General features: G+C 39.3%; 1 protein-coding gene and 1 long non-coding RNA gene across 11 annotated transcripts; one reads left to right on the forward strand and one right to left on the reverse strand.

The window, feature by feature from the left end:
* Positions 1-3,135: 3,135 nt before the first annotated feature.
* On the reverse strand, positions 3,136-58,803 carry ANO5 (anoctamin 5). 10 transcript variants are annotated; one of them, XM_042021249.1, is made up of 24 exons: positions 58,647-58,674; positions 52,297-52,355; positions 48,777-48,821; positions 46,435-46,505; positions 39,897-39,944; positions 34,313-34,357; positions 33,155-33,268; positions 26,840-26,908; positions 25,554-25,838; positions 25,080-25,193; positions 23,407-23,522; positions 22,314-22,448; positions 20,985-21,090; positions 20,835-20,895; positions 19,103-19,254; positions 16,285-16,359; positions 15,412-15,634; positions 12,859-13,028; positions 12,159-12,256; positions 11,648-11,778; positions 9,871-10,076; positions 8,886-9,067; positions 7,714-7,819; positions 3,136-6,871 (listed from the first exon to the last, which is right to left on the reverse strand). In XM_042021249.1, the coding sequence occupies exons 2-24, from the start codon at positions 52,349-52,351 to the stop codon at positions 6,650-6,652; spliced, it is 2,829 nt and encodes a 942-aa protein (XP_041877183.1). In that variant the 5' UTR covers positions 52,352-52,355; positions 58,647-58,674; the 3' UTR covers positions 3,136-6,649. The 10 variants fall into 10 exon arrangements, with proteins under 10 accessions (XP_041877183.1, XP_041877144.1, XP_041877161.1 ...); XM_042021210.1 differs by lacking the exon at positions 52,297-52,355 and having other exon boundaries at positions 58,647-58,803; XM_042021227.1 differs by lacking the exons at positions 48,777-48,821; positions 52,297-52,355 and having other exon boundaries at positions 58,647-58,803.
* Positions 58,804-67,728: 8,925 nt separating this feature from the next.
* On the forward strand, positions 67,729-120,217 carry LOC121661295. Its single transcript, XR_006014903.1, has 5 exons — positions 67,729-67,897; positions 78,571-78,718; positions 101,344-101,419; positions 107,188-107,267; positions 116,937-120,217. It is a non-coding gene; the product is annotated as an uncharacterized LOC121661295 (long non-coding RNA).
* The last annotated feature ends 23,962 nt before the right edge of the window (positions 120,218-144,179 follow it).

The raw sequence follows: 144,179 nt of genomic DNA on the forward strand, positions 1-144,179 counted from the left end.
AGGATCTTTCTCCCTGACTCAAAACATGAAACTTTTCTGCTACATTGTCTCCTGTGCTGCTTCTGAGGAAGTGAAAAAGCTGTCATTGACACAGAGGCAAGCAATCCTATGTGAAAAGGGAAAGCAGGGAATCCTTCCTGATTGCAATGCACTAGTGGCTTGCTTAGAGCAGCATGAACTCTAGATACCTTAAAATTAACAGATTGCTATTATGTGGTGAGCTGCATATAAATCTCTTGGCCCACCTACTTCAGCTGTTTGGTTTTTTACCTGGATCTTTGTTGCAGAGATGTTGAAATCTTGGCCACATCTGAAAATAATAGTACAATTTACATCAGAATAGATGGAGACAGAATTTTATCCGAAGAATAACATATTGATGCCACCACCAGAGAACAGGCTTACCTGTATTACTGTTTGCTGGCACTAGTAATGGGCTAATGTCAGCAGAAATGTTTATTTGAGATAATCTGACAGTAAAACTGTTGTGAAGAGGTAATATGGCAGCGAATCCAGCCTTCCTATCAGTTTTCCCTGCTAAAACCTTCTGTCTGGAGCATTTTTACTCCTTTTTGAAAAACCTATTAAAAGAGCTATTGAGCGTGCAGTGCTGGAACATTCCAGCACTATTTGTTTAACATTTCACCAAGCACTAGCTGAGAAAAATAAGTAAAAGCCACCAGTGTGGAAGATACAAAGACCTAGGGGCCATCTGAGCCAGAGGTTTTCTATCTTTGCAGCTTTTCATTGCCAAGGATGGTGTGGGCCAGATAGAGCCACAACATCAAGTGTTTCAAACCTACTGTGGTTAAGGAAAGGCCAACATAACAACAAAGCTCATTTATTTAATGCCTCCTGATGACAGAAGCAGTTACTATGGCCTCTGCATCTTTCAGTACCAAAACTGAAATGCTGAGTAGTGTTGGTTGCTTTGAACGCCCAAGGGCCAAGCGAGGTCAGTCAGTAACTTAAATACAAGTATTTCTGACAAGCTAATGGCAGTAGTTTGTTGAGGAGTTGAAAAGAATAATTCAAAAGAATCCTACCTTTATCAAATGGTTCAGACTGACTCATTTCTGACTGAGAAAGCATAGTCACTAATTATTGCAGGGGAATGTGTGTATGCACCTTCCAAAAATTGATACGGCTGCTGAATTTCACATCCTACTCATCATCTCCCAGCAGATTTCTCAGTACTTGCTAAAAAAATCCCTTCCTGAGTTGCATCTGAATGATGTAAGTGTTGTGTTGAGACAACTGATTATTTAAAACCAGAATGAGATTTAATTTAGCTACTCCTTTTTAAGGATGCCAAGGCAAGAATTGTTGTGACCACCCCTAACAAGGCAGACAGACAAGAAAACGTAGCTGTGGCTTAATGACGTTACACAGTAATTCATATAGTCTGGAAATAATTTTGTTATCCTTCATATGGTAATGATCATCCTTTTTTTCCCCCCTTTCCTTCTCTCCATCTGTTTAGGGAAGGAAGGTTTTTTAAATAAGTCCTTTGTGAGGGCTCCCTTTACCCTCTCTGGATACAATATCTTGGCCACACCAGATGGTAGGACCCCTGACCCTTCCCCTGTGTCTCCCAGAAGTGTGTCCTAAACATTTAAGACAGTATTTTGAGAAACACTGGTTTTCTACTAATTTTGAACATTTTGAGGAATACTAGACAAGATTTTGTTTCAGAGCCTACACATCTTAAATTGCAGACTTCAGATGCTGGCATATTGTTTTTCCCACATCTTGCTGTTCTTTCCCACTAATCCACTGGTGAATGGGTTACTTATTTTTCTGCTCCTGTAAGAAAATGTATTTAACACCACTTGAGATGCAAATGTTGGAAAAACGTCTTCTATTTCAAAGCTCCCTATATTTTTTTTCTTTGTATAGAATAAACATGGACTTATTTTTAGAAAGACTCTTTAATCTGGGTAGATGATATAGATGCCTTACCTATTTTTCTCATTCAGAAAGTAGAACCACTGAATTTTGGCGCATCTCTTCATTTTACTGCACAAGTTTCATGAAGGAACTAAGACTTTTGAAGGGTAGCTACAATTTTCAATCATGCAGAGAGCCAAGTTTGTACCAGAATTTGTGAATGTCTTCTCACAACCTACCATGCTACTCTTTTTTATAAAATATAATTGGCTTTGGATGACATTGTACCCCAAATTAAACTTTAAATTACCCATTTACCACAGGCCTTGGTGGAGGCAAGGTTTTGCCTTCAAGAACAAAGCTTGAATGCACCTCAAAACTTCCAACTTATTACATAAATATCCCCTATATCCTGCATATCAACTGCACCTTCCTTAATATTTTTTTCTCACTCCTCTCTTTCCTTTGCTACCAATTTCTCCTCCATTTTAATGCTTTAGTTTTCATTTTCATACTTAATTTAAGTACCCTATCAGTGGTGGTACCATAATATATAATTATACCCTGCTTGTTTTGCTCTTTTTTTCTTCTCTCCTTTTTTAATACAGAGAAGATTCTTTTATTCATCTTATATCTTTCTTTAATTTGCTTAAATTGCATGTGTCTTAGTCTATAATTTCAAAGTTGCACAGGAAATGACCTACCAAGCCTGGCAGGTGACCCTGTTCCCAGAGTCCTGACAATGTGGTACAACAGGAGAGGTGAGATGCTGAGGTAAAAACATCTACTGAGAGCAAGTCATAAACTTCAACCCAGAGTCCCTGTGATTTAATCCAAAGCCCTTCACTGGTACCAGAAGTGAGTTTTAAGAAAGATCAAAATATGTATAGTAAGACTTTACCAGTCCCTTGGGAAAGCTTCAGCTCTGCGATCTTTTCCAGTATATGTACTCAAAGCTATTTAAAGTGCACGTACGTGAACCACTTGTGCTGTGCGTGGAAACTACATGTGCGACTGAGAACTTGAGAAGTCACCTCAGGTCCTGGCATTGCAGGAATAAAAACTGTATCCAGACAACGCAGGGAAAAGCAGCCTGGCTGAAAATGGATCTGTATGAACATTACACACATGAGTTGCAGAAATCTGTATGAATACTTTTCTCCAGGAGGCTCTCCAGGCATTGACTCTTAGTACTTCAGCTCCTCTCTCAATTCTTGGAATTTTCACACACAAGTTGACAGCACATTAAAAATGAACGCAGCTTTATTTGCTAGATTTAGGTCTTATTAAATGTGCATATTAAATGTTAGCAGAATGTTTAAAAAATTTATTCTGACATTAGTGCATCATATGTATCAGCAACATACTCAGCGAACAAAAATGCCACTCGGTTACACGACAGTACAAGTCAAACAAGTGGAATAGCCAGAAACTCCCATCTATTTTCACTCCATTCTGTTGCCTCAAACAGACAGCATTACATAAAAAAGTAAAAGCATAGTAAGAAAACTTTCTAGAAAAAACAGTATAGTGTCTCATAGTAGCATTCTTCTTTTGCAGTCCTTTGCTTAGAACATACCACACTAAATCTTCCCAAGGTATAAAACCTAAATTTTAATTGCAAAAAAAAAAAAAAATCCCTGATTGTATTACACCTGAAATGTCAATTTTGTTTTGTGTCACTAATTCTAATGAGGCAATCTATTGTTGTTTAAATTACAGTAATTGCAACACAGAACTTCATTCACTTTGGTTAAAGGGCATTTTTAGATACTGAATCACATCAAAATGAAATATTCCAACAGTAAGAATCAGCACATCTCCAAACTGACCAGGCCTTCCTTACTTTTGTCAGTTTTCAAGAACACTTTAGGAAACTTATGTGAACCATTATAAACCCAACCATACTGACACCTTTAGTCAAAATACTTGCTTAATGGCAAGTAAAGGCAAACTATGATGTAAAAAGGTGTTAAGACTAATTTTTTTATGTGATATTAGCTTTTAGTATGACAACAGATTCTCTTTTCAACAGTTTCTGTATATGAAGAAGTAATGCTATGAAGTGTAATGACATATTTTTAAGATACATACACATTTCTTTCTAAATAAGCTGATCCCAGGTTTTTTTCCACTTTCTATTGTATGGTACAACATATACAAAACATCTATTTGTACTGCATTAAATAGCAAGTGATCTTAAAAAATAAGTTTGAAAGAAGCACGAAGTAGGAGTCAAAACATCAATTCAAATTTAGGGTCTGCATGCAGGGCTTCTGCATATCAATGCTGTACCCCAAACAAATGTATTTCCTTATTTTTCTTCATCTTGCTTTTAAACAGCATCGTTCATTCACAACACACCTATTTCGCTGATATCTTTTCAAGGGTAGTATATTAGGACACTATTACTAGAAGAAACTAATCTTCCATAAGCAAAAATAGTACATCTAACACTGAATTTCCATTCTGTTTTCTGCTTCAATCAGGTTGTACGTTTTGCACAGAAATATCCTTTTGCATCTCATTACCTTTCTGTTTGAAGCAACTGTTTGCATTGCAAACAGTAACAAACCCACGCCATCTAAATAAAGCAGTTTAATTAGCAGTTTATGTGCAAGATGCAGCACAGTGCTTTCATTGTGCAAATTGTGGTGTTTGATATGTGATTACGACTGATGGCTGATACTCTTCTTTGGCTTACACATTAAGCAGCAGAGCTAATTCATTTACACATGCATTCTTCCAACAGATCCATTATCTCAAATATATTTGAATATTCAAGAAGATGATCAGTTCATCATGAACATGAATTGCCAATATGCTTGATTGATCAAGCAACCTTAGAGAATGAAGGTGAATAACTTACAGTAACGAGAAATGTACATCAGTATCCACTCCTTGACTGGCAGCCAAACCACGTGATGTGTGCTCGAGGTAGGCACTTAATATTAATCCTTTTGCTAATAACAACAGCTCCACTCAGGACATTGATTTAAAACTGTTACAACATTAAAGTTACTTGCCAAGTACTCCAAGACACAGGCAAGGTTTGCTAAAACAAAATACCCTAAGTTGTGGTACTAGTAAACAGTACATCATTCAGCTGATATGGAATACAAATCTCGATTTTTATGCGTATACCCGCGAGGAAGTATAACTTTCAAAGTGCAAATAGAGCAAAATATTCTAATTTTGTCTACCTGGTGTATTCAGCGTGAGAGAACTCAATAATCCGGTGTTATGACAATCTGCAGTCTAGGCATGAACTGCTCTCCAAGAGTCCACATGGCACTGAAATCCAAGTGTGCCAAGGCAGGCATGGTTTGGTAACACTGAACAGCTCTGTCTGCACGTTCACTATATCCTGATGCCTGCAAGCACATTTTGGAAATGGGCACTGCCCTGCAGAGATCATTTTCACACCTTTTTCCAAATGCAAAGAAACAAGGCACTAAGCATGGAAGCATTGATATGTTTTAAATATACAGCAAAATCATAAAAATTCCTATCTGCTTCAAACTAGAAAATGATGGCACATTCTTAAACAGCTGGAAGCTACTTTGCACAAATAGTTATTATACATTTATAAACTCAGTAACTTCATAGAAAAGCCACCTAACAAAAGAGAAAAAAAAAATCCTTCCCAAAGATTCAAAATGGGAAAAAAACCCAACCCAACCCCAAGCCTCAGGCTACTACGTATAAGGACAATAACAGCATAAACATAGATTATCCGGCATGCTTAAAATCTTGTGGATAAAAATCCAAGACCAAACCATTCAGCTAGATCTGATATGGTGGTCCAGCTCCCAATCCACTGCCATGGAGTACAGGCACACTCCATGCATCGAGGACAGACACACAGCTTTAGCCCTTTGCTGGCATTTCACTGAGAATCCAAACAAAGAAATAAATAAATGAGCAACTTTGGCCAAAACCAATGTCAAACACAATCTTCCAATGGTAGTTTTTGAGAATGAGAAATTAAGTAACTGTTATTCTCCAAATCATATACATCTTTTCAAAACCTCCTGCAATTAGGTGATTCCACAATATCTGCATTTAAAGAGAAAACTCTTCGGTAAACCGTATCTTTATGAAAATAAATTATGGCTTTTTTTTCCTGCACTAGTATGAATTAACTGAATTCTGTGCCTATAAATAATTCCAAGTGGAATTAAGCCCATATGTCTTTAAAGATCAATTACTTCTACAAAATGTACAGAAGTTCAAATCAATGTTTCATAAGACATTATATGAATATATAAAAAAAAACCCCCAAACCTTAACCCTTCAATCAGGAGTGTTCTATTTAAGTGACCACAAAATAAAAATAATAATTTTCAACATTTTCCACAGCAGTGGTCCTCTGTGGTATCCTTTTCAGTCAGCTGAGATACAGCCTGGAGTCTTGCAATTAGCCACACAGAGGGGGCTTGGTGGTAAATGACCTTATCATGTGTCCTGTGAGCCCTTTGTGGTTAACAGCGCTTATACCTGGAGTCCAAATTCTAGAATTACAAGATTACATTTACTACTCAAAGTCATGGGAAAATAAAAACCAGTGCCGAAATCATACAGTTAAGTAGATTTCCTAAAACTTGTAAGCTCAGTAAAACTTTTAAAGAAAAGTCTATCATCTTTGGACTGAAAGAGAAGGGTTGAACTCTCCTACAGCTTTCAACATGATGCATACTGAGCAAACCACAGATAAGAAAAGCTAAAACAAGCTAAATCCCCAACAGTTGGGTTTTGGCTACATTGCCCTGGATAGCTCCATTCTCCCTTCCGTGGCGATGAACTCCTTTTCTGTGGCTTGTTTATCACCTTGGCACAGTCTCTCCTTCAGTTTTTCAAGTTCATACTCATGTAGGATTTTTTGTGTTAAGTACTTTTCACGTTTTATTTTGGCTTTCACATCTGCAGGAACATCAGGAATCATCCATGCTACAAAGAACTTGACGATGAATACAACATGCTAAAAAGAAAAAAAATTAACAACTCATTACCAAATGAAACACCTTTTGTTTTATGTGTCACCAAATGGGTCACTTTTTGTTCACAAACAGAATACATTTCATTTGGCTGTCCTGGAACAATATATACCAAATTAATGTGTATTTAAGACGTGCATGAAGATTAAAACACACTGTCTTATGGAGAAATTTTAATTCCAAACCATCAATGATTTAGCAAACCCAACAGAAGAGTGTCAGGGCCTGAATCTTAACCATCACTTTTTAACTCCTCTGTGTGATTTGTTAGAAAGTTCACACAGCTGTGCTGATAACACTTAGCTTTTGAGAGCTGATGAAACACAGCAGGAAAAGTGATGAGAAGAGCACTTTAGCTACTCCGTTTTCCCTTCATAACTTGCAAAGCAGTGGCTTAACACTGAAGTGCCAGTTATCCAAACTATTGATTTAGCTGTTTTTAACCAATATACATCACTGCAAAACGCTGTCTGGATTTTGAATACAGTCATCTCACATACAGCTCTTTAATGAAAGCAAGACGAGTGGAAGTGCTAGTCCTGGTGGCTTTCATCTCTTACACTGGCATAAAGACTTTTTTTATTTTGCTGATTATTTTGATCAACATTAGCAGTCTCCTCAGCCATTTTCACTGTTCCTACTCTGAGGTCAGCTCACTGAAGTTAAAAGGCCCAGTAATAGTAATCATTTAGGACATGAGTACTCGGTTATTACCTAGGGAACAGATTATTTTATACTCCCAGCAATTCTGTTTTCTGTAATATTAGTAACAATCTAGAAAATCACAAGGTACCAGTGTTAGAAGAAAATTTTGTTGGGAACATACCTCCATAATAATTATAAAGGCCAGTTTTGCAGCAAGAATGTGCCAGAACTGCATAGTGTGAAAGTATTTCCTCTCATGATCTGGAGGATATCGATAGTCTCTGTACCTGTTGGAATGACAGACATGCAAAGGTGAAATGTCACAGTCAGCCTGGGACAGACTGCAAGCTTAGTGACACTTACAAGCAAGTATAGCTGTCACTTAAGGAACCTTTTCTTGTTTTAAATGGTCTGTTTCCTTTTGCAGAAAAAGGTTGCCTCTCAATTTGTTTCTATCTTTGTGTTTGCTTAAGCACCCTCACATACACAGCAACAGAGCAGAGATGAGGATGTGAGACATGAAATTTGGTACACAGGTTACTTGTTTTTCAGGCAATGGTCAAATAATACAGGACAGAGTGATGGGATGTATCACAGGGTAATGGGCACGGATTGAATAAATGCGACAGACATGAACAGATTACAGACTGGACAGATGCAGAATTTCATTAAAGGACAGACTTGAGTACATGTTCTACACCACCAAATAAATGTAGCTTCTGAAGGTGCTGGGGTGGTTGGTTTGGGGTTTTTTTTGTTTGCTTTGAGATTTTTTTCATCAAATCAATACTCTTCTTTCACCCTTTGCAAAGTTCTTTTCCAACTATTCTAGAATCTCCAATGCTTCTGCTAGCAAGAAAGGACTACTTTTTAAATGGATAGGTCTGATTCTTGGTCTGATCAAGCAAAATAAGGATTGATTTAAAATACCATATCTCATTTTCAGCTTTGGAATCTAAACATCCCCTTTTTTCTGCTTCCTTGTCCACTTATGCAGCCTAAAAATCTTTGAAAATACAGGCTGAAGTTCACAACTTCAAGGATATAAATTTCCTTCCTCACTCAAAAATCAATAGTGTAATTAAGTAAACAAAAAATCCAATGAAGAAAAAGCAAAATGCACATTAGCAACGAGACTCTTAGGGGTGATTTTTTTTGTGGTGATTGCTTTTGTTATTGGCTTGATCTCTTACCACCTCAAGCATTACCTTGTTGATAGCCTAAATATTACCTCGCACACTTCAGAATGATGAGAATGACGTAATTTATTTTCTAATGGACTACTTAGATCTGCATTGATTTTTTTATGCTGTATTCTAAACCAGGTGATAAAATAATTATTATTACACCAACCTGCATATGACAAAGTTTTCTGGATTCTCTTTAGGTTCATTTCTCTCAGGAAAATCTGAGATTAGAAACACTGACAAACTGCTGTTTATGTATCCAGACATAGGTGAATCTTCATTTTCAGAATAAGCATAGTAGTAAACTAAACGAGGGATCATATCTGATGTGAATGCAACAATAAAGGCCTGAAAAAAAATCGGAATAAGAAATTAAGAAAGTGGCACACAAAATTCGTGAGCAGATTTATAAGGGGGTTGTGGTTCTGTGACTCTGGCATTACCCAGAATCTATTAAGAAAGGGTGAGAAGCATGATTAGGGCACTTCACCTTGGTAAAAGACGCTGAGTGCAGCCTCCGCACATTTTGCCTGGAAGCTTGAGATACTTAAGGTGCTGAGGTATCGTGCTACGTTGGCAGTACCTGCAAGTGGGTTTGTTGCCTAAGACACACTAAAAAGAGGCATCTCTTTTGCTCAGTAGTCTGCTTTACATATGCTTCTGATGAAATACTGGCATAGCAGTGTATATATATAAGTTACCAGCTTATAAAAACTACTTGGAGGCACTGCTCCCACAGGGGCATCCAGAAGCAGCTGACTGAGCAGAGTTCCCACAGAACAGGCCTCATAGTGACAAGGACAAAAATGCATCTGACCCACAGAATTCATCCACCTTTCCTGTCCCCTACAGTTCCCTCTGGGCAATCAGGGTGCTTCATCAGACTAAGCTTCGTACTGGCTTATGCCACTCCAAAAGGCTGGAAAACACACACAACTGAATGAAAGATTATGGCCAAAAAAATGTGGATTGGGAGCTGCACACTGCCAACATACGGACAAGCCAAACCACTTAAATGGTTTGATGGTATCTTTGTAGGTTAACAAGATACAGTGTTGATGAAGGAGAATAAGTATCAGCTGGTTTTTATTTTTTCACATTTTGAGTACATGGAAGAATCAGTGTTGATGTAGCACAGCTAACATACTTACATTAGTGACAACAGACAGGATGGCCATCCCGTTCAGGATTTCCTGCCACACTCCTATGCTATGTGCTTTTGCAGCCACAGGTCTTCTGTACTGAGTGGTTAATTTCCAGGAGTCTACTCGAATCTCCAGGATATTATTCATCAGAGCAAGAAGGGGAGCCAGGGGAAAGGATGCCACAAAGAGGGTAATGAATCCAAACTGAATGACTGCAAGGGAGAAAAAAAAAGTGTCAAAATCTGCTCTTCCAAAAGTATCCTCAGAATCACAGGGGTCTACCACTAGCAGACAAATGGCAAACTTCTGCCATGCTACTCAAGCCTGAGCTAAGTGACAATCAGCCCCAGCCCCAAGACTTCTCCTGTCGTTTCAGGCTGCCATTCAGCAGCACCCATAGGAATGGGCATTCACGTTCTCTGAAATGATGCCAGCAGTGCTGGATACCAATCCTTTCAGGGTGCTGCAGTTCTCATATGACTGGTGTGTAACTGCAGGGGAATTGGGAGGTATTCATCCATCAAATTTTTCACTTTTAGGCCAGTTTTATTCTCTTGCAGTTAGTTTGTACAGATAACACACCTCACAACCTTACCTCCACCTATTGTTACTGATTTAATCAAAACATTCATACCAATTCTATATGCAACAGTTCCACTGGGGAGTCTTGACATTAGTTTAAGAATTGCAAATAAGATATACAATGATCCTTTCAGTTGTTACCAAAATTGAGTATCTCAGTACAGAATGTGGTAATTCTTGGTGCACAGCCAATACTGCCACTGTATTTCAAATAAAGGAAACAGAATGTTTCATCTGGTTTAGGTAGTGCATAAAAATAAATTCCCATACACCAGTCATTCACTCTTCCATGATTTCAGTGCTAAATTATTCACCTTAGACGAGCAACAAAATTCCTACTAGCTTAGCAGCCCTGGGACAATGTTGGAGCATAGTGGTTCAGTTCTGATTCTGGAAGAGCAAGGACATGGCTGGCACCAGTGATTGCTCTGAGTGTGTTAATTTCACAAGATCACAGCCCCGTATCAAATTACAGTGATAATAACTCTATGCATCTCTAGAACACTTAAAACTATTTCTGCAGAAATAAAACAATACAAACGTTCATTTTTCAACAAAATGTATCCTTGTAATAGCCAAATACGAACTTCTTTAAAGTCTCCTTTAGATTTAGCTTAGCTTCAGTTCTAGTTTCAGTTCCACAGGTTTTGTAAACTACTGTTATATGCTGACATGCTCATGTTACCTTTCAAAACCTGTATTTTCCCTTGCCCACACTCCCTCTGCTGGTCTAACAGACTGAACAGAAGCACTGATCAGTGCAAGACTAAAGCTGAAGGGATTCTCCTCTAGCCAGTTCGTAGACCTCATGTCTGCAGTACCCATCCTTACAGCATATTTGGCACTCTTCCCATACTTAGAATTTCCACTGGCATCAGCTAAGAATATGCTTTGGAACAAGAAAAGAACAGACACTAAGGCAGCTGGCTGCACTGAGAATAATGTTCCTCATTCAAATGAGGAAAACAAAAAGTCTTTGCAGTGTTTCTGTGAAATTCCCAGCAGCTAAAGATGCAAAGACAGCTTTTTTTTTTTTTAAATGGGCTGACCTATTTAATGCTTTCCAGCAGTTAATCATCCACTGTTATGCAGATGAAAGTGGTGGCATCAACCCACAACAATTAATCGAGAAAATGTTCTTTTGAAAGTGTCAGTACAAGGTGTCCTGTCCTCAATTCCAAATGTGTAATTTTAAACTTACCCATTTCTAAATATTCATAGAACAGGCCTAAGGCTCCAAATGTCTGCAGATCATGGTCTTGCTCCCAGCGACTGTATAAATTTTCGGGATTATTTCTGGCTTTCCGACGACCCCACCAGTTACAAATCCAGCTGAATATGCAGAAAAAGTTAACAATGAGAGAAGAAGATCAGATTGGTGCACTTTAGAGCGTGGTGCTAATAACACCAAGCTTATGGGTTCAGTTCCTGCATGGACCATTCACTTAAGAGCTGGACTCGATCCTTGTAGGTCCCTTCCCCCTCAGGTATTCTGTAAAGCCTCCCCTTCTCTGAGCAAGCTCCTTAATACAACATGCTTTTATAAGCATGGTTTCCACAAAAGAGGCTGAAAGCCTCTATGAAATGAGTCTACATGTCAGAATTTGTGCTTAATTTCCCGAGTTCTTCTTATCTTCCTCATATGGCAATCACTCCTGCCAGGAATTTCCTCTGGCTATAAGATGAGCATCTCAGTGTCAGAGGGAACTTACGGAACAATAGCCTCTTGGATATTTCCCCAGATCTGTTTGCCAGCCATGACTATGGTGAGCTGTGTCGTCAGTTCTATCAAACAGCCCGCAGGATCGCACTGGTGGAAACAAACTGTGTGTTAATGGACATGAATAATGGGTATCACCCAGATAAACTATATTCTACTACTGTATAAATGCAAGAAAGGAGATCTTAAAACTTGGAAGGACAGTACTTAATTTCCACATGGACTGCCAGCTAAGCTACCCTCTCAGGAAGGCTGTTAGAGAAGGGCTTTCAGTGTTTAAAGTGTGAGAAGAAACACACACCACAACATAACCATTTGAAGACAGAGTAATTCAGGGATGCTTCAGCAGGACCTGCGTGCAGCACACACCCCTCAGCCCCAAAAAGGTGAATCTTCTGCACTCAGTGAGCTCTCAGTACCAGACTTTTTTTTCAGACCTATGGTGAGACCCACTAGTATTTCAGGAGAACTGGGACCAAGAAAACCTTTAGGATTTTTCACTCTTGTGACTGACAGGTTTTCACTGCTGGTGTTTCCCTGTCTAGCAACAGCAGGAAGAGTCACTGGAAGCCTCAGCATCAGCTTCAGGATAGCCAGCTGAGGTCCAGCTCAGTTCAGACCAACCCTGCAGTTGGAAATTTACGACTCTGCAGGTTGAAGGGAACAATCCACCTTAATTAAGAAAATCTTACCTCTTCATTTCGCCAGCGATTAAACATGTATGTGTAGGCACCTGGGTAACCAACAAACTTCCCTTTGAAGAAGGCCACATAGAAGCAGGATGAATAGTAGTTGACAAACTGGAACAAAAACATTTTCATAGTGAGCCTGTTCTCATACTCCATATGAGTTCTGGGGATCTCTGTGAAACCAGAAAACAGTAATTTTATGTTCCTTTATTCCTTTCAAAAGGATACAGATTCACAAATACTCATCATGTACAGTGACCTTAACGGAAAAAAAAAGGAAAAGAAGAACACCTACAAACATTTCAGCAGATGGAGTTCCTGCTTTCAGACACCCTACCCTTATTTTACAATGCAACATTTGATGCAGGCAGGCAAAGGAAATTCATATTTAAAACTTTTATAAAATTTAATTTCCCCTTCTTTGTACTGTCCATTAGCATTTGTCCATCCCCAAAAGTTACACTACTTTAAGAGATCCAAGATGAATCTCGAACTAGCAGAATCTCCTGTAGTATGAAGATTTCACTGTAAGCAACACACATGATCATTTTTTTTCTTTGTGGTAGAGAAGTATGTTACAGTATTTTTTTCCCCAACATGCTGTATGTTTATACCGTAAAAATCAGCAGAAACTGGATGGCCCATGTGCCTCTGAAAGACAAGGCTCATAATGGGCAGAAAAATAGGGGAGAGTACAGGCATCTTGGAGGTACCAAACATCACCAAACTTTTGCTTAGGATTTTGCCGCCTTTTGCTGCTCATTGTCTATCACATTTATATTTTTAAAGGGAGCAGGAAGCCCTAAACATATTATTGTCAAATGTCCTGTCAAATGATAACACACAACCAATTCAAGGGAAGTAGCATAAGGAAATACACTACAAACATTCAAGTCCCTCTGAATTGCTCAGGACCTGGCAGATGTGTTGAACTCACCTGCCTTATTGTAAAGTTGCTTTATATAACCGAGTAAACTGATGTTTTCCAAGCTTGGTGTAAGTTTGCATGCCAGAAGAACATGAGGTATTTACTGGGAACCTGATATTGGAGTGTAGGACAGAGCACTCAGGTGAGGCAGTCTGCCTAGCCTGCAGCTCCCTAAAATACTTTTATTTTCAGTGAGCTGTTAAAATACTGATGTGAGGCACACAAAGTTCAGAGCACCAGAGGCAGGTTATACCTGCTTGTCTCAACACCAAACTCTGGCCGAAGCATTTCAAGGTGTTCAAGAGTGAATAAAATCTGGCAGACACTCCTGACAGCCCGGGCCAGGCGCAGCCACCTCGGCTGCCCGAGGAGGGCAGCAGTCCCACCCACACCAGTGAACTGTTCTGTTCCCCTGTAACACATAACCCCAGGTGGTGCTGACACTTGAGAAATCAATCGTCCACACTTGCAAACTCGCCAAATTACACTGCTGAGCCTTCACACTCATAATTCTTGATCCTCAAGAAAGCAAGATGAAAAAAATTACGATTTTCTGCTTGTTTCTGTGTTTGTTAGGGGCAATTTTAGTCATTACTTGTCCTGTTTCTGATTTGGCCAAGAGAGATAAGGAATACAGATCTCAGAGACAAGAGATGGCCTATGACAAATCAAAATAAACCAAATGCAACATCCCTTTAAGTTTCTGCAAGAAACACCTTCAATTCTTGACTTGACTTGCAAGATCTCACAAAAAAAATCAACTGTTTTTATGACAACTGCACAAACTGCAAGTACCTAATATTTTCAGCTCCCCTCCCCAAACCGAATATATTCTGCAATTATTTTGCTATGAAACACCTGCAGGGACTTCTATCTCTAAATCATTAAGGACAAATAAATGAAATAAAAAAACCCCCCATATGTAAGAAGGGCTCTCAGGAAGGATATTTCCAGCATGCAAGCAAAAGTCAAACACAAAATATATGACAAAAGCAGTCACTCTTTCTGGGCCTCCAGCTCTGCAGCGAGGTTACTGCTATCAATGGCTACTGCCACAATAACACATCCTGGGCACAGCTTCTCATCCTGCTCAACCTCTGCCTTCCATCTGTGTAACTCCAAATCTGTAAAGCCAGAGCTAAGGGAATCAATGCTCAGAAAAAAATGGAAAATGTACTATCCCATCGCATATTTTCCCACAGACTAAGAGTTATGATTATTTAGTCTTTTTTTCTTGTAAAGATGGCTGTGATTTATTTTTTAAAATATATTTACAGGATTTCTAACTGAAATACTGCTAGTTCAAGACAGGCTGATCTTGCTTTGGTGACTCTAATACAACACAAGGTGATTTTTAACTATGTTCAGGTCTGTGATTGTCTCTGTAGACTAGTTTTAGTATAAGTAAGCATTATATGAAGAGAAACAAGGTTATGAGAACTACTGAAATGCAAGGAAAAGGTTGTATGGCCATGGATACACCTGAGTCATTGCTGCAAGCCACTGCATGGTACAGAGCTGCCATGTGCCTGAGTTGAGAACAACAGCACAGGACACCTTGATGGTGTTCAATGGAACCTTCAATGATTCCTTCAAAGTTTTGCCTACAAGTAAGTACCTCTGCTTACCCATATCAGTAATCCAGATGGCTATTCTCTCATAGAAGAAATTCAGTATCATGATGATGATAAAATTGAGGCAGGAGGCTGTGACTGAAGTTGCCAGCTGAGGGGTCAGTAACCCGCTGATGGGCTGCAGCGTCTGAGTGTTCTCCATGAGGCTGGCGAAGGCAGCGTACACTGCAAGGCGATACACTATCACAGCTATCATGCTGGCTATGATCAGGGACACCTGAGGAAATGAGGGAGATTTGAAAGACACTTCAGCTTGGTATAGCTATATTCTATAGCTATATGCATGCAGCTTTAAAAACAAGATGTAAACCATCATGCTTTATATTTTTAAAATTTTATTCTTTGTGGATATGAGTTCAGCAGCACGGAAATGCAAATCACACAGGCAAAACAGTTTGTTATATTACATACATTAAAACCAACAAAATTATTTTGTTGGCATAAGAAAAGCAGACAATATAATGCCAATATCTGAGAAAGTACAGAAGAATATAGACAGGAGATGGAAAGGACACGCTAGATTAAACTGTCCACTCTGAAACTCACTCTGCATTCATTATTGTGAATTCTTTTCTTTGTTTGCCTTTACTACAATTTTTTCGGTGTGTCCCTTAACCTCAAATAAGTCACAGAGAAAGTTATCCCCATGTTAAAATGTCTAATCAAATTACTAATTAGTGACAAATTTCCCGTGTCTTTTTTTAAAAAAAAAATTATCAGAATTTAAGTGCACTTTAACTGACAGCATGAAATCTGCAGGACAATAATAAAAACATGTGTTAACATCACAATTTGTGTCAATGGGATGATTAGTAATAATCAACATCTCTGACATATGGTAAAACGATGATTAAAAAAGATGCTCACCCAGAACAACACTGTAGCTCCTGAGATGCAGAATCTCATAGCCTGGCTAGTTAAAGGCAAATAAGGCTCCATCTCCTGAAACAGTCAAGTACAGCACAGTTCATCTTATTCCCACATTTTACTCCAGCATCGAGCAGCACACAGAGCTCTCACCAGCTGTATGAAAAGTGCTCACATTCAAGGGAAACCATCCAGAACCCTGTCCCTCTAAAATGGCAGACAGGACACAATTTTGAGTGTGCTGGGGGCAAGGGTGGGGGGTGGGGGGGGCAGAAAGATCAGGACAGAAGTGGCCATAAAACTGCTACAAGTAAAGACAGTACCTGGAAAGAATGGTTAAACTTTTGCAAAATCAATCAGTAGCGAAAGGAAAAAGACCAACTTCCTGAGATGAGCAGACCACAACTATTACTGGAATGCTAGCTTAGCTGTCAAACAGCTCTGAGTCCACAACTGGACTCAAGTTTTATAAATTCTTCCTGCTGAGATTCCTTAAAATTTGTCATTTGGATGTGCCAGTCGGAGTGTGCTTTTCTCCACTCCTTCAATTTTATTTGTTTTTTTAGTTGAAGAAATGGCTATTAATGTAGCTGCCAAGTTTGCTGCAGCACCAGGCAACTGGGTCTTAGCCATGCCAATATCCCCAGACAACACATGAACAATTTTCAATGCTCATGTAAAGTTTTTGCAACCAATTCTAGTTCCTAAAATATCAAGAGTGCATGTTTTATGACAGAATCTTCTATTTACGAACTAATGCCAGTGGTAGAAGATGCAGTGAAAAATAACCTGAATTTGATAAATCTTTGGGACAAGGCACTGTAGAATGCTTACCCTCCTCTTGAACAAAGTCGCAGAGTACTACAGATGGGTGCAACCCCAAATGTAATGCAGGCAGTAAGGTGCAATGACAGAGCCTAAGTTTGAATTGAATGCTTCATTATTTATGTAAATTAGAATTCTACTGTGATCAGAAAACCCAGATTCTAGCTATGATCTAGTTAGATAGTTTGGCACCATGAATAAATAAATTAATGATAGCCTCAAGATGGCAATTTCAGTTTCAGTGCACTTAGAATTTTGAGTCATGAATAATGACAAAATAATTTTCTAAGTGAAGCAAAACCAGCTGTGGGACACAAGAAAGTCATTGTCCTGTACCCACATAACCTTATTGGTTACTGCAGAATTAACTTATTTGAAAGCACTGTCCTTTCACATGTCCAGTATAGCACGTGCTCTAATAGGAGAAATTACACTACTATTACCTCTACAGGTTAGCCTATAATTGGGTACTGATAAGGATCACTGATAAACCCTACTGCAAAAAAGTTTCTGAAAAACCACTGAGACAGTAAATTGAAGTGTCACAAAACAAAGGCTTGTATAGTCGTTGAATTTTTATGGCAATTGTTGATGCATACTAAGAAAATACAGAGGAGTGCAGTTATCTCGCACTGAGATAGGAGAAGTGTATTACAGTCCTTTTCTATTTCCTAAATAAAGTTCAAAAAACCCTATCTCACCTAAGGGATCCGGATTAATTTAGAGTCTTCTCCCTCAGGACAGCTATACAAGCACACCCAAGCCTTTGGCTGCACTCTGGTACAGCTGACTCATCTCACCTGGCTACAGGTTTTGGTCCATGCTGTACACAACCACAGCCAACCAGTCAGCCCATTACCACCCTGTCCTAACATGATCACTGTCTCTTGCAGAGCACACAGGGGCCAACACTTGCCTGCTGGAAAGAGGGCCAGCACCTCCCTGCTCTTTCCCTCAGCTGCAGCACAACCACAGCAGTCTGGCAGGGCTTGGGCCCTGTACAGCCACAGAAGAGGAGGGTTTTGAGCCAGAGCATACACAGGGATGCAAACCAGCAAATAACACATAACTGGCAGGCATGTGTTTTCAATTAGTAGAGCTAACTAATGAAAATTGATTTACCTGAACCTGTTTTCCTGGACGTGCAGAAATTAATACTTCAGTAGAGCTACACTCTTACACATAGTGCACTGTTATTGAAGAGCTCTGTGCAATGTACTCAGAGCTAGTTACAACAGCAGAATTAATGCTGCGTGTGTAGAAGGGGGAAAACCCTCTCTCATGAGAAATAAGATTAGTATATGTATTTCCTATGATTAAGGAGGCAAGCCCTGAAAGACAGGGCTACTGTTTATAGAACAAAGACTCTTCCCACATTCTGGCTAAGCTTCTATTTCTTTACTGAAGACTGTGCTATCTAAGTATACTTAGGATTAGTGACAATAAGCTATTTATATGCAATTCTATGAAAGGGAAAAGATGATTTAAAAATACATTAAACGGGTGTGGTAGATGTTGTGTTGGAATGCAACCAGCTGATCCCTAAATTTGTGAAATAACTCTTACCTAAAATAAACTTAAAATGAAAACAATTAACATCTAATATTTATATAGAGTGTTTAACAGAGTTAAATTGGGTCACTAATTATATCCCAATTAGATTTCAGAGAAAGGACTTCAGCAACCTTCATCTCTCTGGTGTTCCCCAAACAAAGTGGTTGTGTATCAGAAGCAAAACCACAGCTAGACCAACTTATTACTTTAGATCATGGTGACTGCTTCTTCATATGTTGTGTAGGGATAAGAAAGAGTGGTTTTAAAGGCATGAAGGTTTCAGAGACTGCTACCCTGAAATGTGAAAGATGCTGTAAATATGGTGTCAAAACCATAAACTTTGCCTTTGTTTTCCTGATTTAATGTGTCGATTTCCATGTTACGAAACTTTCAGCATACAACTGAATTTGCACACGTGTCAACTCAGCATGTTCATTACCTGAGTTACGGGATTCTTCTTCTTTTGGGTACATTTTGCCTCGTATTCAGGCCTCAGCTGGAGCTGTTGCTGTTCCTCTTCAAAATCAACCAAATCCCATTCATATTTCAGTCTAGCTTGCCGCCTCTTCCAAAACTCCAAGAAAAGTGTAACTACAATTTGAAAATGTTAAAATAGTGTCAAGGAAGATGTGAACAAGTTCATGAACCAAGTTAAACATCTGCACTGGCTTCTTTTCGGTGGTTTATTATTTATCCTTACAGTGTGACTCAACTATTTTTACTGACTACCTACTATAGCTCACAGATAAGACCACAATATGGATCCAGTGATTTATTAGCTAATTGAATTCCAGAAGTGGATGACAAGGAAGATGCCAAGACAAGATATAGGTATTTCCATGGTTATGATGACCATGTTTAATTACAGCTTAACTACTCTGCATATGCAAAAAGTAACATGAATTAGGAAAAGAACCTGATAATTCAACTAATTGCTGTGTATAAATCTATAGCACATAAATAACTATTACAACAAATAAGCAGAACAGATTTCAAGTAGTATGCTCAAAGATTTCTGTTGCTTTTTGATGTTTATTTGATATCATGCTCATTTTAAAGACAGTGAATGTCTGATGATTTTCATATAATCAAGAGTTGGGCTGGCTTAAGAAATTTTTAAGATGCTAGAGGGAACTGATTTCATATATAAACAACTATAAAATTTATAATACTATATAACATTTTAAGAGCCCTTTATAAACTACTTTAAAATATAAACATTTTGTAATCTGATTGTTCTTATTGGAACTGGAGACATTTTATGATGTAGACAAACACAGGAAAGCTTATCTTCTGCAGTTCTAAACTCTCTGGCTGGTACTTCCTGAATGACTAATCCATGTCATGCAAATGCTAGTTCTTAGAAACCAGGAAAAGTTTAGTAAAACAGCCATACAACAAAAATCTTATTTGGTAACAAATACACAGGTTTTCTATTAGCACACAAGAATCTTTGTGAGTTAATGAAATATCTATATACAAGTTGAAGATTTAATTACGATATTTCATACAAACAGTATGAAACAAGAGAAATGTATTTAAAGAAATTAGAAACAATAACTATGCTATGCTGAATGCAACCTTCAAAGAGTTGAAGAAAAGAACATGTATTCTACACAATATGAACGTAAAAGTCTGAAGAAGTATCATTGGTGTGAAACTATGATTATAGAGGCCAGAAATCCACCAATTTCTACATCATCAGAACATACTACAATGCATGAAGTTCACTGGAGTAAAACCCAATGAATTTTCTCATCCCAAAAGTACAGCTAATAGAGTGGCAGTGATGGACCACCACCCAGTGACAGGACACAAAGCTCCCCACTCCCTCACAGGGACACTGATGATGTGCAGGACTTAGCAGAGAGGACTCTTATATAGGCTGCTCTGGTTACTAAGGAAAGAATCAAATGTTAGCAGTTGAAAGTACACAATACTTATGATATTCTTACAGTATCCTAGATGCATGCTAGATTTTCTTTGGGTTTTTTTAAGTCTTAATTCCTCTGTAACTGTGAATTATTTTCACTCTTTCATCACTTTTGCACCTGAGGCAAGATACTATGGTGAAGCCTTTATTCCCCTTCTTCCCACTTCATCCAGTGTCCCTCAGCAGCTTGGCCAAGATCTCCTTATTGCTTGACATAAAACTTACCAAATGTACTCACCCCATATGCCCATGAAAATGGCAAAAAAAAGAGTTGCCACGTTGTCAAACAAATGGGAATACTGCAACAGAATACCCAGGAACAGGTCAGTACCCAGACAGTTTTCAGGACGAACAAAAATGGCAAGTGGCTGCAGAACCAGATACAGACCTGCGAGGACTCACAGGTGGTGTTTAGTCTCCAGTATTCACACTCTCGGTCACAAAGCGGGCACATGATGATCTCTCCTCCAATTGCAGGGTCACAGATTTCTTTGCTAGGGAGGAAAACATCGTAAAGTATCTGTTTCCACAGCATCTTAAAAGCTGTTACATGAAATTTATTTAAAAAATAAATAGGAGCTTCATTTGTACAAAGCTCAACATTTGCAGCTTCACACCAAAGATGCTGCATCTTGTCACATTCACTGGTGTTAAGCAGTGGCTGGTCAGGGCAAGCCACGAATGAAGCAGCTGCTACAAGGAGTAGAATTAACAATTCCCTCGATATGGGCTTTTTGGCTCTATCAGCAATGAATCAGGAGTCTCTCAGGAGCTGTACTACACATGCACTGCTTTCAGGCAAGATATAAACCATGTTATTTCCCATCAGGTTAGCAATGACATCAAAACACCTTTTCTAAAAGCAGAGATACCACTTCAGCTTTGATATCTGCAGTAAAATTTGCTACTTCAATTTAATGACAGTGGGTGAAGTTTACAATCCTATGATAGTCCTTTAGTATCCAGAGAAATCTCAATATGTATAGCAGTATTCCCAGATGAATTCTTAACCTAGCTAAAATGTAAGTCTCAAAATTATATTGTTCAACAGAACAGATGAGACTTTTAACCTGTTACTCATCTTTTATGGTTAAACCTCAAAATTTTAGGGAAGCCTTATTATAGAAAACAGCAAGCAGTGAAGTCAACCCTCTTTTCCTCTCTCCACCCCCAATCCCTGAATACAATAAATCTTTGGACTTCTGATAAAACAAATACTATGCTTATTTAAAAATAACCACCCAAACTATGGCTTCTAAGATACTGGATCCCTCTTTGATGAGAGAACCATGCTGATCTGTTTTACTCATGCTTCTGGTTAGTACAAATGATGACCTACGCAAAAAGGTCAGACTGCTCTGCAAGATAGATTAAATAGACAAGCTTAAGCCAACAATAAACACTTAAACAATTTTGAGAGATCTAAGGGGTACTCCTAGGTCTTTACATATTGCAGGTTCTCCAACACAGAAAGCTATGCCCAACAAAATATTGCTTTTCACCTACAGGTTGAGTCTTACTAACTGATAGTTACAAGTTCTGCATGAGTGGTCCACCACCTTTTCAGTCAACAGACGGCTGAAGAACAAATTAGTCTCTCTGACAAGCTTTAAAAGCTTGTTACCTACTGAGTAACAACAACAAAATTTTTTTTGGCAAGAATAAAATTTTCACATTGCTTAGCTTTTGCCCAGGAGATTTTCAACATTATACTCACCTGCTCATATTTTCATCCATTGTAAACAAGCCATAAAGAAAACAGATTAAGCCAACAACTGCTGCAAGGAATAACATCTCTGTGTAAAATCCTAGCCAGGCAAAATAGATTCCAATCTTCTCACCATAGTACTTTCTGAATACAAAAAAAAAAAAGAGCAATTAACAGGAACACCAAGCTAAATTTAAAACTGCAGTAGAGCAAACTGGCCAGAGTAAAAGTGAAATACATGGCAAAAATCTCTTTTAACAGAAGAGTAAATGCATTGAAGTACTGTGGAAAAGGAGGTCTGAAGCTGGCCATGAGAAGTTACTCAAGCTGCATGAACAAGGTGAATGATCACACACATGGCCTCTTTTGTCCCTTTTTTCCTCCTAGCAGAAAATCTGACTTTAAAATCACTCTTTCTCTTTTCTACAGGATAGCTTAAGTGAAGATATACCTTCTGATTTTTCCAATGAGTTACACAAATGAAACAGCACAACAGTTCTGACCACATGGTTAAAACAAATAGGTAATCCACAGAAATACAACCACTTGTGTTACAAACAGGGAACTGTAACCTGTGAACAAAGCACCATTCTGTTGTATCATATCAGCTGAATCAAAGGGATCTTAAGTGAGTTTAAATGTGGGGTTAGAACTAAGAATCAAGCTTCCAAGCTGATTTTATCTGTATTTTTTCAAGTGTGTGTTGAAATTTCAACATTTCAAATAAATCTTTAACAATTTTTTTGCAGAGAGTGATTAAAAAAATCTGAGATATTCTATGTATGTGCTTCTTTACAGCTGAATTATCTGTACTATACCTGACCCCAGGAGGACTGGCTAGATGGAAAGAGACTTGATTTGAAATGAAGCCTTTTTCCAGTTCTCAGTAGAAAGCTGTGTCATGTCCTCCCAGGACATAGTTCCCAGTTAATATCCATTATATATAATATTTATAATATTTATAATTAGATAATATATAACATTTTAATATCATTGGATCTTAAGTGGTAAAAATTTCCTAGCAGGATGAAGTTACAAATCAATATACCCTGCATTACAGTGAAAACCAAGGAAACATAACCACCCCCAGGCTGTACTGTACCTGATAAGGTCCAAAGGCTGCTCTTTGTAGAAGCGCAAGAAACGGGCCCACTCCATGTAGAGCGTGTACCTCTCACTGTCACAGTTTGGGTCGCTTGCCTTTTTCCAGTACTGGCACTGTGAGCAAATCAGAGTAAGGGGAAAACACCTCATCGACAGGCTCAAATACTACATTGAAAGAGATGAACAGTAATGATGACGCATCCTTCTTAAGACTGTGGTGTTTGTCATTATCAGTATCTTAACTGCCAAATATTAAGAAAATTTTGGAACTTCATCACTTCTCTAGAAATCAAACAGCGTAAAATAACCACAGTTTCTGACAGGTTCTGTAATTTTATTCCTTGCCATAGAACTCTGCTTCTAGAAATATTTGGCTATGTCAATTATGCAGTTTGTGATCTTGATTTTCCTTTTTTCTTAATGTCTCTCAACCACAAAGAAAAGCATGAAAATTGGTTTCTAAATAGAAAACAACCAATAGAAGTTTAAGCAACCTAAAGTTTGCCTTTTGAAAATATTCTGAAAGATTAAATAATTATTTTTAGACAAAGATTTTTGAGGTTTTTCTCTCAAGTTTTAGAATTTTTTGGTAAGATTTCTTAGCATTTAAAGTTGGCTGTAGTTGTATAGAAGAGATTTTTGCTTTTTACTGTCTGTGGTTTTGGTAGACCCTACAGTATAAAGTACTTGCCAGCCTAGACTAACATTCTAGATCCTAATCAGCCAAACTTTCCTCCTGAAAACCTAAGGAATGTCCATTCACTCATTTATTTCTATTTTCAAAGGAAAAAAAAATTCAAACATTTAAAAATATAAATCTATATACAGTATTTAAAAATGCCTTATGGTAGAATTCAGAGATATAAATAAGCATGTTAAGTTCACTAAAGCATTGTGACATCTGAAATAACCATTAAAAACAAGGAGAGAATTTAAGACTTAAACAACAAATTAAACACAATAGTTACGAGGAAAAGAAATTTAAAGGGAAAAAACCCACATAAAACATGTAACCCATTTCTCTCTTGTTTTCTCTATGGAATTTCAGGACTAAATCTACACGTGTCGTATTAAAAACAGACCTTACAGCAAAACTAAACACAGTATTTACTACCCTTACCACATTTACAGTATTTGCTCTCCAAAGCTCCCTGGGAAATGGACAAGTGACCATTCCACACTGAACTACAGGGTTCAGGCATCTCATCTGACTTCAGCCCAAAAATGGTACAATCACAAGAGTTTTTCTCTAACTGCAGGTAGTGTGCACTACTGTGTAACTACAGTATGTGTGTGTACACACCCTGTAGACACACACTGCTGAATGTATGCATCTCCTCTAGGTATTCATTCCGTGTTATAATCTAAGGTACTACTGCATGGTCTGTGTCATCAACATTACAGGAATATGATGGAATAAGTCTCTAAAGAAATGGTGTGACTGACACATATTCTAAAAACTCACCCACAGGAAGAAACATTTCAGCACATAAAAGCCAAATAGTAGGGCTGACAGATATGTCTTGTGTGTTATGAAACAGAATCAATTACTGGGACAAATTGAAAGGTTTGAGTATATTTTCACATCTCCTGGAATAGCAAATGTCACAGTACGTAAAAGAGTGCAAACACCGGGAAATGCTCAAGAAAGCAGAAAACTAAAATACTTACATCATGAAGAGGATATGCAGCTGTATAGGTGCCATTGTTTAGCAGTCTCTTAATCCCAAATTTTTTCTTCCCTTCTTCTGTTCCATATGGGCAACGTGTAAGAATATAATTAACCTGAGATTCAAGGATGAGAATTTTAGACCCTTCCTATTTTAAGGCCATTTAATAGAAACCTATCATGGATGCGCACTGTGTATAATCTGCAGGAACAACATGCAAAAGCAAGAAGTACTTCTTCAGAAGGCCTTATCCCTTATAAGAACACTGAGGGCACAACTGCCTTGTAGACATCCAGAAGATCTGTTCCAACAAATATTATTCTATATTTCTAAGCAAGATGCAAAGGTACCCAGGCATCTCTGTATTTACCTCAGTTACCACGGTTTCTATACTCACTCCTTCCTTGCATGAATATTCTGATGGGGCCATGTAAATCTACATGTAAAACCTAAGTAGCCAAATTCACATACGTACTATTCTGTTTCTCATGGACGGTGAGAAGAAAGTGCTCTCATCATTAATGAGGTACAGCTCCTGCTTGTCCTTGCTGAATGGTGCCGTGAAATAATCCGGTTCAGGGTGCATCACCTTCTCAGGCAGCCTGAGCGGGGAAAGCACACAGTCCAGGGGGTTCTCCACCATGGAGGGAATGTCATTTTCCTTGATGGGAACCTTAATGTTCAGCACTTCTGCATATGTGATCAGAACCTCCCACGGCGCATGGATCTTCACAAAGAAAATCTTGCCATCCTCAGATTCCTGCCCCAGAAAAGTTAAATCAGACATTAGACCAAACTGTGTTTTATTGCAAGATTTATGGGAATATTTTTTATACAAAATGTATTGCCTTTTACATATTTTTGAAGGATTAAAAAAAAAAAAAAAAAGGAGGGGGGAATAGAAGGACTTCCTCTGTGTGTGTGTATATATACTTTTTTTTTAACTGAAAAGCTTGAGTGGTTGGCTGTTCATAAAAATAATCTTTGCTCACAAAGCATTTGAAAAGCTCACAAAGGCTTTTCAAATTGTATTAATGCCATACACTGGAGTCCGAAAACTCTCATTACACTGGAAACACGTAGAATAATCTTGTCACAGGCCTCACAGAACATGTGTGTTCTTCTAGTGTTGCTCTGCATTCACAGCAGAAGTTTGCAATCAGCAGGGTTTTTAACATGGCTTGATGAATTCCCCACCTATGGATGTTAGAGAGTCTGAACTTCATCAAGAGTTATTTTACCCAACTCAGCCTCTGGCACGCTGACTGCATCAGTAAAAATCGCACATTCTCCAGTTATTACACCAAACAGTACCACTCATCAAACATCCTCAAGTTTTTACACCACGGTCCTTCCTCAAAATTACAACATCCAGTGGGCATAAATTGCCTTCCAAACTTGTTACTCATTGTTAGGTGGGATTAAAATCAGCTGTAAGCATACTTCCCGTTTATGTGGCTTTAAATCAAATCACAGCTATTTTTCCTTCTTCTTTTTATGAAAGCAAAGGCTTTCTTTTCATTATGAAAGCAAAACAAAAGCTTCCTCTTGAATCAAAATTATTCTGCTTCCACAATTCTTATCAATGTATCTGGAAAAAGGATTCAAATAAACATACGAATCTTGTTTCTCCAAAATTAGTCACCCTCCACTGAAATCCACGAGCATAATTTATAATTTTTCTCAAAGAAACAAAGTGGTTTATTAATTTCTGGGTCGATTCTTTTGGTCCTAATTTTTCTTTTTTTTTTTTTTTTTTACCTTCTTGTCTTCTGTTTCTAGCTCCAAACCAGCCTTTTGAAGGTTGCTCTCAAATTCTTTTCTCCTTTCCTGAAGAGAAACAAAGACACTTTAGTAACTGATGAAGTTAGCAACTAATTGGCCACTCAGCGATGACTCCCTGGGTTTCACTTCTCTCAACTGCCCTGATGACAACCCCTTAATGCTATGTGACCTTCTAAAAGCAAACAGACAAAAACCAGCCCATGCATACCAGGCCACTTTCCAGTGAGGGCCAGCTTTGTGATGGGAACACATCAGGAATTGCACTAGCTAGCCACAGGACACCTACTGGGTAGGAAAAGGCTTGTTCTGTGCCATCTAGGTCATCAGAGAAGCAACCGATGTCTTGTGTCTTGAGCACTTCTGGCTTCAGGAAGCTGGTGTGTGGGGTGTGTGTCTGTTCAAGTTTAGCTATATTTCCAAGAGAATGATGAAAAGAAAAATTCTGGAAGCACGTGGAAGACTGACAGTCTCATCTATTTACCAGTTATACAATTATGCCTGATACAGATATTCAAGTACTGATTACAGACAATGCAAACAGTATTTCACAAACATCACTATAAAACTAGATAAGACCAACAAATCACCACGTGTGCTTAGCTTGCATAAAGTCAGCATGGACTTCATGCAGAGATAACACGCCTGCCCGTGGCAGTTTGTAGTGGCTGCATGACGTGTGTGAGCTCGATATTCTTCTTGAATTCTGGATTTTGCAAAGTACTTCCTAGGTGGTTCTTCCTCTCCTTCTCTGTATAATTTTTGCTCTTATTGAGAGCAAAATGCATTAATTTCCTCTTAATTATATAAAATTTGCTGAAGAACTGCTGCAGTAACAATAAATTAAGCCAAATATTGAGCCCTACCCTCTTTAAAATGCACAAGCTAGACAACAAATTTATTTCTGGCTAAACCCTGCCACGCTGTCTAATGTTTCTTCTATTGAAAAGTCTTAACTGACGGTTTTCAAACATACTTAAAAAACCCAAAACACTGTAATTTTCAGCCAGTTTTATTTTCCTGAATGTCTGTGAGGAGCAGACTGCCATTTCTGCATTTCAGTTTGCATAAACTACTCAGACAAATGAATACAGACTGAAGAATAGCTTTCATAGTCCTCAAATGTACCCTAAGATGTATTGATGTATTTTCCTGTGTTAGTGGCCTCTCATTTTTATGTGTCACATCTGATTTTGCCAAATATTACTATATATTAGATTAGACACTGGACGATATAAACTCGCTAATATGATAACTCCTGAGTTCTAGCACATGCTGGGGACAAAAGCAATTCCGTGCACTATTTGTATCCTACAAACCTGCCTAAATGCAGGTTGTATAGGTGTATAAACATGCCAGAGAACTCCGGTTTGCTGACATGATAACCAGATAGAGAACAACACAGATAAAAGGTGATTTAAGAACGCATGTTAAAATGCTATAGAAAAGCTGACATTCAAGCCTAGTATCCAAAGCTACATGCTCCTCTGGATTACCTTTTCTCCTAACAAAGCATGCTGGTGTGTATTCCTTCTCCAGCAAACACTGGAAAGAGAGCCAAGCAAGTCAGCTCAGAGGGTTCTCTGGCACCAGACAGCTTCTCACCAGCTGTGCAGCTCAGGAACAGAGAGAGCCAAAGGGTCTTACTTATCTTTCCTTGCAACAGACTTAGTGTGATAAACTGCAGTGGTCTGAGAGAAATTACGCCTTTTTTACCACCTTGCTCTTCTCCCATAAGCCCCCTCCAGAAACCTATGCAATGTACTGTACTTTCCAGTTAATGGGAAAAACATTTTTAAAAGAAAATCAATCTGCCACAGAAAAAAAAAAAAAATTCCTTCCCCTTTTCTTCCCAAATACTGAATTTCCTTGTGTCTCCATCAAAGGCTTAAAATGGACAAAACGTATCCTTGGGCCAGAGCTGGTTGTTTTTAATGTGTACTTGTTAGAATTTTAAGCTTATTGCCCCAAATGTAATAAGCTATACCTGGTGCATGTATTTCTGACTCTGCTAGAGATGCCACTCTGCAGACAAAGAGGGATGAGGGAAGCTCTGTGAGACATCACATCCACCGTATTATGTGGATATCTCACATAATGTGGGATAAGCACAGACTCTTTATCTAACACATGCTGGGCTGTAATGAACCATCCCAGCAAGATCAACAAAGCAAGATCCAAAGTCCAGCAGTACTATCATGCCCAGTGCAAATGTAACACTGCATGATCAGGTACGTACGGAAGAGAGACAACTGCTATATACCTGACTGTGATAATGACAGGTTAAACCTGTTGTATAACAACAACAGGTAACAATGCAGGCCCAACTCCAGGTGGGTCCCTTCCAACTCAGCATATTCTATGATTCTGTGATTCTATGAACTCCTGGCCCTGCACAGGACACCCCAAAAGTCACACCATGAGCCTGAAAGCATTGTCCAAATGCTTCTGCCAAAACTCTGCCAGGCTTGGTGCTGTGACCATTGCCCTGGGGAGCCTGTTCCAGTGCCCAACCACCCTCTGAGTAAAAAACCTTTAGTTCCTAATACCCAACCTAAACCTCCCCTGACTCAGCTTCATGCCATTCCTTTGGGTCCTGTCACTGGTCTCAGAGAGAAGAGGTTGGTACTTCTCCCTCCTCTTTCCCTCACAATAAAATTGTAGACTTGTGATGAGGTTTCCCCTCAGTCTCCTCCAGGCTGAACAAACCAGACGCCCTCAGCAGCCTCTTAAAAGGCTTCCCCTCAAGGCCTGTCACCAGCCTTGTGGCCCTCTTTTGGACAGTCTCTCAATCTCTGTCTCTTTTTATATTGCGGCCCCCAAAACTGCCCCAGCACTCCAGGTGAGGCTGCTCCAGCTCAGAGCAGAGCAGGACAATCCCCTCCCTCGCCCAGCTGGTGATGCTGTGCCTGCTGCACCCCAGAACAGGGTTGGCTCTCCTGGCTCCAGCGCACTGCTGACTCATTGAACTTGATGATTGCTGTGGGTCCCTTCCAAGGCAGGATATGCTCTGATTCCTTCTACAACTACCAGCCAAACTTCTGCAAAGCTGCGTGGAGAGGTGCACAGTTTGGACTGAGCCCAGCTTTCACCCATTCCTGCAGACCTGTGGATGCAGCTGCAAACAAAGCTAACAGCAGCAACAAGCATCTGGTACTTGCTGCCCATGGCTCCCTAACTCTGGCCTAGCTGGTACCTCTAAGAAAGCAGAAGTTTCTGTCTGAAATTATGAAAACCAGGAAAGGAACTAGATAAAATTTCCTTCTGTATCTCTACACGCCCCTGGGGACAGGGGGACTTTGCTTCCAGTCAACATAGAAGTGAGTTACTTTGCACAGAGATCCCTGAGTCCTAATGCTCTGTAGTTCTTGTGAAGAAATATACTTACGGACAATAAAGACTATGTCCTGGTCATATATCAATACTTTGTTAGATATTTTTATAAATTCTATTTATTTTTTCATGTTCACATACATTTCATATGGTGGTGAAATATTTTCACTTATTATTCTTTAAAGCTGGAGGCTTTAAGGAACAATAGAAAGTATTGTCTCAAAAAATTGTAATCCTAATTTGTGTTCAGAGAAATTTGTGGTTTGGATTTATTCCTGTAGCTTATAGAAGGCAAGTTCAAAACAGCATTGAAGCTAGAATGTATCTGGAAATATCAAAAAAATCAGAAGTTGTTCTGCATGAAACTAAGGCAGGAGATGAACACACTGTCTCTTACATCTGTATCAGGGCTATATTGAAACACACAAAGGAGTTATTTATCCCATTCTAAAAATGCAGAATAAAGCTGTTTCCTTAAGACAAGGAAACAAAACCCTTTGTCATGTCTGCTATTCTCTTCGTATGAACACTTCTATTCTTAGCTGTTCCATTTTATGGTATCATTGTACTACCATAAAAGAAACATTTCTTTCTATGATAACTGTACAATAGCAAGTACAGTGTATGTCATACGAACTCCAGAGGCTGCAGTTCATCAATATTTAAATCTTGTTACCACAAAGAAAACAGCACAGTACTTGTATGCTAAGAAATCTGCAGTAATTTATGGACATACTAATTGCATAAACATCTATGCTGAACATAATTACAGGGCCAATGCAGATGCCCCAGGAACTGTGTAAAAAAATGTGGTATCTCTGTGGTTCATCCAGTGACCACAGAGTTAATCTACAGGGCCACTGGCCTTCCTCCACGAGGCCATAAACTCTTTTGCAAGGAAAAGACATACACAGAATTACATCTGACAAGGTTTAATTAATATGGATATTTAGGCCTTTTGCAAGACAGAGATGTTTCTTCCTAGAAGTGCATTTTTACCTCAAAGAGGAAGTACAATATTAGCTACTAGCTCTGGGGCTTTTTCCCACGTGAATCCTTCAGTCAATAATGATACCCATGGACATAGACTCTAGTCTGGCAAAGATACCTACTACCCCCTAATGCCATGAAGCAATGAGAAGGAAACTGCTGCACACAATATGAGTGACCATGTGACTCATTTTCCTTCCCACCTGAAACATCACCTGAATAGTACTAATCTCCTCCCTCATTTTAAATAATTCAAGTATGACTAATGGAAAAGTTTAAGAGTTGCTTTGACAAATTTTGCATCGGTATCTTTCTTCTCTCTACATTGAGCAGTCTTTCCTTTCTTCTTTTCTAAATGCATTTTGCTTCATGGGAGAAGAAAGCATCTACCTAGGAGTACAGCCTGACAAAGGGTCAGGGTGAGTTTGAAAAAGTATGCTTATATATAAACATATCGTACCATAGCTATCAAATAACCTGGTCTCCCAATAAAATCTTTGTAATGTGGACAGCTGAGCAAAGCTGACTGAGATGCTTAATCTGGGAGAAGCATCAACCAGAGAAATGACAAATTCTTGGATTTTTTAAGGTAAGAAGAGTAAGATGCAGGGGCTGTGTTCTACACTGAATTGTATTTGGATGCAAGGACAGGCAGCATAAGTTCTTAATGAAAACAGTATTTCCTTCATAAAGAATGAAGGCAAAATGCAATTTTTTTAAACAGCCTAATCTTGCAGTATTTTTCCAGAGGAAATCTGAATTTTTAATTACGAAGTACTTTAATATGACAAGATATAGATGGTAACTGTTCTTTGCTTCACAGACCAGTAGTTTTGATCAAGATTTTGTCATAAGGATTGGTATAATTAGTTTTTATCAGATACCCTCATCTTTCAGAATAATATTATTCACTTGAGAATGAAGTTTCTTTGGTGTCTCTCTCCTTTTTAAAATTTTTTTGATTGTGAATAAACTTTGGAGCTATATATTGGAGAGACTAGTTTGCAAATGTAACCTCTCCCGACTCTGAAAGAAGGCAGCGAATACAGAGAAAAAAATTTGAAATCCTGATTTTTTAAAAATATTTTCCTTTATATAAAATTTGTTGTCTTGATTGCATCTCGTAATACTGAATTTTTTATATAGCTTGAATTTATATGTTAGCCAAGTCAGACCTCAAGTTTAAGTGTGAGCTGATAACAAACAGTTGTCATTAACTGATTCCATCTGACCCACTATTACCGTTCAGGCAACTGGGTCTTGCTGGCAAGAGGGATAATCATTAACTAGCATTTTAGAGAAAGTTTCTTCTTGTGCTCTGTTACATAGGAGCACTCTTATCAAAGCCACTTTAAATATTCTTCTAGAAGAATGAATACACATACGTAGAGACTAAGTCAAACACAGGGAAAAGCTCCAAGACGACATGCTGTGTTTGTGTTACTCGGAGTATATATTAAGACAAGAGTCTCAAAAGTATTAATGGAAAACTGCATTGAGTCTTGGAGCTAAGAATTTATTTCTCCTCTATCTACAGTCAAAGGGTGTGAAAAAACAGTCATTGTTAAATCTTGTTTGGATGATCTTTGCTTATTTAGAAGAAATAAGCATTTGAAAGTATTTACAGACAGAAGTATTTACAAATATTTCTCCAAAGTCTCAGCTAGACTGTTAACTGAAGAAGCTAAATAATTTGGATTACTCTGCTCAATTGTATAATATATTGCTCAACCTAAGTAACAAAGAGAGATCAATTCAATCAACACAGACACAAAAATCTAATAAAATTGGGTCCTGACACACAACAGTAAATTACACAGAAATTTCCATACATGGAATTTCTTTTCACATAGCTATAAAATTTTTAGCTAAATTCTATTCAAGATGGGTCTAGTGATCTGAAAGGGTTAGTAACTGATATTCAGCTTATTATACATAAAAATTAAGAGGACTTCAAAAAGACAAACTTACCAACTTTTTTTCCCATTCCTTATTTAGATCATCCACATAGGAGAGAACAAAATCAATTCTCCTGACACCATCCCTGAAGAAAATAGAATCTTTGCTTTGATGTCTTTTATCAATCTGTAGAAGATACAGGCATATGAATAAAAAACCAAGTATTGATGTTTCTCTAAAATATAACAGAATGCAAAGAAGTTTCCCAATATTGCCACAATTCTTCAGTTTCTTTACAGCTGAAGATATACTTGGGCAAGTTTTAACAAGGGCTACATCTAGTTTAAATAATTTCAAAATTAACTGCATATGTCTGCAAGCATTACATATAAGTAACTGGTACAGGAAGTATAAATATATATATATATATGTTAGTGTAGCAATACTTGTGAATACTTGAAGCAGGTAGCAAAATGTAAATTCCATGCATTTTCCTCTACATAACAAGATTCACTAAATCAGCCACCAGAGAGACACATGTCCCAGCAATGACCACATATAAAAACAGCTCGCAAAAATACAGGGGTGATGTTTCAAAACTGAATATTTACTTTCATGGGAAAAAAAAATACACCTAATAAATCAATGTAACAGGGTAATTAGTATCTCAATTGATCTATTAAAGGTCATATTTTAATTTACCAACGTGCCAGAATGTCTTAGTAACAACATCCACCTTTTTCACTATTAGGCCACAGTAATTAATGTTAGGCAAATAAAAGACTGTAACCCCACTCTCCTAGAGAAGTTAACTCATATTAGGTAACATTATTTATTATCATATCAATATTCAGCTCTATCAAATCATGTACAAGACATACAGCAAAATGCTCTCCATAGAAGCTACTATTCTAGTTTAAATGTAACTCTGTGCTGAGGAAGGTTGGTGTTACTTTTTCAACCACACCTATCAGCAGAAGTGTATTTGTATAAGGCTGAATTGGCGTTTTATTTTATTAGAGTAGGAACAAAACAGAGTAACTCAGAGGATTATGTCTCTGTCTTTTCCCTCTCATACCATGCAAGGATGCATGTGTTCCCTGAGAAAGCACATAGTATTTATTTATAGCTGTGAACCTTGCTCCCAGTTAACAAAAGGCAGCACACAGTGAAGCATGTTATTACTGCAGCCATCCAAGCCACTTGCAATAGCATTCATCACTGCTTTACCCTGAGACGTCGCTTCAGGAACAGATTATACTTCCTTCCACTCTGCTGGAATAACCAACAAGTAGTTAGGCCCACTGCTTCTCTCCAAGAACCAACTGCTCCAAGCACATACATCCCAACTACAGTGAGCAAGAAATCCATGTCCTTTAAAGCTAGGAAAAGCCTCCATCCAGCCACCAGAAAAACACAAGCACCCACAAATAATATCACTATCATGTATTTTCCATTAAAGGCAAAGCTGGGCTGGAATCCGTTTGGACAGTAAAAACATGTTTTAAGCTAATGAATCCTATAATACTAATTGCCATCATTTGGATACTCATGCAGATTTTAAAAAGAGCAATAAGAAAGTGGTTTTGAGTGTAGAGCAAAGGTACCAAAACACTGGCTCATGCATAGTGCATGCATGTTTCTGTTATACTCGTGTCAGGTTGGACCCACCGGGACATAAAAAGACAAATGGCAACCATGTAATTCCAGAGCTGACAAAACTACAAGTCATAATATCCATGTAATTCATATGTTTATCTTTAAATAGGCTGAAATTAAATAAAAGTAATTGAAAATCCCATTGTTCCATAGTGTTGCACAACTTTATGCATCTGCATTAGACACACTGGTAACTGCTGAAATCAGATATTTGCATTATGGAGAATTCCTGTGTTCCTGAAGCTATCCTAGCCCTTGGGGAGCTACAAAACACTGTTGCAAATTAATGCAGCACAAAAAAAGCTAAAAGAAATTATTTCCTGAAAATGCTGCCATCCGTTCTTTGCCTTCCCTCTTCAGCAATTTTGTTAAGGTTTTTTGCTGTTTATCTTCTTGAGAAATACTTACAGCAGATCAATTAGACTACTTTGTATGACTGAAATCAGGACAGCTACCTCAGAATGCTTTTGCTTCCAAATGCAGTATGTCATCTTACATGATTAAAAGGCTCACAAAAATCATGGAATCCAATAGCAGAAAAGAAAATGCATTTTTCTGTTCTATTTTGTACTTACAGGTTTAGGTCTTTCTTTGCAAATATAATTGTGACTACATGCAAACTGCAACAGTATAGATACTAAGTTAATCAAACTAACACAGTGCATAGAACCACACTAACATCTGTATAGAATCAACAGTATTGTAATTATTCAGCATTACAGTAAGTGAACCCCAAAGTGTATTCTAACAACCTACATGGTTAGTAATTGCCCTAAAAAAACCCACCCCAGCCACTGATTAAAAAAGACAGTGACTTCATAAGTACAGAAATTGTTCTAGTGAACTAAATTCATATACATAAAGAAATAAAACAATAAGCAAAACTTACTCCAAAAAAAAGCTCCTGCTGAAGGAGTACCCCAAATTGTTTGGGTTGAATAGTTATAATCAATAATTCAATACAATTGAAGAAATATTTAATCTTTATTGCCATCAAAATTTGGTAATTTTCTAAGATGTATCAGAATCCTCAGTAATTAAAGGTCTGACTATCAATTTAAGAAGATGCAGTAGTCATTGTCAGATCTGCTTTTAGAAGGGGAATACTTATCACTTCCTTGTCCTTCTGTACATAGGATTACTCATTATGGCTAGTGACAGGCCAGCTTATTAAACCCATAAATTATTCCATTTTGCTGCATTTGGATTTCCCAAGGAGAACAAGATCAGTCTTGCATATGCACAGAGGTTTGTGCATACATGCACACCTACAAGTTTAACATATATAAAAAGTTTCTAATTTGCATTGATTCTATCAGTGAATCTTTAAACACTGTGGATTTGTACATCTTATTTCTTAACAGTTCTTTCCAGAACTGCATGAATGCAGTTAATCATCTGGGACAACCTGCAGTTATTAAATAACTCTACACCCAATCACAGAAAATATTCTGAACTGTGCTCCTCCTGCAATACAAGTAACTGAATTAAAACTTCCCAACACAGAACAGATAGCAAGATGAAGCTTTTTAGTAATTAAGTTACACCCAATGAGGAACTACAGAAGAGATGGGGCCCTGAGGCATGTGGTGAAAACTCAAGAAGCAACAACCACAAGTCACAACAGGAGAAATTCCTACTGGATGTGAGGCTGTGGTTGAGAGGGAATGGGTACAACAGATTGCCCAGAGTGACTGCATAATCTTCATCCTCAGAGATCACACAGCCTGATTAAACTAGGCCAGGACTGTGCAACCTAACCTAAGTTTGAAGCCAGCCTTGCCTTGAGTAGGAGGTTGGCCATCCAGAGGTCCTTTCCAATGCAAGTTCACTGGAGGATCCTATGAAATGTTACTGCAAACATTCAGTATTTACCAGGGCTTTCAAAAAGTTGAATAAATCCATCAACTACAAAGCAAGTTTACAAAAACCACCTGTTCAAAAAACAAATACTACCCTCTAATAGCTTTTCAGCCTCAATAGCCTAGTCATCTCTCTAAAAACTATGTGACCTCACCGCTTGTGGACAGATGTGCTAATTGAGTGCTGTAATGGTCTATCATGAAGAGATAAATTTTCTTTTCATGTGGCTACGTAAGTGCAAACTTACTGGATTCATATGGTACTATATCAATAGTTATAGTTATCCTATATTTGATGATTTTTGTCTAGACAACCAGCACAGGCTGGGGTACTGGACCATGTCCAACCAAACAACCCTCCAAGTACCCAGACTTGCAATCCTCACCTCAGACACAATCCAAAGCCCTGCACCAGGAAACCCTGACTCAACAAGACAGGTGACAGGGCAGACCAAGATGTCAGTAAGGAAACAAAGCACAGCTCAAGATGAAGTAAGGCTGTAAGAGCCCATGGTTCTGCCCAGACTGGTTTGGGCACAGTGTGTAAATGCTGGCTGGCAGCCCTACACAACATTCAGATCCACCAACACTTGCCAGTGCTGCTGAATGCTTGCTGAGGAGTCCTTGCCCGCCCTGCTCCACAGGTGCCTCTGAGACACTTTGCCAGGGCCAAGGTAAACAGTCGGACACAGTGAGCTGGAGAGCGTAAAGCAGCTGCTGGAAGTGGCAGCAACCACTAACACTGGCACAGAGAGTGCTTCAGGGAAACGACTGCGGGCTGAAGCTGAGCCACGGGCACTGTGCTGAATGTCACTGTGGCTTCACTTGCCCACCCTGGCACACCAACAGTGGGCCTTTGGCAGTGTGGACAGCTACTCCTTGATGGGTTAGCAAAACAAATATGTTTTGCAGATTATACCTGAATTATTTAATCCTGTATGTTTTTATGGAACTCCAAGGGATTTCTATTTCTGGTTATCCACCCAACAGGAAATGGGTCTTTACAGGTCACTTAGCACAGCTCTCACCTTGTAGGCATGGAGCTTCCTCCAAATACACTCTGCTACTAAATACCCCAGCCCTCTCTATGTCCATGCTTCAAAGACAGGGAAACTTGTCCTAGAGAAGTACTTTTCAGATTATTATTCAGTCAGAAAACTGCAAGTTCCTTAGGGCCTATGTTCAGAAACACCCTTCCCAAATCCAATGCCTCAGACCTCAAGGTTTCCCAAGTGTCCAACCCCACAGAGCTGGGACTGCAGGTTCAGACCTGAGCACCCTTCCCCTTCTGCTTTTGTATCTTGTATCTTTTTTGTGGGAAGGTGGTTTAAAGCAGCATTTTCAGTAACAAAGCAGTAACCAATACCAACTGGAGATGGAGAAACCCATTAGCTCCATTAGTTACAGCACAGGGAAGCAACTCCAGCTGTGACTAACAGGAAAGATGAGAGGTTACATTAATACCATAGAATGGTTTTTATGATCCCCATCAGCACACCAAGGAATTATATTATCACAGTCCTACATTACCAGGCAAAAACATACCTGAAATTACAACATTAAATTGATTTGTAACATTAAATTGATTTGAAACATTTGTCTGGCTTACAAGATACAGTCTACAAAGAAAATATTTATTTTATTAACTGCACACCTTTGATAATCACACAGGCAAGTTAGATTTAAAACAGACAGTCTAAAAACCCCAAAGAACTACATTAAAAAGCAACCAGGTAATTTATGTATTAGCAATCCGTGGCACAAAAAACTTTCAGAATACAGGAATGGACAAAAATATAAGTTTTGAAAGCTGAATCAAAATACAAGAAAAGCATCCATAACTGAAAGGGTAGGAAACATTCAATGGCTTAAAAACAAAGTCATCGCCTTCACTTAGATCCCCAGTTTGCATGGAATATTTATATACTCCTCCTTTTCACTGACTTAAAACATGCTGCAGGAAAACCACATGGATTTAAGTGCTGCTATGCTAAATATGAATATATATATTTATACATATATATGAACTTAAATGTAACTTTATAAATACATATCTAAATGATATAAATGTATTTCCAAAAGTAAAATGTTCCTGGAAATACATTTACAGAACATACAAAAATAAACAAGTACTCTCCTGAAAATCAAAATGGCAAATTTCTGGTTTACGCACTCAGTTTCCATTTTACCAGAGTCCCTTTCCATGAAGTTCTCATCATTATTCTTCCTTAAAGGAATCCATGCAACTGAAGAGCTTACTCAATTTAAAGACATGTATTAACAACACTCTTAACACCACCCATTCCAGTTGTCAGTTATACTTCATGCAGGCTGTAAGGTTGCATACAGAACCATAACCTTTCCCATTCAAAGAAACACAAAATCCCATGTATTTCTTATAGCTAAAACTTGCAAGCTCCTTTTTTCACCTTCACTGATGTTTCAATTTTGAACCACATTAAAATCTGAAAGCTTGAAAACATGCATTTCAAAGCAGTTTAAGACACCAAGATACTTGCACTGAAATATAAATGCACATAAAAAGCCTCTCTGGATAAAAGAATATATTAGACAAGAACATAACAAAGAAAAATAAAAAGTAAGCTAGGAGAGCGTACATGTTAATGGAAGACACCAGAGGCCAAAGTAAGCAAGCAGACAAGTTTTAATACACCTCAGCATGTACTTTTTCAGCTATTTTAAATGACTTTTTATACTTTTTCTCCATAAACCAATAATGATTATTTAAAGTTTTCTGATACATTTGAGAATTTATACAGTTATCTTGCCTGTGAATTTCAGTAAGTGGCTATTCTGAGCCTTTCCTTATTATTTACTACAATAAAAAAAAAGAGGCAACATATTTCAAATTATGTCAGTGTTTGTTTCTTGCTCTTTAAAACGTTTTGGAGTACCATGCTGACTCACAGAGCCCTCAGGCTATCATGATAAAAAGGAATCCCACATTTGTTAATAACACCAGAGTCAGAATACACCCTATATCCCATCAAACCAAAACAATGATAAAAAAGCAAACTTTCCAGTTTTCTCCACCAATCTTAACTTTTCAATTTTGTCTATTATTCTTTTGATTTGCTTCAATTTATCTTTTAAGTCATCACCAGGAATATATGCAAAACCGCATTCATTTTTATAAGCTAGTAAAAATTGTTTTTAGAAGGATGGCATCCTTGAAACTGGAAAATTTTCTGGTGAGGGACATTTTGGCATACTGTAATAGAAGACGCCACACAAATTCATGCAAGGAAGCATGAATACTTCTTACTGCTTACCACTTGATGTTCAGGGATGAGTAAAGTAGTCTCAGTGCTGTTTAGGCCCTGCCAGTGGCATCACGGGAAAAACATAATGTTGTTAGCGATGATGCAAAGGATGCTTTAAAATTAAAGGCTAATTCAGAAAAAAGAGTGTAGCTCCTGGTTTAAGTTGCTGAAAAGCTCTTCTGAGTGATAGATGGATTTTCAATCAAGATAGTCAAGAGTTTAAACCAACCTCTACTTCCTCAGACAAGCTTGGTCTCTAGCCTACAGCACCAACTTTTACATGGTCCATACTGATTTTTAAGCATTAATAATTACAATTTTTGGTAAGAGTTAAACAGTATTCCTCATCATTTCCATTAGAAAAAATACAGTCTAAACAAGTTGGTACAGATTACTGTTTATAAACTGACGAAGAACAACTGTTAATAGTATTCTCATTTATTTTGATAGCAAAGAGAGAAAATGTACACAGCATAGATGGCTGTGCTTGCATTTGGAACAAATGTCCTGCCCCTTACTTGGCTATTTTTTAAATACAAACTCAAATTATACAGTGGGCACTGAACAAAAACAAATGCAAGCAGACAAATCCTTAATCTCAGAGTGTAGACAAGGTAAATTGGTACCAGTAATTGCAGTTACGCCTAATGAGACTAGTGAGGGTTTCCCAGCTTCTGACCCACACCCAGTGGGGCCCTACCCTGATTTTAACTGTACAAGATCTGGGTGCTCACTGTTTTCCTGTGTTGGTGTGGAGGCTGCTGCAACATCCTCAGGCCACACTCCACACAGGATGGCAGAGCACAGCCATCCTACACACATAGCCATCACCTCTCTGGGGTCCTGGCCCACCACCGCGGCCTTGCAGCAGCGATGGGTTTTGAGATCAGGTGCTGCTATTGGAACGAACAATGGTTTACAACACCTCAGCAGTTTCTCAATATCTAATTCCGTTAGTTGATAACTTATCACACTTTTGTTTTGTTTTGCTTTTGTGTGCTTTGACCACAAACCACAGACAGAATTAAACAGTGGAACCAAACAGCGCAAGTCCATTATGAAAACGCAATAGTTCTCTGTGGAATTAAATTAACTTTCAATAGAAGTAGAATACTAACACATTTTATTATTGTAGTACCATTTACTGGTTTAGAGTTGTAAAGTTTCAGAAAGTTTATTACCCTAAATCCAATTTTCATAAAGTACTGTTTATTATTTTTTAAATAATATTTTTCACTTTTAATACAACTTTTCTTGAGAGAAACCACTGAGGTCCATTCCTGTCCTGGTTACACATCAAGTAATACATACACACATCTTTACATTCTTTCTTAATGATGCCATCTCTGGGTATTTGCTTATCTAAGTAAGCCAAAAATGCCCTTTTCAGAATGCAGTAAAATAAACAGAAAGATCAATCTGGCTTTTGGCAAGGAATCCCCCTGAGAAACACTGCAAATATAAATAGCTGCACTGTGCTCTTGCCGTAAGATAGTCTGGACTGGGTCTAGAAATCTAATCCTCGTGTCACTGACGCTACTGGAAAAACTTGCACTTTATTAGTAGAGTACTAAGGGCTGAGATGCTTGAGTGGAAAGTTCTTCTCCAATTATACACTGTAAATATTTGCCATGTAAACTACTGTACAAACTGAACATCGATGAAAGCACAGCCTTGCTTTTCAATGCTACCCTATGGCTCCTGACCTGTCCGTGGCACACATTCCCCCCATCCACGCTGGTACCCTTCCCTCTGCTTTTATCCAGCCTCTCCATCCCGTACTCCTCCCATTCACTGCTCACCACCTCCTCCATGGTTAGATGCAAATACAGGCTTTAGTCACCCACTGCTCCTCACTGCTCACACTGCTTCACTCAGAGACAAAATTTTAATACATTTAGTGAAACACTAAGCTGTGAGGTGAAGACACACAGCTGGCAGAGGCCTTCGTATGTTCCTATGCATTCTGTGAAATGCTTTCCTGTTAGCCATAGGATCTTACCCTGCTCAGTATAACTGTCAGAAATGAATTAGCTCAAGTCATTAGGATTAACTATTTTTAAACTGGTGCTCGCACCACTGCACATTTCAAGTACTCTAATAGAAACACACCGCTTTTTCATGATATGCCAGAGTCTGTGTACAGCACAAAGGGGTTCCAGTGTTGGTAACATGTGACATGCAAAACAAGAATCAACTGAAATAATCCAACTTTGTTGAGATGAAAACCGAGAAGGCTGGCAGTTGTGGCAGCAGTGTTGGACTGGTCCCTCTTACTCTGGAATCCACTCTCTTAAGTCTTTAATGCACTCTGGCTCTCCCCAAAATAGCCCTCATGTGTTTTTGTTAGGCTTGGAAGAAGTCTTTCTGAACTTCTTTCTAGATTTTGAAACCAATTTGGTCCATCTTTGCAATACTAATAATGGTATTTTATGTTTCTCTGTTTGAAGATCCACCAGTCTGAATTGAAAAACTAACAAGAATGAAAAGTAATGCACATTATGATGGTGTTTCTTCAGAAAAAAATCCTACCTATTAATTTAGAACACCTGCAGCACCTGCTGCTCTGAAAAAAGACAATAATCTATCAGTCAAGCCCTAATAGTGGTAAAATGCACTGCTGTAATAAATTTGCTGGAGCTCTGCCAATTTACTTCTGCTAATCTGGCTTAAATAAAGACAGCTTGTTCTCAGATTCTCTTATGATCAAGCTACATTATGGAAAATCTGGATTAACAGGAATTTTTAGTAAGCATTTCACTGGTGTGAAATTAACAGAAAGGTAAAAATTTAACATATAACTGTGCAAAATCAATTCCTATCTTCTTACAGGTAGAATAGGGCACAGTTCCTGCAGTCTTACTCAGAGAGTAGTGCAGTCACCTGCCTTTTATGAGGCGGAGTCCACATGCACACCAAGAAAACATTTTAAATTACTTTGTACTTCTTAACTGGGATAACAAATAGTCCTCTGTGCAGATGGACCTCTACAGATGTCGATAAACTACAAATCGATGATTCGATTTTGCACAAAAGCTGTACTAATTTTACATTTATCCCATTTGAATGGCCTGAACTTTTACTAGTAGAAAATGTAATACAAATTCAATTTTTTAACCTTTCTTCCAATCTTGAATTAACGGAGTAATCTTCTTTCCACTTAGGCACAGGAACTCTATCTATTTTGTCAATGTGTTTCATCTTCATTTACTCAGTAACCTGAACAACCAGTTACAATCCCTGAGCAGACACAGCATTGTATATTCTCCTCATGCTCTCTCTGCACAAATAGAAAGCATAGAGGAAAACAAATTCTCAGGTTTTATTTCATTCATTTTTCCAATTTGCTTGAAAGGTCTTTCAGAGGCATTTATGTATTTCTTGGAACAAGAACTCCATGAAGACTGATTCAGGTAGATTCTATGCAGGGATTCACTTAAGACAGTCGCCCATCCCTCACAGAAGTGGCTGCCTGTGTATTACTGGTTTAACAAGGACATAATCTGAAGTAGTCCCCATTGCAACACTTATCTGAAAATATCCCTATTATATCCTTTTTTCTCCCCCTTCTCCAGTCTGCTGTTTTGGGAAAATATCTCCTTGCCTCCCTGCATGACAAAGCATCTAGAAATGATTTATGTTGTAAGTCTTGGAATATGAAAAGCTGATGCAGTCCAACTGATCTTATTTCTTTTGTCCCTGTGGGAGATTAAAGAACAAGAAAAATAAGGAGACTCAAAAAGAAGCAGTTTAAAATAACCAGAAAAACATCCAGAGTGAAATAGGCAAGAATGCAAAATTGAGAAGGACCAAATGCCCCACTGATTGGTGCTCCAATGCTTTTTGAGCCCTGGACTTCATCCAACTTTTGTATATAAGCTGGCAGGCTTCACTACAGATCGTTCTTCACTTTTGTTTTACATGCATCATTCCTTTCATCCAAATCACATACTCCTTTGCAGATTACAAAAGAAAGGAAAAAGCCAAAAAAAAAAACCAAACCCAACCACTGAATTATGGATGGGGAATGTTTCTTCTCTCCATATTAAATCTAGATTTATTTTTTCCCTCCTCTGTTGCTAAATCAACAGTAAGGCCTTAGCTTTTTTTCTGTGCTGCTGAACAGAGCATACTGTTGCTGGATGTTAAGTTTTTCCTCTTCCAAAAAAAAAAACAGGCTGAGCATAATTAAGTAGTGGCTTGAATGTAAGTTCATTTAACTCTTTCCCAATGTTTTTTTCATTAATTCCATTTCTGCTTTAAAATTACTTAATTTAAATTGGTTTAGGAATTCCAAATGTTCATATTTTTTAACTGCAAAAACATTGTTAAGTGACAAGAAAATTACCAACCTATCACAGAGGTAAAATCATTAAATAGAGAAATGTGCTACCTGTCAAAACAACAAAAAAGCACATTGACCTGAGCTCAGAAGGGCCTTGGTGAAAGGAGGAGAAACCATGCTGGGATAGAAGACCCTGCTGAATTCCTACAGGAATGCATCAAAGATGTTAAAGGCAACCTAGGAAAGAACTGAAGGAAAATTAAATTCTTCCAGTTTATATGGAAGACAACTGAAGCTGTGACAACACATGAAGACAAAAGATTAGCATTATATGAAAAAAAATCCCATAAATATTAGGGGCTATCTTACTATTGCAATTAATTAATAGAAAAACTTTAAAATATAGACTTAACCTGAATTCTAGGACATTAATAATCAAGAACTAAGCCTGTCATGGCTGTTAAGAGTGTGAAACTGGGCAAGAAGATGATGAGTAACTCTGTAACTTTCTGTCTGGCTAATGCACAGAAAGCACAAATCAGGTAAATGACAATGTGTTAGGGTTCATTGGGTAGGATAGGGCAAAGCACAGAAAAGTACTAACTGAAATGTAAGCAAACATCAGATAACCAGCTGATCTGCAGAAACAAACTAAGGCCAAACAAGCTGTCTCAGAGGGAGCAATGAAAACAACAAAACAAAACCCCCCAGTTATCAACTACTTACTGATACTGCTAATACGACAATACTTTGTGATATTTAATAATGAAGTATGAAGAAAAATAATTATGTAAGGAAACATGTAAGTAGAAAACAAGAGAAAACGCTGCATGAAGTTACCAAGGAGAAATTTTTGAGAGGATAACCAGACATATTTTTCCCAGACATGAATGTGCTGAAGATCAAAGCCTCCTACTTTCCCACCCCATCATGAATCTTTCATCCTTCAAGCAAGGTTCAAATCCCATGTCTCTACATATATGACACATGTTGCACTCTTTCTCCCATGTTTCCTGCCTTTTCATACATCTTAAGTCATGAAGTGACTTCTTCCAAGCTTTGGTGAAATAGGTAATCTCCATCCACTCAGAGACGCTAGTAAAGTAGCTCAGAATCAGCTTATTATGGTATGATACCCTTTGTTCAGTGAAGCATTTGATATGGCTGTTCACTGAAAATTTTCCTGGAAAAAAAGATGATTACAACTCCTACAACAGATTCAGAAGGGAACAGGGTGAACATATGAATAAGTTTTAAAATGGAACAGGTAAATTTATGAAAACATTGGGATGATATGGCTGCATGCTCTAAGAAGACAAAGATCTGCGTAATCTAGGAAGCCCTTCTGAGTTCTGTCTTCATGTGATCATCTCCAGCTTTGGCCCTTACAGGACACTGAGAACATGTTTTAAGAAGCTCAGCAGAACAGCTGCAGTTTTTCAACACTCTATTCAACAGACATCATTTCTGATCAGTGCCCAAGGCCAGTATAAGACTATTTCGACAGAAGAGCTGTTTCTTTTCCTATCTTAAACTTCCTATCTTCCTTTAAGCTTGTAACAACAGTAAAGAAATCAGACAATAGGAATGAAAATAAAATACCAATGTAAAGATCACGTATTTTCAATATTCATTTTGAACCAGTTTCTCAACTGAATACTGGCCACACCCTGCTACCTCTTCAAGACATTGTGTACTGTACATATTAAGCAATGAGGTACTGTGAAAAAATTTACAGCTGATGATGCTTTTCATATTGCACATGGTGAGGTACTCTAGTAACTCAAATCTTCATTTGCTTTCTCACGAATCTTGCTGCACTCTCACAATGTTCCCAGAGCAGTGGAACTCCAGTGTGCTTTGATTTCCCCAGCAAGCCAGCAGTATGATATGCAGCACAAAACAAAGTGTTTGGTTGGTGCTGAAACAGTATGTTTTTCCAATTGTCAAAACACTTAAAGATCATGTGATTCTCATTTCAAGACTGATATAGGAAACACCATTAAGTTCATAGTGTTTTCTACAACTACTGTGTTGTACCACTAGCACTGGTTAGTCACTCAATGAGTGTCATGTCATATTCATGGTTTTTCTCTTTCAAAACAATAGAGGAAGAAAACTTTTACATGGATAAAAATGAGGTATAAGATAATCTAAAAAGAAATACTAGTTTTGAAAACGAATTGTCTTTTTCACAGCAACCATTCTTCTTCCTTCCTACCAAGTAGTACATTAACTAACACAATTTGTACTGTACCTTACCTCAGAGCTGCTTGGGATTTCTGATCCTGCAGTTGAAATAGTTTCACTTAAAGGTCCGTTGCACTCTTCCCCTAAGGAACATTGAAAAGGAGATTAACATAAATACATTCCTTTTTTAAAAATATTGTTGTATCTGAAAATGATGTGGATCTTGAGCATGGAACTATGAACAAACAAAAGATGGAAAATAACATTCATAATACATAAAATCTTCAAGAATTTTTCTTTGGAGGGGAAAAATTGCTGCAAGACACAATATACTGAGTCCGTACTACCTTGGTGTAACCTTGCATTCACAGAAATGTATTTTCAACTGTGACAGAAAAAAAATCTGTTGTCATCACGTATCTTTGTTGTCTCAAATATCTGCTAGGTCTAAGAGGGTCTCACACCCAGAGCTTTGCTGCCTCGGTTATGGAAGTTCAATTACCTATGGAAGTGTTTGCTAGAAATCAAATTAGGGTGTGGTTTCTTGCTAAGGGGTCAATGATGCAAAACCTCAAGATTACAAATGCCCACATAATGGAGATACGACAACAGGATCAAGAATAGTAATATGAACTTAATTAGTAAGCTTCTTCTTTAAAAAACGAACAAACAAACCCTAAAAAAACCTAGCTCCAAAACAACAACAACAATAAACTAAACAAAAAGCCCTGCCTTCATTTTAACAATAGTAGTGAACTCCAACATGACTTACCCACAAATAAAGTCATTCCACCAAAGACACTGTTACTGAACTGTTAATGCTAGAAGGAAAAACCTATTTAGCACCTTCATAATCTTAAACTGGATCGAGACACTGCCTGGGTTTGTGCCTCTGAACTTACATTGTCACCAGTTTCCTTTGGAGAACAACTCTGAGCCCATAAGCTAGGCTCCTGCTCCAATAAGTTTTTGTAAACAACCATCTCTCTGCTGATTAGGCAGATCAGACTCTTAAATCAGGCATCTAAATCACTCCACCACCAATGGAAAAGGATAAGCAGTTTCGAAAACAGCTGATCAAAATCTAGACCATGCACCTAAAAATAGTGTCTCTTGCTTTCAGAAAAGAGGATTCATCTTACTTCTTTCTCCATTAAGGAAGCATTGAGTATAGCCTAGACTGGACAGACTTACACTGGACCACTGTCAAGACAGCTACAGTTAGACTATTTCTGCCAATAAAACATGCCTACTTTCTTTTTGTAATCTGCAAATATTTGACATCAAAATTGCATCCAGGCAGGATATAAACTGGTTCTTCAAAAATATATAATAAGCTACTTAAGCACAGCTTGAGAGCATTTTGTTTCCTACAATTTTTTTTTCTTTCTAAGTTCACTTACAGAAAATGGTCTGTAATTTATAACCATACATGTGATGAGAAACCAGGCAATGGTATGTAAAATATAACAAATAAGTTTCAGAATGCCAAGACACTTAACATTGTTGCATGCTATCCTGCTAAAGCAAACTACACTTGGAAAATCTGTATTAGTAGATACAATCTGAACATCAGGATAAAGAATGGGAGCATCCCCACCATGCTCTGCTACCTGTGCTGCCTAAAGCCCTGGGAGGCAGGTGGCTACTGCAGACTTAGCCAACGGTACGAGCCCAGGGCCCAGGAGCAGAAAGCCCAAACATTTTGTCACACAACTCTCCAGTTCCAGGCCAGGAACAGTCTGACACCTTGCCCCTGCAGCAGGAACATTCAATTTTCTATGCTGCTGAGGGAACTTGAACTGATTCAGTCGCCTGTAACAGCCTCTGTGTGGGGTTTTTTCTGGATTTTATCCTCTCCGTAGTTGTGAAAGTCTAACCTCAGAACAAATATAATTCAGAGTTCCACATTTTAAATGCTTTCCCAGTACCATAGCTGATTACATATGCAACTTGTGGAAGGAAATCCTCCTGGTATCTCTGTTCCACTTAAATAAACCTGAATAACCCTAGAGCAGCACACAAGAAGGTAAAAAGAGAACGCAAAACATACATTAACTGAGAAGTACAACATACTTAGTACATTCACTCCTTGTAAAACATGTAATCAGATTCCTGAACATGAGCAGCACAAGCAACACACACCCAAATCATGTAGGAAGGTGCAAAGAGGCCCCCATCCCAGAACTGCACCAAGCACCAGCAATGGAAATGCCCAGTTAAATCTTAACCAGGAGAGCTGCCAACAGATAGCCAGCAACTGACTTGCAAATCACATTGCAAAAGGTTCATATGTGGTACCAAAGACTCACATTAACTGAAGTCTGATTTCCAAAAGGCTCCCAGCAGAAAAAAAACAAGGGATAGAGGACACAGACAAAAGGGAGGAGGTAAAACGCTGGTTAGTACGATACCTTCTGACTGTGATGGCTTGAACTTGGTGAGAATCGCAATGTCATCTTTAAAAGGAAAAAACACTTCAGTAAGAACCAGAAGTAAAATTCACTTTAACATGAACCCATTTCATAATTCTCCTCTATCCTTTACAATACAGCCACCATATAAAACAGAAGAATAAGCCCTGGACACCAGACACTGTGACCTAGACAGAAAGCATGGTGCAGGCTCCTCTTGGAACACCAACATTCACCTTTTTGTCCAGGCACCTTATTCAGCAACACAAACAAGGATTCCACTTTTCCTTATCAGCAGCAGGGAGGACCACCGTAGTTTCTACTAGCCAAGAAAACTCTAAAATTCTAAAAAATTTTTTAATTCTTCATTAAATTACTGCTTCATTTCTAAAGATGGGAGTAAAACAATAATATTCTGATAAAATTCCATATTTAGGGTATGTCCTTGTTCTTCAACACTACATGCTTTTATGTATACAAACAGATCTAGAAATAGCTGCACGCCAAGAACAACAAACAAGGACACTTAAAAAACTAAGTGGCCCTTTATTATAAAATTTGTTTGTATAAATTGCAGAAACTTTTTGAAATGTTTTTTGTTCAAAATTAACTCCAGTACAACTCCATGACTATTAAAACTCACTATTTTTTCAGAAATGTATAATTTTTGCATTTGTTCAAATCACTGGCCTTTATGGGAGTGCACATATCCTAGCTGAAAGAAATGCCTCTTTCCCAATGTAACTGAAGTCTTCAGCAGCCTTACAATTCTTCACACAGCTATTTGTAACTCCTTAAACACATATGCCTTGGCAGTGTGCACGTTACTGTAAATAAGCAAGCTTCATATGGCCTATAATTCTGCAGTGTAAGACAACATATGCTGTCCCAAATTACACCCAACCGCAGGGCAACCTACTTAGAAACTTGTGGTATGCCACCCCTAAGAATTACAGACCATTTCTACTTCAATTACAGACCCAAATGATCAGAACAACAGTAACCCACAACAGAAATCAACATTCAGTACTGAAGACTGGAGAATATAATCAAGACTGATTTCATCTCTTAAAATATAAGTAGTTTACTCACAAAAAAGGTACCTTCGTTATTGTAATCTTATGATTTCTGTAACAAGAGTAAAAACGGCTTCTTGTGTAATTAAACAATTAGAAATTCTATAACAGTTTAAATTTGTTCACAGTGCCGGAATCACTTTGTTTTTCTACATGGCAAAAGTGATGAGTTAGGAAAAGGTAAAAGTACATGTGCTGTTGCAAATAAGTAATGATGGCATTGGGAATCAAGGCCTCCCATAGACCCTATTTTCTGATAAAAGCTGCAGCAAGGTAAACAGCACCAAAAAACAAGCTGCACGTTCTCCAGGAGAAATGCAACCTGTCACAGGTCATGTCCTGGTCACAACAGTGGTGCCTCAACTAGGCAAGTAAAAGCCCAGGACACAGACCTAATGACAGGACTTCTCACTCAACGACTGGTGCACTTTGAAGAATGATTTCAACTTCCAGCACTCTACTAGATGCAGAAGAAGCACACTCCAGAGGACACTGGCATCTGGCCTTCAAAGCCATACGAAGAAGTCTGCCTTGCTAGGGAGAGAAGGTTTTTTCGCCATACAGGTGTGGCTGGACTGTGCTACTCATATTTGGAAGCCAAGGAAAAAATCCTTGGCTTTTTTGATTACTAGCATAGTCACAGCCATGGATGCTCTAGCCCCTTTAACTGCACCTAATCCCCACTTTCCCTGGAAGATGACAATCCTTTTACTTCAGCATCCTCAGTAAGTCCAAGTCTGCTGGAAGATGGCAAAGAAAAAAGCTTGTCTGATAACGCTGCACTTAAAAGTACAGCTGAACACACTGCATCTGGTGTGCAGATGCTGCAGCCTGGCACAAGTCAGAGCAACTCCGCCTCAGAAAACAGAGTAAGAGAAGGCTTTTAAGTTTTCCTTTCTTCCAACTTCTATAACCCTGATTCATCTGCACCAAGTACAGTTCTTGACAGATTGTTTACACCAGTAAAAATGTTTACGTATTAGGTACTTCTAAAATCAGGTGGCAGATAAAGAGACATTTCTAGGGATCAAAATTTTTGTTTTGCTACTAAAACTAGAAAATCATCTGCATTTGCACCTAAGACCTCTGATAGAGTTATTCCAAAGTAAGTAATGCTACTTACTTAGCAGCAGTAAGACAGTATTAATACTGATTCTGCTATTTCAGTATTGTTTCCAAAATACTGCTTTCAATTATTTCTGCAATTTTCTTAGACACAATAACAGCATCCTTTTCAGCCAACAAAACCAAGCAAAGAGCTTTCAGACCATAGACACTGTTCTGCATATATCTGACGTATTGGCATATTAGTTTATACACATGCCTATCCCTAGAGCAAAATTTTGATGGTCCAGGTAAAATGAAAACAAATAAACCACCCAAAACCGTAACAAATCCTGAAACTAATACTGCAGTTGTTATGAAGTAGCTACTTTGCACTATGAAGAAAATTCCCAATATTCATTTTTAACATGCTACAAAAGAAAATGTTACTCCTAGATGTCTTGAAGTTACCATCTTAATAAACCCCCTGCCATTATGGATCACCTGGCCTGGCTGACAGAAAAGAGAAATCAGTTACTCCTTCCAAGTAAGCATCATAATGACTATTGCAAGTGCTTCCATATCTAAGGAAAGCAGCTTCACTTATCAACTAAACTTATGCACATACTGATCATAGCCTCCTGAGCTGGATGACAGAGTTGCCACAGGGAACTGGAGACCCACCTAGCTGACTTCCGAGAAACCAAAATAAGGTTATTACTCCAGCTGGCATTGTCTGAAGAGTAATAACTGTGCTGCTGAGCCAAAGGTTCAATCTTAAATAATGCGTGAAGTGGTGATTCATGCATACACAGAGATGCCCCTAAAAATTTAAAACTATTTAACAGTGAAAATATTCTCAGTGAATCCAAGAAAGTCTATTGGAAATATTTTAAAAGAATTTTATTAGTCCCTTAAAAGAAAGAAGATTGCATTCAAGCATAGGCTGCTTCACTGACATATTAATTTTTTTCATGTGTTTTATTATTAAACAAGCACTTCCAGAAAACAAGTATTTATCAACATATCGGAAGCAGAAGAAAAATAACTCCTTAATATAGGCATAAATTTGGAAACCTGTTCCTAACAGTAAGAAAATCTCATTTAGCATTTGGAAAAGACATGAAGTCCTAAGTCCTAATCTCTAGTATAGTAACTGGGTACTTTAAATCAGAATAGGATGTTTACCCTCCACTGCCTCCGTTTTAAAGAGCCACAAAACCACCTTCTCTTTTGATTAAAAGCCACCAGGATAGCAAAAAAGAGAATATATTAAATAAAAAGAGAAGTTGTGCAAATCTGTTTTTAGCAAAAAAACCCACAAGCATAGTGTTGTAACACAGAACTTGAATGGCATTTTAATGCAATTCAGGCGACAACCAACACTCTATCTTACGTACCAGCACAGACAAGACTTAAAGCATGCTGTGAGCACTCAGACCTTCCAGGCATCATCGTTCTGCAGAATGACACACATAAACTGATTAATAGGTTCAAATGCATTTTAAAAAGCTTTTTTTTTTTTTTTAAAGAAAGCTCAGACTAGGAATAATTGGATTAAGTCAGGTATTTTTAAACTGCACAGCATTTACATGCATGTGAGTAAGGGGGACTAGAATGACAAATAAACCTCAGCAGAACAGGGTGGTAGAACACCAGACTGCAGGAGTTCTGACAGCTCATGAAGCAATAGGCAGTGCTTGTTTGCCTTTAAGAGTATTTATACATTCAGGGCCAGATTTTATCGGCACTGACTGCAGAGGCAGGCACACAGCTCCAGCAACGGCCTTGCACATCCATGAAAGTGCGAGGTGCTCTCACCTCTCCTTCAAGATAAAATGAAGAAAGAGGAACTGCGGGATTGTTTTTCATCACAGCCCAATGGAACCACGAGCACTTCAAGAAGTGTTAGGCACAGACTTGCTTTCCTAGTGTGCCCAGAGATACACTGACCATCTCACAGCACCATTCATTAATGCATTTCTCCAACTTCCACTAAAATCACTGATGTAAACCCTTAGGCAACAGAGTCTCCAATTTCTTTCCACATTTGCAATACACAAGTGTCCAAAAATAGTGGAGGGCCCAGTGCACTGGTCATTCTGTGCATACACATTACATTCCTACCCTTGGATGAGAGATCTTCTTATAGATGTTGTAACTGAAAAGGAATACACAAACTAGGAAACTAATGATGCAAATATAGCAATAAATTTTTTTAAGATCACCTCGAATTTACTATCCTCTGGTGATATTCCACAGTTTCATGTTATCCAGACATTTAATTTCAGATGGCCAATTTAAAGTTTCTGGTCCTTTATGCTCTACCTCACTCAATACTCTTCTGGTTATGCTTCCAATGAAATGCATCACTGGAAGTTTTGCCAGTGTATTCACCAGGTATTTAATTTTCTCACATTAAACAACATAAAAATATACCAGTATAGGAAGATGTTTTATAACCAAATGTAAGATTTACAAGAATTGCAAGAATTGGCATTTTTGTCCAAATTACTTAAAAAATGATGGAATAACTTTGGAATTCCTATACTGGTCCCAAAGAGAAACTGTTCCTATCAATCCAGAAAATGATCAGGGCAATGGACCATGGTTTCCATCGCTTAAAGTTTTTACTTAAGCACCAGTCAATTAACAGAATTGAAGTAGGCAAAGTGGTTTGAAGAACCAAGTGGCATGAAAACCACATCTGCTAGCCATTACTTGTTGGCATGGTATATTTCTAGCACACTATAAATGGTGCAAACATAGACTTTCTGATTTCCTACACAACAGTTAAGACAATTCCTTTGAATAACAAACTACAGGGGCCTTTCTAATTTAGGGCTAGTGCAGAAAATGAAAGGACAACCATCTGCATCATGAGTCCTGCCCATATGGTTTGCTAGGGTTCTGCTGTCTTGCCAAAGGCCTCAAATTTCATATTTACCCTTGTAAGCCAAGTAAAGAAGATGAGAATCCCCTTGGGATTTCCAGTTAGAAGACTGCACTTCATGCAAAGATATACTCACTTCCTAAAAAAAAGCATTTGGAACTTCACCACATCTACTGGTCCTCACTGAGAGCCGCTGGGGAACAAAGGCATGAACACCACAGCTTTGACAGCTTCAGGTTTCGATGAAAACCACACATCTATATAGTATAATCCAAGTAAACAAATCCCAATAGACTCAGCTCCTCCCACAGTGTTTAATCTAACACAAAATGTTATAATTGTTACAACAAAATACACAGTGTTACACAATATGTAACCACACACACAAGGTTTAATCAATTAATAATTCCTGAAAAATAACTGCAAATCCTTCCATAACTATGTTATAATTGCAAGAACTATCCCTAGCAATACAGCTCAAGGACCTTCCTTCCTCTATCTGCATTTATACACACATGCACATGGAAAGCTATCACCAAATACAATAAAATTACTGCAAGATAAGAAAATATAACCTGGTAATTACACTGCTCTTTGGTTCAACCCCCAGATCACAATAAAAAACTAGTGCAAAAGTTCACTGCATTATTACCTTGCCTCTTAACATCTGATCCCATTTTTACGTTACCTGTACCTTCTTGATGACATATTTAGGTTAGATGACTATTTGTCTCCGCCACATGCATATGCAACTCATTGGTTTAAAGATACTAAATATGAAGACAGTGGTATTTGCTTTCTTGGTGTTTTTGTTTGTTTGTTGTTTGGGGTTTTTTTTTCACAAATTATATGCCAACAGTTCTCAAGCACGATTTTAAAAGCACATTTCCAGCAGTGCCCTTATATCTTATCCTAGTGTTTCCTTGTATCACAGTAATTATTCAGCCTTTGTACACAAAGATTTAAGTGTACTTCCATTTTATAATACATTTATCAGTTTATTTCTGTAGGGAACACCTCAGAACAGCACACCAGGCAGTGCCTTAGTTGCAAACTGCTGGAGAGGGAATCACCAAAAGAATATAACTCTGCCTTACACCAGAAGAGAGGCTGGTGGCTTTCGTGGTGTTTATTTGGCATTCACAATCCAGAACCTCTGACCCCCCCCACTGAGCCAAACCATTCCTCCAGGACTTGTCGTGAGGGGGAGACAGCTGCAGAGCATTTTCATTCATCTTCTCAGCAAAAAGGTGAAATTGTAAGTCACTTGTTGCGAAGAGACTAAAATGCTTTCACCTGTGATGGCAGGGCCATCACTCAATTCTGCACCTGAGGGATCTTAGAGGTCTTTTCCAACCTTAACGATTCTATGAATCCAGCTGTATTTCCCAGCTTCCCAAAATGTGGCCTGAATATCCCACATAATTGCTACTAGGTTTAAATGGCATGCACCGAACTTAATGCCTCCTTTGCTACTCACTGAACTGCAGAGAGTGAGTTTAATCTCATATGCAGGGTTCTCACCTAAAATGAAAATGTTGCCCAAGAGCAATTTTTTTTTTTAAACTGACATAATCTTTGGAGAAAAATCCATATTTAACAGCTGCAGTGGAGTTGGGTTTGATGTTTTAATTTTCGCATTATAATCACCACAGCTATACACTGATATGATGCAAGCTGTTGGGATGAGTTCCCAAAAGCAGGTTTTCCTACTACAAACCGGAGTTTTCTGTTATGAAGAGGTTTAGCTTCCAATAACCAACCTGTATTTACACTGTGCCCCCACTAAAGAAATTCCACTCAGAAAACAGACATTGGTTGGTCTAAGAGAGTATTTTTTCCCCTGCCTTTTATATTATGAACTATTATCTAAATTTCTTGGACCTTTTATTTCATTACCTAGGAATAAACTTCCAAACAGCTTTCCTCTTAACAACCCCTTTGGTTTAGCCCTGTGGGAACATGATATCCCATGCAATGTTTCCACAAATAGATCAGAAATTACTACATACATTGCGACAGTAATTGGAGACAGATGTAGTCTTGAACAGAGGCCTGTATTTTATGTTACTGGTATGAATTCTGATCAAATAAGTGAAGTATCATTTTATTAAATGACAGCAGTATTTGGCCCTGAATGCTGAGGTATTGCGAGACGCCAACATACTGGCACAAGCAGTTTGCAAGTCATGCCATCAGCTTTCCCTGATGTTTTTCCACCTTTCTCAGAGGTTACACAAGCAAGATGACAACCAGCCTAAGTAAGCCTTTGAATTGAGATCGCTTAGAGCGTTTTGAGTGCAAACCAGGCTCCTGGAAGTTTTAGAAGAGGAGCCATGTATATAAAGGCAGCATACTTCAAATCATGGCATGGAGCCAACAAGCAAGCTTCCAGAAGACTGGCAGGCTTGGGATATATCCTGCAACACAGCTACTGTAGCATTAACGTGCTGGGGAAAAAAAAGATACTGAAAGTGAACGTAGACATAAATATTCCTAGCAACATATTGCAGTCTTCTTCCTCTCATATTGACATTCCGTTTTTGCAAGTTCAGTTTTCTTAAACTTTAACATTTGAGGTAAATGACACACACCTTCCAACAGAAAGCAAAATCACACACACAAAAAAGGAATTTTTTACCTCACACAGATGCAATTCAGCAGGAAGTCAGAAAGCTTCCTTCAAGGTAAGAGTTCTGGCACACAGGCTCTAAACAGGCCTTAAAGTTAAACTTTCTGCTGCTGGTACAGTCTTGCATCCCCACAACCTGTTTCCCAGCATTCAAGTTAAATAAAAAGCAGTAGTAAACCAGAATTAAATAAACAGGTACTATCCAAATACAAACATGTCTTTAAGGAAAAAAGTAGCAGATATTTTCTCTCCTGCCTTGCTCCTACTGACTTACACAGGCCCTGCTTGAGCATATCAGACATCTAGAGCCTTAGGAGGCTTTTCCTTAAAGGCACAAAGCATGTGTTTGGATCTACAAGAAGTCCTGCTGGCAATATATGCATACTGTTAACTTTTCTTAACAATAATTTAAGGAAGGTTTTGGGGGTTTTTTAACCTTGAGAGACTTTTGGGGAACAAACTAACAGAAACTTTAAAAAGCCCATATGCAATTTGTTTCTGTTTTAGAAAAGTGGTGAGTTAACAATATTGAACTGAACCAGAACATGATTTCGTATGGAGAGTTACATGCTACTGTACAGCAAATCCTCGTTAACCATCCTTGGACACTGGAACTCCTCAAATTTCCTTATATTCACTATTTATGACTATTAAAAAACCACAAGGCTCATGGGAAAACTGAATACTGTGGAATGAAGTTTACAAATCTGACTTCATAGAATCATTCCCTAAATGGGAATACTTTGTGTGTTCTGTAAATATTTTTTAGTGTCAAGGTACTTCAGAAGAACAACCCATGGAGAGAGCAGCTCAGTCCAAACACTTTTCATTGCTCCCAGGCACTGGGATGGGCGATGACTCAGGTCTCTCACATCCCCTTTGGAATAGGATCGCTGGCCAAGCGGCTGTAATATCCATCTGCTCCAGTTCCTAAGAAGCCTGCCAGCTCTACCAGGCCTTCCCAGAGAGGGCAAACCTTTGTCTGACACTTGCTGTGGATGCCTGCCTCCCCACAGCCGGACACCCCTCCTTGCTGTCACTATAAAGAGCTTATTTTGGGTAGTTTCACAGTCAATAGTGCCATCATACCTCTCTGAAACAAGACTGCCAAATATTTTGAAAATCATGATTTGCCACTAGTGCCCATGGTGTTTTAAATGGCATTATATATGTTTTTCTAAAAAACACAGTGTAGTCAAGCTGTGAGGGGGAACATATAACCTGAGAAGCCAACAAAAGGACTTTGTGCTTCTTTCCTGCTTTAAGATTTTCACGTCTAGGACTGATGGCAAAGCATTATTTCCAAAAAAAGAGATCTTTTTCTAGGTCAGCATTCTCCTTTTTTTAAAAAAAAAAAAAAAATCTATACAGTTTCATTCTGAAAATATCAACATGCTCTCTTACATCTGACTGTTGATTCACGTTGCCAGGTGAGGTGCTGATAAACACACACTTGTGTCATGTTATTTTACAAAATCCTAATATGATCACATTTATTATAAATAATGACATACCATACTGACACGAAATGGAAACAGTAACCTCGCTATAGCAAAAAAGCAAGGCCCTGACACGAATCCACTGGCCACACATCCCCTGCCGCAGGGTCTATCCAAAGCTGAAGGGTACCAGCGCATCTGGTAGAGAGCGAGGGGGAAGAAGGGTGCTCACACCTTCCGAAGTGAGGTGACCCGGTCTGCTCTGAGCCTTCTTGTAAGGGCAGCCTCAGCTGCTGGAAGGCAGCGCCCGACCCCAGCTGGTGCTTCGGCGGAGGCTGAAAGTTTGCTGTCCGGCAGAGGGACATCTGTACCTGCTGTGTCTTTTAAGATAAAAATCAAGCGGGTTCTCTAGCTTTTGCTCTTGGCAGGGTGCTGATGTTAGAAGCTTCATTTTCAAGGTTTATTTGGGGATTATACAGATCTAATCATAGTTTGATCATGCTCATGGAAAAGTGGTTTTGCTCTCAAGTGGAAGCCGAAGAATTAAAAGCTCGATGCAGGAGGGGTCAGGATTCATCCTCGATCAGCCCCATCTCACAGACGCCGGCCTTCAGACCCTGGGGAGGAACCAGAGCTCCCCAATGCCCCACACCACGCTCGCCTCCGCTGCCTCCCACCCGCGCCGCTTCCATGGGCCCCGAGTCACCGCTGGGCAGGAAGCGCTACCGCACCCCGGGGGGCAGAGGCGGAACAGAGCCGCGATCCCCCTTTTCCGCCCTCTCCTACCGTCCGCCGACAGAGCCATCTCGATGAGCGTCTCATTTGCTTTCTTCCCCAAGCGGTTCATGGTGGCCGCCTTTCCGCTGCTGCTGGGGAGCGGCTGTGCAGCGGAGCCGTGACTCACGGGCTGGGCAGCCGCCTCACGCATGCGCACTGCCCGCGGAGGCGGAGCGGCACCGCGCACTGGGGCGGGGGAGCCGCGGGAGCAGCCCCCGAGCGGGCGCGGTCCTCGGGGCCCAAGCGGGGCCGTGCCCGCGGGGGGAAGAGCAGGAGATCGAGGGATGGGCTGGTCCTATACGGGACGACCCCAAAAATTACGCAGTGTGCCTGAGAGCAGGGTCCATGACATGCGTGATGTGGGCTCAGCTGTGCCGACTGTGTCCCCTCCCGAGCTGCTTGTGCACCCACAGGAGCAGAACGGACCTGGACGCTGCCCAAGCATTGCTTGCTCAGCAATATCTAAACCAGCCCTCTGTTATCAACACTGTTCTTATCACAAACCCAAAACTTAGCCCCATAAAAGCTGTAATGAAGAAATTTAACTCTTAACTCGTGAGGCTCCATGCACAGCTGCTGTCCCTACTCCTGGAGCTGCTACCATTGCCATGCCTCTAACAGCCGTAGCTTCTCATCACTTCCTTCAATCATCTGAGACAGTTTCCAACAATCTTTGTTCAGCGCATGTATTTAATATTTTTTTTGTTTCTTAATATAAACTCAGTCATAGTTTCAAATTAACTTTTTGTATATTCATCTTTTGCTACCTGAGTAATCATTTTATGCACCAAACTGACAGGGAGTTTTGTTATTTGGGCAACTGTAACACAACACCACTTTCATGACCAATAAAAATTCATGGAATTCTTAATAAAAAGTTAATCAAGTCAGTCAGTTGAGTTGCTGTGCTTGTTTTCGGATCTATACACAGAACTAAGCCTTTATTTGTGCAGCCTAACTGCTTCAAGAAGTGTATTTTTAGTCAGAAGCAAGACCTAAAAATGTGTCTGGTTGCTTTCCAAAGCCTAAAATGTTTAGTTGGGGTTTTAATGTCCCAATGCAGGATGGTGGAAACAAAGAAGTTGGGTTTGGCGCACCAAAAGGTGCCCTGAAACAGCTTGTGACTGCATACAGTGCATCAGGTCACAAGGCTCCGTTTAAGAGCTGTATGTCTAAGCCTTTAATTTCCTCCTAGCAGTACATATCTTGGATAAATGCTTTTATGCCCACAGAAGATGCAATTAGAGTTGCTATTCAACAAGAGCCAGAAACAGCGAGAACTGCCATGGTCATTGCTCAGTTTTCCTCCTAATTATACGCTTGTGCTTCCCAGCTCCACCCAGCAGTGAACCCAACCATACCTAAAGCTGTGTAACTACCCCAGCCAGAACGCCAAAGGAGATTTTACTGACCCCTGTAACTGAACAGGCTGATAGTGTGTCGAGGCTTTGTGCAAATTACACAGTGGCCTGTGGTAGGGATGGGACAGAAGGATGCTCTTCCACAATGAGGGATCTGTGGCGGCGCACAGGAGGTCTGTGCAACACCAGCATTGAATTTTCTTGCATATCCAGAGTCAAACCAGCCATTGTCTGACTCGGTGGTTTCACAGTTTGCCCAAGTGATCTAGGACCACACTTCTTTCCAAGGGTACACACCTTTTTTCCCTCCCACCTTCCAGTTTCACTCTGAATAAGGAATGCTGATAAGGTGATGCATGACTTATGTCAACCTATTAAACCAAATTATAATTTTGTGGGTTTGAGTTTTTTTGGGATTTTCGGTTCCACAAATCACTGCAAGCTACAGGTAAGACCAAAATAGAAGAGATGGGGAACCACGCAATGGTAGGACCATTTAATTCCTAAAATATTAATACAGTAGCCAGGTACACTGTAATATTTTTGCTTTTGGAGTTCAAACACTATTTCTAACACAGTGCATACATAAACCAAAAAATAATAAAATATCTAGAAGGCTGTTGGGTAAAGGTAGCAAGCATCACCAAAATTGCTAGCAATGAATACACTTAGCATATTCAGCGGCCAAGAGTAATCCTTTGTGCTGAAGGACAGCAGGTAGTTTGTAGCCCTTATAAAGTCTTCCTTTCCATTGATTGGCCTTTTCCAAGGCATAATTTTTAGGCCTTCATATTTAAAAAAAAATATTAAACACAGAAAACTGGTGGGATTGGAGAACAAGATTTCAAACATATCTCAGTGCCTATTGTTGTCTCAGGTAAATACCCCAAGGCTGTTAAAAAAAAATTCTAACATACAACATGGGATGCCAACTTTTAAAATTCCATTTAGAGGGTTGTCTAAAACTTTTGGCATGGGAGCATCTTTGAAAATATAAGCTGAGTCTTAAATCATGTGGAAAATTGAGCTTTTGTGTCTATCAGCTAGATGCTCTAAAAAAAAAATTCATTATCAGTTGTCACAGTGACCGCTCTCTTCAGCCCGGCCAGCACCTGCGGTGTGCAGCAGGAGTGGGAAGCAGCCGAAGGCTCGAGGCTTTAAAGCTGCTCCTCTGGAGTTAAGCTCTGCCCACGGGAGCTGAAGCCCCAGGTGCTGTGGCTGTCAGCAGCCCCGACGAGGAAGAGGATAAAAAGTTGCGGGTAGGCTTGCCTTTGGATATAGCCTCAGATTTACTGCCTCAACGAACCGCAAGGAGCACAAGCACAGATCTGATCTGTGCAACAACTTATAAAGGGAGGTGTTACAGTGGGGATGGCCTGACAGGGGACCAATAGGGGTCTTTGGGGGAGGGATATGGACCGGGATAGACATTCACACGGACCAATAGTCTCGAGGGGTGGAGGGGAAGAGGGTCACATGCCCCAATGGGGCGTCCAGGTTTAGGGGATTTCCAAGAGAGGAGGTACCCGAGGGGGCAGGGTTTCAGGGGACTGACGGGGACCATATAGGGGTAATTAGGGAGGGCTTGGGTGACAGACACAGAACAGTCCAGAACTCCAGGAGGGGTTTGGGTGATTGATAGGGAAGGTGCCAGAACAAGGGGAGGGGATAACCATATTGGAAGCACCGGGGGAACAGCTTGGATCTGGGGCAGACCAACTGGGAGTAGTAGGGAGTAGTAGTGGGGAAGGTAGGGACGAACCATTAGGGTACAAAGAACATACAAAATACAATAAAAACATCACATCACCACAATCAGTCCTCTAGGAAAGAATCTGATATATACAGCTTTTGCATTTACCACTTGTGGACCTACCTGTAAGTTGTTCAAATAACTTATGCTTTCAGGATTCCCTCTGCTATGTATGTCATATATCCATGTTGGAGTCTCAGAAGGTCTTTAACAAGTTTTACATATATATTCAGAGATTTAGTAAGTTTTGAAATCACACTGTGAATACAAGTCAGAAATACTGAAACATAAGTTTGAAACAGAGACATGAGCAAAGAGGGAAGTGGTGTGTCTCCTTCCCAGCCTTCTCAGCCTGCTCTTTTTCCACTGATAGCTGAACAACCCCATGGATGTGTTTGCTGTGTTGTGAGATTTCAGCACATGTGCATCCCAGAAACTAATGTTGCTGCCTCTGATATTTTCAGGAGTGTGCTTTGTCAACCAGTTAAAGGCTGTTGAGGATTTCTAGTTGAAGAGCTAACTTATTTGTTTCCCTGTCAATTAGCTCTTTAGAATATAAGTAATAATATAATTTGGAAAGAGATTAATCATTTGGGCACCTGTAAGGCCTGATACCGAAAAGGCTTAGAAAGGTAAAGTGGGACTTAGATGGAAGTTAGGTACCCAAATCTATCATTATAATAGCCCAAACTGCCATTCACTTATTTTTGGGGTTTGGTGGGATTTTTTTGTTTGTCTGTGGGTATATTTTTGGTTTGTTTTGCAGTTTTTTATTGGGTTTTTTGTTGTTGTGTTTCGGGGGTTGTGGTGTGGATTTTTTTTAATGCACAGGGCGCACAGTTTCTATATCCTAGTGTGCTTGTTTTGCACGGCCTGTTTTTTGATAGCAGAGGGGCCACAGAGGTGGCTTCTGTGAGAAGCTGCTGGAAGCTTCCACCATGTCCAGCAGAGCCAGTCCCTGCTGCCTCTGAAGATGGACACGCCACTGGCCAAGGCTGGCCCAATTAGAGAGGATGGTAATGCCTCTGTGATGACAGATTTAAGAAGAAATCAAAACAAAGTGGGGCACAGTTTTTCTCCTAGCCAGAGAAGGGGAGGAGGTGAGAACATGTGAGGGAAAACAACAATGGAGACACCAAGGTCAGTGGAGAAGGAGGGGGAAGAGGTGCTCCAGGCACCAGAGCTGAGATTCCTCTGCAGGTTGTGGTCAGGACCATGGTGAAGCAGCCGTGCCCCTGCAGCCCATGGGCATCCACGCAGGATGCAGAGATCCACCCACAGCCCGTAGGGGAGGTGCCCATGCTGGAGCGGGTGGATGCCTGGAGGAGGCTGTGATCCAGTGGGAGACCTGGTGGAGAGAGAGGGCCCCTGCTTCCAAGCTGGAGCAGCCTGTCCTTGTCAAACCACGACAGTTTTTTCATGCAGAATGCAGACATTGCTCCTGGTACCTCTCACAAAAAATTATCATGGTTTAACACTGGCCAAATGACAGGCACCCACGAAAGTCGCTTGCTCACCCTCCCCTGCCACAGCTGGGCAAAGGAGAGAAAAAAATTTAATGAAGGCTTCATGAATTGAGATAAGGAATGGGAGAAAGCACTCAAAGGGCAAAACAGGCTCAACTTAGAAGTATAAAGTGAATTTATTGCTAACAAAATCAGATGAGGATAATGAGAAGTAAAATACGCCCTTAAAACCGCCTTTTTTTTACCCCAAACCCCTCCCTCCTTCCCACTGACAGCGCAGGAGACAGGGAATGGGGGTTTTGGTCAGTTCGTCACCTGAGATCTTCCACTGCTCAGGGAGAGAAGTCCTTCCCCTGTGAGACCGTGGGGTCCCTTCCCACAGGAGACAGTTCTCTGTGAACTTCTCCAGTGTGGCTCCAATCTCACGAGCAGCAGTCCTGCCAAAACTGCTGCAATGTGAGTCCCTCCCAGGGGCACACAGTCCTCCCAAAACTGCTGTGGTGTGGGTCACTCTTCCACGGGGTGCAGTGCTCCAAGGACAGGCTGCTCCAGCCTGGGAGCAGGGGCCCTCTCTCTCCACCAGGTCTCCCACTGGATCACAGCCTCCTCCAGGCATCCACCTGCTCAGGCATGGGCACCTCCCCCACGGGCTGTGGGTGGATCTCTGCATCCTGCGTGGATGCCCATGGGCTGCAGGGGCACGGCTGCTTCACCATGGTCCTGACCACAGCCTGTAGAGGAATCTCAGCTCTGGTGCCTGGAGCACCTCTTCCCCCTCCTTCTCCACTGACCTTGGTGTCTCCATGTAGTTTCCCTCACATGTTCTCACATCCTCCCCTTCTCTTTATCTAATTCAAACTGTGCCCCCACTTTGTTTCAATTTTTTTTTCTTAAAAATGTTATCACAGAGGCATTACCATCATCTCTAATTGGGCCAGCCTTGGCCAGCGGCATGTCTATCTTCAGAGCCATCAGGGATTGGTTTTGCTGGACGTGGTGTAAGCTTCCAGCAGCCACCTCTGTGGCCCCCCTCCCCTACCAAAAAGCCAGGCCGTGCAAAACAAACACATCTAGGCAATAACATCAGTTAAGGTGGGAGAGCACAGGACAACTACTGTGAGTGAAGGGGATCAGCCTCTCCTGATGTCAGGCTGCCACACCAGGCAGTGGGCTGCTGTAGGTGTGGGGAGGGAGCAGCCAACTTGGCAGGAGACAGGGATGGATGAGGTACTGTGTGCTCACCTGTGGAGGTTGCTGCTCCAAAGAAAAGAATGTAATAGCCACTGTCGGAAGAGAAAGCCCAATGGAGATGGCAGCTTGTCAGTGTTTCAGTCTCTGCTCCACAAACTCTTCCTGCACATTACTCAGTGGCTGTTTGAGATCTGACTCTTTCTTCCCATTACACACGGTTCCTCAGGGAAACCTGGCTGCTTGAACACCATGGTCAGGGGCTCAGAAATACAGCAAGGCTTGCTGATGGGCATGTGAATTTGTGTATTGAGAGACAGCTGATCCTTTGTGCCTGCTACCGCACAGCCCTAAATAGCCATCAGGAAACGGAAAGGGAGTGTCATAAAGAACTGTGCTGAGAGGCGGCAGAGTGCCAGCACTTCTTAAATGAAGTAAAAAGTTTAACTAAGCATGCAAAAGTTCATCATTAGTCACTACATTTTTTTCTATGTCTTCACGTTTCAGTCAGCTGAAATTGCGGAATGCAGTGCAGACAGCCATAAGCACCTATGCTGTCTAAACAAACAGATGACTTTACAGATACGTGTTTTTCTTGGCCAGTTACTACACATTGACAATAGCAGAACTAAACTCAAGTACTCGGTTTGCACTGTCCCCAGGCCAAGGAAAGCGCACGGGCGTGGTCCCAGCTCAGCCGAGCCGCGTCCCAGCCGTGCTGACCGCGGGGCGAGCAAAGGCGGAGACGCAGGGACCGCTGTGTGCCCTCTGCGTGAGCAGCAGCGGCTCGGAGGGAGCTGCTGGACATCAAGGAAACCTTAACAGCAGCCTGGATCCCCTTTCGGGAACAGACAGGCATTTTAGTTCTTAATCTCGCAGTTACATTCCCTTAATTGGATAGCGTGGTTTACAGCCGCCATCAAAGCCTTCTTAAAGCGATAATTCAAAGAAACCACCCCCCCCCCCCAAAAAAAACCCCACCCAAACCAAAACCAAACAGCCCTCCCAAAAGACCCCACCAAAAAAACCCAACAACCCCCCAAACCAAACCAACCCCCCCAAAACAAAAACCAAACCACCCGTCGTGCCCCTTCCCACCCCCCCCCCAAAAAAAAAAAAAAAAAGTAATCCTACAAGAAAAAAAAACTTTTATGTGTTTTGGGGAGTGGAGAGAAATAATCTGTTTCTTGCTGGTAGAGAGATTCTTAAGGATGGTTGAATGTGTACAAAATCTGTTCACTAACAAAGTGTGAGGCTTGATACTTTGCTCTCGTCATGTCGCCATGGACATAGTTCCATTGATTTTGCTATACTACTCCTAAACTACATGAGTGAAGTTCAGCGTTTAATTTTAATGGGCTGTGCACTGATAGGTAAACTCACAGAACAGGTTACCGAATCGGGTGGGGTTAGGAAAAGGCCACTGCATCAGTTCTGGCACTTAAATGACAATGTTAAGAAATTGCATCATCTTAATAAATTCCTGTGTCGTCCTGGTGAAATCATCAATATTTTCACTTGTCCTTTTATAGTCAATTTGCTTTCTCAGGGTTTATTGCCCTCTGGTGGTGATAGTCTTTTCTCCTGTGACAATAGGGATGCTGACATCTCATGCTTCATTTTCGTTTTAATCTGTTGTCTGTTGGTTATCCCAGCGTGATAAATAGATAAAATAAAGTCAAATTACGTTATTTTTTTAACACAGAGGATTGTAGAGTGAGTAAAGGAGGCCGATGTGTGAAAGCCAGAGCACTGAAATGATGCGGGGAGCTCAGCAGCTGTAGCAAAAATATTAATAAAATCAGTTCAGTTCAGTGTGCAGTAATCACCTTAGACAGTAATGCAGAACTGAGTGATAAAGATTCCATAAAAGTACAAGAGAACGAAAAACCTGCAGTTGCATGAGATACACACAAAGATTCTGTCATCACAAGTAAATTTTTGTTAACCATAATTTCTTGTACACAGCTTTTAATGACTTGTACATATCTCATAAATGCTCATTTTAAACTGTCCTTGATTACGTATTTTATTACAAAGTGTATTGAATGATATCAAGAGATCAGCTTTTTTGTAAAAAATTCTATAAAAAGGTAAAGCCCTCAGTATGCATATTAGTAAGTTACTATTTACTGTTTTCAAGCACAACTTATGTAGCTGGCAGACTGGTGATAATAATAGAAATAGTACTACAAATGATTGTCTATTCACAAGGGCAGTATTGAGTGACCATGTTCTTCTCTGCTGTTTATAACATTCTCCATGAGGAGATGACAGTTACAGCAATTGTTTTAATACGAGCATTAAGAAAATATTTCACATTTGCTGTTATAAATGACTGTTAAATTCTGTATATTTGTTAGACCTATATGTGGTTTTCAAAGCTTCCATTCATTGCAGTGCACATATATAGCACTCCTATAAACAACTTAAATGAAGGAAAAATCCTTTCCATGTTGGCTTCTTGGATATCAAATTATCAAGCTACATATATCTCTTTTCAGCTCATCTTCTTGAGTAGACTCTGCAGCTTAACTCCAATGCCTTGACTGAAGGTTTTCATTCTTTACAGCCTCATGCAGCTTCCAATTTTGACCTTTTTTTCCATCAGTCCCGTTCTCCTTGTCCCATGCAAAAGCAGAGAGATTAAACTGTAAAGGCCTCTATCTTACAGTGGTCTAGGCATAGGTTTACAGGTAACATTTCTAATGAGAAATTAGTGTAGATAGATGGGCCAGAAAAAAAAAGTGCAATTTTCTATGGTGATTAGATACAAGGAGAAAAATAGCATTCCTAAGAGCAAGCAAGATGAAGGTGTGTAGGGCTATCTGTCTCAGGGAAGCCTGTGGGATGGTCATAGGGAAAAAGGAATGTGACTAAGACGTTTCCGCAATAACCAGCCCTACCCAAACACACAGGTTTTCCCAGCTTCCTGGGGCTGTGCACTGGCTGATACCATCTCACAACACAGCTGTGTGCTTCAAGGGGCTGTTGTCTGGCCTGTGCTGGCCTGTACCCCAGTGGATGTCGAAACGCTGAAGTATGCTGGAAGGCAGCATAGAAGGTAAATTAAATAGTGGGTGATGTCAGCCTTGATCCAGTCTACTCAATACAGTCTTGTTTCTAGTTCTAATAAAACTGGGGAGTGGCAGGTCTTGGTTGCTGCAGCCCTTCAGTTTCCTTCTTGTGTTCACAATTTCTCCACGCAACTGTGTGAGGTACCGTGACTGTATAGTTTCCAGCCTTTCCCCAGTCCCTAGCCATAGCTGATCCCTATCCCAGATCCTGTCTGAGTAATGCAGCACTTATTTCCCCACCCAGGGGGACCATTATGCAGAGTTGTCAGGGCTGCTCCAGCTGGCCTATCCATCCCGTACACAGCTCAGCCTGGGCATACAGATCAGTTGTGTGAGCTCTGCAAACATGATAAGCATCCAGGAGCAGCAGGAGCCGTGAAACACACAAGCACCCTCAGCCACATCAAACAGAATTGTAAGTATCAAGCAAAAGGTAAGGTGACAAATTAAAAAAAAATTATCTAAAAATCAGTACTTTAAGATCAGAAGTATGAATAGTAGGATGATATCAATATAATCTTATAATTTATGTACACATTCTAGACAGAAAAGAGTCTGTGAGGCACAGAGTGAAAAAGAATAGAAGCAATAAATAAGAAAAATGTAATATTAAATTAAAATGGCTATTGGCTGGGAAATATATTTGAAATTTCAGGGAAATACCTAAAAGCCCTCAAAATGCAAGGTGATTAATCTCCTTTCAAAGAGGCCTACCAGTGCCATCAATAAAGTTTCTTTTTTTGCTATTTACCTCTGACTTCAGGTAGGAAAGCCAAAGTGTAACACAAATAGGCCAGCACATAATTCTGTAATATCTGTGGAGCCAATTTTCCATTTGAACATTTTTTCAGTGGCTACCTCTCAGAATCTTAATTCTCCTTTCCTGCCAATTGGCTGAATACATTACACGAGCTATGTATCTCTAATAAAAGTCAAATCTCTTTTCTTGAAATCATTGCAACTTTCCATAATTAATTCATGAGTTCTTATGAATTGTAAATTATATTGTTTAGCAGAAGAAAAACTAGTTGGGCCTTCTAACTATTCCTTCTTGGATATCCATTCAAGTGCATAATAAATGAGGAAGAGTCTCATTTGTCATTTTTTGTTTCTTTCATTTTAAAAGTTCTACTGTTTCATACCAGTTCAAATCTGAAAAGAGGCAAAAATATACTATGGTAGTTACTAATTGTATCATTTCTGAAATTCTGAAATCCTTGAGTCTTACTGTGTTAACTGTTAAAGATTTTTTGTGATTGTTGAATTAATTACTTATCCTATACTTTTGGATCGTTTCCTTTGGGTTATATCTTCAGGTAAGTCAGTCTACTAAAATAGTAGTGTAATAATAGTGTAAAATATTGGTATACCTGTCAAATGCTTGAGATTACTGGGCTTATCCTTATCTTCAAACATAAAAGATGAACAGACAGGTACTTGTTAATAGCCCAATGTATTGTAAAGGAGAGAAAGTGATATTTGTGTAATCTGGTACACAAACTGTGGTACTGCAAGTATGATAGTAGGTCTGTTTTTCAAGAACTCCTGTTGGGTTTTTTCCCAAGCTAGGCCTTTAAGTCTAGAATAACCTTTCATTTCCTTGTATCAAACCTCAGTTTTCTCATGGTTCTTAGTTTCTCAGAGACATAGTCTGGGCTCCACAATTTACAACTGTGCATGGATCAAGAAATGAGCTAGTATAAAACAGACAGCACTTTTTGGCCAGGCTTTTAAAACCGGTCAATTGCACAAGGAGTCAGTGATCATATTTTCCTTCATGCTTTTCCGTGGGTTACTGAAGAAGCTACAGCATCAAGATTTGCTCTTGTAGTGGGCTGATTCTGGCTCTGAATTTGCTCATCCCCTGCCCCATCTGTTCCAAAGGGTGCATTAGGGGAGTCAATGTGACATTACATAGGAGGGATAACACCAGCTTTCCTGAGTCATTTCTACATTAATTAAGTAAAATGATGCTACTTCATTTTTCAGTTCAAAGCACATCTGCGTGTTTTGATAAAAGTCTTGAATTAGATGAATATTCAAAGCAATTTACATTTTGATTTCCAAGCAATCTTTGGAAATAGAAGCAAAGCCCTAGGTCTCTTTGTGTCTCTAAGTACACTAGCTCTTAGCCCATTTTTGCCTGATGTTCCCCTAAAACTTGTCTGACTCAAGTTAATGGAGTTGGCTTATTTAATCTCTTCGCTAAAACTTTTGAGGAAAAGTTTCATAAAAATTGACCTTTCAGTAATAAGTCTGTGGCTTCTGATGTGATTTAATTTTCCTGAGTCTGACACATTGAGAACTAAAATGGAATGACATTTTTTAGAACTGTCAGTAATAGCTGCTGTTATCAGTCATGAGCAAGCGAGGCACCATCTGAGTCAGCTAACTTTGCCTTGGCCTGCCTAATTGTGCCTTTGTTTCTTCATTTCCTTTGTACTTTCACAAAGTAATGAAGTTCTTAAGCGTCATCCCTCCATTTCTGTTTGTAAAATTGATATCCTCCCCACTCATTTCCTGTCATGCTCAAATGAAAGCTGAAACATGCAGAGCATTTCTCTTTACCTTGTATTTATGAACATCCATGTTATTTTAAAATAATATTTCTGACTGTGTTTTAGTATCTCCATACTACAGCCTTTAATAAATGTTAATGGTCTGTGAGTCCATCATTGTTTTTCTATCTGCATGCCCCAGAACTTACATTCAAAATCTTTTATTCTTCTTCTGCTGTAATGCTTTTTACAGATATCTGATAATCTTTGTTCTGAATTAATTTTCAAGATCCTGCTTTGCTGCTAGATTGGGGCTCATATTCTCTAATACGGTGCAACTGCATATGTTTTCAGAGTCAACAGCAGTTGCAGCACATGCTTTAATCAATCTTTCTTAACGCTGATCCTTTTAGCAGCCTTCTCAGACAGTGGAGAATTGACTATTAGTATTGTTTTACTGTGGTACATCTTACTAAATCATACAAGAGAGCTTCCTCCTCCAAAGACCAGCAACTTTAATACAGTCCTTTCCTGAAGCATGGTCAGTGTCCTATGCTGCTTCATGGGCACTTTTTTTACATTTTGAGAAACACGTCTCCTGTATTCTTCCACTTAATTTTTTTCTTGTTGGTGTCATTCATTGTTTTTAGAGCTTGGAATTTTGTAATTCTTTCTATTGCTTTTCTCTCACAAGAAACTCTTGACACACAATTATGTTCCTCACTGTGATAATGTGGTGCATCAAGTGCAGTGACCATGACTGCATGCTGTGTGAGCAGCTGGATTTGAAACTTTACCTGTGTGGATTCCTAACACTGACTGGTTTTAAAACAGATAAAAAACCAGGCCCAGACAGTGATAGGATAAGCATTGTCATCAGCTACTCTTCCCGAACAGTTCCCCTTGTCAATACTCATAATTAATTTGATTGAAACAGTCCAGTGATAATCTATCAATTCAAGCTTCAATGATAAAATTATTAACAACAGGAATATTGCTCTGTGTTTTTACACTATACACGTCAGCAGTTGCTTATCTAGCAGGCAAGGACTATGTCAGGAAATAGGGTCTGGGGTGAGCTGTATGAAAAATGTGCAGAGACTGTCCTCAATTTTATGCCATGTTGTGAACTTGGCCAAGTGAGCTTAGCTTTGTGCAACAAATTATTTCCAGTGATACATTTCAAGATGTTATAAATTTGCCAGTGAAATAAGTTGGTTCAGCAGGGTGTAGATGTATCTGAGCCAAATCCAAACAAATGGCTTGGCTGGGGCCTTGTTTTGCTATTTCAAAATGTAACATAACCAGCAGGAACCATGAAGAGGAAGGGGATCACAATTGCCTTAATGTTACAGTCCATAATAGTGATGTATTTAACTCCTGTTAGAGTAACCTGACCTTAACTTAGTTTTTCTTTCCTACCTACATTTGTACCTTCTTATTCTAAAACCTGAACTACCTCATGTACAATTTAATGTCACCCAGATACAAAAACCTAACATATTCTCCTGCTAATTCTTTTCTGATTTTTCACTCTTGTGAATTCAAAAGGCACTGCCTTGATGTGGTCTAGTCAGCCTCGGTCTTTAGCACCTTTGCTTCTAGACTACCTTCCAGCTGTCCTGCTGTGTTGTCAACATGACCAGAAGTAAGACTTTTGTTCTGATGGCAAGAGGCTTATATAAAAATATCTTCCAGTACAGAGCCTGAATGAGACTTAGATAACAGAGCTGGCAGGGTAGTGATTCTTAGATGTGATGGGCACACTTAATAGCTAGGGTTTGTTACCATATATGTCTAAAATACCTGTTTAGGTGTTGAAAGTGTAGTTGGAACAAGGAAAAGTGATGGGAAAGACAGACCACAGAACAAGACATTATCTAAAAGTTTCCTTTAATTGAGACTTTTTTTTATTAGTTGTTTTTCCTAATATTTCAGAATGAAGATGTTTTCCTTTCTGTATGTAAAAATATGATCTGAGGAAAACAAGTTCTCTCTCTACTTTCCTTCACACTTTACAGCTGTTATTTTGTTCATTTTCTGTTACAGTCTCAGACATCTACATAGAGTTAAATTATCTGTAATCTGAATAATAATTCATGTAGGTTTGCTACCATATCATGTACAGTGTTTTATGTCAGTGACTCACAAACTTATTTTTACCAAGAATTCCTCTGGTATGTAACTTGACTTCCCAGAGCCTTCTTCACCTCTGTTCTCTCTTCTCAACCCACTGGTGCTGCCTAGCTCTTCTTACGTGCCTCCAGATCCCTTCCCTTTCCACTGGATCCTGATATCACCCTTCCTTCCATTCCTCCCCTAATGGGCCTTCCCTCCTACCCTTATGTTTATTTATCATTCTCTTCCCAGCCAGCTTGGAATATATTTTCCTCTTGGAATTCCAGTGCTTTTCCCTTAAGAAAGAGATGAGGGCATGGTAACAGTAAAGGGTTTTTCTTGCTTCTGGCCTTCTGTTTTTCCTGCAGAGCCACATATTCTCCCTTTTCCATCCTAGCAAAACTAGATTTCCTGCTTTCTGAAACTGAGATTGATGGTTCAGTGGATAGATGCTGTCACAGCAGTGTCCCAGTGTCCAGCGTTTTCTCCTGGAGATCAGAAAGTATTTTATATCACCTTTGAATGCACCCCTGTCTCTTTGTCTGTAAGTATTTGAAATTTGACAGTTGAATATATAAAACGTTTCAGCATCAGACTGCTGTGGGTTGTTGCTGATCCTGTCATCCTTTGGTCCCAGCACGGTCCCTTTGGAAGTATTACGATATCAATCAGAGGGAAAAAATATTTATCCATTTGAATCTAATGGTGGTGTAAATTCTATGGTCCTAATCCTAAAATGTTCAGTTTGCCCTTTTTCAGACAAAATTTGCACTGAAGTTAATGGCTCAAGATTTTTTTGTTACTATTATAATGCCACTGAAAAAGATAAAACACTTGTCAGAAGCATTTCTTTTTAGATAGCAATGCACTTCTTTCTTAGATGAGGAGAATCAACTGGAAAACAAATATAATTGAGAAGATCTTTAGGCATTACAGGCATTACACAATGAACAGAGATGCTTTTCTGTAAGGGTTTGATATGACAAGTTAGAAATCATTTTCATTTCTTTTAAATTAGCTTCTGACGTTCCCAGAGGTTTTGTCTTGGGTTTAAAAAGCACAAAGCAGAATACTGTCCCCAGAAGAAGATGCTGTCCTATGTAATTTCTTCCTTCTTTGCTTGCAATCAATCATTCTTTCATTGATGCTCATCTTAGGTGCTGCTCCTTGGCTGCAGGACACTTGTTGCTATATGATACCCATGATCATCCAATTTGCTAGGTTCAGTCATCTGTAGATAGGGTCTGGAACATGGTATTTTGATTTGATTTGATGTGAAGAAGTGTGTTCTTCCTTTCCTCCATTGTTAAATGCTTTCCAAGAAGTATTTGTGCTTCGTTTCTGGCTCTGCCAGCACACAGCAGTGTGGAAGGGATGGAGTTGCACAGCAGTACCTCATGGAGCTCCCTTGAATTGCTCCTCCTGGACACAGACGAATTAGAAAGATGCACAAAGCTCTTATTTGGGGAACACCCAGTAATATTTTTTGTGTGTGTTTTATCCACCATTTAGACATTCACAGTCACTGGCTTTTTTGGATTCAGACCTGGAATAACAGACATATCATTCAAACTGGGAGCCCAACTGTATTTTCAAGAGCTGATGTCAATCATTTGAAGTTGATTCTTTTAGTAAGAAGTTTGCTGATCTTGAGACTTTTTTGTTCTATAAAAACGATTGCTTTTATTCTGACCAAAACAAGAGAGAATTGGCACAAGGTTAATTATGTAAAGCAAGGATATTAACCTGGCAACAGAGAAATGCCAGATCGGCAGAAATGATGAGTTAGAGCTATTGCTTGAGAATATCTCCTACCCCATGGAATCTCTTGCTATTAAACATGTTTTGTTCTATAGACTTGTTGACAACAGAGTAAAGATTAAGGAAAGTGACTCTAATCCACCGGTTTGGGCATCCATCTGGTATATTGGAAAACCAACTGTGTTCTTCAGCCCCACAGGCATAAAGGTTTCTGTTAGAATGGCAGGAGTGAATTATGGATGACTACAGCACACTACAGAAAATTACATTAGCATATGTAACACAGAGAGGGTTAAGTATAATTACACTAGCTGTACACAGCAAAGTGTGGATGAGTCAAAAAACAGTGAGACAAATGCTATTCCTGCTGAATAGCCTTTGTGTGCTTGGAGAAAGAGATTTCAGTCTTCCTTTGGTTTGTATAATGTGAATATTTGCCTGGCATACTTTTTTGCCAGAGACCAGTATGTAGCACAGATGTGGGGTTAATGATCAATTCACATAAGACACAGCTAGGATTCAACAGTTCAGATTTTATATGCCCTGAAATGCTTACAGACTGAATAAAAACTCTTTGCTTCCTTCATATAGTAATATATTAGGTTCTCAGTGGTTGCAGGTTGGAATAGTAGAGATGATCAACGAGTTTGCCACAACTCTATGTTTGTCAGGGAACTAGGGAGAGGAAAATAAACACATGAGAACAGGGAATTTTTGGAACCATAGTAGAAAAGTATCTTAGTGCAGTTCTCAGTCTAGAGTATGTATAGCTGCTACCCTGCCAGCAGAGAGAGTTTCATTTGAAATTCAAATAACTCTTTTTGAGACTTTTATTTAGGACATATTTAAGGCCTTTAAAAAAAATCTTCAGCTTTTGGTTTAAGCTTCAGATAAGATGACTGCAAGCACCTCTGAGTATATAATGTACCTCCATTACCTGTTTCTTGGTGTAACAGGAATATTCACCAACACTTTCTTTGGAAAGGGAAAGCCATTTTGTCAGCAGCAATACAACTTTTGACTGCTAAGTACATCAAAATGAGAGACTTAGGGGTTATGGCAATTAGCAAATGCTGCTGCTGATATAATCCCATAAAACTTGATGCACTTTTACTTTTCTAAAATTTCTATTTATCAGCATATTGAAGGAAGCTGATGTCTGTACATAGCTACAGAAACGCTCTAGAGTCTGAGTGAATTTATTAAACTTACAGTCTTTCCTGTCTCCATTGTCTTAGACTCTGTTTTTCTCAGCAAAAAATAGATTTGGTCTTATCAGTGCTTAACCTTGTGTTTTGTTACTTGTTAGCTAGCCTTGTGTTTTGTAGTTTAATACCTCTTAGATTGCATAACTACCTGATTCTAATTCACCCTGTGAATATTTGCCAGAATGCTTCTATTGTTTCTACATCCCGCTTATACAAGAATGTTCCCTGGTTTCTTTGTGCTGGAAGAAGGTTATTCATGAGCTTAAAGGTGATAGAAATCTTCCTTTTCATCTTTCCTTCTCTCCTCACCTCACAGCCACTGTGATATATTAGTGGAGTGGTTCTGTGAATATCAAGTGTAGAAGTTGTGGGATTCAGCCCTAGTGCTTCCTTCTCAGAGTAATCCAGCTGTACATAGTAATCTTGCTGAAATTAATTGCTTACTGGAGCGAGAGCTGTGTGCAGTGTAGGGCTCTAGGTTCTGTCACAGCTCTACAGTTACTATTCATTCTATAAATTAATCTGCGATATTCTTTTAACAATGGAAACTAAATGCATCATGCTAAAATCAAATCGATGCCATCCAGATCAGTCACCAGGGGCTTCTTGATCTCTTTCTATCAAGGCTTTTGTTATTGAGACATTCCCTACAAGCTGTCAAATGGTCCTACTCAATAACAATCAATAAAGTAAGCATCCCTTAAAAATATCCCCAGGGAATCTTTTTAAATTGAACAGGGAGCAATATATCTTTTAGTGTCAATAATGCTGAAAATGTTAATTTGGTTGATTCTACTATGTGCCTTCTCGAGTGATATTCCAAATGCTGTTCTGGGAAGATGACTGCTACTTGAATTCACTCTGTTGCTTTCTGCCTGCTGCACCAGTCTCAAATCTGTAGCAAGGGCTATCTGAGATAGGCTGTATAACAAAAGAGTGTTCTGGTGATCTGATTGCTTTCTCAGCCTTTTAAATCTAACTACTGATAGTGATGCTCTTAAATTAAAATCAGATGGCAAGGATGAATGTGCTGCTAAGATGTTCTCAGATGGCTAACTGATAGAGTCCCTACACGAAGCAGAAATGTGTCCATCTGCTGAGCACAGCATGAGTCTGATTTACTATACTATGCAAAGCTGGTTTAACACTAGTATCAATAATGTAATTTTCTTTATTATATAAAGTGGGTAGAAAAGAATTTTATGATGCAGATTTAGTCTATTAAGGGCATTTCTGTGAATAAATTACACTAGATGTTCTTTTAATTCTTGTTAGCACAGATTTTTTTTCACAGATGTCATTTTTGGGCATTAGACAATTTTTTTTTTCTCCTGCTGTTGTGAAAGAAGAACTGCAAGTACTGACATTAAACATTTTGGGAAATTTGTTCTGCTCTTTTTATAATAAGGGAAAGCAGTCCTGCCAAAATTCAAACCTTCCAGTGACTTAAATATTTGTTTTACTGTATTATTTTTTAGGTGCTTGATATCAACCTAAATAAACTAATTAAGGGGCTATTTCTGAAGTCCCAATTGCATAGTTTTGCCCTATAATCCTGCTTTTATTTGTTAATTTTTTTTTTTTTAATTATATCTGTGGTGGAAACAAACTGACAGTTTTACATGTGACTACTAAAATAAGTTTTCAATATAAATTTGGGTATGAGATTACAAATGCTAATTACTTCTGATTACTAGATGCTCATTTTTGGGTTTGGTTGGGCACCAGAGCAGCCTAGAAATGGTGCATTTTTTTTACAATGAGGGTGATGAAACACTGGCACGGGTTGTCCAGGTCCAGAGGAATTGTGGATGCTCCATCCCTGGAAGTGCTCAAGGTGAGGCTGAATGGGGCTTAGAGCAACCTGGTCTAGTGGAAGGTGTCCCTGCCATGGCAGGGGGTTAGAATGAGAGGAGCGTGAGGAGTTTTGACGTCCCACCCAACCCAAGCTAGTCTATGATTCTGTGTCCCAACCCGGCCTCAGCCCATCCCCATCCCCACAGAGGTGCCTGATGCCCAAGGCTGGGGCTGCCCCAGTGCCCTGCTGTTGGCTGGGATGGTAGGACTGGGCTGGCTGCCAAGGATCCCCATCAGGCACCCCGGCCGTAGTCATGCATAAGGTGGTTACTTAAACCCCTCTCCTCGCAAGCAAAACACTCGAGCGAGGAAACACCATTTGCAGGAGTGTGGGTGAGCATGGTGCTGACCCAGCCCTCCCATGGCTGGGTGAGCACTGTCATGGTTGGCACTGGCACCTGTGGTCATGCACGTGGTGATGGACACGCTGCTCTGGGAGCCACTGGAAAGCACCTAGTGGGCTCAGACATAGGAAACTGTGTAGATGTCGTGGTTTAACTCCAGCTGGCAGAATTAGCAAAAAAACCAGTGAAACCGATTCACTTTAATAACTGAAACAAAGTAAAATTAAATGTATAATAATAGTAAAAATAGTGATTAAAAGAGGGATGGGGGAGAGAGAGATAAAATTGAAGAAAAACAAGTGATGCACAATAGCATTACTCACCACCTGCTTATCAATGCCAAATCCCTCCCCAAACCACAATCAGCCCCGCTCCTGAGTAACTCCCCAGTTTATATAGTGGGCATGGTGTGAAATATCCCCTTGGCCAGCTGGGGTCAGCTGTCCTGGCTATGCTCTTTCCTGGCTGCTTGTGAAGAGATGACACTCTGCGAAGTGCTTGACTTACATTAGGCCCTACTCAGCAACGATCAAAACATCAGTGTGTTATTAGCATTAGACTCATACTGAATCCAAAACACAGCCCTCTACAGCTACTAGGAAGAAAATTAAGTCTATCCCGGCCGAAACCAGCACAATATATAAAGCGAAAACACCGAAAGCACCTCGGTGAGTTTACTGCTGTTTGACAGTGGGTGGGCCGCCGTGAGGGGCGAGCCGGCAGGGGGCGCCATCAGCCCGCGCTCCGCGGTGAGAAAGGCCTCATGCTGAGGCGGCAGGAGCGGTGCGCCGTCCCTGGGACACCGTGAGGGGGCTGTTCCTGTGGGGCACCGTCCCTGGGACACTGTGAGGGGGCTGTTCCTGTGGGGCACGGTCCTGCCTGGGACACCGTGGGGGGGCTGTTCCTGTGGGGCACGCTCCTGCCTGGGTTACCGTGAGGGCGGCGTTCCTGTGGGGCACGGTCCCTGGGACACCGTGGTGGGGGGCGTTCCTATGGGACACGTCCAGCTCGGGCTGCCACTGCCACGGAGTCTTTCAGCTTGGAAAGTCCTCTGAAAGCATCCAGTCCAGCCGTTAGCCCGGTAAATACCTCCAGGGCTGGTGACTCTGCTGGTTCTCTGGGAAGCCTGTGCCAGTGCTTCGCAACAGTTTCTGAGAAATTTTTTGCTAATTAAATACCCTTTGCAGGGTAAAACTAAACACTTCTTTTTGGTTTAAAATATTTTAAAGGCCTGAGTCGGCTCAAGGATGATGAGTAATTCTAATTCTAATAGAAGCCCTCTAATCTTATCACATTTCTCAGATGAGAAGGGAGATGGTTATACCTGAGGAGTGAACACTGACCGTCATTTATGGAGCAGGTGCTGTTTCCAGGAGAGCTGTGAGCAGTGCTGCCAGTGGCCTCGGTTATTTATACTTGCACCAGGGAATGCCAGCGCCTTGACTGTGAGGTGAGATTGCCTTGTGCTTAGTGTGATAAAATAAACAGCCCTTCTGAGAGGGACTTGAGGGTGCTGGTGGATGAGAGGCTGGACATGACCACCCATCTGCCCTTGCAGCCCCAAAAGCCAGCCATGACCTGGGCTGCGTCCAAGGCAATGTGGGCAGCAGGGTGAGGGAGAGGATTCTCCTCATCTGCCCAGCTCATGTGACACCCATCTGGAGTGCTGCATCCAGCTCTGGGATGTCGGTCACAAGGCTTGAAACTTCAAGCTTCTTTTGTTTAAGTAAATATAAAAATAAGTAAAACATATGAAGGCTTCCTTTTCAAATACTTTATGGCCAGGAATGCAGGCCTACATCATTAGTTCCAGCTATCTGCTGTCACTGCAGGTTTTTCATCATCTCTTTTCCAAGGTTGTAGTGACTGCTGCATGCTGGCAGAAATCTTTACAGGTGTGGCAAAGGCAGAAAGAGGGAAAAAATTCTAGAGCACTATCCTTGGCAAGAAAATTCCATTATAGCAAAGGAGAGGTTTAGGTTTCTGCTCCAGTTTTTTCCCGTGTTACCTATAAATGAAATCAGCTTTAGTTGGGATTGCTTTTCATTACTGGCATTGTAGTGCAATGCTCTGTGTTTTGCTCAAAGGGTATTTACAGAGTTATTCATCAATAATAAAATATCAGCAAAACATTGTGGGAAAGAATTTCTTAATTTTCTGGTAGCATGATGTTACAGAAGACTTCCTGAATTGCCAGAGATCTGCCGGGATGAACCACGCTTCTCATAGAGATATGATGGAACTCCATTTATTCTATTGTCAGACCCATAGTTATACTCTAATTCCTCAAGCACGCATAAGCAAGCTCCATACTATTGGGTTACAGCTACTGTTCACGCGGCCTTTAATAGCAAGTGATTGGTTACAGATTAATATGCAGGTGCCTAACTAACATAAGTCTTTCTCTTTCTTTCTATGGTCAGCATCCCTCTCCGCAACATCCTGTCGGCTTGCCACATCAGTATTGCTCTTCTCTTTTTTCCCTAGTCAAGGACAGTTCACTAATATAGCTTGGATTGTGCATGTATACATGTCCCTGTTCACTCAGCCATTTCTCTACATTCCTGTTTGTCTCCTTGCCATGAAATCACCAGTCTAAGATCATCATCAATTTCTGTTACCCCAACCTTCAGCCTTTCATCTGAGACAGAAAAACTTTCATGTGCACTTTCACCAAGTGATTTTCTGCAAATCAATTTATGTATGCCTCCTAATACGGACCATGGCAAAGAACCACGGTTAGTTGTCCTGCCATTGTATAAGCTTGATTGATACACATTAGGGGGAATAAAATAATAAAGGACAAAAACTTTTAGTTGAGGGAACAGTATGTGTGCATGGACTCTTGTCTGTACTTGATTATTTTTTAGCCCTCCATTTTAATCCTATGTGACCCTTTCCCAGATGTCAAATTATATTTACCCTTGTAACACACATAGTTTTCTCTTGGTTTTGGTTCTGTAGGATAGTTCTCTCAAAGTTTTGTTGGTTCATTTTTGAGAAATCCTGCTGTGTATTTCAAAGAAGTATGTCCAGTCTTCCTCAGGCTGTTTCATCAGCAGCCTGAAATATTGTAGCAGCAAAGATTACAGACTCTCATCAGGGAAAGCAAGCACAGGCAAGCACTTAATTGTCAGAAAGGGCATAAACATCATCAAATTCCAATACTGTGACAGCTCATTGATTTAAAATACACTATTGACAGCCATTTTTGTTTTTTTCCCCCCCCCACTTGCTGTCAGGAGTATTCTTCAACAACATTTATTTAGAAGTATAAATTCCCATACTGTGGAGATTTTTCCCCTCAAGTAACTTAGTGCTTTGAGTGATCCTGGTGAGTTTGCAAAAATCGTATCTTAAATTTCCATCTTCCAAATTAATGTTGCTAATGACTCTATAACTATACCAGAATGCTGGTATTAGTTTGTCACAGTGTATGTGTTATAAATGTATGTGTAGGTTGGATGAGTGCAATACTTTTAGACAAGGTATTGGATACTGTCTGGAAACAAAATGAGATTTCATAGAACCGGGTTGGTTTCTGTGAGCCAATGTATTTCTGTCTTTGTCTCAAGTAGATCCTTAGAGATCTGATAGATCCTTAAATGTTGTGCTTTAGGGTATTGGTTTTTTTCTTTTAGAATAATAAGTTCTTGGAGACTTGGCACAAATGGAGATGCCCAAGTCTCTGAAATGAGTTACAGACTTTAGAGGCAGAGGACCATTAATATAATTAGGCTCCTATTGTGCAAAGCACTGTGGAAAAATTAAAAGAATGGAAAATCTGTGCTCAAATAAATAATCATTTCCAAAACTGAGCAGATTGCTGAATGTTAGAAAATGTCTGGGTAATTTCAAAAAATGTTCAGTTGATAGAAAATCCTTTTGACACATTAAGGCACTGAAGGTATTTCTGCATGCAAGAAAAAAGCAAAACTGAAAGGCAAATCCCCAAAAGGCAGCTCCATGTTGGGGCTGAGGAAGCTGCAAATTGCACCTTTTATAACCCAGGAGAGTAAGGGAAGGAAACATGGGTTTGGGTGCACTGTTTCCCTTGCAGCCCCCTTAGCTGGCAGAAGAGGAACGCGGCTTTTGTGCTAAGATTTTGGCAGACTACCTAGAACAGGTCTGTAGAAAGAAACTAAAATTTTCTTTCTGTTTCCCAGCTAGCAAGAGGTGCAAACACATGTATTGCCACCTTCTCTCTTTTTTGGTAATCCCTTCTGGTGGAAATAACTCTTTAAAATATTTGCCTAAAAATATTTCTTAATATAAACATTTCCACCATAAGCACTTGTATTTTCTAGTTTGGTTTTGGTGTTCTTTGAGCAGTCTGCTACAAACTGCACACAGCTATGGAAGACATCTTTCTCAAATTGGAAGGTTGAAAAAAACTGCCCTTAACCAACTTCAAGATGGAATAATTTTGGATTCAGACATAAAAATAGAGTCTGTAGATGGTATACATAGTCACTTTATTTGCTTGAGTAACAGTAGAAAAAAAAAGTAGTTGCCATTTGATATAATTCTGTTCCTTAAAAGATAAAAAGCTTAATTCACACTGGATATGTGCATGAGAATTGAGGAATTATGGTGTTGAGTCACTTACATTTTTAGAACAGTTGAGCTTGTCAGTGCCTACCTCACTTTTAAAATGGGAATTTAGGTTCCTAAGTAATCAATGTGCTTATTAAAATTTTGTTATAAATGGCTTTTTCAAGCACTCTCGCTTTGGAGTGTGAGCATCTCTACGTTACATCCATACTTCTGAAAATCCTAGAAAGGGTAAAGATATCATGTAAGTAGACCAGCTGCCTATCTTTTCCTCCAGGAAATTCCAGTGAATTGTTTTTGATTAGATTAGATTTGATTTTGTCTTTGAAAAAATTTGCTGCATAATTGCTAAACATTTCTCAAAAGCGTTTTGTACAAACAAACCTCTGCTTTTTTTCCAAGGTATTTTCTAATGTAGATTTATGGTGGTCTTGAAATCTAATCACGAAATATTCTGGAAAAATATGTACTTCTAAAAAAGTGTGCCATATTACTAAGACACAAGCTTTTCAGTCTTCTCAAAGTCAGAAAAAGGGGACAGTAAGTAATGTTTTTAGATGTGAGATCAGTTAGTCACTACCATTCCTCATTACATTGAACTGGGAAGCATACTTGTTTCTGACAACCTGCAATTAGAGAGTACAATTTGCTTCTTGACTCAGGGAGTGGTGATTTACATGCCAAAAAAAACCCCCTGTTTTTCTTATGCTTTGTTATGTAGAATAACCTGGCCCTTGCCCTTCTTCAGGCAACACAGGACTGAGGCATTGAGGGTAGTTTCTCAAGGGAACTTCTGTTGATGCAGTACTAACCTACGTAATTCGTAACTTTGCATACCCAGAGGGCTAGATGAGTTCACGACGAAGAGAAAAGACTATGAATTCTGTCACCCAGTCCTTGCATCTTATATTTACCTAAAAATGGGTTTGTAATTCAGCATGCAGAAATGGCAAAACCTCTAGGAGAGGGGGAAAGGCTACGAGAGGGGGCAGCCCTGAGGTTAGTGCCTTTGAGGAGCTCCCCATCTCTCATGGCCCTCCCCAGCTTCTTGCTACTTTTAAGAAACAAATGTTAATTTCCTCAAGGACTTAAATTAATTTTTGAATTCCAAGGATCCATCTCAACCTAAGAGCAAATGATTTTTAATTTTTCTATGAAAAGAAGAAGTTCACAAGGGAAGATTGAGAACAACTTGTCTTGTGGTTTCTGGTAGGATACTGTCTTGCTGAAAGGTTTGATAAGTCCAAGTTTTATAATATAGTTAAGCTTTTGATCTGGATTTTCCAGTTCCTAAATAAATATTCTGCTGACTTTATGAAGATTTCCGATCCTCTCTTTCATTGGGTTGAAATAGGCTCAGAGTATATAGTTAGCTGCTATCTGTGAGAAACAAAGGGGAGTGTCAGTGTTACGTGTAACAGGAGTTTTAAAGCAGGAAGTGTCCACAGACTTGTACTAGAATATGGAGACAGGAATATAGAAAGGAATTCCAACCTCAGTGTGGTCAGAAAAGCCTTTATCCAACTTTCCTTGATGAAGTCTAAATGAAACCTTATAGATACCACATATATTTCAGGTTGGGGTTTGAAGTGATAGAAGTGGAAACAAAACATCAAGACAAAAAGGCTCTTTCAGACAGGAGGAGAATAGCAAATGCTGTCATTTTCAGAAGTGTCTTGCTAACTGCTACTTGAAGCCTTGCTATTGCTAAAATAACTGAAGCCTGATATTTTCTTTAGTCAGGGAAATGTCATAGCTAAGTAATTTCTTCCTTCTTACTGTGATTGTTTTTACTCCCTGGTATTTCATATTGTTAATTTGGTGTTATTTAAGTCTGAACTACATCTGAGTTACCCCAGTTAAGGATTTGGCTTAGAAACTTCAATTTAATTTGCACATCTGCAATTTGCACATCTTAATCCATTAAGTAAAACTTAATTTCCATATCATTAACATAAGGGGGGGAAACCCTACTCCATGCCTGAGAACATTTCTTCATTCCATATATACTTAGTACCAGATTTAAGTGCTTGTGAGTTCCCAATTTTTTGTAGATAAAATGGAAAATATGAATCAGATTGGTATCCTACCCTCATATTTTTGGGATCTGAGATCCAGAATAAAATTCAAGTGCTGACCTTTAAATAATGCCCTGTCTAATTTTGCATTAAATTTGTTGAAGAGAAAGGACTATCCTTTGGATATTGCTGGATATTGCTGCAGTGGATATATTTTTTGTGCTCTGTGGTGATTCCTGTGAAATACTATGAACAGTGAGAGATTACTCTGTACAGTTTATGATGGTAGCCTTGCTGATAGAAGCAGATATTCTATTACATTAATGTTCCATTTAAGTAGCAGATTGCCAGACACAAACTTTATATAATCTCATTCCCCATATGTGCAATATATGTCTCTGAGTATGGCTTTGTAGATTCATTTAGCACCTAATGCACTTTTAATGAAAGATGGTTTTTAGCATCTCTTTGTAAAACTTGTGATGCAGTGATTTTTCATAGTGCTTCATAGAAGAGGCATTTATAATTTTCAACAGAGTTATACAAGTCTGATATTCGGTTTACTGGAGGGAGGGGGAGAAGTAGGAAAAAGGAAAGTGAATTAGGTCAGAAACCTCACATATAATCCAATACAGCCTCATTACATTTCATCCTGCTCTTTCTGCTGAAAAGTATGAGTTAAACTGATGGGCTGTTTCTGCTGGACAGCTCAGATGCAGAACTAGTAAAATATCCATCCACCTATGTATCTCACCAAAACCTATTTGACAAAATATGTAATCAAGACCATTGATTATTCACAATTCCAGAAGAATGGAATTAAGTATGGGAAGAAATTAGTTCTCGCACACAATAACTAATGTTGAACAGGATCCAGAAACCATTTGTGTATCTGCTTTCCTGTGTCGGGCCAACCAATATGAAGACCTACTGCTTGCATTGCAAATCCATGCTTCATTTCTGGTTTAGGAGATGTAATGGGGGTGGTGGTCATGGCGAAATTTATCTAAGCAGAGCAATCAAGAAGAATGGAGGCAGTTATGAGGGGTTTGCATCTGACTTTAGAAATCTAAACTGAAGTAGACAGACAGCTGTAAAAGAGAAGACTAATGCCTTGGTCTTCAAATACAGACAGTAGTTACAGTGGTGTAGCATATTAGACCAGACCGTGAGCCAAAATAAATTTAACTGGAAAAAATGGTGTTAATAGTTCTCTAGCACTCTTTTAAAAAACTTGTCAAAGCTGGGGATCTAATTAATGCATTAGATCACATTTGTTGATAGCAGATGGAAAGCGGACTGTTTCTCAACTGGTTTAACTCATGTTAGTGAACTAAGTATAAAGCAGTACAGGAGTGAAATATTGTTTAGGAGTATATGAGTTGAAATGGTTCAGTATTATCTAATTACCAGAAAGAAAATTGGAAAACCTGACGAATATTAATGGGATAGAATATTTAAATGATTATTTATCATTATCTTTCAGGATATATTAATCCTGAGCTTAAGCCAGTATTTTCTTATTGATCCTGCTATTCTGAATTTTTAGTCAGAATCGCTTGTACCTCTTCTATCCTGTTCTGTGTCAGGTAACTCATATTGACTACCACCAAGAATAGGACATAAAATTACATGAACTTTTGGGTTGGTTCAGTAAATAATATATTTTTCCTCTCTGGCAGCAAATGTTTCCAGAGTGTACAAAGCGAAATGGCAAAAAAGACAAGTGGGAAAAAAATTCAGCCAAAAATCTGTAGCAGTTCTTCATTTTCAGAGATAAATTTCTCATGGAAAATTTTACTGTCTGTTTCTGTAGACCATGAGACAGCAGGTAGTAATGAATAATAATTCATTATTAAGATGAAATATTTAATAGCCTTTTCCTCGATTAAGATACTTCATAACCATCTACAGTAGGGGACAGCGCCTAATGAGTATTGTTCCCAGTGGAATTTTGAACCAAGAATTTACTTAATGTATTCACTAGTGAACCCACACTTCAGATCCTTGTTTTCATGGACCACACTTATTTAATAAGAAACCTAAAAAATTGTACTGCTCATGACATTTTTATTATGTAATTTCCTGTCTTGGTTTGAAAGACAGTTGTCTGCTAAGGAAAGACAGGGGCCCCCCTTGGAATGGCAGATGCGACCCCCCATCCCTCCGAGTTATTATAATTTTGAAATCAAGGGGCTTTTAGGCAAAGATGTGGAAAATAGGAATAACAGTTCTTTACTATTATATATCTGTATGTGTATAACCAGTCAAACAAACAACAATAACTATGGCAGTAACAGCAAACAATCACAAACCCAGTCCCAGCCTTCTCGGCTGTCGGGCCCTTTCCCCTTGGGTGCAGTTCCGCTCGCAGCCGGCAGGGGTGCTGGCGGCTCCCGGTGAGCAGGGCAGGTGCGATGGTTCCCCTGCACCTGCAGGGGGCGCCTTGGAGCGAGCTCGGGGAGTACATGGCACTGGTGGCCTGGGATCCTGGGAAGGGATGGAACAAAAGCTTCACAAACCCCTGGGCAGCTGATCCTGGTGTCTGGCCGGACCCTCGGGAACAGCAGGCTGGAACGGCAGGCTGGAGCAGCAGGGATGAGCACAAATCCTGGGTGGCAGACGTGATGTATCCAAACGGGGAACTCCCCGGAGGTCTGGGCAGTTAGGGCAAACAGGGCTACAACGAAGCAAAGGCTCGAAGCAACGGTGGGGCAGGGCGGCCACTGCCCAGCTCCCAGGGGGGCAGGGAAGGCAGCTTTGGGATCCCGGGGCTTCTCCAGCAGAAGGAAAAGCAGCCGAAGAAAGCAGCCTCCCTCTCTGTCCAGAAAGCAGCCTCCCTCTCTGTCCAAATGCTGGAGACCGACTGCCCACACACCTAGGTGAAACAAAAGAGTAGCCAGATGTGCCCCACTCCGTAGCCGCCTCCTTTGTTTTTCTTAAGTACCTAGCCATTTGTCCCCCTAACAACATGTATGGGGGAAATTCCTTTAACAGAAAAAAAGCCAGGAGAGCTCCTAAAACCCCAACATTATCCACCCCGAATTTTTCCCATACTAACATGTTACATGAAACTTAACCCCTTTAACCGTATAAATACATGCATCACCTGAATTATATACATATATACATGCTGATACTGATACAAGTACAGAGCCATGGGTAGTTCACCCTAAAACAAGGTCCCCTTGAGGTATGCATCGGGTCTCTCCATCCTTTTGCATCACCCACCAGGTGCAACCTGGTCCCTGAGCAAAAACAACCCCACGGATGGGTCTGTCTTTGCTTGAGGCAGAATTAACCCAAACAGTTTTTCCAAGCATACCTCTCATGTGCACCACTGGAACCTTATTCCCGTCTGTTGTTTGTAGGGGTTCGGATTGGGGAGGGCCTGCTCGGCTGGTGGAGCCTCAGGTGTTAACTAACCAGGTGGCTCTTGCTAAATGCACCTCTGAGTTTTTGAAAGTCCCCCCTCAGTGCCTTCAAGGTGGTTTTAAGCAATCCATTACACCGCTCAACCTTCCCAGCTGCTGGTGCATGGTAAGGGATGTGGTATACCCACTCAATGCCATGTTCTCTAGCCCAGGTGTTTATAAGGCCGTTCTTGAAATGAGTCCCATTGTCAGACTAGATTCTCTCAGGGGTACCATGCCTCCAAAGGACTTGCTTTTCAAGGCCCAGGATGGTGTTATGGGCAGTAGCATGAGGCACAGGGTAGGTCTCAGGCCATCCTGTGGTGGCTTCTACCATTGTGAGCACATAGTGCTTGCCTTGGTGGGTTTGAGGCAGTGTGATGTAATCAATCTGCCAGGCCTCCCCATACTTGTATTTGGACCACCGCCCGCCATACCACAGGGGCTTCACCTGCTTGGCCTGCTTGATCGCAGCGCATGTCTCACAATCATGGATCACCTGGGAGATGCTGTCCATAGTTAGATCCACCCCTCAATCTCATGCCCACCTATAGGTGGCATCTCTGCCCTGATGGCCTGAGGCATCATGGGCCCATCGAGCTAGGAACAACTCTCCTTTGTGTTGCCAATCCAAGTCTATCTGGGACACCTCTATTTTTGCAGCCTGATCTACCTGTTTGTTGTTACGGTGTTCTTCATTAGCCTGGCTCTTGGGGACATGACCATCTACATGACGGACCTTCACGGATAGCTTCTTTACCCGAGTGGCAATACCTTTCCACTCCTCAGCAGCCCAGATTGGTTTTCCTCTGCGCTGCCAGTTTGCCTTCTTCCACCTTTCCAGCCAACCCCGCAGAGCATTGGCTACCATCCATGAATCGGTGTAGAGGTAGAGCTTTGGCCACTTCTCTCTTTCGGCTATGTCCAGAGCTAATTGAACAGCTTTGAGTTCAGCAAATTGGCTCGATCTACCTTCTCCTTCAGTAGCCTGTGCAACTTGTCATGTGGGGCTCCATACAGCAGCTTTCCATTTCCAGCTAGTGCCTACAATTCGGCAGGAACCATCAGTGAAGAGGGCACATTGTCTTTCACTCTCTGGTAGCTCGTTATATGGTGGGGCTTCTTTGGCACGTGTCACCTGCTCCTCTTCTTCTCAGAAGATAACCCAAAAGTCTCACCTTCCGGCCAGTTCGTGATTATTTCCAAGATCCCAGGGCGACTTGGGTTTCCAATTCGGGCACGCTGCGTGATGAGGGCGATCCATTTGCTCCAAGTAGTGTCGGTGGCATGATGCGTGGAAGGAACCTTTCCTTTGAACATCCACCCCAGCACCGGTAGTTGGGGTGCCAGGAGGAGTTGTGCCTCTGTGCCGATTACTTCTGAGGCAGCTTGGACTCCTTCATAAGCTGCCAAGATTTCTTTCTCTGTGGGAGTGTAGTTGGCTTCAGACCCTCTGTAGCTTCGGCTCCAGAATCCCAGTGGTTGGCCCCAAGTCTCACCAGGCACCTTCTGCCAAAGGCTCCAGGACAGACCATTGTTCCCGGCTGCAGAGTAGAGCACGTTCTTCACCTCTGGTCCCATCCTGACTGGGCCAAGGGCTATGGTGTGAGCAATTTACTGCTTGATCTGGGCAAAGGCTTGCTGCTGTTCTGGGCCCCAGTGGAAATCGTTCTTCTTGCAGGTAACCAGGTAGAGAGGACTCACGATCTGGCTGCACTCGGGAATGTGCATCCTCCAGAAACCTATGGCGCCTAGGAAAGCTTGTGTTTCCTTCTTGTTGGTCGGTGGAGACATTGCTCCCAGGACACTTTACTCCCAGGAACTGGATCTCTCGAGCAGGTCCCTTGACTTTGCTCTTCTTGATGGCAAAACTAGCTTCCAGTAGAATTTGGATTATTCTCTCTCCTTTCTCAAACACTTCGGTCGTGGTGTTCCCCCACACAATGATGTCATCAATGTACTGCAGATGTTCTGGGGCCTCACCCTTTTCCAGTGCAGCCTGGGTCAGTCCACAGTAGATGGTGGGACTGTGCTTCCACCCCTGGGGCAGTCGATTCCAGGTGTACTGCACACCCCTCCAGGTGAAGGCAAACTTTGCTGTCAGAGGAATGGAGAAAAATGCATTGGCAACGTCAATAGTGGCATACCACTTCGCTGCTTTGGACTCCAGCTTGTACTGCAGCTCCAACATGTCCAGCACAGCAGCGCTCAATGGTGGAGTCACTTCATTCAAGGCACGATAGTCCACAGTCAATCTCCATTCCCTGTCAGACTTGTGCACAGGCGAGACGGGGCTGTTGAAGGGTGAGTGGGTCTTGCTGACCACCCCTTGGCTCTCCAGCTCACGGATCATCTTGTGGATGGGGATCACAGCATCTCAATTTGTCCGATACTGCCGGCGGTGCACTGTTGAGGTGGCAATTGGCACTCGTTGCTCTTCCACTTTCAGGAGCCCAACTGCAGAAGGATTTTCTGATTGTCCAGGCAGGGTGTTCAATTGCCTAATGCCCTCTGCCTCCACAGCAGCAATCCCAAATGCCCACCTGAGTCCTTTTGGGTCTTTGATAGCCATTCCGGAGGAAGTCTATGCCCAGAATACACAGGGCCTCTGGGCCAGTCACAATCGGATGCTTTTGCCACTCCTTCCCAGTCAGGCTCACCTCAGCTTCCAACAGGGTCAACTGCTGTGATCCCCCGGTCACCCCAGCGATGGATACAGGTTCTGCCCCCACATGTCCCGATGGCATTAAAGTACACTGTGCCCCAGTATCAACCAATGCATCATATTTTTGTGGCTCTGATGTGCCAGGCCATCGGATCCACACCGTCCAGAAAACCCGGTTCTCCCGTGCCTCTTCCTGGCTGGAGGCAGGGCCCCTCTAGCCCTGGTTATCATTCTTTCCCTGGGCGTACATGCTCGAGGTACCTTCAAGGGGATCCAACATATCATCCTCCCTTCTGTAATACCTGGCAGCTTGGTCACAGGAGGCTGAGGCTACTTTCACCTTAGCGGAACCCCCTCGGTTAGTGCCTCCCTCCTTGAGTTCACGCACCCGCACTGCCAGGACAGAGGTGGGTTTCCCATCCCACCTTCTCATGTCTTCCCCATGCTCGTACAGGAAAAAACACAGCTCAGCTCGTGGGGTGTACCCTCTCTCTAGCTGGGGGACGATGGGCTCTGACTTGGGGGCCTGTGACTTGCATTGGTGCCACACTGACCTTCCTCATCTCCTCCCTCATCTCCTCCCTCATTTCCTTCCTCATCTCCTTCATCTTCTCTTTGAGGTCCTGGACCACAGCAGAGAGATGAGCTTTCAGCGGACCATTGACCGTACTGTCATAATTCCTGAGCTCGTTGGTGACAGAGCCCACTGTTTCTAGGTTATTGTCAGCATCAATCGTTGCAATGAAGGTGGTGTATTGCGGTGGCCCTAGCTTTGCCAGGTTCCACATCATCTGTCCTGTGCACCTGACCTTATCGGGGTCATTATCATGCTGTCCATCCCTCCCAAAGAGTACCTCTAATATTGCCACCTCTCTTAGCTGCTGGATCCCTTCCTCGAGTGTCTTCCACTGCATTCTATGACGGTACTCCTGCATTCTTTCTTTGTGAATGAACCTTTCTCTCACACTCGTTAAGAGCCGCTCCCAGAGAGAAAGGGGCCCTGGCTCCCTCACAAATATCTGGTCCACACCTGGTTCCTGGGTCAACGATCCCAGATACCTTGCCTCACCACTATCCAGTTGCACACCTGTGCCCATAAGGTCCCAAACCTGAAGCAGCCAGGTTGTATAAGGCTCACGCTCCCTTCACACAATGTCGTTTCGCATAGCACGGCGACTGTTGTATGACAGGGATTCAGTGATGATTTCCGGCTCTGGCTCTCCTGCTGGTTGTGAGGGCCTTGGTTCCCCATCATCATTAACTGGTCGTACTGATTTGGTCTTACACGTCCTCCTTTGCACAGGGGCGACTGCTGCTGGCTGTGGTTGTCCTTGTGGTTTAGCTGGAACCTGGATGGTTGTAACATCCGTGGGTTCCACTGCTGCACCATCGGACTCACCCTCTTTGGGGCAGGGAGAGGGTTTTTCACTAGCTGAGGAGGTGTATTCCCTTAGCACTTGGCATATCCCCTGGCGCACCTGGCCCATCTCCTTCACCAGTACCTCCACCCAGTTCGGGTTGTCCATTTCTGAGGTGGGCTGTTGGGCGGTATCAGGCTGTGGGGCAGGGTCTCTAGTGTCTGGGGCTGTGTCAGGCTCCGGGGCTGGATCAGGCTCTGGGGCTGGATCTCTAGTGTCTGGGACCGTGTCAGGATCTGGGGCAGGATCAGGCTCTGGGGTAGGATCTCTAGTCTCTGGGGCTGCTATCTGGGTAGTTATCCAAGACAATCTCAACGTATCCCTGAGTGCTAAATAGAGCAGGCCTACCAGTACCAGTTGGTTAGTACTCAGAGGGAATCTAAACCCTTTGAAAATTATTTCAGGGTAGGGGTTTTTTTGTTGGTTGGATTTTTTTGGTGAGCTTAAATATGCCATGAACTTATGCTTTTCCTTCTACATGTCAGAATCTGGATGCTGGCCCTTTGACTGCTGTTGGCTTTTGGAGAGTAGCTGTAACTGATTATCCTTCAGTAGCTTTCTTTTCCCTCTTCCAGAGTTCAGACTTACTCAACCTTGTCTAGATACCAAGCTAAAGTAACAGTGAATTCTTAACTTGAGTTTCATGGGCTTCATTTTCTAGATCCACTAATTAGGTAATCCTGTAATTAAATCTCAAAAGTAATTCCAGCTAGTGAAGTGCCGTATGTACTGGAAAGACTGGGAAAAATGCAGCATATATGTCATTTTCCTTTAGAAGGAAGATAGTTTGACCCTACCATTTCCTTTATATGTCATAGCCTCTAATTGCAAAAAAATTATGTTCACCTTTCTTTCCTGTCTTACAGAATTGACACCCACATGCCCTGTTCTCTTTCCAGGTTTGGGTGTCCATGGTCACTGGGGTATATACATGGGGAGTTCTCTTCAGCCATCCTGTTGAATTTAGGTTGTTGTGTAGCAATGAACTCAGGATTCACTAGGCCAGTAAGAGAATAGAGTAGAACATGGCTTCATGGGTAGGGCACTATGTGATAGATGGATAGCTTCAGTTCTGCTCCAAGGATTCATATTTTATTCAATGCTGTTTCATCATCTCCCCTTTCAGCTGTGTTTTAAAAGGAAAAGAATAGTCCCTGCTTAGCTATTTCAAAGATAGGTCACAGACCTCTTCTTTCAGGAAAGGGCTAAAAGCTGTAACTATGCAACAGATAAAAGCATTTTCCTGCAAAATGTGAAGCACAGAGTAGGTCATGGTCACATTTCAAATGCATCCTTGTGCTTACTGTTTCCTAAAACAGCTGCTTCCAAAAAGCACCTCCTTGCCCTCCTTCTCCCACAATAGAAAATGAATTCTTGAAATACTTCTATCAGGAGCAAAGGGAGGTCTAAGGAAAGATTACTGACTCTACCTTTTTTTTCATCCTCTTTCTCCCTGGTAATCATGTGAAAAGTGCACACTTGTTACTGCGGGCTAAGCATGCTGGAAGAAGGCATGAGCAAGGCTCAAGGCTCCAGTGTGCCTTATCCTCCTGGCAGCTGCTGGGTGAGGATGTTTAGTCTCTCCTGTCCCTCTTCAGCCTGCCTGGCTCTGGCCTGGCTGTACCAGCACCTCTGGCAGATCTCTTCTTACCTGGCGGGGTAAGGTAGTAGTGAATCTTTACTGTGAGAAGAAGGCCATTTCCCAGTGGATGTCTTTATTACGAACGGGGAAACAAGGCCTAAGGTTAGTGATGGGATGCCACACAAATCCTCTTTAGAGCAAGTTTGGCAAGAGCTGAGCTCTCTTGATCACTTGACAACAGGAGTCCCAGATGAGTCCCCTTCCGCTGGAGCTTGGGTGATTAAGAATTTTTGTGCAGGATATAAATAATCTGGATGTTTATGCTAGAGGAGCGTCAGTGAAATGGAAGATGAGGCAAATAGCTAGAGCAATCCTCAGAAGGGAAGAGTGTGAATTTGTGAGAGAGTGAACACAGAAATGAAGAAGCTGGAGACAGGAAGAAGGTCAGAATTATCTTTAGACCAACAATAATGCTAGAGTCTAGCTTTAGTACCACCTATTAATGTCTCTTTGGATGCCCTTTTAATCCTCCCTTGTGGAGCAGTGGTGCCTTGAGCAGGTATCTGGAGATCTTTCAGAGAGGTTGATGCTGGAAAGTGCAAGTTCAACTATGAAATGCCTGACTTGCAAGTGCTTACTCTCGTTGTTAGCTTTGGCTTTGATACCATGGAAGAGGAGAAAAAAGCAAAAGGTGAAAGAGAAAAAAGCAGCACAATTTAGCAGGAGACATTCTCATTGTTGGTGTCCTATCTAGTGCTGGTTGCTTGTTATTTTCTTCAGGTTTTTGTTTTCCCTAAAACTGCCCAGTGCTCATCCTCCAGCCTTACAAAACATGGTCATGGTTGTGGGTACAAAAATACAGCTAGCAAGAACTTCTCTTGCTTCTTTCCCATGCCGTGAGATATTTTTCTCTCTCATGGAAGATATTAGCAGAGTTCTATAAACTATGAACACCTGCGACCTTGCAGAGCTTTGTTTATGGTACAGTAGAAAAATATTTTGACAATGGATGTTTTAGGATTTTAGCCAATCACCCCGAGGGGTGGCTGATCCTTTGACCAATTATACTATGAAGAAAAAGGTCTATAAAAGAGTTTGCAAAATAATTAAATAAATCAATCTTGCTGCACTATTCCTGCCTGTTGGATCTCTCTCGTCCTCCCTACCACTGCGGGATACCGTAATACATGGTATTTGTGATTTGTGATGGAAAGCAATCCTTTCCTACATTTTTTTCCAAGCCAGCCCTCCCAAAATTAGATATTCTTCCAGCTAGCAGAGAAGACAAGACTAATGTGTCATCTTCAACCTGGTAGCTGACCTTCATCTTATATGTAAGAAAGGGATATTCATTTAATTTACTTTTTTGGTGTGGTGGTGGGGGGGCTGTGGCTGCACTGCAAAGCAGTCTGAGCAATCTGAGAAAATTAGTTGAATGGTTCAGCTGACATGCATATGTAACTCCAGGCCATCAGGATATTCCAATGAAAACTGGGTGACTTGAAGTATGATAAATAAGAAGAGGTTTTTTCATTGAGCAAATTCTAACTTCACTATGCTTTGATTTAGACTTTAAATAGTTACAGTAGGAAAAATTGCATGGTAACAGACAAAGGCAAACTGCAGATTTTTTCTGATTTACTTTGTATCCCAAAATTATCACATTAAACAATGCAACAGGATGTGATGACCCTGCAACATTTTTATGATACTACCAAAATATTTTCTCACAAATTAATGTCCTCTGACAGAAGCATAAATATATATATTCAAATTCAAACCTGATATAGATACAAGTGTAATGATAATGAAAGTAGCTGTCAGGGCTACACTGGTCTTGAAAGGTGGTAGAACTGTAGGAAGACATTTTGGTGATGACAAATGATCCCATCTGTCTTTCTGCATAGGGCTGGAGAACAATCTGAAGTGATGTAATTTATCTAGTTGCATCATTAGAGAAGGGTGTTGAAATATGTTGCATCTATTTGTGCAAGCTGTGCTCATTCTTCAGTGTTGTTTCCTTGTGAGCAAAACTTCCTTTTCCACTGTCCTTCCTCTTTCCCGACCTCCAATATAAGAGGAAGAGGATATAAGACAGTAACTTCTTAGAATCAGTGCATGATAAAAACAACATACAATATATAGAAACTTACTAGTCTTAATATATTGATTTGTTAAGCTGTAAATAACATTTGAGTTTCTTGTATCCCAGTTTCCACACAGGCATCATGTCTTTCAACCTTTGCTTGATAAAGATTGTTTCATGGGTGTAAGCAAAAGAAGGTGAAATAAAATAATGTAAAATGCATGGTCCTGTTACTCACAGTGTGTAAATAATGACTAGAATGAGACTCTATCAGCACTGAAATTTGCTGGTTTCTGAATTCTTTTTGTCAGGGTTTTACTTTTTGGGACAGCTTTTCCTATTAGGGTACTGTATTTCAAGTAGTCAATGAAGTGTCATGCGGTGAATTCTTTTCAGTTTTAGTTTTGCATTTTTATTCACTTGCTTTCCTTCTATCTATTTTGGTTTTTATCAGAAAAGTGAATGCTTTACCTCTTTTCTTACCTTAATTACAAATCAGTTTTGATACTAAAATTGTAAAGAAGGATATTTCATGAATATTTGGCCTGCAGCTTGGATAACAGTAGCAAGATCAAAATCCAGTTTTAATAAATCTCCAATATATTTTCAGCATGTCCTTGATCCTGTTATCTGATATTGCGGTTGTCTCCAATGAGCAGAAGCACGTCATGTCATATGTTTAATTAAAGTTTAAAGTTTAAATTATTTATTTAAACATAAAGTTTAAATAATATATTGCCCATTCCTCTACTTCGTGTCTTTTCTGTACATGGACAAGGTCTCTGAACACTAAATGCTAGTTTAGGCTTTCAGAGGCATTCTAGGACCTCTAGTACCACTGCACCTCAGGTAATAAAATCTTATCTGACTTATGGAACTAGCAGAAGAAAACATCCCTTAGGGTCTGTGTTTTCTCACAGTGAATACATTATTGTCTTCTGCTTTTGAAGAAGTTTTTTCTTTCAGTATTACAACTGCCAAACAAAAATGCCCCTAAGCTTGCCTTTCTGAGATTATTCTGTAAATTCAATCAGGACTTTTTCTCATATTGGTCCCTACTTTTTTCCCATTCCAGCTGCATACCTTTATGATGCCAAGTTTTACTTTTTCTTTTGAGAAAATATAAATCCACCCATATATTAATAGTGATTTCCCTGTTCACGCTTCCCTTCCTCTTTTCCTGAATCTGATGGCAACATTTTGAGGTATCATATTGGTCCGCCCCAGAACCAATTTCATTCTGATAATTCCCTTGACCTCTCTTAGGACTTGTGGTTCAATTCAAGCCAGACAGACACTTGCTTTGCACAGTTGTATTTTATGCTTTTGAAATTGAGTCCAGCCCAGGTCTTAATTAGCAATGACCTATTCCCTGAACTCTGGGTTGGTAAGAGAAGATAAACAATTCTAGGTTGGTAAGCAGAAGATAAACAGCAGTTGCAGCATTCTTGGCTAAGAATCATGCCCTCAATGCCTATGCTTGATGTGCAGGCATAGCCCCTAAGCTGCTTATGCTCATGTCCATCTGCTGAGATGGCAGAGTGCCTTGTCACAAGTTGTTTGGACTCCTGCCTTGAGCACAGAGGTGCCAGGCAATGATCAGCAGCCTGCATGACAATGCAAGCATCATTTCTTCTAAAAGAACAGCTCCTTTAAGCAATTAGTGTATTACAGGCTGCTACCATGGGCCTCTTAGAGCATGGCTACACCTGTTGGTAATTATGTGCCAAGAAGAGAATCCATGAACCATACCAGAGACCAGTCCAACCAGTGCAGTGTCATTTTTAGTGCCAAGGAGACAGGTTGCACTGCCGCAGGGGTATGAAAACTCATCAATAGTTCTCAGGGTGTCAAAAAAAGATCTCAGCAGGCCAGAACTGCCTGGAGGTGCATCCAAAACAGTCACTACAATGGCCCCCAAGTAGCAACTAAAACAAAGTAACAGTAACAGAACCTGTGTGACAGCTTTCCTCATAGAATTGGTAATTAAATCAAGATAAAACAGGATAGCTTGGTGCTACCCTCTTCAAAGAAAAATAGAAGACTCTGACCTTATTCTTTCCACTGAATAAATACCTCTTCGATTAAAGAGAAGGTAAAATTCTCTTTTTTTCGGCCTAATTAAGAAACCGTACAGAGTAGTGGGACTCAGCATAGCAGTACTTAACCACTTTGCTACCAGAAAAAACAAAGGGTAAGGAGGAAATTCTGAATAATGCTCCATGCAACTGCAGTAGAGGGGAAAGCACTGAAAGGCAGGTCCTTTTTCAATATCTGTTTTGTCTCAGGAGTCCTGAACTACCCCTCAGTTTTGGGTACAGTAGCTGCCTGACAACAGGAGCAATTCTGTCAGTTGGGGTTACTAAAAGTATTTTGTCTTGAGATGTTTTTAGATCACCACAAGCCACTTGTTTTGGAGAGAAGTCCAGAAGCAGCTTCTAATCCATTCTGCCAGCCCCATGCTATCCAGAAGTCAAATCTACAAAAAATGAGCTAGGATCTTTTTTAACAAAAACTTTTTTTGGGGAAATGAAATTTTAACAGCTTTTATATGCGTTGTCCCAGTTTGCTCATTTCAAACGTGAAAAACTGTTTATATATATATATATATATATAAAAAATATGTATAATATGTATATAATATTTTAAATTTAAAATTTCTGTTTAATTGAATAAGAATGTTTTTCTTTATTTTTAAACTGCATTGCAAAATGTTTTAAATTGAGCAGATTTGGCCATGCTAGTAAGTTTTAGAATTTTAGTAGTCTATAAAGTTCATGAAATATTCATCTAAGAGAATCTTGAGACAACATTTCATTTTTATTTTTCTTATACAGCAGAGAACTGAAATCAGTTGTACCTGTACTTCTCAGCATTAGCCTTGGGGTAATTTAAAATCCTTGAGTTGCTGGAGTGGACAAAAGGACTTGTGAAAGCCTCTGTGTGTTTCCAAGGACGTACAATGAGCTGAAGGGCTGTTACCAGTCTGCTCTGGCTTACACGCAGCTGTCACAGAATGATTCAGGTCTCACTGTGATCAGTGGGAATTCTGCCGTTAACTTCATTAGGACCAAGATTTGCCCTAAGCCCCAGCTGATATTTGTGTACACCATTGGAGTCATGCTATTTTCTGCCAGATGATCATTTTGAGTGCCAGATGAAGGGATTTTGGCAAAGCCTGGTGAACAAAGGCTGTTGAATCCTTATTATGGGAAAGTTTTGGTTGTGAGACAGGTTGTGAGCCTTTGGATTTGCACTGTACAGCTGAGTTCAGAAAATAGTCTTTTGTGTGCGGAGTCATGATGAATGCCAGAGACTGGGTCTTTTACACCTGCAGGTAACATCACAAACAGCAAAAAAGGCCTGTGAACATGTAGATAATGTAATTTAAACACAGATTGGACTTTGTGTGAACCTTTCCCCTCTAATTGGAAAGAAATACAAAATGAGCTCCATAACAAAAGAATATTGAATACCAAGTAAATAACCCATTGCATTTCTTCTGTGTGGTGTCCAAAAGACTGGATTGATATTTCAACATCATGTCACAGATTCACTGACTACAGAACTAGCTTATTCTTCATGAAGCATCTTAGCCTGGAATTGTTCTGTCTGGAAAGTAGGATTTACTCTACTCACTATAGTTTTACATTTGTTGATCTGAAATTATTTTCAGAATAACAATGTAAATAGTCACAGCTCCATTATAAAATGCTGTCTGGCAGCATATTTATTTATTTTGTCCTTGGGTCTATACATATAAATCTTACTGATAGTAATACAGTTTCTTTGTATAGACCCAAGGATAAAGTTTGGTTAATGATACTTTCTTCTTACACAATGTATAGATAAGTTCCTGCAGGTTTTTTTTGGCTGGCCATGTTTTATGGTGGTACAGCTGACACAGAAACTAAGTGCTGATCCCTTTGCCAGCCTCTCAGGAATGATGCCAGTACATGAGGAGTTGTTGCTCATACAACTAGCACCCGTATTCTTTTCTCTTGGGTAGCAGAAAACAGATGGAGATTATTGTACTCTGAAAAACCTGAGTCTGATCCAGAAGATAAACTTGGAGAAGGAGAAAACACTTCTGATCTTTCATTTTTCACTCTTCTATGTAAAAACCTAATGCAGCTTTCCTTGAAGGTAACAAGCCCAGTTGCATTGCTTATGATGGGAAGAATATCAGGCCTTGGCCTTTCTGCTGAGATCAACCAAAAGTATAATTTAAGGGTGACTGTAACAATGTGATGTAGTTATGATCTACAAAAATTTCAGAAAAGCATAGAAAGCATAACAGTAGTCATTGTCAGGACCATCCAGCGCAGCATCTTATCTTTGACAGTAGCCAGTAGTGGGTGGCTAGGGGAAAGTATGGCAGGGCAGATGATGATACTTCACAGGATTTTCTCCAACATTAAATGAGAAATTCAAACCTCTGTGATACAGACCACACAGAGTCAAAAGAGTTACTATTTTCAGTCTCTCATCTCCTAGTTTGAGTTTGAAATAGCAGAACACATCAGCTCCACATTTCATTACCACTAGCAGCTAGTTCAAAGCCTGAGCTAGGGTAAAATTATGGGCAAAGCATGCATCAGACTCTACATTGTGTGAAAAGACTGTGCTGAAGAGCTTGAAAATTTAAGAGGAAATTGGATGCAGATTAAAAGGCCTTTTAAAACAACAAATGGAAACATTCCCTGGATGCCTGCAATCCTTTTCAAATACAACTGACAATTAATTCCTCCTAAGTTCATATTTGTGTTTTGTAATGAAATGCTGCAGTCCAGCATTTTATCCTAAAGAAAACTTTTACTTCCTCATATTTTTAAGCATCCCTTGCTAATTAATAAGCTCCACTAGGACAAGAGTTAGTTCTTTTAAAATTAAAGCTAATCTTGAGGCCTGTCTTGTTTGCTAGCTGCTCTGCGATTTACTTTTCACTGTTAGGACTCAGAACGAGAGAGACTAGCAAACCTCCTTGTGATCCACAGAGCCTTTGCACTGCAATGAAAGCTGAAAGCAAAAAATAGAAGAAACTGCTAGCTTCTCACTGTAAGTAAGAAAAACAGGGAGGAGAGAGGAATATAAAGGGTGATGCTTCAGTAGTAATGATAATAAGGACTCCATCTCCATTCCCCTACTGACCAGAGCAAGTTGTTGAATTAAGCAAACACGAAAAGGTCAGAGGAAAGAAGCCAACAATATCTCTTTTTTTTTGTCTGTAGGACACAGGTGGAATTTAGATGCCCAGGGCTAGGTAACATTTCCCACTGCCCCTAAAACCCTAGCAACACCTGCTTTCAGAAGTAGAATTTTGAACACAAATACTAACAAGTTTGCAAAAGCAAAGAGAAAGGTGTATGCGTGGAACACCTGCCTTGCCCTTCTGTGGTCCAAAAGCAAGGTGCAGGGGTTCCCCAGTTTTTCTAAATATCTGAGCATGCATAAGTGTCCTTCAGGTCAAGACTTACATACAATTGACTGCTTTCTGTCAGATGGAGAACTGTTTGCTTTACTTCTATTTGAAGCTAATTCACAGTATGGTTTCTGTTTTCTTTAGCCAGTGACTGGGAAATTTAAAATACACAAACAGTCATAGGAAAAAAATGCAAGCCTTTTGACTTTCTTCCTAACTTGCTGACCTGTCTCTTAGTTTACATTTGCTTTGGTCTGCTGAAGCTTGATTTTATGGCCTCACAATTGTTCATCCTCTGTGGAAGGGATCAAGGTTGCTTTTCCTTGTTACTGTATTAGCCAGTCATTATGTGCTATGTGTGGCAGTAGGATATTGAATGAAGTCCCTCCTGTTGAAGTGGTAAATGTACCCAGGTGTCTTCGGATAAATGGTTTATGTTATTATTCAATAACTGAAGTCCATCATCCCCAAAATGTAGGGGTTTTGATAAAGTTGGGTGTATGAAAATTTTAATTTTGGGATTTGAATTACTTTAAATTTGGTGACTTCAGGTATGTATACACGAACAACTTAACTCAGGAGTGTGTTTTCAAAGCAAATCTCCCAATAAGCTCACAGTTTACCATACTGTGTTTTGTGTCACACGGTAATCTCTGAACACAAACTGGTTCCCTTTCTGATGAAATTAAAGTGGTAAACATATCTAAGCTTTGAATCTACTGTACTGTAGTCATTAGTGGGCATTCAGTTAGAGTTCCTCTGAAATAAAACTTTCAAAACTTTATAGTGTGGATGTCTGTTCTCCAGCAAGAATTGTTTTGCTCTATAAATATGCTCTGGTTGTGCTGCACAGCCTGTAAATGCAGGCATAGATTTATGTTAAGCTTTGACCTTCTTTTCCTTTATCTCTACTGAAGAAATCTGGAGAAGAGGAAGGAAGGAAACCAATAGAGAGCATTTCAGTGGACAAAAACCAGCTGCTGACTGACACAGGTAAAGACATAGCTATATAATACACCTCACACAACATGAAAGAGAGAGAGAAATAGAAAGAGAAATAGGAAAACTATTCCCTCTTTCCATTTCCATTAAATGGATTTTAGGTTCTATAAAAATACATGGTTAAATATAATGTTTTCAGTCCACTTCAAAAGGATGAGTGGTTAAAGCTGTCAAAAGGCTTCCTAGTGCAGCATTCACAGATGTGATTAGGGACTAGAAAGCATTCAAGGACTTTGATTCATGAAAAAATCTGATTGAATCCTGGGATAGGCAGTATCCTCCCTGTGAATCTCAGAAGGAATAGCTTGGAGTCAGCTGCAATTATTGCAAAAGCAGGCTAGAGAATTAGAACTGAGCTCAAGTAAGTAAGTGAATAAATACACTGTGACCCTCTCCACTGTGCACTCTACAATACTAATTAAAGAAGACTATGACAAATGAGCCATGTTTGTAAGTAATTATGAATTTATGGCTCCTTTAAGTTTAATAAGGTAAAATTATAAAGGGAGGATATTTTTTCTCCCAAAATACCTCTCTTAAATCTGTAAGGCTGTTTACTTTTGCAGCAGTTTCTGTCATTTACCAAGAATACAAGGATGTTGTACAAAACCCTCAGTGAAACAGTGCTCTGGCAGCACAGTTCCCTACACCACCTCTTTCAGAAAGAATAATTAACCAGGCTCCCCAAAAAAGGTATGAAAAAGAATATGTATTCTGTGACTTTCCACAGAGTATTTCGAGTTGGAAGGGACTCACAATGATCATTGAGTCCAACTCTTAAGTGAATGGCCCGTATAGGGATCAAACTCACAACTTCGGTGTTATTGGCACCGTGATCTAACAAAATGAGCTAATCTCAGGATTAGGATTCTTCAAATGTTCTTGGATAAACACTTGCACAAGTAACTGTAAGTGAAAACATTAGATATACCAAAACAGTTGATAATCTCAAGAATTCAGAGTTGTATGAGTACTCTAGTTGTCAGAAGGTGACAACACAGTGTTGCAGATCTGTTCTACATTTTTTGTTCTGGGACCAAGAAAAACATAAAGCAATGCAGACAATTTCTTGGATTGATGACAGGAAACAATAGCTTTTAATTTAATTGTGGTAAAAATCCTTGTCTTTACCTTGTAATCACTGAAGTTTTAGCCTGCTTTTCTTTCACCTCGATGTATGACTTCTCTGTGCTGATAAAGTAACTAGTGAGGTTTGAGTTCTCTGTAACTTTCTGGTAGATTTATTACAAAGTTTCAGGATTATTTATCTATTTTGCACTTATAAACTTTGTGTTGATGATTGTTGTACTCCTTATGAAGTAGTCTTTGGCAGCCTTCTTAAAATTTGGCAGTATTAAAAAAAATCCCGAAAACTAAATCAATTTTTACTTCAGGCATTTTTTTATTCCTCTCTCTCCTGGGTGTTGTTTAATTACATTATTCATCTCTGTACAAGTCATAACAGAAGATCTCTGATTTTTTAGGAGTAAACAACAACCAAGAGATAAGAGTCTTATGCATGCACAAAACAATGTATGTGTTAATCTGTAGTTAGCTATTTTATCATTTGGGAGAAGAAATACCTAGAAGTACAGCCATAATGAAGATCAAGTGAGGGCAGTTTTCCTGTGCTGAAGAAATCACAGCATATAGAATATATACTAAGATTGATCCTTTAAATTGCATTCAGGGAAGATAATGACATCTCAGAGTTGGGTTAGATACAGCACTGTAAGAGATGGGGATCTTATCACTGGAGCCTGCATGGTTTCATTTGAACCCATTTACCATTCTCATTCAAATCACTGTAATGAGAAAGAAGCTCTGTTATATTTATAATGTTTCCTGTCAGCCTGTAGCATGCAGCCTGTTACAAAGAAAGCAGTAAAGCACAACACTTGCATCTGTTTTCACTGTTGCTTGTTTGCTGAAAGGAAAGTGGGAAGAACAATAGGGCGCTGCAGTCAATGTGTGTTCCAGATCTGTGTGCAGCGCAGTTCATCCATCCGAAGTGGGTGGCTTTAGCACTCGGAGGATGAAATGGTAGGGCATGGATTGATAACAGAAGAACCATTAAGGTTGGGAAGATCTCTAAGATCATTATGTCCAATATGACTATATGAAGTTGCATTCTGTCTTTGCTCTCATTGCTTAATTTTAAGAGTGTCATGCTGGTGGGAACGGTGTGTAGTAGAGAGCACTGGAAGGTAACATCACTCTTTGCAGAAAAAGGCTATGGATTCTGCAGAGATAATGTAAAGTTTCAAGTTGTTTCCACTGGGGAACAAATCACTTATACAGCATGATCTGAACAGCTTGCTTTCCTATTCAAATATGTCCAGCTTCAACTTCAGCATAACCAAATGCAATGCTATGCATTGAAGAACAATGACAATGTAGGTCACATTGTCAGACTTGAGGGACTGTGCTCAAGACAGTATTGACTCTGGAAAAGATTTTCAGGTCATGCTGGGTAATCAACCCACCTTGAATCTGCTCTGAAGAGCTCCGGCTGTGAGAACACATGTTGAGAAGAAGGAACTTTCCTTTGAGAATTGGGAAATTATATTACTTGTGTGTGTGGCATTAGTGAAATTACAATTGCTCACGTTTTTAAATGAATTTATAAACTTAAAAAAGCCATTGTAAGACCTTGTTCAAAGATGGGTGATTTTTTTAGGAATTTGTGGTCTTCAGTGAATCAGTGACCTATTTGAGAACATACATTTCTTCATTATCTCTAAATTAGAATAAGGAACAGTGTATGTTCTGTTATGCAAGAACACATTTGAGTGCTAGTAGGTGATCTCTCTATTCTTCAAATTGTCTGTCATTAAATATCCTCTGCAAGGACCAGTTGTAGGTATAAGGTGGTATAGTCATTACATAAAATCAGTGTTTGCACTGACATTAAGGAAATCTTTGTGTGACTGGTGTGAAATCTTTGTGCACTAAACAGACACCTACCTATTTAAAGTGCAATGAAAATGGAGCAGTGCCTTTTTGTCTTCAGCATGGATGATGGTGGACCAAGGGGGTCTCAGTACCTTGAGCTGGAGGACCATGTCTTCAAGAATGATCAACTCCCAGCTGATCCTGAAATTGTGCAGGATCTGCTGCTGTGCTGGATCCTTACAAATCTATGGGGTCTGATAGGATTCATCCAAGAATCCTCAAGAAGTTAGCTGATGTCATCGCAAAACCCGTCTCAGTGATTTTTGAGCAGTCTTGGGAATCCAGAAAGGTTCCAACTGACTGGAAACTGGTGAACATTGTTCTGATTTTCAAGAAGGGCAAAAAGGAGGATCCCGGAAACTATAGGCCTGCCAGTCTAACTTCAGTCACTGGTAAAGTTATGGAGAAGATTATTCTGGGAGGTACTGAAAAATACCTGAAAGGCAATGCAGTCATTGGTCACAGGCAGCGTAGCTTCCTGAGAGGAAACTCCTGCTTACCAAAACTAGTTTCCTTTTATGACAAGGTAACTCACCTGGTTGGTCAAGGGAAACCAGTTGATGTAATCTCTTGGGACTTCAGTAAAGGTTTCAGTACTGTCTCTCAGAGTGACCTTCTGGACAAAATGTCCAGCATAGAGCTGATAAACACATCGTGATGGGTGAGCAACCGGCTCATGGGTCGGGTGCAAAGGGTGACAGTGAATGGGGTGGCATCAGACTGTCACTAATGGGGTTCTGCAGGGCTCCATCTTAGGCCCTGTGCTTTTCAACATCTTCATTAATGACTTGGATGCAGGATTCAAAGGAATACTAAGCAAATTTGCAGATGATACAAAACTGGGAGGAGCCTGCAGGGAGGCCCTGCAGAGAGATCTCGACAGACTAGAGGACTGGGCAATCACCAGCCACATGGAATTCAACAAGGGAAGGGGCCAGATTCTGCACCTGGGATGGGGCAATCCTGGATGTACAGACAGGCTGGGGAATGAGACACTGGGGAATGGGAAAGCAGTGCCACGGAAAGGGACCTGGGGGTCCTGGTCGATGGCAAGTTGAATATGGGTCAGCCGTGCCCTGGAGCCAGGAGGGCCAACCCTGTTCTGGGGTGCAGCAGGCACAGCATCACCAGCTGGGCGAGGGAGGGGATTGTCCTGCTCTGCTCTGAGCTGGAGCAGCCTCACCTGGAGTGCTGGGGCAGTTTTGGGTGCCACAATATAAAAAAGACATTAAGCTGTTAGAGAGCATCCAAAGGAGGCCACAAGGATTGTGAAGGGCCTTGAGGGGAAGCCGTATGAGGAGCGGTGAGGGCACTGGGTCTGTTCAGCCTGGAGGAGACTGAGGAGAGACCTCATCACAGTCACAACTTCCTCATGAGAGGAGGAGGAGGGGCAGGCACTGATCTCTGCTCTGTGACAGATTACAGGACCTGAGGGAATGGCCTGAAGTTGCATCAGGGGAGGTTTAGGTTGGATATCAGGAAAATGTTCTTCACTCAGAGGGTGGTTGGGCACTGGAACAGGCTCCTAAGGGCAGTGATCACAGCACCAAGCCTGGCAGAGTTCAAGAAGCATTTGGACAGGGCTCTCAGACACATGGTGTGACTCTTGGGAATGGTGCTGTGCAGGGCCAGGAGTTGTACTCAATGATCCTTGCGGGTCCCTTCCAACTCATCTTGTTCTGTGATTCTGTGATATACCCTTCTTTCTAAGTGCCTTGAGTGTCTTCTGAGGATATGCATTTCAGTGCCAATACAGTGTTGGTTGCTTTGCTTTGGAAAAGATCTGCAAGAGATGATCACCTGTATGATTTAATCTAAATATAATGCAAATATTTATTTAAAATATTGTGAGGAGATATAATAGAAAATATTTTTCCTTACACATTTATAAGTTTATTCTGTCAAAAAAGCTTCATCTGTGTGCACATAAGGGAAGGAGAAATTTTGCTGGTACCATGGCAACAATCTCTTTATTTTGTAAAGTCTTGTGGCTTCCTTCATTTTAATAGAGTAATTTTGTCTCTCTTTTATTTTTTCCCCTCCCATGAGAACAGCAGATTCTTTACCTGCTTTCTACCCTCTTTCTTAGTAAATGTCTCAGTTTTCTTCATGTACATCATGGAAACCTGGACACTTTGAAAGACTTATTTAAGAGACAGACTTAACTGAAAAGTATTTGAAAACTAAAACATTGAATTCCATCTGCCTCATATCCATGAATCTTGCTTTGTTGAATTTCTCTATAAGAAAATTAATATATCAAACTATACAGAAAAAAAGCAGAGGAGCAATAAAAGCTAAACTTAGCTCTAGGTTGCTGGAAGTCAAGGGTCAAGTGCAAAGAGAACAACTTTGTAGTGTATGATGTTCCTGTCATGTAAAATATTCTGCTTTTTAAATAGTTTATCTAGAAATAGAGTTATTACTCATAGAAAAAGCTCAAGTTTCAGCTGTAAACAACCTGGGATGGGCATACAATCTTGCAACAGTACCAATCATTTCAAAGGTTTGTTGGAATATAGCCTCATAGGAAATAAGCAGTGGTTATTTGCTATTCGAGCTTTCTAAAAATTTTTCTAGAATTCACCTTTGTCAAAGAGTACGTATCTAAATTTCACAACAGTAAGGAAATTCAGTGATGACTCAAAGTGGAAGTTTTCTACTAAGCATATATCCTTCCCTTCAGTTAGAGGCATATACATAATGCTATTATAATTTTTTCTATTTATGCACCACTGTCTGTTCTTCAACTGGAGGAACTGCTCTCCTAATTTATAATTATTCCAACACTTGTTCTTTTCCAGGTTTACAGGTCTGAATTTGAGTCAGAAAGGCAAGAGGTGACTGTGTTTCTTTTGATATGACTTCAGCTGCTGTATACACGGTACATACATGCTTGTATCATTTCTTGGATTGGATTTCTGAATATATTATTAGCTTTAATTTCCAGCATAATTAACTGCTCCACTATATTTGAAGCACTTGGTGAGTTGACAGTGCAGAGATAGGATGGGATGGTGGAAAATGATGTAGTTTTTCTAGGAGACGCTTATACAGAATTCAGCTGTGTAAGTGAAAGGCTAATCTGACTCCATAAAGTTTTAAATTTCTGAAAATATCCCCTTATTCTTGACAGTAGATTTGAAGCAGGAGGGAATGTGTGTAATATAGAAATCAGCCTGAAAAGTAAATATGGGGAGAAAGCCATTAAGAATGAATGATGCACAGAAAACAGATGCTGAGAAATCAGCCAGCGTCATAAAAATTTCCACAGTTTAAAATGAATCCTGCCTGTCAAAAGAAAAAAAAACAAATCCCAAACATTTCCCCTCCATATTATAAACTACAGGCATATCGAAAATGTATGCATTTCCTTAAGTAAGGATCCTAAAATTTGCTCAGGATTATAATCCAATCCATCTGTACATTATAGCTAAAGCAGGCATACATGTTTCAGAGCCACTGCAGTCCTGGGCAGAGAAAGAGATACACCACTGAGACACAGGGAAGCTCTCCACTTGGAGAGTGTTTCCTAGTTAGAGTTGAACACCTTGCTCAAGAAAGGTCATTATTTATGATAGAAGTCACCCATATGTAAAGGGCTGATGCACCACTGCATAAAAAAGTTATTTAAGACAAAATTTTTGCCTGTTTTCTGTTGCTGGGTACTGAAAAAGACTTCTAGGGTTAACAGATTTTTGGAGATAGGAAGAATAGCCACTTTCTTATTGTGGCTACACCTATGTCAGCAAGTGATGCAGACTGCAGGCAGCAGCAGCTGTGTGGAATGGAGGAGCTAATGTCCATGCTGTATGCATTTCAGGAGGTTTTGTTTCCTTGTAGTCTAGTTCTGGTTTCTGTGGAAGGAATGCATGTAGGTGCTTTGGTGTTGCTAGGTGTCCTCCTGGAGTACACCTCTGGATTTATTTCTACTTGAAGAAGGACCAATTCATACAGTCCAAAATCACACTGCTGTGAGAATGAAAGCGCAGTAAATGGGAATGTTTAACAGATTGGCATAAAATCTGCTCCCCTGATGTACACTAAAATGCTAATGCAGAGGTGACCTCTGTGTTACATGTTTCTCACCAAAGGAAAGAGTATGTGTGCAGATAGTGTACAGGTAGGGCAGAAAAAGCTGCTGTCTCTAGGTTTAGTAGTGGAGGCTTTTATTTTGGTGCTCGAGGTCTCTTCTGTATAAGGTGGAAACATAAGCTGATTTAGAATGGGAAACTATTTAAAAGCAGGTATCATTTTCATCAGACTAATTGGTAGAGTTTATATTTTATATTTATATCTTTTCTGTTTCTAGTTTTTGACATATAGTCCTTTATCAGGTCATATTTGGAGATGTGAGTATTCAACTGTAGGGACCAAGGTTTTTAGTAAGTACCATACACTGGTAGTTTTCATTGTCTTCAAGTGAAGCTGTTGGTGTCAATTGTTGCTAAACAGTGCTGCAAAAGCACTTTAGATTGTACCCAAGGCATGAGGGAAGCAATTTGAAGATTTGGGTCTAAAAACCTTGAGACAGAAATGCTGCCTACAAAAAAAAATTTGATGAACAAAATACTGTAATGCTGAGCAGCACCTTTCTGTCTTCAGAAAGCACAAGTAGCCCAAAATATTCTGTATTTTTTATTGTTAATAATAAATGTTTGTATCACACATTTACTATAATTTACCAAATTTCCATAATTTAAATGAATGATGACTCTATTTTAATGCATCCTTCACCTTGGAGTAAACCTGGAGCCTTCTTAATCAGCAAAAGATTATGTTTACTCCAAGTATATTTTGAATAGATGTATATGGTATGTCAGTGCACTGTACCAACCAATCAGTGAAAACAAATGTAGTGCTGTATATATCTATATCTGTATTTTAAAAAGCACATGACTAGTATTTGCAAGCAATCCCACTCAATAAAATAGGAAGAAATCACAAGTCTCAGTTTTCCTATGTTGCAATTAGCACAGTCATGGCAGATTTATAAAGCTGAATTGTGTCTCAGAGTAGCCAAAATGTTAGGGAATAAAAAAGGGTATATTAGGTAGAAACAATATAAGGAATGAAAAGGGGGAAAATAAGTAATAAAAAAATTTAAGAGATTTCAAGGAACCATGTGTGACAATGAGTTAAAATGTAGCCAAGTTAATAATGAAACAGAAGGCTATTGAGAAATTTGACTTGCTCTTTTCTGATACACTTAAATTAGTGTATGAATTAGAACTGAAAATTAATTGACCCAAAGACATGATCTCCCTATAAATATCGGTTCTCTTGGCACTGTCTTACTTTTTTTGATCAATAACTAAACATTGTCTATACAGATAGCAGGTTTTAAATATTTTTTCAGCTAAGTAATTCTAGTCATAATTATTGTATCTTGAGCTTCATTCAGGTTACCTTAAATTGACAGGTCTGGATTTGAATGTATTTCTATTTCAGTAATCTCTGAAAACATCAAAATTGTTAAGTCTACAATCCCCAGTATTTCAGTGGAACATTTCAAGAGTCCACAGTTCCTAATAGAAATTGTTGGACTGTATTTTTTGGATAAAAATTCTAGAATTTTTATTGTCTGCCTCATGATAAAATTCTTAATACAGAGAAATGCAAAGAGCATAGGTATTTATCCTGATTTTATCAGTCTCAGATTTTTAAATTTTCTATAGTATCTATTTAATTAATAGACAAGATGTCACAAAAAAGGGTTTTCCTTTTTTCTATATTAATTATTATTTTAAATATAGTATAAAATTTTATATTATTCAGTACAGGGACATGTGAAATAGATACTACTTTTCTTGAGATCTTGTATATTGGGATTTCTGAGTTTAGTAAATGGTACTACATTATCAACTTCATGCATGCCATTCCCCAAGAGAAAATATATAAAGCCTTTTATTGCTGTGAGACACTCAGAGTGCTCCAAAACAGATGCATTGTTCCAATGTGTAGTATTTTTATTACTTAAAGTGTAGGAAAATTTATATCGAAAGAAAATCTAAACTGTTTCTTTGGTGTTACTTTATACCAATATTCACAAATAGTCCAGTACAAGATCTTCTTTACCTAAAGCAGAATAGAATTTAAATAAAGTGACAACAAGGCTTGAATACAATCAGCAGTGAGACCTCTAATTATTTTTTTTCCTCTTAGTTGTATTCTCCATTAGGTGTCTTTGTGTTCATATATTAACAGCATATTAAGCTGAAGAAAATGCAGAACAAGACCAAGAGAGTTCTGTATATCTTTAATGACCATAGGCTCTGTTAAATTAAATAGGAACATTCTATGGAGCTAGGGGTAGATAAAAATCTAATTACTTTTGGCAATGTGCTCATATCAGGGAAAGAAAATATGAACACAAAGATAAGATATAAAATACTGAAGTTGATAAAATGTTGTGATCCTTTTGGGTAGCCCTGATGTTATCTTTATTTATGGTGGCTCTCTCATGCTTAATAGAGATAGTAGCTCTGAAGTAAAGAAATACTTTACTACATCTGGTCTCCATGGCAGTTCCGCTGCCTTACCGAGTACTAGAAATCCCTATTTCCTTCTCTTCCTTGTACCTCTCAGTAAGCAAAAGAGTAATTGAAATTGAGTATTTGAAAGATTGTGGCCCAATTTGCTACCAAATAATGATAAAAGAAGCAATGGAAGCCAATATTGTCCTTTGAGCACTTATAAACTTTTGATGCTTACAGCCATGTGGCTGCAACTGTGAAGGAATGATGTGAACAGAAGCAGGCCAGATTGAATCAGAGAAAATGAAAGAAAGGATAATGCTTGTGCTTCCTTAGACCACCTATTTCATGCCCAGATGTTACAGGATTTATACTTGGGAAGAGAAAAGGTCTGTATGTGAAAACCAGAAAAGACTCTGTGGGTCTGTCCCTTTTATTATATTGCTTTTGTTAAATATTATAGTGAGTAAGCCCAGTGCTATCAATAATCATGGAAACAGTTTTGCAATTAGACAGAGCACATCAAAAGTTTGCTCAAAGCTGGTTTTTTTCAATGGAAAAAAACATTCTAAAAATTCTGCTCAGAGAATGGAAGCCTATGCATAAGTTATGTGAATTGCACAGTCAAAGCCAAGAATTTCTCATGAAATGTTGATGAATGATGAGTAAAATGGAGAAAATAGCAGTCTTCATATAGACACATACTGGTAATTTTTGTACCATTAAAGTTCTGTATGTCCTGAAACTTTGTCTACATCTTACTGGCGTGTATTCAGCCAAAGTACCTCATGTTGTACCAGACAACTATTCCTCGTGGGAGTTTCACCTTCTCACATCAGATCTGATCTTATTCCAGTATCTTCTGAAACTTGATCTTGCAATCTTTTGATTTTCTTTTAAACAGTCTCACAGTGCCAAGAGAATTTAGTTTTATCTGCCACTGTGCTACATTCTACTCATGTTCAAACTTTTACATTTGCCTTTAACAGTAAAGTTCCCATCCATAATTTTTCCCAATCAGCTCACTACCTTCTACTTCCAATGCTGAAATACTTAGTGTTCCCATGCTTCAAGTCAATTTAAGCCTTTCCAAATTTTATTCTCCTACTGCTTTGTATTGACTGTTCCTAATTCTTACATAAGCGCATTTCAAGGTCAGTTTAACAGTTTCTCAATTCCATGTTACATACCAGATAACTGTAGGACACTTAAGTGTATAAAGCTTGTATTTTAGAAGTGTTCTTTTGCTGCCTTAGCTTCAATGGATTGCAGTGACTTTCACTCCAGTCCTTTGAATACTTTGGTAACTAAACTGAAAACTGTCCTTTAAACTGTGATCCCTCTTGGTGGGGAGAAATATGATAAACTCAAGAATCTGGAACCCCTTCACTGGGAGCTGCATACTAAGTTAACATGTGTGATACAGAAATTGCCATTAAAAAGTTAAAAAAATTAGGAACTGTGATTGGCATGGAGAAATTATTTATTCAGGTATGTACACAAAAAATTAGTCTGCTTGACTGAGGAAACATGGGAAAAAAAAGAAGGAAAAGAAGATGACTTCTGGGGGTTTCATAATGCCATCATCTTGTGTTTGCATTGCTGGCAGCAGCAGCTGTAACGGGAGTCCTCGTGCAGATGTAGGCTGAAGCCTGTTTTGCCTCACCTATTCATGGTATGCCAGTCTAGCCTTCCTGACAGCAGGCATCACGTTTAACTGTCATGCCTGAGCTGATGTAATTTGGATGAGTGCCCCACAAATGATAATAACTGCATATTTGGTTTATGTCCTTGTTCAGAATATTCCCTATGGAGCTAGAAGACACCACAACTCATAATAATGGTACAAGTCAATATTGCAGAGATCAAGAAAACTATTTGCTTAGCATTTCTAAAAATCACATTTATTATTACACTGTATGGTATGTGTAATCCAAATATGGATCCAAATATGGCCTGTTGCTGTTGGGGCGGTCACGACACACATGGACAGTGCCTCTTTTAAGGGCCAAAAACCCATTTATTACACAAAGCAACCTCTTTTATACACATTTTGTATGTCATCATTTGTGTTATAGACTCATTGGCTGCTAAACTACTACAATAGGCTCATTGGCTATTATTAACCACAGCATACTACCATTGGCTACCTATGGCGTAAGCATTCAAGCATTCAGAAAAATAACAGGTGCGGATATGTTGCTGTTTTCTCCTTCTACTGTTTAACTTTCTTGCTTCTGTTGATACGACATTCTCATGGGTAAATCTAATTGTTTTTCTTCTCACGAACTTTTCTCACAGTCCTTTTCTAGCCAAAGTAACAGGCCTGAGCCATAATTTTACAAAGGCAACAAGGCCTTCATTTTATAAGGTTTTACTTAAATGCCACAATGGCCTAAGGAATGGAAACAAGCTAGCAAAGGAGAAATTACTACAAATGTCAAAGTGCTTTCAAAACAGTCTTCAGTGCATGGAAAAGGTCCAAAAGGCTGTTAGGTTGGGGTTTTTTTCTCTCTTCTAATCACATACCCTTGTGTAATGGACTTGGATTGATATTGGGGGAAATGGAAGATGAATCAAATGCATTTTCTCTCTTTTCATCAAAGCAGTCCTTTGTGTGGGTCTTCCTTGACACATTTCCACTTGCAAGTTGCATCTTCAGGCAATGAATTCATGCCAGTAATATTTCAATGAATGCCAAGCTGAGCATAACAGTGTTATTCTAGAACATGATTAAGGAATTTTTTTGATTTCCCTTGTCTTCACTGGAATACTGGAAAAATACCAAACTGAAGAGCTGATATAGAGCTGACAAAGTAATGAATCACCATTTCCAAGTCTATTAAATTTTAAGAGTTAAGAATAACTGCTTGGTTCCCTTTTCTAGAGAAAATGCAGCATCAGAATGACATTAAGTCAAGATGGAAATTTGGAGAAGGTAATTCTATTTAAATAAATCTGTTCTGTAGGAGGGGGACATGAGGACATGGGTAATCTTCCTTCTGTGTAGGAGCCTGAAAAATGTCATGGTGCTTCATGTTAGCTAGCAGATGAGAGAGCTGTGTCATCCTGTTTACCTGTGATAGTACAAGCAGTAGCACAGCTCATTTGAGTACATCTTATTGTATGTATGACTTGAATATTGACTTGATTTAAGAAGACTGGTAACAAATAGCTATGTGGATGGCATCCATTCAGAATGGGAGAGAGTAAAGATATATAAAGCATTTAACTCAAGCTCTTTTGAATACCACTAAACTGTAGGTGCTTGTTTTCATTTGGTTGTATCTGTGAACTTCTCACAAACCTGAGTTCTATTTATTATATATACTGGAGTTCTTCTGTAAATCTTAAAAGTTGTGGTTTATTGATATACTACCGGTTCAAGTACTGGTTGGAAATAAAAGCACAAATTCATGATTAATGATTTTTTTAATCCCTGAAGTAAGTCTCTTATAACAGTTACATACTCTGACCCCCAAAAGATCTCATGACCCTTTGATCCTCACGGTTTTGAATATATAGCTCCCAAGGAACAACACTGTGTTATTACACTGCATTTGCGCTTCTGTCCTGGCCAGGACTGCACAGGTACATCTTGGGACAGTTGAGGCCAACCTCCAGATTCAAGCTGCTGGCTTGACCTCTGCAGTCAAGTGGCTCAAAACTGTGTCCTTACCTTCGCTTGTGTGTGTGTTCAACCCATCCTGAAGCAGAGAATGCTCAGCTATTAGCAATCTGTGCTTTTAGCACTGTGATGTATTGGTAACATGTCTTAAAGATCAAATGTATATGAAATAATTTTAAAATAAAAAAATACTCTGAAGTACTGACAGCATAGGTTCAGTTGGTTCAGTTGATGTTGGGTCATTTGCAAACAGTATGATGCCAGTCATGTGAAAAATAAAAATGGCTGTTGGCTTAAGTAACTGGTGCCTCAGCAAAGGACGTGCAGGAGATACAACTGCCCAGGACTTGAGTCCTTACTGCTTGAATCCTTGGGACACTGACGACAATTGCCAGGGTTTGATTCTAATGTTGGCTCAGTTGGAAAGTGAAAGACTTTAATTATCTGATACATGGAAGAGTTAGGTTTTGTTTTCTTTAGAGGCATAGATCAGCAACATCATAATTTCCCTAATAATACAAGAAATTTTAAATTAATTCTAACAGTCTTTCTCACCTTTATCTGTATCAATTTTACATGCATACATAATTTGAGGAAGGACAGACCTGACAATATTCCAACATAATTTTAGAACAGAGGAACCTACAAGCAAACATAAACTAACAATGTCAATAAGTATGCCAAGACTTTTTGGTTCTTTCAGAAATGAATCATGCTTTGATACTACCTGTTACACAAGGGTTTGAAAAGATCTCTGATTTATTTCAAAAGCTACGTTTACCTTTGAAACAGCAATGCAGTATCTCAAACTCTTCTTTGTGTAACTTTCTCTGTAATTGAGACCCTAGGCATACTTCACACCTTCACATGCTTTCAGAAGGCTCAGCAGAGATCCTTTGCAAGTTTTATGTTGATGTAAGATGCCATAATCATATTTCTAAACCGAAGTAACTCAAAGACAATTGTAAAATCAGGCTTCCCACTAGGTGGCAAAGAGAGACAGTGATTTGCAGTGCATTTCCACACATGGGAAAATGAGGGTGAAAAGCAGCCAGCTACAGAGCCAGGTTTACAAAAATATATTGTGTTTTACTGGTCTAGCTTTTTGGAGTGAGGTTGAGTCTGAATAAGTGTGATTCTGGAAGACTGGAAGGAGCAGGCTGATTAAGGCAGTTGAGACTAGGAAACAAAAGCTATCTGTGTGAAAGGAAAATGTTCTAATTTCAGTTTGTCCATTTTAATAACCCACTTGAAAGGTGTGTGCTTCTCCTATTAATTTCTTATAAATTTTAATATTCAGTGTGCAGCACCATGATATTGTGGTCAGCTCAGCTAAATTGCTGAAGTAGTAAGCTTATAAAAAAGTAATATAGTTAATGAAGAAATTCCACTAACCACACTACAGAATATTAGAAGTATGGACTACCTCTACTGCAGTTACTAGAATTATCAAAGCAATCCATTGCTGCAGGTAAACCTATATATAATTGTGCATTTACAGCCCACACCTGCACAGTACTTCCTTGATCTTGCAAGGTCATATCACAACAATGTGGAGCAGGAGCTTTCATAATAAGAAGAGTCAAAAATTTTGAGAGCTTTTTTTTCCCTTGTGTTTTTCTCTACCAATGTAAGGATCAGGTGAGATTTTCATAGGTTGGATGTAAGGTGACTGTGACATAGTATTTATCATAAAACAACAGCTATGCTGAGCAGCTGAAATTTGTTACCAGCATTTGTTGTTGCATTGTCAAAATATATCTTATTCAGATTTATAAAGAATTTTAGCTTTCCCTTGGAAGGAAAAGAATGCAAGTTTCATTTGTGGAATGTAAACAAAGCACTACAATTGGTTGTTAAAATTTTATGATTTTTGGCAAAATTCAGCTTGTGTTTCAGGTATTCTTCCTGCTGGAAAGATAATGAAGCTCAAGAAACTCTATTTCAAGAAATGGGAGAAAATTTTATATATGGTTTCTCTGTACTTTCTATTATAATATTTTTATGCTTATTTTCAAGAGCTCTAATATCTCAATGAGTTATAGGAACTTGAAATTTGAAATAGACAAATAATCCTGACACAGGTAGTCTTTTGTTCAGAAAAAAATCATACTTCTCAGGACAGATTTTAAGGTAATAATAAAAAAAGTCATTTGCACTTCATATATTTAATAATATTCGGCTCACGTTTATAAACTTATTACACAGAGAATGGCAGTAGAACATGGTGGAAACTGATCATGGAGAAAGAGAAAACTAGTCTTAAAAGAAGATAATCTTCCCAGTGAACAGTGGCCAGGATGTTTGTTTTATGGTGAGGCACAGGAATAGATAGGTACTTCTTGCAGGAAGGCTTATTAATTGATAGAATTTCTGTGCTAGAAAGTTTAAATAGTTGTATTTGATATGGATCTTGGAGAAAAAAGCTTAAATTATTTTTTTTTCCTAGGAAAAGGTTATAGTTCAAGTGTAAGGAAGCTACTAACAAGAATGAGGGGAGTGGAAGAAACGATGGTGGAGATCAAGAATACAGAGGATGGGAGGAAGACATGAAAGCTGAGATGTTTAAGTCACTAGAATGACATATATATGTATGTATGTATGTATATGTAATGTTTCAGAGAAATATGAGGAGTTGATACTGGTAGTGGGAGTGTCAGAATGCCTTGAAGACACTCAGGGTGAAAGGATGATTTGATGGGAATGGAAGACCTACAGTTTGTTAAAAATAGGGAAAATAAGAAGGAAAGGCAAGATGCTCCAGCACTGGAGTACAAGAGGATGAAGCTCCATTGTGCGTCCATGGAAGAAGAGAAAGAAAGTACTTTTAGAACCGTCAAATTAAGGTTTTAAAAGTTTATTTGATAGAAACAGTGCCTGTGTGGGAAGTAACATTCAAGGACAAAATTTCACTGTGCCTGAAGAAGAAACTGCCTGCTGAGAAATTTTCCCATATATTATATGGAATTAACACAATGGCTTTAATCCTGTTGTGACATTGAACACGTGGTTTATTATAAAGAGGATTGCTTTGGAAAGGCAGTCTCAATTTTCTTGCTAGATAAGAGAGAAAATGTTCTCTTGGCTTCCCACTGCTATCTGAGCATCCAACAGAACTGAACTAGTCTAAGTGAAACCCTAAAATAACAAGAATAAAGCTTGTGTGAAATCTCACAATTTGTATAAAATAAAAGGAATTTTTTTTTGAGGAATAACTATATAAAAAATGAGTATCATCCAGCTGGATTCATTAGTATCGGATTCAGTAGATTTTTTCTGCTGTAAGTGTACCTTGAAAGCTCTTTCACCTGCTTTCATTTGGTTTGGTCATCTCATTAATAACCACTTTCTCCAAATGTCAGTCAAGATCTGGAGAAAAAACAAGTTTCTCTGTGATGTGTTTCTTCATAGATAAATTTAAAATGCACAGTCTATTCTCTAAACTCCTCTAATGAAGGGATAATATGAAAAGTCCACCAGGTTATTTAGAAGTATGGTTCTGGAATTTCAGATATGCTTTGGATGCTGATTTCTCAGGGTGCAACAACTCTTTGGAGAACTAAATATTAAACACAATCAACATGTGTTTTATGCTTCTTCATGGAACACATCTGAAGGGTCAAGAAGGTCCAAATTCTTGACTAAGTGAATACTTCCCAGAAGCCCCCTGAAATTACATTAGAATTTTGCTTTACATTTCACTTAGTATAAGTTAATTGAACTCTGTTTCAAAGTAGGTGGGCAAAGAGAACTTAACCAGATTTCCACAGGCTGCTCCAGAAAGCAAAGCATATGCCAGCATTTGTGAACTTAAGCAAGAAATTACCTGTAGAAAACTGATGGCACTTTCTACCTCAGATTTATATTTGTCACATGACTAGAACCATAACTTACAGAGCCTCTTAAAAGCTACTAGAGTGATCTAAAACTGTTCTCTGAAAGTGTTCGGTTGACAGAGTTCACTGCTATAGCTCCAGGTAACATACATTATTTGAAGACATACTGATAAGTGGTAAAAAACATTGAATAGGACATTCTTGAAAAACAATAAAGTAATAAAGAATCCCCCAAAAGTATTGTTTCTAGGTAATACCTATGCGTCACTTACACATCTATACTCAGTTTATGCTAGAGTTGTGGCTCTAAAAATCCCATTGATCTTCACGGTGCAAATTCTAAATAGTTATAGGGTTTACATATATATATATAATATAAAAAAAAAATATAAAAATAGATATTTGCATTTTAAAATAGTGATTACATGCTTTCCCTTATAAAACTATCTACATAAATTAAACATCTTAAAACCTAACTGTCATCAAATGAGTTTTAGAATAGCTAGCAAAAGAACTTTCTGGATGGTGAGCACTGATTTTTTTTTAATACATACTGGAAAAACACAGACATTTCAAGGGCTGAAATCAAGGTTGTACCATGACAGTTTTGTTTGTTTGAATTAACGTCCAGACATCTCACAGTGTGATCTCTGGCAAAATAACGGATGGATTGATATAGGACTCTATTTATAAACAATTAAAGGGCAGTAATATAATTAAAGCACTACATTTGTTAAGAAAAGGCTTTTTAGTCAGGCAGAAAAGTCCAGGAAAATCAAAAGGCTAAAAGTCCAGAGAGAGAATGTTGAGAATGTTATGTTATTCTGTTAATATTTTAAATGCTGAGGATAACTAAAAAGGGAGCAGTTTACAAAGAGTTCTATATTTTTTCATCACTAGGAAACAGTAAAATCAAGACTGGTTATATTTCTGAAAGAAAATGTCTTGCCCACACCCAAGTGTGAAGCTGGAACTAGTGCATGAACATCAGCTAGTGCGAAACAGGAGGTTAGAGTACACAGTTAAAATGGGTTTTTCTAGACTTAAAAGGCTGTAATGTATGAAAGAGGAGCATTGCAATACCTAGCTTTGAACACAGTAAATTAATTCCCTTTGTACTCTTTATAAGTAAGCAACAGTTCTGGCTTCAGTCTTATATTAAATTATTTTCATGACAATTCTTTTATGTTGGAGTAAGTTAAATGGTGAAAATCCGTGTTTGAAGAGGATACTCAAAACGTATGTATGTTAAAAAAAAAAAAAAAAGGAGCCCTGAGTTTTTTGACTTTTTATGTTTGATTTGCAGTGGGAATCCATATTTTTATTATAGTTGGTAGTAAACCAGTGATTTTCTTGTGAGCTGAGCTGAATTTCATTACATCAAAAATTGAAATTTCAGATTTGAACTGCTAAATTATTATTTGTAATTATTATTTGTAATGGTGCAAGAAGTACAATGAATACAGGCTGTCTTTCAGATCTTGGGTATTCTGTATGCTAGAGATGACATTTCAAAATTTGTTTTTCAAGCCCATTGGATTTGCGGTAGAGTCATTGAGGGAGAACAAAACACAGAGCCCTATGAAGTAATTTCTGACACAGTGCTTTTCTTACTTGAAACACACTTTAAAGCTAATACTTGAATTCATTGTGCTGTTGAAGTACCACTGCTGTTCAAATGATGCTGTTTACTGTCAGAGCAATAGTCAAAGGCGAAAATCTGCCAGTGTCTCCAGCATGTGCTTAGATGTTCTTTAGTCTTGGCAGTGCTGAGCAGCTCAGTGTCTTCCTCATCCCTAAGCCTTGCTGGGTCTAACAAAAAAGGCACCTCAGTACCCACCTCAGCGATGGAAAACACGTGATGGAATCCACTGGAAAAGCTCTACTGAAAGCATCCTGGAACACATAGGGGTAAGAGGTTTCCTGCTGCATGTGGGAGACCCGGTTTGATTCCTCTTTGACAAAGTGGATTGTAGCCCTTATCCCTACCCAAGCAAGCGAGTGCGCTCCCTCTTGCTACACAGGATGTTCTGGTTCTCAGTCTCAGATGGCCATTCATACCTATTGCTGACTGGGACTCTCTTTACTTATGGAGTAATACAAAGCAATTGCCCTTCCTGGATTTAAGAAAAAGAAAGAAAGCTCACATGAATTTATGTCCTTAAGTCCTAAAGCTGATTTATGTCCAGCATTCATTAACAGCATGAACAGGGCTGCTGGGCATCCTTGCACAGCTGCTCAGGTATGCTGTGCATTACCACACTGAGGTCAAGCCCCTAATTTTGAAGTCCTCACTGTTTCTGTGCATGGTGTAAGGAGGACTAAATACTTTATTCTTTGCTGTGACTTTCAGTTCCTGTAATGGCAATCCTAGCAGATGAATCCTGCTGTGAACCTGGTCCTTTAACCTGTGTGTGCTTTCATCTGATCATCTGTTACAGGACGTATAAATTCACAGTGGACCATTTGGGAATAAATATCATAAGATACACATTATAACCCAGCAGACCATAGCAATTGCATATAAAACATTATAGGATATCATTAAAACATTTACAGCTAATTAGTGTAAAGCAATAGACTACCATAATTATCATCCACTAAATAATTAGTATTAATTACTTAGAGGATTAATTAGTTTGCTTCTGAAGCACTTTGAAGATGGAAAGCAAAGAATAAGTGCCACGTATCATGACCTGTGTTCCCTTACAACTGAATATAACATATTGTCTAAAATGCATCTTTTTGTTTATACAAAATTGTATTTCATTAGGCCAGTATGTCGCAACATTATTGACTGGATCTGACAGGATTTTGTTGCTATGAAACCCATTCAGACAAGTGATCCTTTCACCAATCTAAATGAGTGACTGCAGCTCTCCTATAGGGAGATCTAAGACTTGGAGGAGAATGCAATTAAGATTCATCATGCATAGGGAGTGAAATTCTTCCCCGTACATTGACCTGTAGTATATTTTTATATGCATACTAGCATTAAGAATCTAATTTCTACATACTGAGAGCAAAATTTGCCCCTGAAAGAATTAATTGTAACTAGTTCAAAGGTGCTGTTCAGGAATTCCTGTAGTTCTTGTGCCTCAAAAAGCCCCACATTAAAGTTCCTGATTTTGTGAAGTACCAAATGCCAAGATCTTCTAATAATTATAGTGGGAGCAGTTGCTGCTTTTCAAACCTCTGAATCCAACATCCTTTGCATAGGCTCTGAATTTATCTGGTAGGAGACAAATCTCTGTGTGTGAGAGATCTATTGGCTCATCAGTGCTTCTTAGCAGGTATGCAAGACTGTGCAGAACTAAATTAACGGTTTAATTGTGGTTTTCTTTTGTATTCCATACAGAGTTCTGAATGTTAGATATCTGTAAGGGTCTGTATGTTGATCTCTAATATAAATGCTGTAGTGTTCTGAAAATGGAAAATAATCTGAATTGTCCCTTCCACAAATGGAAAAAAAATCTAGTAATTAAACCTTGTTGTACATCATGGCAAATTTACTGCATGAATATTAAAGGATGATTAATGGAGTTGTGAGTCTCTAAAACCAAGGAATGATAAGGAAAATCCTGTGATAAATCCCTAACTTCACAGCACTGGAAGACATTTATATCTAGATATTGCAACAGTCTTGATCAGTTTATTGTCAAGAGACAAAAGCCAACTGCAGTATAGTCTTAGACATGAAGAGTCAGCAAGTGACCTTCAGCTCCTTTAAATATTTTTAGAGCAATTATGTTAATACTTGTTCTTAGGCACCAAAAGCCTTTATGAGTTTCATTTATCCCTTCTAGAATTATGTCAAAGTGCACCAAAAGTATACTAACTATAGACAAGTGATGAGCTATTCAGTAGGATCTTAAACCTTAGTGAAGAAGAGGTTTAATAAGCTGAATATGATGTTGGTATTATAATGCCTACAATCCTTAAATATTTATTTCAATTTTCTTCAGTTTTGGGGTGAAGGGGATTAAAAGAACAAGGGTCCAGTGTTAATTAACATAGCATGTTTCTGAGTTATATAGCAGTTGCAACTGTGTTTATTTTTTCAAGTGAAAGTATACTGGTCATTCAGCGGGAGTTCTGATTTTACTTATGGACTTTTTATAACTCTGAGGAATTAATTAAAAATGTTTGTAACCCTTTGAAATTCCACATGTTCTGCCATCTATGAGGACTAAACCATAAATGTATTCTTTGCTCTTTCCTAGTTTCAAGAAAGGTTGGTTATTTATGCTAGAAGTTTATGAAGACCATAGACTTACACAGTGATGGGTAGAGCCAGGAGGTGGACTCGATGATCCTGATGACTCCCTTCCAAATCAACATATTCTCTGATTCTATAACAACACAGTTATCAAAAAATACATACTGAATATCTGTCTAGAGAGTATGTGAGCAGTCACAGTCTAAATTCAGTGCAGTTAAACCATGTACTACATACTTTTAAAGTAATTAATACTTCTGGGTTGGAAGGAACTTTTAAAGGTCAGCTAGTTCCAACCCACCTGTAATGAGCAGAGGTATCTTCAGCTAGGCCAGGTTGCTCAAATTAGCCAACATCTGTTTCGGTTTGCACTTTTCTCCTCAGGATAAGCATTTGCAGTGCCTTTGTTTGAACCAGATGTCAGAAGCATAGCTGGTTGTGTAAAATAGACAATACTGTTACATTTTCCCAGATCAGCTTAGCTTGGCAAGAGTTTCCTTCTCCTTCTACTCAAACAGCCGTGGGTATCCCAGGTGAAGAGAAAGAGGAAAAAAAATCCCTACCAGCAACTTTTTCTGAGATCTGCCTCATTTTCCTGTATCTCTGCAATCGTCACAGTTAGACTTGGAAAATTCCCACTCTGACCCAGAGGACATAGGACTCTCCTCTTCATCTTTTTTCCTACCACCCCTCACCTATTCTGATTTGAACCTGGAAGCTGCTTGATTATTTTTAAAGAGCACAGGTCTCCATTCTAAATGGCAAAGACACTTACCCTTGATGGAGAGGTCACAGCTGAAAGCCCTTAGCTATCTATTATAGGTTCTCACATGCTGCTTTGGGAGCATTTTCCATTTTCTTTCAAATGATAGACACTGGTCAAGTTCTATGGCCTCTGTTCCAAAGGCAGCAGCATCTACAGGATTGGGCTCTCTCTAATTAATGTTTGGTGGCAGTTTCTATAGTGAGACCCAGAACTGAATAGGGCTGAAGATGAATACATTCCACCTTTTTCAGAAGAGCTGTTTCTGGCCAAGACTTATTTGCTGAGGTGGGAAAGAAAGTTAGGCCAGGTTCTGCCTCTGGTGTGACAATCCCCTGAGTAAAATAAACATGTCTTCAAGACACTCAGTTTGATGTTATCAATAAGCATTTCTTTGGCTTTCATAACAGGTCATAAAGAAGGAAACTATTTCTCATATTAGCAAGTTTCCTGCTATCTGAAGCATTACAGGTGTTTCAGGGAGACCGATAACAAACCTGGGGGACAAAGGTTTTTTGGAGACTGCCTGCAGCTTCTGCTGAGGAGACAAAGATAGTGCATATCATATCTCTGAGTCACACAACTGCTGAATGTAAATCAGCATTACTACCTCATTCATCAGCATGATGTCTTTAATTGTGAAGCTGGAAGAATAATTTACAGTCTGGAAAACAGCCCAATTTTCAGGAGAAGCATTTGTATTAAATGATCAATGCAACACTGAAAAAGTGAGTGTGCATAACCCATTAATCTTTTTTTGAGCCAAGAAAAAAAGCAAATGCCATAGCCATGGACAGCAACAAATTTTATTCTTTAGGCTCCTGGATAAACTGAGATTATGGTGTTATTTCACTGTTACATCATTGTACTTGATGTCAAGTTCATTGAGATTAATTTTTGTTGACTGGACAAACAAAAAGGGCTGTGTATTAAATATTAAGCTTTGTTAAGAGCTGGACAATATTATTTTACTTCTTGCCTAGAGTCTTGCAAACATAAAAGTTTTATTCTTATTTACTTAAATCTTATTAAAATGTTTATTTTCCTTTTGTGAATCTCCAAAAGGACAAGCTCAAGACAGATCAACAATTATACATATTTTCTTTGGAGAATGAGTTGCAGTAAGCCTTCTGTCCAATCCTGTTCATAACTACATGTCATGAATGTAGTTCTTACTGTAATTAAAGCACATAAAAATAATACCTGTGTCCACATATGCTAAAACATGAGCATGGAAATAATGAATATAAGGAATAAAACCGAGGAAAGTATTTTCTTTTTTTTCCCCTTTTAGAATGCAGAACAAATATCAGGATTCACCTGAAAGGCTCTTTCATATCACTGTTTCCTTAGTCACCCAAGCCTACCTTGTATGCTAAGTACGTTGTTTCAGGAGATCTGGAGTATAAACAAACAGCAGCTGAAGAGCACGAGCTGTTCATGAGACCATCCTTCCAATTATCTGCTGGGTATCTAGATGGTAGTATGGTGTGACATAATTTCCTTGGCACATTAGTATAGCAGTATTTTAACATATATTCTTCACTTTTAGGCATTCCACTGATATGAAGGTTTGGAAGATATTTCTTAGTGGTTTCAGAAACGCTTTCTTCACATCCTGAATAAATGGCACCAAACAAAGATCACACTTGTGTTGCCACCTTTAGGTTGTCATTTCAATGGGTGGAGGATGTTAACAGTGAGGATAACATGATCCTATTGTGTGGTAGGCAGGACAACATCTGTCTTTTTTTCCCTGATGCTTTCCAAATGCTGTAAGGTCAAAGGTGTTTTGGTGCTGTTCATTATGTCCATGAAGCATACAGAAAAAGGAGGTCCAAAAAGTTTTAATTTCCAGCTTAGGCAACTATTTGAATTGACTTGCTTCTTCAAGTTAGATTTTTCCACTTTTTGGGCACCAGAAAATGGGCTTTATAAATATTTGCAAGGAGTCAGTGATAGATATTTGACGCTGCTGAATAATTATTCAAAGCCTTCTATTATTATTTTTGGAACAGAGGTAAATCGTACAAGTCACACTGCATTGCTGCCTGGGGGATTCTAGGTTCAGCTCAGAGGAAAACAACTTTTCAAACATTAATGTATGTTTGGATCTTAACATTAGACTGCTTATAAGAAGAGAAGAAAAAAACACAAAAAGAATTGGCAATCTGGATTACCTTCTATTTTGTGTTGACATTTTTCTTGATTATTATTTGCTTTAGACACTAAATACACATATAATTTTCCTAATAGCATCTGTGTTTTCTCTTTGTTTGGAACTTGAAGGCTGCTGGATCAGAAAAAGCTCAGGTTTTCTCAGCATTACAGAACATGTGGAAAGCAAATTGGTTTGAAGTGCTGGCTGGTGAGGTCCAGAGCTGCACTCCTACTTCAGTATTGACATGCCTTGTGTTCCCATCCCACTAATACTGCTGCAGTCCTATCAGACATATTGAATGACATCAGGGATGATTTGGAAGAAAGGAATTCAGGAGACTTGTTCCCTGTTCTGTGATGTTCATATAGGAAAAAAAATCGTCTGTAGCACACTCGATCAGTCAATACCCAAGAGTGACTTTTCCTGCAAAGAACACAGTATTAGACATGTCAGAGTATATACTGAAACCCATCACTATTTCTCAAATGCTTTTGTTAGTTTTAGAATAACTAGCTGATATTGTAGTGTAATAGACTCTTTTTGCACTTTGCTTTTTGTTCAATGCTAATACTTCTTTTTCTTTACAAGTTCAAGATTTTATAGATCAGTGGTCTGCTCTAATCAATCCTTACCGCATTTTCTCATGTCTTTCAGTTACTCCTTATTCATATTTTGTACTTTAATTTCTCTCAATTCCCCTTTGCAAGTCAGTCCTCTTATCTGTGTATATTCTTGTTGTGCTAACATTCTTCAGCGTTTTCATGTACTGAGAAAGAACACTGGAAAGTGACAACTCAAAACCAATATATTTCTATCTTGTTAAAAATGCTGTTATTTGCTTCAGTTCTACCTTCCATGTCTGCAGTCACCCTCTCTGAAATTTCTTCAATCACTGCATAAGCAAGGCCCATTTACTACATTGTCAAAAATCTGAAATTATACAGGCCCCATTTAATTTTTTCTGAATATTTTCCTACTTTTAGGCGTCCTGAATAACAGCTAACATGGGCTTCATTATAAGCTTTTTTGCAGCCATCTGGCTTGCAATGTATTCCTGATAAGTGTTTTATTTTTCTCCTTTATCTATGCACGTTCTACATGTCTTGTCTTTTTCAGACTGTGAATGTTTGTTCTGTTTGACTTGCTCCAAAAAAGTGTTTTATGGGATTTTTATTTTACCTGGAATGTGTAGGGATTAATAATTTTTACAATATAAAGATACTTTTCTGTGTGTTCTCAAATATATTTTTATATGTGGTTGTTTGTTAAGTATATTCTTATGTATCAGTATATAAAACCACTAAAATTATATTCTGGATTATTGCTGTAACTGCAAAGAGAGTTACCCGACAAAGTTTAAGAGAATGAATCCTTCACTATTCTTAACGCTAAAATAATATTAAATATTCCTTTAATAATATGAGTGATGTCCATATGAGTTGGGCCTATATGCCTTGTGAGTAATTCCAGCCACTGACAACCCCATCAAATGAAATTATGAGGAGTCCTCATTCATATTCTTCTAGGAATGAGTCAGATGTCTGGCCTTTCCTCCCACTGCTTTTCCTAAGCTTTCATAGAAAAAAGGTAAAGTATATACTGCAAGCCAAACAATTATCACCAGATAATCCTGTTTCTTCAAGGCTCCATATTTTTGTTTCAAATTTTCAGTAGAAATGTATCAGATTTTTTCATGATTATGATGAAATGATCTCCAAGTTTTAGATGTAGTCACTGTGTATTTTTAATAGTTACAACTATTCTACAGAACAAGATTTTATTACTTGGATATTAATACAATTGTGCTTAGAAACAAGAGGAGCATTAGAGATAACATGTCTATAATTCACAGGAGTGGGAGTAACCTTTTCAAATTATTTGACTGTTTACTGTAATAAAATAAATTATGATAGCCTTTGACAATTACAGTGGATTTCCTAAATTTCTAAGAATTCTGCTATCATTTGATATAAAAACACTCTTGTCCCACCACAAAGATGTAAATGCAGTTTTCACGGGGTTGCTGGGAGTTACCGTGCGCTGCCATGGGAGGACAAGACCTGGTATAGCCAGTTAGGGAATTTTATTGCCTCTGTGCTGTAAGGGTAGCATAAACTTCTGATACACAACAATGGCTGCATTAAACTTTTGAGGAAAATTGTTAGCTAAAGCCCTATATGTAAGGAAAAGCTGTAAAGTCTGTCTGCTGCCTGAAATTCACTTGTTTGAAACCAAGTTTACTTTTGCCCTTTCAGACTTTTTATAGTGTGTGGTACAGATTGGTGTAGACTTAAACCAAACTGGTCTCTAAAGTGTCATTCTCACTGCTAGGGAAATTGCCCCAAAACATTCATAACATTAAAGTGTGTTTCCTAGCAGAGGTGGCTTAGACCAAGTAGGACTGTCTCAAAAAATGCACAGCCACCACTCAAGGCCATTTTACAGTCCGCAGTTCAGGTGTGATTACGCTGACTCGGGCACGATTTAAAGCAGTTCATCTGCATGGACATAAACCAGAGCGAGAGTGAAAACCCTCACCTCTTTCCCTAAACTAGACCAGACACAGCCTGCATGTATTCATCTGAAATCAAATGGTGAATATATTGTTTTACAAAGTTGAGAAAGTGTGAGGGGCACACCTAGCAACCTTTTTATCTTTGCACACTATAAATACTTGCAGCTTAAATGCATGTTCTTGAGTGTTTGCATACTCTCTGGATTTGCAATTTTACCTCAATAAAATCTATCACTTAAACTTGGCAAACATTTGTTCTGCTTTGCATCATCTATAAACTGCATTGACATATTGTAACTGTCCTTCACTGTAGCTGGTAGAATTTTACACTCCATAAGTCAGTGTGGAGCTTGTCTTGATGTCTGTCTACAGGCGTAATATTTCCTACCTGATTATCACCTACAGTACAGTTATTTAATCCAGGGCCTCTCAAGATTTTTGGCACACGAACATGGATACTGTGTAGTGGATGGTATATTAGCTGTATGATGTATATGAATCTTTTCCCCAAGTCATTCAGAAAAGCACTGGTTTCTGTGTGATATTGTTTTATGTTGTTCAGTTCATATGCTAATAAATAATGGTAAATAATTTCCAATTGTATCAGTAAAATTAGAGTAATAGAATGAATATGATTTCTAATAATAGTTGATACAAAGAAAAATATTTATTTTGTGGTGATTAGTATATATTATCCAGAATCTTTTTATTTCCATGATGTATCTCTGCCATTTTTTTGTTTACTTTTTGAATTTCAGATACTCTGCCCCACATTTATCTGTTTTTTCCAGTTCTACCAGCTTATATCCAGCAAATGAAAAAATGGAGCAAGGATAACTTGTGAAACTATAAAAATCTTGTATTTTTGTTTGAGGAAAATTAATTCCTGTGTCCCATTTGGAATCTTTGCAAAAAAGAAATCTATAAGAAACCAAAACCCCTGCATGTTTTATTGAAGTATTTTAGCTGTCAGATGTGCAACTATATGTTGTAGGTCCATTCATAGTAATGTTAAATGGAAATCATTCTTTAATAATGTGAATGGGTAGATCCAGATTCTCTGTACACTTTATCCATGAAGGTCTCCACAAAGCTGACATGCTGGGAACCACTATGGTTGAATCACTGGGTCAACACACTTTATAATGTTTTCTCTTGAGTGCTGCAAGCAGGTTATAGAAACACAGTGGTTTGCAGTTATGTTTTCAATTGCTGCAATTGTCACAGCCACCAATAAAAATTTAACATTGCCTGCCATTGAGTAGCAACACATGATATTTCAAAAAGCTTTCTGCTTAGGAGGTAGAAACAATTCTTTTTAGTTCAACAGTTATGGATTTGTGACAAGAATACCACCTTTTTACAGTTTATGCAAGTAAGTTTTCTAAATTCATATTGAAAAGAGCAAGGGAATGTATTATGTGGGCAAACTAGACTTCATCTTATGGCTGTTGCCTGGGTGAAATATTTTCAGTAAATCACAGTCTTTATGCTGTCCTTGGATCTTCTGCAGTCTCAGCTGCCACTGCTGTATAATGTGCATTGATTTCTATTTGGTATTCAGACAGAGAGAAAGCTGTTTAATCATTTGGTTTCTGACTTGCTAATAAAAAACCTGTCTTCTTTAATAAGTTTATTTTAGATAAAGCTACAGTCTCTGCCATAATTTGACATACTTTCTTAAGTTTTTTAAAGTAACAAATGATGCTAAGGATGAGACAATATCACTGTAATTTCTTCTTACCAAGTGAATGCCTTTGTGATTTGCAGTTGCTCAACACTCAGAGAATGAAAGCTATTTAATCATTCTCCATATGAATTGTAAATAAAGTTTTACAGTTGTCCTACATCGCGGGGAATGAAAGGAAAAAAAACGGAGAGAGACTTCTCATTGTAAGGAAACCATTTCTAATAGTGCTATGTCTATACCCAAATGCGAACATCTTTTATATCACTAACAGTTTTCCACCCATCACATCTCATTGATATTCTGCTTCATTAAAGCCCCATGATAGAAAAGTTATTAATTTGCAGAGGCAGTTTTATGTCAGATTGGGGGAAAAAAACCCAACCCAAGTCTGATAATATAATTACTGATGTTGTATGATGGGAAATCACTAATATGATTAGAAGTGCCTGACAGATTATAGTATGAGATTTGATAAAGTCCACCTGGGTTTGGAGAAGTCAATTGATCAAAGTCTCGGCTACTGTAGGGAAAAGGGAATGGAGGAAGCAGCAGGGTTGGACTGAAATCAGAAGAGCATGAATCAGTTTCTTTTAATGGGTCTGAAGCTGGTTTGCTCTTTGTAGCCAGACTGTTCTGTGCATTAAAGATGTTCTTCAAGTTTAGCATTTGGTTCCTGTGTGATATGACACAGGCAGGCAGCTGGAACAACCACAAACCCATGGCTGAAATGCAAAGAGTAAACTTATTTCATTACCTTGCTAACTGGAGGATCCCGAAGCAACACCTGGGTGGGGACACACAAGCGGGAACATTGGCACCACCAGGCTCAGTCCATCTTGACAGGCAGCAGGGCTGCTGTTTGCACCCATTTATCAGGGGCCCATGCACAGGACATGCTGTGACCTCCCCTGAGCTTTTCATGATCTCTGAGCTTTGGTTTCTCTTCCAAAACAAGGAGCTCAAGTATGTCTGTGAGATCACCTCCAGGTCTCCAAACACCTACATTATCTCTACACAGAGATTCTACTCCTCAAAACAGAGGATAAACAGCAGTGGACATAATATATGGGGTTTGATATATAATTAAAAAGCCATTGTTGTCTTTGAAAATCAAAAAAAACCACCCAATGTAACTGGCTTTTTGAAAGCAAAATTTAGCTTCTTGCTTTATAATGGTCTGTGAGGGTTTTTTCCTCCCCACCTTGTTGTAAGTATGCAGTACTGCTTTGATGTGACCTTGTAACTGTGGACTTTGGCTTAGTTATGGAATAGCTTCCAATTTTGTAATAATTTGCATATAGGATGCAGAAAGAAGAGTATTACACAAATAAATCATCTACAGCAGTGTTTTAGTCATCTGTTCAAGAAATGCTTGCCTTTGGTAGAACACTTTCCTCTGCAGAGAATGAATGTGCTGCTCCACTTAAGCCCCATTTGTACTTCCTGTCTACAAAGAAGAGTAGGTTTCATACATCTGATCAAAACCCCCTCTTTTGTTTCAGAATTCTGAAATCTAAAAGATATAATGTGTATTATGTTCCTTTATTTAAACATTTGCTTCACCTTGTTGGTCTGGTTGCAGAAGGTAAGCAAAAATCACTAGATTTTTTTTAATCCAGTCTCATCTTTTACTATTACATAACTGTTGTTAAATTCCAAATTATCATTGAATCACAGAATGCTTTGAGTTGGAGGGGACCTCTAAGATCATCTAGTTCCAAATTCCTTGCCATGGGGAGGGACACTTTCCACTAGATCAGGTTTCTCAGGGTCCATCCAACCTGGCCTTGAACACTTCCAGGGATGGAGCATCCACAGCTTTTCTGGGTAACCTGTGCCAGCGCCTCACAGTAAATAATTTCTTCCTAGTATCTGATATAATCTGACACTCTTTCAATTTGAAGCCAACCCCCTGTGTTCTATCACTCCATGCTGTTGTAAAAGGTCCCTCTCCATCTCTGTTGTAGCCCCTTTAGGTACTAGAAGGTGCTATCAGGTCTCTGCAGATAATGAAAAGTCTCTGGTTGTGTTTTCCTTCTGCTGATGCTGATTCCACTTTGACTTGATCTCAGATAAGTGGTTCTTTGCACTTAGTGGTCAGAGAGTCTTTGAGCTTTGAAGTTATTCTGCTTTCTTCTCAAATGTACAGTTTTCATCTTAACTCTCTCAGCTGGGTGGCTGGAGAAGGAAATGCCCTTTCACAGTTGGAAAACAGTTAACATGAGCAAGCAAGGGCCCAAACTTAAAAGTGAAAATAATAGTTTGCATTCAAATCCTGAAGACCCCAAAGCTTATTTCCTCCCAAACCAGAAAAAGTTAAAAGGAATCAGACTCTTTAGGTAAACATCTGCTCTGCTGAGAAAATGTGTTGATGAATTATTCCTAAATGTGATTTTGCAAATATCATAATGCAGAAATACAACATGACTATGTAAAGCTAAAAAATTAGTAGTTATACCACTGCGAGATGTATGTAATAATTGTGGTTCATATCCTCATCTAAAGACAAACTTTATGCATTGCAGATTAGGGGACAAGGAAGAAAAATGGTGGTTCAGACAAACTTAAAAAATTTCTTAATCCTTTGGACATCTTCAGCCTGTGGGAGCTATGTCATAAATCCCCTGAGTACAGCATTTTGAAATGCATGACAGATTGTAAAGCCATGCAAAGGTTTTTTATCCATTCAGTAAAACCTGAGGATTAATTCCTTTCATGTTTCCTGCATGAGTATGTATTATAGAATTAATATCATCAGAGGCAGATACCTATTTCCTTTCATCCTGCTGCCAGGCAGCCCTTCAAACAGCCTGGCTCTGTCTTCTTGAGGACCTCTTCACAGGTATTCAAAAGCTGCTGTTCAGTCCTCCAGAAGATGGCTCTTCTCCAGGCTTCTTCTTTTAAGTCCTGAATGGCAGCGCTGCCCACACTACCACTGAGACCCTCACCTGGTCCCTCATTTATAGTCACCTGCTAATTTACTGAGCTCCATAATCTCTTCTTCATCATTGGAGGAGGTGAGTGAGCATTGATGAACAGAGTAACCAGGAGAGGTCACAGTACAGTTCCTAAGGCACCACTTTGACATACAGACCCCTGCCAGGTGGTCTAGTCCATCCAGGTGAAGAATGAGCACTAACTGCTACTCTCTGAACCCTTCCATCCAGCCAGATTTTTTACTCATCTAACTGTTCACCTATATAGACCATAATGTCCTTGCTGGGCTACAAGAGTATAGTGGGAGACAGTGTCAAAACTCTTGCTAAAGCCAAGGCAGATGACAACCACATCTCTCCGCTTGTCCACAAACCTAGGTATTTTATCATAGAGGGTAGTTGGTCAGGCATTATTTGCCTATGATAAATCCATGCTGACTGTCCCCTGATCACCTTCTTCTTCTTGATGTGCCCAGAACTGTGCTTTAAAAGGCTTGTTCCATGATACACTGCCAGTATTCAACACCATCCAGTAAGAAATTCCTTATTACAAGCAAGAATGAGTCAGATGCTTAAAAGAGCTAGGTGTCATGTGTTTTACAGCATTTTACAGAAAATATATCTATTATTCTTCCCTTTTGTTGATACTTCAATAATGCAGGTGCTGCATGTATCATATTTTCCAGTCCAATAGCAGTAATGAAAGGTGGGTAATTGAAGCTGGTATAATATGCCACTTGTCACTATCAAAGTTTTATAATTTTGATGTCTGGGTATCTCATATATGGGCTCCCATATTAAATAAGCCTTCCTGCTGGAGATAGGGTCAGAGTTTGCATTGCAATCCTGAGGGATATGGGTGCCCTACTTAGTGCCATCTAGTTTCTGAATGGTATTTACCTAAGATCTCTTTTTTATTGATATTTTCCACACAGCAAACATAACTGAAAGTTCTATTCCTGTGACTCCAAGATACCATGGAAGAATGTCAGCCTGATTCAGAAATTCTCTGTGCCTCACTGCTTTACAGTTTTTGAAGTACAAGAAAATTCTGTGGTCTTTGGGGCATGTAATTTCATCCTCCACTTTTTAAAATTAATTTCTGCCATTGGAAGACAAAGCAGTAATTTTCTTACTGTTTTTCCCAATAAGTATTAAAACATGCCATTAAGGTTGTGACCAAGTATCCCTAAAAGCACAAATAATAAAATTTAATAATCTTTCTTGTGGTAAGTCGACAGAGGGTAAATCCAGATGGTAATTTAGCACAGTTCCAGGGATGCTGTTAAGTTACAGTGGCTGGAATAGTTCCTTGATGCAAGTTCCACAGCATGTTCCTTCACTCCGGCTTCCTTTTCCAAATGATATTTTTTCCCCACATGGGAGATAGTGAGCTCTAGCATATGGATTTCCTAGTGTTTTCCTTTGTCCAAAGGGCAACCATGAGTCACCACAAGGCTCCATAAAGAATGCAGCCTTCAGTGGCACAGATTTAGTCTTCAGTATTTGCTTTTGCACTAATATTGATTGTGAATGAGTGGTCTAAAATGTACTTCTGAAGCAAGGCAGACAGGCTCAATGCTTTTTTTACTAAATTACATATAGATATTTGTGACATTTTTCTATCCATATGCTGTCTAAAATGAGGTGAGGAAAGATGCTTAATGTGGGTACTTCAGCAGTTTTTCTTTGTGGAGATAAACACTTTATAGAGCTATGTCTAACTCAGTTGCTGTTTTTTAATGTAAGTTAAAAATAAAACCTGTGTTTCCCACTACTGTTTTCTGTAAAAACTAAAAACTATCTGTTTTCTGTAGAATATAATCTACTGGTATGTCCTGCCAGGATACTTAAGATACACCACTTTTGCTTCTTACAAGGGCCTAAATTAATGTCTGCTGTATATCCCATACAAATATTAATTATTCCAAGGATGAATGTGGCTGCTCAGTACTGAAACAAGCCAGTTCTTTGTCTGAATGGATATGCTTCCCTGAACACTGGCCAATGCCTGATGGCTGAAAGGCAAATGAAACTTCTCCTTGTAAAACTGTTCAGCAGTATCGTAAGTTGACAGGGAAAAAAATAATGTATTTTCCTATGCCCATTTGAGTTATTGATGATTTTTTTCAGATTAAAAATAGAAGCATAAATTATCAAAGCAAAATACAAGGTGAGAATAATGATTCTGTGTTAAGTCCTTTCTGAGTGAAAGACTGGGAGGAATTGGAGGCACCAATCATGGAGGCAATTGTGAGAGGCAGCCACTTGGCCAGGCCCACATGTATCAGTTGGACTTGGGGTAAAAAGATTTTAGAAGCCAAAGTACAGCCCTTGAAGACCTCTAGGACTTCCTTGAGCATAATCTGCATAGAAAAGTAATTTTCTTTATGTGTGTCAAACTCAGGAAAACACTGCTGTGTCTTGTCAAAACAAAACTACCTCCAAAACTGTGGATCCACTGCAATCCAGCAGTTTTGGTGAGGTGAGGTTGTTATTCTTGAACTCTAGCTCTAACCCCAGTCTCAACACTAACCACAGCCGTAGCTTGACCCTGGAACTGGCCAGTGTCGATGTCGTTCTTCCTAACTCTGTCAGCATATAGCAACTAACCACTTTTAAGATCTGCTCAGTTTTCCAAACCTTTATCCTGACCAGAATTACAACTCAATGCAATTCTCTGAGGAAGAAGGAAAAGCCAAGCATTATTATAATCCCTAAAAGTTTGTATTTTGAAGAACCCAAACATAAACTTGAGCATTTATGTTCCTATAACTCATTATACCCACAGGGAACAATAACATTAGGAATTGATTACTGCTGATATCACCCTCTTCATAGCTGTGTGGACTAAGTTGATTCCAGTCACATACAGAACTTCTGACATTTTACTTTTTAAAATTCTAATTGTTATCCGGACTTCAATTTTCACCTGAAGTATCACCAGACTATCCTTTTTCAGGTTAAAATAGAAAATAAGATACTGGAGCCTTTTGACTTCAGCAGTCTAACTCTGCTGAGTTTTCAGGGTCCATCCATTACTTAGTTTGACTTTCAGCTTCCACTGTCCATAATGTATCCACTATTCATTATTTTAATTTCAGACAGGGAACCAATACTTGGACAAAAATAAATGGTTTAACACCTAGAGAAAAAAGATCGAAATGTATTAATACCAAGCCTCTTCCTAATTTATTAACTGTGTACAGGACAAAAGGTTTATCTTTTCCAAACTCCTTCACACATCTTAAATCCCATGCTTTACCCTTTACCCTTACCAAACTGAAATACCAATATTAAAATGGCCAGGGAAGTATAGGGGGAAAACAATTGAATCTATTAACATCATCCATTTTCCTTATTTTGTGGCATGTGTAGAATCTAAGCATTATCTGAGATACTGCAGTTGTAGTTTTCCAAACCCTGGCGAACTCTAACCCCAATAATACAAGCTGCTAGTATGCCTCTATGCAAAAGAAAACACAGCTCAATTAAGTTGCCAGTACATGGGCGTTTATATATAGAATAAAAGTATTACTTTATTGGTTTTGTGGGTTTTAATCATAATGTCTTGCTTCTGACTGGTTATATGATCATTACTGGATTGACTCCAAGCAAGGACCATCCTAGGACAAAGAGATTCAATACTTGATTTTCTGGATCATATATGCCTGAGGATGGAATATCTTTGTTCTAGTGAGCGTGACCCCTTGCCATACTCCAGTGGCTTCCCTGAGGATATGTTCACACTGACCCAACCACAGGGTGAGCTGAGGACCACGCCTCAGGCATTTTCCTCACATATAGAATTTTTTTGTTCAGAATTATGATGCAATCAAAGGCGCATCCCACAGGTAGACAGTAATATTTTTCTATAATATGGGACTTGTGACTGTTTCTCAGATGAAAATGATTCAAGAATACTCCTCTTTCCAGACCAGTGACAAAATTAGATTTACAGCAAAATAAAAAACACGTGAAGACCTCTCAGGCGGGGAGCTACTGAGTACCCGAGTTCCCAGCTGATTCCAGTGCTGCCTTCCATCTAGTCACAGCCTTCGCTAACAACCTGCCCTTTCATTTCAGCAGAAATTCAAACAGGAGAGCTGAAATCACTGCCAGGCAACCACTGGATGCAGCACACCGGATGGAGCTCATCAGCCCGCTATATATAGAAGCAAGCTTTAGGAGAGTTAAAAGCTGTGCTTAGAACTGCTGATGTTAAGGTGAATTTGTCTGTTTGAATAGTTTTCTTGTAAGCATCAAGCAGTAATAGTCTTGAAGTGCATTGTTACCATACCCTTATGCACTTAAGGAAAATTCAGTGGTGGTGTTGCGTGCTAAGAACATAGAGGTATATGGAGGAATGGATTTCTTCAGGCTCTCTGGCTTCCCAATATGTTTTTGGTGGCAACTGGTTTACAGAAAGGACCAGAAACAAATATGATGTTCTGTGGAAGAAGCCATGAAGAAAAGTTTTATTAGTTCTGTTGGTCTCTGAATATATTTCTGTTGGTAACAGCTGTTATTCTGTTTTAGATAGTAATTAAACACGTCACCTCTGAAAATTAGAAATGGGAGTTGTTACAACTACTCTAGGTGAGGCTGCAGCACATTTCTTTTATCTTTGGTGCAGAGAAGTGTTATTTAATGAAGGCTAAAAAGTAATGTTCCTAAAACATTTGACACTAGGAAGATACTAACAATATACTAACAATAACTAGTGATTTGATAAAGGGCAGAGATCCTGCCCTTTATGTCTACCTAGTGCTGACTTACGTGTGTTTGTTATTTGCATCATAGCATTGCCTGTGTAGCTCTTAGGACCCCCTTAGGCATCCAAAGCAGTCTGTGTCTCAAACAGTCTAAAAATTCCATGATGGAATGTATTCTTCTGAAGAATATTTTTCTTGTATTTTTCTCTTATTAGGTTCCTATTTCAAGTGAACGAACTGTTTACAACACTGTTGTTTATGAAGTTCCCTTTTGTAGTTGAAGATTCATGTAAATGCTACCATGCAACAAATTAAAAAATTTCTCCAGTTCAAACTGCAATTTGACTATTTCTGCTGTGTAAAGTCTATTATCAGACCCTTGTTGAGGCACAGAACAAATTTGGATGAAAATGATGAAATTTGGATGAAATGGTCTTCCATCAGGGCAGACTACAAAGATCCTTCTCTTAGAGGTATTTGCCCTTTTGATGCATAAAATGCATGCGAATTTGTTTGAAAAGTGTGAGTTGATTAGTAAAAGGAAATTCACAGTAATTGTAGTGAAATGAAAAAAGAAAACAAGGCAAAAGCATTGGAAAGAATATGTTTAATTGCATGTAATTACTTGATGTGGATTTCAACCAGGGAAAGAAAGGGAAAGGAACATGCTAAATAGTGTTGATGTGGCAATTACTCAGTGATGATTTTCTCAAATGACTGAACTTTGAGTATTTTTTTTTTTAAAGATACAACAACAAAAAAACCAGGAAAAACACACACACTACTTTTCTATGTCATAAGAACTTCTTTGCTGTATCAGTCAAAATGTTCTGCCATGTCCTTCATCTCATGATTTTGCATGTGTAGACAAAATGAACTTTCCTGGTAATGCTGTGTCAACATGCTAGGTAGGATAAAAGTTTAATAAATTTAACTATCAGGGTGTAAGTAAAACATTGCGTGTTTTTATATGATAGCATAAGCACTTCAAGATTGAGCTTCTCAGTTGAACAAATTTTTTGATGTATCAGGTTTGCTGACAAAAAAATCTGAACAAATTGCAGTCTGGTGAAATAAAAATATGGCAAAAAGAGAAATAGAAGTCCAATAGAGGTGCAAGGTTTCTAGCACTAATTAAAAAGTTTTTGTCTCTAAACAAGTAATCAGACTATGCTAAATAACTAATATATTTATGGTCCCATCCAATCTGCGACTTTTAATCTATATTCTGCATAGATGATAAAGTTTAGGGATGGATTACCTTATTCCATTACTGCTTTTTATAGTGAAGAAATTCATACAAACACTAAATCCACTTTGGATTTAGTGCAAATGACCCTTGATGATCTCAAGGGTCTCTTCCAAACTAAAGAATTCTATTGTTTGGAGGGGCATGGAAATACACATTCTGAACTATGGGTTTGGTTTTTTTCTTTCTGATACTGTTCAGTAAGCACATTATATGTTTTAAGATGGTGTCATAGTAAAGACAGATGGTGGAGAGAAATGCACAGTACTACTGCTGGGAGGTGACGGAATCTAAATGTAGCTAGGTGGACAGATGCCTACCTATGGATATCAGCTAGTGTGCAATCAGGAGACTTTGCTGGGGACCACTCCAGGAAAGCAGAGCACCTCCCTTGGAAGGCAGCGTCTCCCAGGGACACCCACAGTGGGTTCGTGGGAGAGGATGCCCATGAAGATGAGCCCAGCCCCTGAAGAGGAGGCACCAGGTGAGGGACAGGGTGGGAGGGGGAGGCCGGTGGTGGGACAGGGCTCACCAGTACTATGCCGAAGCAACCACCTCCGTCCCAGGATGCCTCCTCCCCCTGCCTGCAGGTGACAACAGGCAGTGTCAGGGCAGCCAGGGCCAGGCCTTGTCCCTCCACGGGAACAGAATGATGTCATCCTCCTGCTCACAGAGCTTGGGGAGCATCAGGAACATTCCAGCTTGGATGAGGGGGTGCAGGGACAAGTGCCACAATTCTGCAGGTCGTCCTGGCCAGAAGCACTGCAGCCTGTAGTTAGCACTTGAAACACCACAATATGTTTCATTGCCTTAGCTGAAATATTCTGATTTTAGAAAAAGGAAAAATATTACCTAACTCTATGATATTTTTTCTTCTTCAATTGCTGTCATTTTTCTCCAAGGAAGCCTTGTGTCTGAGTATGACAGGGAGATCCAGCAGTCAAATCTGGTCTTGTGAAGCACCTGCTGTGCATGTGAGTTTTGAAAATGAACCCCTTTTTCCTCTTCCAGACTATGAAGAGATTCAGATCTGGAAGAAAACTGAGAATAACAAAACTGTCACAGTGTCATGAAGTACCTTCTTCATCTCTAAAAGGATGAAATATCTCAGAGTGCTACAACGCGAAAAGAGTTGGTTGATGTGCTGGCTTTGCATGGGAACTGTATGGACAAGTATGTCAATGTCATACATATGTTCATATGCTACCTATGTGGGTTTTTCCTGTAGCATAATGTGTGTAGCTCACACATACTTCAGAGTGCCAGTGTGACCACCTGCTGCTCCAGGTCACCTGTTGCTCCAGGTCACCTGTTTGGCTGTAGTTATATAGCTGAGAGTGGGTCACAAGTGAGGGGACCGCAGCAGCATCCTGTAACACTGAGGAAGAACACACTCGTTGATGGGATCCTGCACTGTCAGGCTGTGCTCCTTCCCTCGTATGGGAGGATAGGCTTCACAGGGGGCTTGCAGTGTAACAATTCCGTATGAAACCCATTCATCAGCCTTAAGCAATAAATAGGAATTTGAAATGGACATTGGCCAACGTGATTTTTCACCCTCCAGTCCTGTAATTTTCATAAAAATCGGTCTACCTGCACTGTTATGGACAAAGGGTTGACTTCAGAAACTGAACTGCATTTCTCAAACTCCTCAGTGAAATTGCCTTTGCCCTGAGCTTACAGGCTCAAGCTTCAAGATTTTTTTAAAATAATACATAAGTAAGAGTTAAATGTCAATTTTGCTAAATTACTGCATCTTCACAGGGCTGATTTAAGAGCAGATCAAATCAACTTCCTACCATGGCATTCAAAATTATTACTGCAAAAATTACTATATGAAATTTGATTAAATTTTTCAGTGTGAAAGCTCAGTTTTTTCTTAACTTTGCATAAACGTGTGGAAGGAACAGCTGTTTTCCTTTTAATCGGGACTCTTACTGATAATCCTCCAGAAAGTGGGGCATCAGCCCTGCTGGTTAAATAAATGAATGAGTCATTCTCAGGAATTGATGGTTAACTTATCTATTTAATGGTATACAGGAATTAAACTACATTTTTCAATTTGACAGATCAAATTTTCTTCTTATATATCACTACTGTTAAAAAGATATTGTTTACATTTATCTTTTAATATGTAACAGTGTCAAGATTACAAAGATTTAAGAAATCAGCGATTCTTACGTTATAACATCTTCTAATAATGCCTCATCTTCACTCTGGAGGCTTCCAATAAGGAAAGGACAAATGTGGGAGTCTGGGACTTTCCTTCTAAGAAATTGAAAATAATGGAAGAAAACTAAATAGGGACAGGAGAAAACTGGTACTATCCTTCTGAGAACAGAACTGAACTCATAAATGAACTTAGGACTGTTCCTCAGCATTTTTTAGAAATCTGTCAATGCACCTGTGACTGAGACTGGCTGTGATTGCTGTGCTGGGCAAGAAAATTAGAAGTGAATTCTAAATGGCAAATATTGAGGAACCAGTCCAAGACTTTTTAACATGTGAATACTGGATTACTTTCCCTTCTCTATCAGAATAGTTTCTTTGACTACAATACTTTCTAGAGTTTTCCCAGGTACACAAATACAACTTTGTCTCAGTGTAAAGGATTAGTCAAGGTCTAGTTGTGTTTTGCTTGGAAAAAATTTCTCCCTGCTATACCTGCACCAGAACAGGTTTATTGGTGGAATTTTCTCCTGCAGATGTGGTGATTTTTGTTTTGGTGGGTTTTTTTTGTTTTTGTTTTTGTTTTGTTTTGTTGTTTTTTCTTTTTTTTGGTCTTAATCTGGTGTATTTCTTTTTTATTTCACTGTGATGGAACACCACTCAGCTGAGTAGGGAAATATTCTCTAGTTCAGACTGTAATTGAGTAGAATCTGACTTATTTGGGGCTGAACACAAAAGTGAGTATAAATCAAGGAATTAACAAAACCAAGAGAACAGACTACTTTCCAGATCTCAGAAGGCCAGTGCCGGAAAGTTTATTGTAATGGAATTTCCAGCCAGAATTTACAGGCTCAGGAGGTTTAGTTATTTTGGATACATTTCAGATCAGTAGAGTCTGCCTGCCATGCTCTCTGCTCCTGTTGTAGCATTTAGTTTTGTGACAAAGTTCTATGCAAGAAACAAGATGGCCTGTATCAGGACACTTTGTCAACTTTATTTTAGCTACAGCATTTTCAAGAGGAAGTTCCACAACTGTTATTCCTTATATCTGTGGGTCAGTGTCTATGCTTAAAATGGTTGAAAAGGATGTGCAAACTAAAGGCCTGTTTCCCACACGCTGTAGGTGTCAGCTCAGCTGCTAGACACTCTTAATATGTGTAGTGTTACAAACAGCAGTTCACAGAGCCCTGGGGAAGGCATACTATTAGTTGGAAGTTCAGCTACTTCAGTTGGAAATTTACCACAAGACACAGAGTGGTTTCTTTGTGGGGGTTATCTTAGCAAGGTGCTTACTAGGGGATCCATATGCTTCTACTTACTTATGTGCTTCCAAGGATGACATTTTCTAGCACAGCCAAAAACCCACAGGGTAACTGCATATGAGCACAGTATAACCCATTACAATTGCATTTCCTCTTGTCTGTAATCAGCAGAACTCATCTTATAGAGTGTTTATCTCCCACTATTTTGGGTGAGTAGACCCACTCTAAGTCCTACTACTTCCATATCTGTGCTAGGGTTCATCCAGCACAGAGTACTTGGAGCAGAGCTATGGGGAAGAGGTACTGTGAAACTTCTGATCTCTTGCCTTCCTACTTTCTCCCTATTTCCCTGATCCATAAAAGTGTTTAGCCATGACAGTACTTCTATTCACTTCATGTCCTAAGAAGTAAGTGTTAGTTGCGCAGTGGTAGTGCTGAAACTGTTGATCATGCCGTTATTAGATGACCCCTGGCATTCATCAACTAACTGAGAAGCTGGAGACCATGAATTTCCCACGTCCCGAAATCACTTTCAGAAACTGCTGCACAGTCTTCCACAAAATCCATAACTTAAAGGCAGAGGTGAAAATTTAGGGAGTGGTGACTGACTTCCAGCTGTGATAATTTTGCAAGGCTACTGCTAGGGAAGAGGCAAGAGTTCAACCCCCTGACTGGATTGAAAGCAGCCTTACTGCGAACAGCTACTGAACCTGGCGAGAACATCTAAGTGCTTGTTAAGCTGCTGAAAGGTGGATCTGACAGCTGCTCCTCGTGTGCATAAAAACATGGAAAGCACACAGTCCTGAGAAATGGACAGTTGAATGTTAGTTGTTTCTAAGTGACTTCTAGTGCCAAGAATGCTCGTTATGGGATGATGTTGGGGATATAAATAGCAGGAGATAATTAATTGCATATTGTGAGTGAGGAAGGACTATGATGTTAAAAAATGAGTTTAGCTTGTTTTGGGGGTTTTCTGTTAATTTTTCTGCTTTGGGTTAATTTTGCAGTAGTGAGGACACCTAAATATTTTTTCAAGGCTGAAACTAGTACTGTGGTTATCTGTTGCAAAAGTTCTGAGTCTCTTACCAGGTTAATTTTAACATATATCCTCACCCTTGGTCTTTTATCCCTAGGAGGAGCTGGTAGTTCTACTAAAAAAAATCAAAATCAATCTCATACTATGTTCTTCCTTTTATTAAACTTTTTTACCTGATATATGAAGTTTCTTTTTTGTTTCCTTTGGTCCTTCAGTGCCATAAGGGAGAAAAATATTTAAAAATAAATAGATCTGGGATGAGCCTCTACTGCCTGTCCTTTTTCTGTTGGACTCAATTGCTTTCATACATATTTTTACAAGCTTTTCATGAAGAGGAACTGAAGTCATAAAATGTGTCCCTTCTCGTAAGATTCTCATCAGCAAGGAATTATATCAAAGTAATGAGGCAGAAATTAGCTGGAATTCTAGTTATAAAAGTGAAATTGCAAAAATGAGAAGGTGTTCTCTAAGCAAAAGTATCTCAATACAGTGTTCACATAAGAGCAATAAAATATGATCAACTGATGATGAATCTGCAGAAGAAAATGTTTTTTGGATGTATTTCCCATTTCCTTACAGTGATAGCGGAAATGGCAAGAAATTAATTGCTGTCATCACAAAATGATTCTTTCTGTTTATGATTGCTCTGCTTAGTATTACTAAAAATTAAAATTGGTTCACTGAAAAAGCCTGCTATGAACTAGTCACACCTCACTCATCTCCAAAATAGCACTATTACATATCCTGAATCTTGGGAATATGTGTGGGAAGGTGAGGGGGAGGGTAAAGCAGTTCAGTGAGAATATCTGCTTCATGGCTGCTCCGTCTTCCCATTTTACCATGGAATAATATATGAGAGTGTTCCTTGCTCCTTCCTTTTCCTTGCAAATGACTCAGATAATCATAGCATCAAAGCTAGAGTCTTCATAACAACTGGCTCTGTGGATATTTAAAATGCATGAGCTAGCTCTGTCTTTTTACAGAGGAAGCAGAGAGGGGGTGTTTACGCAGCCATTCTTGCTCTTTTTCCTATTCTATTGCTGAAAAAAGAGCTTGATGAATAGCTCAAAAATCAGCTACTAAAATTTCTGTTTTGCAAACAGAACGGTCATATTTCTCCCTCCCTTGTGTTGTCTACAAC

This window comes from Corvus kubaryi, unplaced genomic scaffold (assembly GCF_017639235.1).
Source record: "Corvus kubaryi isolate FWS band 111438036 unplaced genomic scaffold, C.kubaryi_AGA036_p1.0 125, whole genome shotgun sequence".
Lineage (NCBI taxonomy): Eukaryota > Metazoa > Chordata > Aves > Passeriformes > Corvidae > Corvus > Corvus kubaryi.

Bases quoted from the DNA above. Each gene is read 5' to 3' on its own strand.
- ANO5 (XM_042021210.1), bottom strand. From the start codon at position 58,788: ATGCGTGAGGCGGCTGCCCAGCCCGTGAGTCACGGCTCCGCTGCACAG. The intron at 46,506-48,776 runs GTATCGTACTAA...AATGTTCCTTAG, and splicing joins CAAGCCATCACAGTCAGAAG to GGGAAGAGTGCAACGGACCT. The intron at 10,077-11,647 runs GTAAGTTTAAAA...TCTCCCTTGCAG, and splicing joins CTATGAATATTTAGAAATGG to TCATTCAGTTTGGATTCATT.